The 144,179-nt window shown below is 41.3% G+C and overlaps 5 protein-coding genes and 1 long non-coding RNA gene across 19 annotated transcripts in view; 3 read left to right on the top strand and 3 right to left on the bottom strand.

Moving 5' to 3' along the window:
* Positions 1–5,167: 5,167 nt before the first annotated feature.
* On the top strand, positions 5,168–24,062 carry lcorl (ligand dependent nuclear receptor corepressor-like). 4 transcript variants are annotated; one of them, XM_071503259.1, is made up of 8 exons: positions 5,181–5,346; positions 6,424–6,489; positions 8,369–8,457; positions 8,616–8,742; positions 10,043–10,255; positions 10,410–10,494; positions 16,819–22,250; positions 22,355–24,062. In XM_071503259.1, exons 1-8 carry the CDS (start codon positions 5,196–5,198, stop codon positions 22,360–22,362), a joined length of 6,171 nt encoding a protein of 2,056 aa, XP_071359360.1. In that variant the 5' UTR covers positions 5,181–5,195; the 3' UTR covers positions 22,363–24,062. The 4 variants fall into 4 exon arrangements, with proteins under 4 accessions (XP_071359362.1, XP_071359360.1, XP_071359363.1 ...); XM_071503260.1 differs by having other exon boundaries at positions 5,255–5,417; XM_071503261.1 differs by lacking the exons at positions 16,819–22,250; positions 22,355–24,062 and adding an exon at positions 11,411–16,163 and having other exon boundaries at positions 5,168–5,346.
* Positions 24,063–24,344: 282 nt separating this feature from the next.
* ncapg (non-SMC condensin I complex, subunit G) lies at positions 24,345–36,412 on the bottom strand. Its single transcript, XM_071503263.1, has 22 exons — positions 36,327–36,412; positions 35,923–36,037; positions 34,741–34,980; positions 33,829–34,057; positions 33,341–33,486; positions 33,087–33,171; positions 32,749–32,941; positions 32,508–32,657; positions 30,734–30,874; positions 30,014–30,137; positions 29,594–29,683; positions 28,468–28,656; positions 28,270–28,380; positions 27,687–27,806; positions 27,001–27,240; positions 26,734–26,915; positions 26,391–26,556; positions 25,945–26,112; positions 25,410–25,533; positions 25,053–25,100; positions 24,848–24,917; positions 24,345–24,744 (listed from the first exon to the last, which is right to left on the bottom strand). Exons 2-22 carry the CDS (start codon positions 36,028–36,030, stop codon positions 24,618–24,620), a joined length of 3,051 nt encoding a protein of 1,016 aa, XP_071359364.1. The 5' UTR covers positions 36,031–36,037; positions 36,327–36,412; the 3' UTR covers positions 24,345–24,617.
* Positions 36,413–36,559: 147 nt separating this feature from the next.
* On the bottom strand, positions 36,560–41,077 carry LOC139636542 (uncharacterized). 2 transcript variants are annotated; one of them, XR_011694420.1, is made up of 5 exons: positions 39,181–40,202; positions 38,521–38,631; positions 37,918–37,986; positions 37,151–37,316; positions 36,560–36,990 (listed from the first exon to the last, which is right to left on the bottom strand). It is a non-coding gene; the product is annotated as an uncharacterized lncRNA (long non-coding RNA). The 2 variants fall into 2 exon arrangements; XR_011694419.1 differs by having other exon boundaries at positions 37,151–37,986; positions 39,181–41,077.
* A 20,793-nt stretch (positions 41,078–61,870) lies between these two features.
* Positions 61,871–83,385, top strand: fam184b (family with sequence similarity 184 member B). 2 transcript variants are annotated; one of them, XM_071505021.1, is made up of 18 exons: positions 61,871–62,043; positions 66,984–67,172; positions 68,918–69,592; positions 70,262–70,397; positions 70,858–71,009; positions 71,242–71,787; positions 73,042–73,149; positions 73,268–73,566; positions 74,483–74,621; positions 75,939–76,058; positions 76,348–76,480; positions 76,800–76,930; positions 77,279–77,394; positions 78,344–78,700; positions 78,834–78,960; positions 79,964–80,071; positions 81,088–81,485; positions 82,707–83,385. In XM_071505021.1, exons 1-18 carry the CDS (start codon positions 61,894–61,896, stop codon positions 82,777–82,779), a joined length of 3,957 nt encoding a protein of 1,318 aa, XP_071361122.1. In that variant the 5' UTR covers positions 61,871–61,893; the 3' UTR covers positions 82,780–83,385. The 2 variants fall into 2 exon arrangements, with proteins under 2 accessions (XP_071361122.1, XP_071361123.1); XM_071505022.1 differs by having other exon boundaries at positions 78,846–78,960.
* A 2,186-nt stretch (positions 83,386–85,571) lies between these two features.
* On the bottom strand, positions 85,572–98,236 carry haspin (histone H3 associated protein kinase). Of its 2 annotated transcripts, none has more exons than XM_071505042.1 (16): positions 97,764–98,236; positions 96,624–96,791; positions 96,269–96,421; positions 95,020–95,163; positions 92,370–94,356; positions 91,769–91,904; positions 91,449–91,603; positions 90,771–90,959; positions 90,201–90,286; positions 89,954–90,016; positions 89,770–89,861; positions 89,461–89,540; positions 88,887–88,975; positions 86,896–87,038; positions 86,670–86,772; positions 85,572–86,032 (listed from the first exon to the last, which is right to left on the bottom strand). In XM_071505042.1, exons 1-16 carry the CDS (start codon positions 97,922–97,924, stop codon positions 85,831–85,833), a joined length of 3,951 nt encoding a protein of 1,316 aa, XP_071361143.1. In that variant the 5' UTR covers positions 97,925–98,236; the 3' UTR covers positions 85,572–85,830. The 2 variants fall into 2 exon arrangements, with proteins under 2 accessions (XP_071361143.1, XP_071361144.1); XM_071505043.1 differs by having other exon boundaries at positions 85,692–86,032; positions 95,020–95,160; positions 97,764–98,060.
* Positions 98,237–101,558: 3,322 nt separating this feature from the next.
* Positions 101,559–144,179, top strand: part of apbb2b (amyloid beta (A4) precursor protein-binding, family B, member 2b) — a 50,375-nt gene continuing 7,754 nt past the window's right edge. For 4 of the 8 annotated variants that reach the window (XM_071503671.1, XM_071503676.1, XM_071503674.1 and 1 more), the window contains exons 1-14: positions 101,559–101,658; positions 120,070–120,157; positions 121,110–121,176; positions 122,481–123,554; positions 130,136–130,380; positions 131,363–131,494; positions 132,129–132,200; positions 133,167–133,217; positions 134,520–134,605; positions 134,949–135,009; positions 137,348–137,494; positions 138,094–138,221; positions 141,677–141,791; positions 143,099–143,186. In XM_071503671.1, the coding sequence (XP_071359772.1) occupies positions 122,501–123,554; positions 130,136–130,380; positions 131,363–131,494; positions 132,129–132,200; positions 133,167–133,217; positions 134,520–134,605; positions 134,949–135,009; positions 137,348–137,494; positions 138,094–138,221; positions 141,677–141,791; positions 143,099–143,186 (2,179 nt within the window). In that variant the 5' untranslated portion in view covers positions 101,559–101,658; positions 120,070–120,157; positions 121,110–121,176; positions 122,481–122,500. Of the gene's footprint in view, positions 101,762–101,878; positions 102,060–120,069; positions 120,158–121,109; positions 121,177–122,480; positions 123,555–130,135; positions 130,381–131,362; positions 131,495–132,128; positions 132,201–133,166; positions 133,218–134,519; positions 134,606–134,948; positions 135,010–137,347; positions 137,495–138,093; positions 138,222–141,676; positions 141,792–143,098; positions 143,187–144,179 lie in introns of those variants that run through there. The other 4 variants (XM_071503675.1, XM_071503672.1, XM_071503673.1 and 1 more) reach the window with 4 other exon arrangements.

Here is a 144,179-nt window from a genome sequence, read left to right on the forward strand (position 1 = left end):
GAGAAAGGCCCTATGACAAATAAACACTACTCTTTCATACAGCAACTGCCATCTCTCATTTAAAGCCAGGAATTCTAAACAGATGTCTTAATACATTTGCTTGCACAACAGTGAGTATAGCCGTGTGTTTGGACATGGGAAGCTGAAGTGAGCGTTCACACTCGATTCTGTTGGGACGAGAATACTGCACCTCTGTAGTAATCATAATGGCCATGCTCCAACCACAACACTGATCCCCAAGACTCCACATCACACACACATGCATATATTTCTGTACATACACAGACACTCAGGCACACACGCTCAAAAAAACACTCAGGTAATCATTTCCATATTTACTTTCTTTGCATTCAAATTCCTCTCCACACTCTATGTTTTCATAAAAACAATGTCAAGGCTCCCAAAGGGGGTTAAATAAGTGATTTTTGGAAATCCCATTTGGAGGGCCTCGCACAAAGTGCGGTGGGCGTCTGTACCGTGTCACAGATTATACGAGAGGTTGCTGCCAAAAACACAATGAGACCCTGGACTCTACCAATCTGCAGTCACTGTGGTTTCACCTCAGTAAAAGGCTCATTTTGATTCATTCAATGTCCAAATAATTAAACATATTGGATCCAAGTATTAGCACAAATAGCATACTCAATCCATCAACTGTCACAAATCACCACCTTAAAATCAGCCAGGCCCTGGCTCTGAGCCTGAGCTTTTAAACATAAAGCCTTTTTGGAGTATTTTTCTAATTTGTCTACCCCCATCTAATTAAACATGAGCCCCTCTGGTTTGTGCACACCACAAGGCCGTAAAATAAAATGTATCTGAACCTTTGAGAGGGGAAAATTCAATGCCATATACATAAGTGTGCACAAGACTGAGGTTTCTATCCCTTCACTTAAAATGTAGTAAACTCAGCAAGATGCCTTGAATTTTAGACGAGATGAAACAACAAGAAACATGCGTCACAGTCAGTTCTAGGGCACACAGGGCTAGGAGAGTGAGTACATACTGAGCCGTCACGCTGAGCCACTTTAATTGTTGGTGTGAACAATGAAACTCTACTAATACCAGGTAAATCCTGTTTATATTAAATATGCGAGGTGTTTCTTTTAAGGCATATGGAGAACTGGTTCTAATCATCTTTAAAAAAAATCTGTTGGCTCATGGAATGCACCTGTAAATTTAATTGACTTGAAAACCCCTTAACAAGCATCGTCCACACTGCCCTCTACAGGGAACAGAGATGAGAAGTGATGGAGTAGAGGTGAAAAAATGTGGAAAGGAGGAATTGGTTAGATTAATTAAGATGGATGATTTGGTCCTCATTTTGCCCTGGTTATTTTGAGGACTAACTTTATTCTTGGGTGTAATGAGTTCTCTTGATTTTCTTCATTCTGTGGCTATATTTATAACCTGGTAGTTTGTTGATGCGGTCTATTCCTGGCTGTTGTGTTTGGACTTGTTGAGGCAGTGAAACTGAGGGAAATTAAAACGTGTAGCTACTGTGCCCCTCTTCTGAACTACATAACAAGATCCAGGTGTGCTCTTACACAGTCATGCTCACACACATGCAAGCTCTGTATTACGCACAGACACACACACCTCTGAGTGGCCCTTGCTGTAGTTAGGACTGTGTGGTGTTGCAGTAATGAGATATGCTGGTGACTGAGGTGTTAAAAGTTCCTTTGGGCGGCTGCACAGGCAGCAGAGGGACCACCACCTCTGTGCTAAGCTGCCGTTCATTTCCTGATCACTCAATACATATGCCATCACACTGAAGGGTAGACTGCATTGTTGCACTAAATGCATGGACATCCAAACACATACTCATGTGCCCAAACCGTGCACGTAAACACACAGCATTGTGGTGACCCTGCACGTAATCATCTCTGTCCCCGGGGCACGCAAGGCTGTATGCTGTTGGTCACGCTCCGGCCCTGAAATGCCATTCACAAGACTGCCATCTTTCATCACCATCTCCACGGCAACTACGCTCTAAGTCACCGTGACAACGAATTCCACCTGGGCCTGTGACACTTGCTGCCTCCTCTGAGCTCAACATTCAATCACATCTCCCTATCTACTCTACAACCCTCCATAGCTCTTTATAACTTTATTACATATGTTCCCTAATCGGCCTCTCTGCCTCTGTCCCCGACTCAATCACTGACACGCTCTCCATGAACCCTTTTCTGTGGGTTATTCTCATACCTTTCTGATGTTCTGCATTACTGAATGCATAGTCTGATTTACCTGCCAGAGGGGCCTGTGCCAAAAATGAGCTGGGGCCCCTATTAAAACCCCATTCTTCCCATGCAAATGCTTATCAGGTGGAGTGCACACAAAGGAGTACACATGGCATCCTAATTATATTTTGGCTAGAGCCCCAGAAACCAACTGTGGTGGATTACCTGACCTCAGGTTTGCTGTGTCACAGTTTGTGTAATTTAACTAAGTCTCCAACTCTGCACTATTTAAAAACAGTGAACACAGAATTAGTCTTTGACAGAAAGAGCGACAAGTTTCAAAACACATTTTTTATACAAAGTTATATTTGGCCCCCTTTCAAGAAAGGGGCCCCAGATTATGTAAAATCCACCTTTAAATCCATTATATAATTGTATAACATGTTTTGGTGGTGCTTAATCCTAGCAAGTTTGCCATTAATTACAATTTTTCAGACAAATGGATGCACAGTGAAACTATAGAATATTGAGAGCCCATGAGGATCTGGGGCTTGGCTTCCCTGTTGACAGAGCAGCCTTGAGTAAACTAAACAAAAAAACTATAATCATAAAGTATTGGAATGCAGGAGGAATAACACTTTAGACTGTCTCATCAGTTAAATTCAGTCGACCCTGGGTTCATTGTAACACCTCGATGCACACAGAACCTAATTGATCTATTCTGACAATGCTAAAGTGCTCTGCTGCCCCCATGTGGTCACACTGATGAGAAGCTGGCAGAACGTTCAGACACTGTCAGTATCTGCTGAGAAAGCACATATGGGGTCTGGTAAACCTGATGGTTTATTATAGTCCAAACCCATTAAAAAAGGCATTTTTTTCGTGGGTATGCGCTAAACAAGGTATGCACCAAGCTGTTTTTTTAAACCACCAAGACTTTGGGTTTTGGTTTTGGGTTTATATAAAACAAAACAGACATGTGGATGTAGTTCAGTCAGCTATGATTCTGTTTAGGGTGTCATGAACAGGCTCAACAATTCACGACAAAACAAGGGAGACCACACAAATACATAAGGTTTAAAGCAAAATGTAATTTATTATAACTAAGAATAAGCAAACTAAAGCTTAAGGTAACACATGTAAGTCAGTAGGATCAGTGGTGTGGTGATTGCATGAATGCATGGCAGTGTGAAATATATGTATTCAAAGGAACCAACTAAGGTTGAAACCAACATTATCATTACAAGCTCATTGACATTAAGGTACAGGGGCTTTGTAATGCTCTTCAGTCTTCATCTATTTATAGTTTACATCTAACAAAAATAACTTTTGTAGGCTTTTAAGAGAGCAGCAGAGAACCTGTGGTGGAATGCCACTAAGTAAATACATAACAATGTTGTGGTATGTGTACTTGACTGAAGTATTTACTTCAGAGGAAAATATTGTACTTTTTACTGCACTAGATTTATCAGTGCACAATTCATTATTTTTTGCACACAAGATTAAAAAAGAAATCTTCCATCCTTGGATGCTCCATGATTAAACACTTATGCAGTAGTATACTTCTACTTTTGATACTTTAAGTATATTGTTGCTTATACCTCTGTATTTTTACACAAGTAGAATTTGGAATGCAGGACTTGTAACATATCGTTTTAACGTTGTGGTATTGTTACATTTACTTGTAAAGGTAAGGGATCTAAGTACTTCCTCAACTGCTACTGCGGCGCACTACATTCACACATGAAAAAAAATTGTTGTCCCAATGTTATCTCAAAATTACGAGAAAAGATTTTGCCCCTTAGAATCTCTTGATTATTACTATCTCATAAGTATGAGGGGGAAAAAAGTCCAGGGTCAAGGGTGAGCTGCACTGCAGGTTGGTTGCTTCCGCAATCCATGATAATTGTACCGTGGTCAAGGCTTGTCACACACACTTCAGCCTTAGAGGTAGGAAGCCCAACCCCGCCTTCAGACAGAAGCACATGAAGTGGACCCTGGGCCTGCACACAGAGGAGACAGACAGGGAATGAGAATCCCTATTCACTTAAATACAAACAGCCACACAAACACCAGAACTTACAGCTCTTTAAGTAGATAAGAAGAGATGTTCATTCACCCATTCATTTTGCATTCAAACGACCCCACAGAGAACACCAAGAATAAACTGTCCAAGAATATATTCTATATATTCTATATATCTCATAATTATGAGACTAGGAATTGGAACACTTCAGAACATGCCTGTTAATTATCAGGTTTTTACGTTTTCTTCAGTATCAAAGTTACTCACTGACATTTGTCAGTACATACAATGGTACACAGCAAAAGGGAACAGCTAATAGCTAATTCGGCATCTTTCAATTTCCAAAATGCAAACAAATAGGTTCATCTTAATCACCTATTCCAGGGCAACACTGTGTCATACCAAGGAGAAAATAAAAGGAAGGTAACGTCAGGTAACGCCACAATGCAATGTAAAGAAGTGAGTCATATTTATGAAAAACAGGTGAAAAAAATGTTTTTCTTTTGTGATTGCTACGTGCTGTCTTCCACCGGCTGATAGACGTCGCCGTCATGCTGTGTTCACGGACGCCGGTAAACTCGGGAACTTCTGAGTGGGATTCATCCGAGTTCCGATAAACGTGCCTTCACATGATCATGGATGCCAACAGAAACATGATCACATCAATAGCCGCTCATGATAATATGAAAGAAGCTCGGGTAGGCTAGTGGGTTAATATTAATTATTACAAATGTCTTTGCAAAAACTTCATTCATGTATTAAGAACGTAAATATATCACAAAAGTGTAAACAGCGTTTGTATTATTAGCCCTAATAGTCACGACGGAGGACGCAATGAATGTAGTTGTTATGATATCAAGTTTGGTTAATTTCCGCAGGGGTGTCCGCGCAAACACCCAACCTGTTCATGCGGTGAAACAATTTTTCGAGCTGGGAGGTGTAATTTCTTACTTTCCGATGTGTCGTGAGTGCAGCATCAGTATGATATGTTCTGCGGGGCCTGCCGTACCCCTAGCGGCCGGCTGAGGTGCGACTGCTGCGCTGCCGCGGCAAACCGTCCAAGCAGCTTCCTGTCGTGTTTAGACAGAGGGAGAGAGAGGGGGAAGGACGGAGAATGGCGACTGTGCAGTGCCCAAGGTGCATGGTAGAAAGGAAAGGTTTTCGGCGGGAACTCGATTCTTGGCGACACAAACTGATACACTGCGTTGGTATGATCTATGTGCAGCTTCATATTTTGTAAAAGATCAACGGGGTTCAAAGTGATTTCTCCCGGCATCGGAGCGATCGCTAACACGAGCTATGTTGGATTGCTAGCTAATGCTAGCTAACTGTTAGCTACCTAATAGCTTGGCACCGTAGGTGGCCAGCATCAGCGGTTAAGTTAAGCTGGCAGGCTAATATTTACCAGCTGGCTAGCTGTACGAGTTGGCTCCTTTTCTTTGTCCCCCTGAGCTAGCTAGCTGCTCGCCGGTCCTAGCTCTGTCAGATCATGTTATATGACTGAGAGGATACATGCAGGATTAAGGCGTATCGTATAATTTGTAGCTAACTGATGGTTAACGTCGTCAGCTAGATTTGTTTGTTGACAGATAAGGTTGCTATGCTAATGCCTTGCTAAATTGCTATGCTAACATGATAGCTGTCGGTGTTACTTGGGGGAGGGGATTGGGATTGTTGCTACGATAGGGAAGCTAATGTCAGTGCAATATGAGAAAAGCAAACACCTCAGCGGTCTCGGGTAACGGATTTCCACGTATCGTTTGCTATTTTGAACACTGTTTTACGCTGCATGAGCCGGTTACGTTAGGCTAGCTCATCCGAAGTCAACTGGATTTCTTCTTGTTTATAAGGTTTAGTCACAGTGACAACAAAATCGGAATATACGCAAACAGAAAGAGCGTTAATGTCGACTTACCTGCTTTTCACGAGCGATATTTATTGTTTGTGTTGTTCGCTTTGTGATTCTCGGTATTTAGCATTGCAGGTGTTAAGTGTCTACAGGAGTTGACCGCTCGCTGTAACAGTGCACTTGTGTGTCAAAATATGTTGTTGCTTTTGAACTGGTTGAGTTTGGCTCCATTAAAAAAAAAAAAAAAAAAAAAAAAAAAAAAAAAAAATGGTGGAACATACTGAACCCAAATGTCCAGCACTGGAAGCATGCATATCGTGTTAATATCATTATCATAAGGATTGTCTCTCTTTTTTGTCTTGCAGGGTTTGAAAGCATCCTGGAGGGAATCTATGGCCCGATGCTGATGAGAGACCTCAATGTATTTGATGGTGGGTTTTTTTTTTGTGTGTACATTAAAACAGTCTCGAGTACTTTGTGTAATCATAGATGTATTGTTTATTTATTTATTTACTTTATCTATTACCCAAAAACTATGAAACGAACAAAACCAACCATTCATTAGTGGCTTCTCAAGACCTTCTGACATGTCCACCCTGTCTGTAGCACTCGGACCCGAGCACATTTGTTGTTATGGTGTGACTCTTAAAAATATATATATATATATATAAATTCAACGCCTTATTTTCCAAATAGAGCACTGAAGTGCCGCTGCTGCTTCAGAATCTCATGAAATGTCCTAATGCCGGATGTAGAAAACATTCATTTGCAGCTGCTCATCTTAGCTGATGCTTAGCGTCGCCTTCGGGCGTTAAAATGATAATCGTCGCCAGTGGTGCCTCATATCGGCTGTCACTAATTAATGTTAATTCTGTCAGCAACTTGATGTCAGGCCTAAATTAGTCAGTTTGTTGGCTCACTACACGCCGCTGTTAGCGCTTGTCAGTGATAGTTTGTAAGTGAGGTAGGTCCACTCTGTGACATCACTGTACAACTGAACTGAGTGTTTCTTCAATTTATACAAACAGAGTGGGACGTCTTCTTACCCGTCCTATCACTGTCAGATGGGAGGAGCTTTCTCCCAACTGAACTTTCTTTCACATCATATAGGTAATTGAAGCTTATAGACTATATTTTTGAACCATGACCTTGAGTATTTGTTCAGTGTCAATATCATGATGACTGTCATAATTGAAATATTCATATTAATGATGTCATGCTAAATTAAATATTAAATGAATACACAAAGAAATTATTAAAAACCTAGTTTGTACTGAATACGTAATACATCAGTATTCAGTATTGTGCTTCAATCTGGGTTTCCTGACAGGGATCTAATGATACCCATGTACAGTTTTGAATTTGGACTCATAACTAAAAACATGTTAAAATATTCATATATGCCGCTACTCATTTGAAAAGTGTTGCATTTAATCTTTTTATATTTATCTTTATAATTGTAGGTAGATGATAATAAATGATAAAACTCTTTCCTGGAATGAAAACAAGGCAACTCGGGCTATTAGATAATATGATTGTAAAGATAGATAGTATATCTGACTCTACAGCAGTAACACCGACACAAGGGTTAAAAAGATTATCTGGTATGTATGCAACTAGAAATCTTCTTTAGATCTCAAGACACGCAACACCTCAAAGTCTCCTGTACCTCTACTATGTGCCTTGTATTTGTGGCTCTGTGACCCATTCCTGTCTTGCTAAGTCCTATAATCACATAACTTCATGTCACCCACCTCCTGAAAAATGCCCCCCATGGTAATGAAACTCAGACTCTACTCTGTACAGTGTGCTGACAGGCTCAAGATTAGTATTTCAGACTCAGAAGAATATCAACAATAAAGGAAATCTTCATAAAACATCTGCATTATATAAAACATGCAGCTATATATTGAAATATACAATTGAAATAAACAATCTTGCAGTCATTTAAGAAGGTAGCATAGTATCAAACTTACAAACACAGCCGATCAGAAGCAAGTAAAAACAGCACTAGTGCAAGGAAATAAATCAGTGGCACATTGGCTTCTAACTTCTCCTGATTACAGACAATGCATGAAACAAAAAGTAGTTTATTTGCAGATGCATATGCTTTATAGCATTGATGAAAATGCTGAACTTAAATGGATGCAACTGACTGATGCAAGAAGCATAAGATTAGTGTGATGATACAATTTAGAAACCACTACCACCTCTTGTCAAATTATGTATAGTGATCACAAAAGTAGGAAACTTGATCTTTGATGTACCCTAATTTATTAATACCTGGTTATGCGTTATTGTGTCCTTTAGACTGTGAACCCGAAGAGATCGATGACTGGTCACCAGAAGCAAGCTGCTCTCAGTGTTCATTCTGCAACCTTCCCCTCGACAAACTCAGTGTAAGACTTTGTCAAGATAATCCAGTCATAAAGTTTATTGTTGTTCTTGATGGTTGTAATAATTTTATTGTTTGATATAAGATATAGAATATTACACAATATACTATATTCATACTAGTAAAAACAGGAGAGTAACTTTTCTCATTTTATCCTTGTAGGATCAAGTACCTGCGGCCACGTCGCCCCTCTCCTCCCCCTCTGATTACTCTCCCTGTCAGGCTCCTAGCATCTCTGAGAGCAGCCAGTCAGCTCACAGGTTTCTCCAAGCTGTGTTTCACAAGAAAGGTGAGTCAGGCACAAACATGTCAACTTAAGACACACAAGACCTCGGGTCGTTATTGCAGAACTGTCAGCTTTCTCCTTGTGTTTATTCTATCTAAACAGAAAAATTTGCCCTAATATTAACAATAATCTAAATCAGTGTGTTTGAGAAACAGGAGAGGTCTGCTTTGATTTGCTTACCACTAGCACTTAGCACTAACTGTTTGCAGAGTTTCATGAGTGTATCCATAGATACATTTTCAAATACCATTGTCTGACATCGAGACTTTTTTGGCGGTTTCGGTTTAATGTGCTGAGGTTGTGTTAGATATCCCTCTGTGATGTTGCTACTCCCATACCACTGCAATCAAAGTGAAGTGAGTTACATTTGTGTTCATTTGTTCAGTCTTTTCACAAGCTATGCCCTGGTTAGGTGGGCTGGCAGTTTATCAAAGGACAATTTCTTCCAAGTAACTGATTGAATGAGTTCCTAAAGCGTAGTTGGGAGTCCTCAAGGGGTCTTTAAAATCATCCCAAAGTCTCCCCTGTAAAGTGATTTACTGTCAAACCGCTTCTGTGGTTGAATTATGAAAGTCAAAGTAAATAACTCAGGGACTCATCTTAGACCAGGTCAGTGCTAACTTCCAACCTTGCAACTCAACCATGTAGTTTACAAAGTTGGAGTGAACAACATAGATGAAATCCTGTATCACTGTACAACTGATTTGCAGTATTGACAGATAGTGTGATTTGATAAGAACAATCACATTTCTGGAAAACCAGTTGAGAAATGTATAAGGTGTGAAATAACCAAACAGGTATGTACAGTGTTTTTTGTTTGTCCAACAAAGTGCCAACCTAACAAATAAATGTATACCATCATATTTATGCAAGTGTTATGGAGAAAAATTATATGGTTTGTTCTCATCAGTCAGTTACATAATTTCCCACAGTGATCTAATACAAGGTGCGGTTACCATTACATATGCAATATTCAATTGTGTACTCTGTCAGAATGTGATGGTATAAATTGTCAAATTGCCCACTCCTATGTGGAATTAAGAAAATAAGATTTTAAAGAGGACTTTCTTACCGCCTAATATGTTGCCCAATAAGAGTTTCCTGTAATAAGGACATTTTGGAGACACGTCACTTTAGCTGCCAATGTGTTGAGACAATGGAGTTATTGCAAGATGACAAAAATCCTGTCTGTGATGACTCAAAATTTCTTAATACTGTAAGAATTGCAGAAATCGTGCTTGTTATGTTGTAAGTCAAATCCTCTCATTTAAGCTTCTCTCTGTATCTGTGCCTTCTTTGTTAGACGTGCCCCTGGGCTGTGATTCGAATATCCCTCTGATTGCCCAGGAGCTGATGAAAAAGATGATACATCAGTTTGCCATGGATTATGCATCTAAGTGTCAACTCCACACCAGTACACATGGTGTTACAACAAGGACCTCATCACCTTTGTCAGAAACAACAGACACCCCTCTGGACCTCACAGTGAGCCGAACCCAGGAGGAGAAAAAACCAGGTAGGGAAAGCATTGAAAACATTGTCAATTCAAAGCTGATAAATATTTCCAGCTTCTAGAGTTTCAAGACTATAACATTGACATTGCCCTGAATGTACCAGAGCAATGTGATTTAATTCCTTAACAAAGTTAAAATAAATATTTTCTGTGACAGATGGGGTGCTTGACCTCTCAAACAGGAACTCTGCCTGCTCAGCAACTTCATCATCATCATCATCATCATCTAATCAAGCCTCCGGGTAAGTGTTTTGTTATTCTTGAATTGCTTCTGTCAATAACATTCAGTGGCCTTTGTCCTTGTGGTATAATGCACAAGGAAGCCCTATCATTACAATTAGTTAAAACTGGGGGTTATTAATAAATTCAGTTGTAAATTAACATAATGTAGGCATTTTTGTTCAAACCAACTATGACTAAAATGTTATTTTGCATTAGTTAAATAACATGGCAAGGTTTGATGGTTAGCATCAATATAATGCAGTGTTATTGTCATTTTTACCCGTGCACACCTCTGGCCTGAATCATGTGCATACTCCTTTGTTTGAAAGTGCTTTGGGTCAGTTCATTGTTAGTCATTGTAAAGAGTTAGCTTGTGTGTGGTTTTTGGTTCTATGGGGTTGACTCTTTTATCTCTTGAGCGGTAACGTCACAGCAATGGCACCGTATTATAACATTTGCCAACAGCTCAGGATTGTACAATGAGGAGAACATTGCATTACCTCACAACGATTTTACCTCCTTTTTTTTTTTTTTTTTTTTTTTTTTTTTTATAACTGATCCAGTTATGATGAGTTTGATTATTCAACCTTCGAGCATGTAGGACTCTCACTGAAGGATATCACAAAACTACAGGGGTTGTATGTGAGCGCCAAAGTAACCCCAGCCATTCACAGACTGTCCCACCTGGACGTGAAGAGGCTTTGCCACGCACAAAGAATGTGTGTGCGTGACAGACACGCAGCAGCAGTGTGTGTGAGGGCCCAGAAACAGACTGAAAACAGACAGACATGAAACTTAAGAGTCGCAGTGATGTTACCAACACAAGGCATAAAGGAGTGGACCCCTCGCTCTGCACCCCCCCTGTCCCCTATGCCAAAATCAAACCCCCTCCATCACCTCCATCCTGACCCTGCTGTTTGGTCCTCCCATTCCTAGGAGGCAGCGCAGGCAGAGGGAGGAGTACATTGAAAGGAGCTGGGAGCTGTCTGAGGGGTTGCTGTCCAAGGCCTTGAAGGATATACGTTCAGGAAGGTTGCAGGAGCAGCGGGCCGCATTGCTTTATGGAATACCTCTTCACACCCTGAGGCAAGGCCTGGAGGGCTGTGCTGAGGGAAGGCTTGGGATGCTGCCCCAGCTTGCATCAGGAAGCAGGGATTTCAGGGATGAAGTGACATCACACAGTGTGATGTCATCGATGCTGGGTGGTGAAGCCCGTCTTGTTCTGCAGAAGGTAGCGGCGTGGGCAGAGCGGGCAGAAATCGGAGGAGCTGCAGAGGAGAATGGAGACTTAAATTTCCCTTCATCCTCTCTTACATTTTATCAGCCACGTAGTCTACAGAAATCCCTCCCCCACTCATTTCCCCAACTCAGGGATGCTCTCCAGCCCCCACCAAGCCCCACTCCCAGCCTGGACCCACCCACACCCCTGCGTATTCCTCAGGTCCGTTCCGTGTCTGACCATAACAGGTCAATCCCAGCTGAGAATTGCAGTGTGGCTGAAAATCTACACCAACGTACCTCATCAACAGAGGGTATTGCCTGTTCATCGACAGCTGCTGCCAGACCTTCATCTGTTTTCAAGCTCAGAACTCCTTTCTTAGCTCACGGCTGTCCAGGCAGTGCTAACGAGTCACCTCATCACCTGGGACCACGCGGGTCCTCGCTGGATGATTCAGAAGAGGTGGCAGGCAGCCGGGATAAAGACAAACAACCGAGAAAGAAACGTGGGAGATACCGCCAGTACGACCACGTACTGATGGAGGAGGCCATCACTATGGTGATGGCAGGTCGCATGAGCGTTTCCAAGGCCCAGGGAGTTTATGGCGTGCCCCATAGCACACTGGAATATAAAGTCAAGGAGCGTACTGGAACACTGAAGAACCCACCCAAGAAGAAATCTGCCAACCATAGTTCATCCAATTCCAACTCGTCTGGTTCTGGTACCATGACTGGTTCAACAAACTCAGGGACTCTTGCCTCAGCTGCTGACACAAAGAGGTTCTAGACCATGAAACGCCTCTGGAACTCCTCAACACTTGAACTCAACACCTCTCACAAAACACACGTTTTCTGAAGACACTTGTTAAAACACAACACATGCCTTTACAAGATATACGGATATTTATATTCAGGTCTTTTGACAATGTGTCTGTAATGTGATAGTCATACTTTTAGCTGTATTTCTCCAGCTTCGTCCTGGGCTTTAATTAAAGCAGCTATGAGGTGCGGCATTTTTCAAGCAGCAGTGGTGCTCATTGCAGCGTTTGTTCACATGAGCTGCTAAACTCAACAAACTCCTTCAGCAGCTGTAGCTTCAGTTTTTTTTCACAAAGGCTAAAAGATCTTAAAAGGAAATGGCTTGGATTATATTATCTGTTTACTGTTATCAACTAATGCCATAAAAAGTCAAAAACTAAAAATGAATTTTGTCCTACAACAGGTATTATTTGTGAGGCCAAAGCCTGATATATTGAAATTCTCAGCAGCCCTGTGTGGCAAGTGTGCACACTGTATTAAAGAAGTGTCATTTTGACTTTCATCAGGCACAACTGAAACTAGATTTTGTGTTTTTCAGTTTCAACTCAATTCAATTTCAATTGATCTCATTCTTGAAATGCAAATCTTATGGGTGAGAGAATTTTTATATATAGCAGTTTTTGGATGATAGTGGACTTGTATGGGACGGAGGTGTAAACTGAATCATTATGGCTAAAAAGACCATACTTGAAAAGTCAACTGACAAAAAATAATCAGCCACAATTAATCATTCATGTTATTTATATATATATATATATATATATATATATATATATATATATATATATATGAACAGGCACATGTTTGACTTATGTGATGATGAACTGAATATCTTTAGATTTTTTTTTTTTGTTATTCTGAAAACACTAGCACTTTGAAGCCATAATTTTTAATTTCCAGGATAGTACACAGGGCATTTTTTAAAAAACATTTTTAGATGTTTTATAGACCAAACGATTAATCAAGTGAGTACCTAATTATGAATATAATAGTTGCAGCCCTACGTGTAAGGATAAATAATTTGTTGGCGTTGGTCTCATCAGGGGATTTGTTGGTAATAACAGGATAAAATGACACCAACATTATTCTTTAAAGATCTCCAGGAAGTCCTTTACTTTGCTTCTATGTTTATATGATTTTTTTTCTTCAAGGAGAAAAACTGATAATGATTGTTGTACACCAGATTGCCCAGGACCAAGTACGAGAAACACAGTTGTGGACCTCTTAAAGCTCAGAAATAAAGTGTGACTCTCATATTTGCTATCTGTTAGGTTATTAGGTTATTCAGGTTTGATTCAATTCTTAAAGCTCCTTGTTAATGGAGCGATGATGATTGTGATTTGCAACTTTCTATCTCTCCCTGGGTATCTTACCTGGGCTATGGAAGTGACTTAGAGCCATTGTAACAGATTAAAAACTCATTACAGTTGTTAGAGACCTCTACAAACAGGGAGATTGTACAGTATACACTGCTGTGGTGGCTACATCTTCATTATGAGTTTCTGTTGAAGAGATTAGCTTATGAAAGCCATTTTCTGTCCACAGTTTTCTGCTCTATTTGTGCAAGCTAGTCTGGACATTGTATTGAGTGTAGTTGGAATGCAAATGTGCAGCATGTTTTTAAATGTGCACTGATAAGCTTGGGAAATGTATGTTACTGTGTATGTGTACTGTTTGTGAAAGATATTGTTTTATTATGACAGATATTTACTAATTCTGCTGTAGCTGTATTACTGTAAACCTCATACATGACTGCTGCTTGAAACTTAACTTTACGGGGCCGTTTCCCTGGCACAAAGAAGTGTAGCTACAACGAAAGACCTAATTTCAACAAATGCAATTCCAAGGTGACATGCATTGTAATGTGTGAAGCCTAAATGAAAGATTTAGTTTAGTGGATCGATAGGGTTAATTGTTATTGATGGTGGATTGTGTAGACTCCTGGAGGTTGGTGAAAAGCTGGCAGTGTATCAATGAGTTGATTCAGAGCATGGCTCGCAGGCTTCTTTGTCTTTGTTTAGGGAAATGCTAAATATTGCGCCTACACTCATGCCTGCCTCTGAGATGGTCCTGTATCCATTAACAGTGCTACTACCAAAGCAGCAGTTCAGGGTTACCCACACAAAGCTGCTTCAATTTGTTTTGCTGTGATGTCAGCCTGCCTCTGTCTCTCTCTTTCTCTAACCTCGTTGCCACATATACCTCTGAACTTTATCTGCCTATGGCCCAGTGTCAGGTTTCACATCAAAGCCTCTGTGTTATGATACTGAATATGCTGGGGTATGAGCTCTTATTAGCTTAGGGAGGCTTATGAGCTCTTTATCTCTCAAGGAAAAACACCCAAGTGTAAATTTATTGCCATCAACAACACCTAAACTTAAAATTATTATATAGTCGGTCAGCCATTTGGTGGTGTATGAAATGATTTTTAAAAAAAATTGTCTTAAAAATGGTTTAAATTCTGCCCTGTGGCATTTACAGGTGATCTACCATGTTCTTAGCCAAGTATTTATCCTGTTGTTTTGTATGTGTTATTTGTAATTGTAAAGCTAATTGTAATGCAGTTTTATTTTTAAAGCTTTTTTTGGTCAGAGTGCTTGGCATTTCAACCTTTCAAACTCTGGCAATTATACAAATACTGATGTCTCCGCTCCTGAATGTCTCTGCTTGTGACAGTACACAGTGCCTGTGTCTGGGGCACCAGCATAGTGCAGCATGATGTCTACTCTGGGAATTATCTCCTATTTATCTCCAAGGGCCAGTTTGTAAACAAGCCTAAACCTCTTGAAAAATAGAAAACATAATTATTTCATTGCGTAAGTTAAATGGTTGTATATTCTGGGAACACACCTGGGCTTGTCTTCAAATTGAACTCGAGGCTTTTTTTTTTTTTTTTTTTTGGACTGAGCTGCTGGCAAATCTTTCAAATGACAAACATAAATCTGCTATTTATGCATCAATCAATTGCACTATGATTTATAAGAAGCATTTTTATTGTAGAAATCTGTTTTGTGTTGTTGCTGCATACTTATTTATTGATTGTGCTTCAGAACTGTAATTTTACTAGTTTGATTGTTGTAGTTCCTGATTTGTAATGAGGCACTTTGATGCAATGTGAAATGTGTATTGCTACAACTGCATGAACGCTTTTAAATGTTAGTTGATATAATTTATTTTGTCCTAAAATAACACCCCTGCGTATTGTGGTTGTTTGGTGCTTACGTTAAGACTTATTTAAGTGATTAAAAAAATTTATTGTGGTTATCATACAAAATTCAACAGTAACACTACAAAATATAACACTTTTTACTGCATCTGGCCATGTAGAACCTTGACAAGGTTTGGACACATACATTACTTAAATAGTTGAAAATACTATCCAATATGAATTACTTCCAAAATTTGAATGTTATTTGTTATTTAAGGTTACTAAAATCAGTGACTCACTTTTACAGAGAAATGTATCACTCACAAGACCTGATATAACTGTTGATTTGAGCATTAGACGGGTTTTTGAGCTGTCAATTTGTTGGTGAAAGTGCTGTTGAAAAGAACATTTTGGTTTGAGCGTTTCTACAATCATTCCTTCTGCTTTTAGCAGAATGTTATCATTTGCCTTCAGCAACTCATCAATAAAACAGTTCTCTAATCAGTTACCTGTCATCTTTGTACTGATATAATGGTTTGTTTCAGGGTCTTGCAGATTAACAGTTTACTAGAACAGTTGTTCCTTCTTGATGACTTGACAAAACCTGACAATGACAATCCTGGCTAGAAAATGACCAATAACTCTTATTTGGCCATCCCAAAACTTTCTCATCTTGTTCAGAGCACACTTGCACAAAGGTTTCTGATTTTTTTTTTTTTCTTTTTTCTTTTTCTAAATCAGTTGTCGGATGGATTTCATTAACAGTTAGTGTCATTTTTTTTTTAGCAGATGACAACTATCTTGTCTGAATCCTCTTTTGTGGTTAGCTTATATCTTACTACATAGTATTGATATTCTGATTAGGCGAGTAAATATAGACAATGCAGTCACCTGCAGTTGGCATATGCTGCAGGTGACTGCAGATCAGATGAGGCAGGTTTTGTTGTTTGCCTCATTAAACAGACCCCAGTGTTACAAAATATTCACATATGGATGAAGTGGAACTCAAACACCAGTATGAAAGGATTAACACAATTTAATGTTTTTTGTAGTTATGATTAAAACATGCTCAGATTTGGTTGTTACTGTGTCAGTACTTGACACTGACTCAGCTATGAATAAAACCTCCTAACTCTAATCTTTGCATTTTTGCCTCTAGCTCCCTACTGCCATCATTTACACATGAACTGGGAGACCTGGGACAGCGAGGGAATAAATGTCATCAGAGCTCTGTGTTGGATACTATTCTCAGCTCACTCTGCCCAGCACACCGTTCTTTACTCTACCAGGTCCTGAAGCTGGCACACCAAGAAAAATTGCTGTCTTTGCTTAACCATAAACCTGCAGGTCAAACTCAATCTTACTGCTGTCACTGTGGTGTAAACCCACAGGATAATGCTAACCTTCATGCAGTCGAACTTAGTGAATGTAAAGCCCATAACAGCAACTCATACTACCCTTTAATGGATTGTGATCATCAAGGTCATGGCAGCACAATGTACCATCCACGAGACTCCAAGTCCAATTGTACCATCCATCTCTGCCCTTTAAAAGACTGTAAAAGTGAAGGTTCTCTGGGTTCAAGCTACTGCTGTGTGCAGAGGTTCAGGATGGAAACCTACACTGTCCTGTGCCCCAAGAGGCTGCACTGCGCTTCCTGCCAAAGCCTGACTTTAGGTCGTATCAACAACACGGTGTGTTCATTTGCATCCTCTCCTCCATTATCCAAATCCCCTTCACTGTGCACTCCCCCCTCTAGTTTATGCCCTTCCTCATTGATCTGCTGTAATCAACACACTCCCCACTCTTGTCCCTGTTATTCAAACCATGCCTGTCTGATTCAGGTCAAGAACACAATAGACAGAGGGGTTGTAGAAGGGGATCCTCCTTGTCCTGTCCTGAAGAGAGAGCAGAGCCCCTCTCCTCCCCCCCTTTCTCCTATCCCTTCAGACATCAGTAAGAAAACTGATGAAAAGCCACCCTCTCTCCTTCACCATAGACAAGATGAGGAAACTGACCTAATTGTTAAAAATGGTTTTGTGAATGCAAGCCACCATAAAGAAGACATGGGTACAACTACAGAAGAGGAGCTACATTGCAGGACCCCAAGAAGTAGTCAGGCTGAGCAGAACCCAAGTGGGACTTTGCTGCAGGATGTTGTGAATCGCTTCAGTGAGAAACTGGAAACAATCAAACCTCTAGAGAAGGACCCACCTCCAGTTTCCACAGCCCTTAATGTTTCTGAAAAGGAGCATCTGCTGTCTCCCTCAACCAGTCAGAACCTGCAGTGTAATGCTGATGCCCACCTGACCGAAATCATCACCAAAGTGCTTCACAAAGACAATGGTAGTGACTACAATCTGAGTGAGCTGTTCAATCGCCATGATAGCAAAGAGCCCAAGTCACCTAATACCCGTGCCCGACGTCGCCAGGAAGTCCTTGCTGCTATAGCAACATCTGCTGATGACTCCTCAACTAGAAGGCATACCTTACAAATCAAACGGGAGTTTGCCATGCTTGACCAGTCCTGCAGTAGGAGGAAGGTGTCACCAGCAAAGAGGGCAAGATTGGTAGATGGAAATGTTACTGTAACTACATCATGCACTTCATCAGACTCAAACCTAGTCAAAGAAGAGTCTAAAAGAGAAATGGAGGTAGGTGTAAAACCTGTAGTTGGGCAGGGACCACTGAACATGCTGTCTGCAGAAAGTGACAGAGATAAAGTAAAAGATGAGATACAGACAGTTATAGTAACAGGGGATATTCAGATCCTTAAAACAGAGGAGAAAGAGAGGGAAATATCCTGTGAAGGAAAAGATCTTAGTCTCTCAAGCACTGAAATGCCCACCCCCGAGCTGCAGAGCAACTACGGCAAACACGGCTCAAAAGGTCACAGTTCACAAACACAGGTAATGACAGTGACTGCAACCTCAGCAAAACAGCGTGGCAGGCCCTGTAAAGAAGATAAGGTAACCAATACTGGAAGTGAAATGAATCATGAGGAAGCCCAATCAGGTCAAAGCTCTGACAGTGACAATAGACCAGGTAAAGGTAAAGACTCCAACAGACCTTTTAGAGATGGGCAGAAATATCTATCAAACCACTCCAAGGAGGCAAGGAAATCCAGGAGAAACATAGTCCCTCCACAGCGGTTCTCTTCCTATGTAACAGAGCCCAGGAAGATGTTCTTTGTTGCATGTTTCTCTGATAGCATCTTTAACCAGAAAGCACGAAAGGACAAGGATTCAACATCTAGCTCATTGGATGCCTTATCGAGAGATCCAGATGCTAAGGACACCCAGCTTGAATCAAGAAATGAAGCCCCTCTGTCCTCACCTGAGGACACAGGGAAGCTTGCCTTTGAACATCCACACATAGAACAATTTAGACCATCTTACACAGAGTCAAAAACCGTGGCTGCCAAAGAGCAGACTCCTGCAAAATACAGCTCAGACATTAGGACAGATTATAGTGACTGTGCTGCCAAGCCTTTTGGAAGGCTACGATCATCTCCAAAAAGACTTCAGGTCTCAAAGGCAGCTTCAAAAATGCCCAAAAACTCATCAAATAGGGATGTCACCATTAAGCCTGCTCCCTGTGTTGAGAAACCTCCCAACTCCCATGTCCAGTACACTAGTCCAATTAAGCTCATGTTTGTATCACCAGTAAAGGATAAGGAAGGAGTCAGATACAGTCTCAAGTCAGCAGGCTCTGGTTCTAGCACACAGGCAGACGAATCTTTTGACCCATGTGAAGTGTCTTCATGGTCAGGGACATCTGAGAAACACAAAAGCCCGAGCACCCAGTCTCCTACTTCAAAAGTAAAATCTCTTTCTTCACTGAAGGCTGCTACCTCACCTGAAAGTTCTGCTTGTTCACCAACCAAGTCAGCCTCTTCACCAGCCAAGTCACTCTCTTCACCAGCCAAGTCTGCCTCCTCAACACCCAAGTCAGCTTCCTCTCCAAGCAAGTCATCTTCTTCACCAGCCAAGTCTGCCTCCTCAACACATAAGTCAGCTTCTTCGCCAAGCAAGTCACCTTCTTCGCCAGCCAAGTCTGCCTCCTCAACACATAAGTCAGCTTCTTCACCAGGCAAGTCAGCTTCTTCACCAGGCAAGTCAGCTTCCTCGCCAGGCAAGTCTGCTTCTCCATTTTCCAAGTCTGCCTCCTCACCCAAGTCAGTTTCCTCATCACCTAAAATAGGTTCCAGAAGATCAGGTGAAGGTAGTCCAACTAAGCGTGTAGCTGGAACTGAGAGCCAGAGGTCACCATGTGACTTATCTTTTCATGAATCCACTCCTCCAAAAAGGCGTCCGGGCCGGCCAAAAAAGATGGGACCACAGCTGGAGCAAAAAGAGAAGAGGCCAATTGGTCGACCACGGAAGCAGAAAGCTGTAGATTCAGTAATTGGGGCAAAAACAGCAAGTGGAAAAGGTGATTTAGCATCTGACACTGAGGAGAATGTAAACAAGAACCTCAAAATAACAGTTGTGTATGGCCGTTCTAGGAGAAACAAACGAATGGTGTCTGAGGGCTTTGACCAGCTACAAACAGAATTCCATGATGCTTGGCAAGCAGTGGGCCTTAAAAGTGATTTGGGCATTTTAATGCACAACTCTAAGACCAGCTCAGGTAATATCGAAACTGCCACAACAGAATTGTCAGAGGAGTTCAGTTTTGTCAGCCCCGTGAAAGAGTCTGCCCCTCAATCTAGCAGTAACATCAAATGTCTGAAGCGGGAGGATTTTGTACCCTCAAGGAAACCAGGTAGACCTGCAAAAGTTAAAATCTCTGGAATCTCAGTCACAGTAACCACAGTGTCTCCTCGGCAACGCAAAATTCAGATTAACAAAGATACTCGGCAGTCTCCTGAAACACTAATTCATAAGCAAGTACTGCCAGAATTCAAATCTGCCAAAGAGCCCTGGACAATCAGTCATCTGTCAACAAACAAAAGCAGTCAAATTGAGAAAGGGATAGAAACTAAGGCTGAAGGTAAAGACAAACTCCCCAATCAGGCTTTAGCAGTGCGTCACTCAATGAGAGTGAGAAAGCCCTCAATCCACTTTCTGCATGCCGTTGCTACCTCCACCTCTAGATCATACAGCCACAGTAATGCTCTGCTACGGCGCTCTAAACAACTTCTGCTAAATAAGGCCAATAATGAAAGGAAAAAGGAGGAGCAACAAAGTAGTGTAGAATCTTCTGGGGGGAAAAGACAGCTATTTGGACAAGACAAGAGGAAGAACACCTCTCAGGACCTCAGCAGAGTGGCAGGGGTATCTGTAGACTCCATCTTTACCCCAAAAGAGACACTAAGATGGTGGGCAGCATCAGCTGAGGAAAAAACAATGAATCAGGAGCTTGCCAGGCGAATACGACTGATCTCTGACACCTGGGTTTCAGACACTGTGGAGACCCATGAAAAAGAAATGACCTTTAACTCTAAATTAAGCACTAAAGGAAACTATTCATTTACCAGAAAGCCAAAACATTCCTCTGTGGTTCGAACACTGTTTGATTGTTCTCCTAACAAACCAAGGTCCTGTAGCATGCAGCAGCTCTGTTCCTGGTTTATGCAGACCACAGAGACACAGTCTCTGGCTATTGTCAAGAAGGCAAGCTCCCGTAATCCTTATGAACTTAGGCACTTCCCTCGTTCTGTCAATAAAAAAAGTGTTTGCCACAGTCCTCAGGCAGAGCGACTTCGCAAACATATTAAGAAGTTTGCCAAAACTGTGCCAAAAAGTCCTTTACAGCATCAACAGGCTCAAAGAAGATTGAGCAAGAGGAATAAGGCACCTCTACCAACACACAATATCAGGCGACAACTTTTCACTCCCAGGTTTACAACAAGCAGGCGCAACCAAGGAGTCCAATGGAAGAGAAGCAGAGCATTTAGAAAATACCAGGCTACTCTTTTTAGAGCAAGGACAAGGTTCCTAACCCAGAAAGAAAGGGAGAGGTGGCACAAGAGACAGAGGAATAAGAAAAACATAAAAGTAGCTACAAGTTCTTCAAATGGACATGCAACTGGACTACAACCAAAACGTAAAGCATTACACAGATCAGAAAAAGATCAATTATCTGACTGTTTGGAGAACAGTTCTGCTACCAGTTCTGTTGACCAAACTCAGGAGCCTGTGGATTTACCCAAAGAGCAGAACCTCTGCTCAAAAGCCTGGAGCCCTGAGACACTGAAGGAGTGCCGGGTGTTTCTGAGGAAGATCAACTCTCCAGACAATGAATCAACTGAGGAAGAGTGGGACTCCTGTACTGTGACACTGGATGATGGGTCACCCTCTGCATACCTATTTGCAGGAAGGGAGAGAGAAGTGGTAGGAGTTGTTAAAGCTGTGAAAACTGAAAGAAAGAGGAGCATGAATAGGAGGACTACCTCCAGAGAGCTGGCAGGTTCTGCACCTAAATCAGTCCAGGAGCAGAATGAGATGCCGGTGGGGAGGCAGAAAGGCAAATACAAAAGTCCGGGGGTTGTGTCTACTGAACCACCACAACCACCACCAGCGAAAATGTTGAGACAATCGCGAATGAGGGGTCTGACCGGGCCAAGATGGTGTGACTTTGTTCTTGGTAACTATCTTGCTTTTTTATTGAAAATCATTAAAGACATTGACATTTATCAAGCTTCAGTTTCAAATCACCATAAAGTCAACTTATGCTTTCTTTTCTGACAGAGAATTAAATGAAGCATGAAGCCTCCTCCTTCCTGGGAAAGGGACTGTGGTTTAACGTGGTGCCTTTGGACATTGAGCTGACCACGTGGACTGACCATCCCACTATGGTTCAGTCTTACACTCAGCAATTATGTAGCAGTCTAACTTAACAAAAGCTTGATGTTGCACTATTTTTATCCATGAATATGTATGTACAGAATGTTTTTTTTTTTCCCATTGTCAACTTGCCTTTGTCTTTCCTAGTGTGTTTAGTACATCCATCATTACCGAGTTTTTATGGGATAAGTGCTTATACAGTGAGCCTTGTCAGATTGGCTGTATTGGAAGGAAAGACTTGACTGCATAAAGACAGTGCCGCCACCCCCCTAATTTAATAATTTGTTTTGTGTTTTAGGATTGAAAAACTTGTATTTAAATTTAATGACATTCTCCAAGCCGAGCCTTGTTTGCTGCATCACTGTCGTTGTATTGCAAGCCAGTAGCCAAAAACATGCTTTGAATGAAGGAATCTTTTTACCTTTTCCATGATATGTGTATGGGTCCTCTCAGATCCTGTCCTGAACTAATTGGCCATCAATATGTACTAAAACCAAATATTTTATGCATTACTTCTTTTAAGATATTTGCAATTCTCAGCACCAAACCACAATTAGCACAATCGTATATGTTCTAAATGACCACATATTCAGTCCCAACAAGTCAGAAAATCCAGAGGTGTATGTGAAGTGGCATTATGCAGTTGTGGACTATTCAGATTCATTGTTTGGTTTGTGGAATCTGACTTGTTTTAACTCATCTATCTTTATGTGATCGTCTTGTTTTCACCCAAAGCATATACTGTATGTCATCAGTGTCAGATCTACTTGCACTATTCCATCTGAGATTATTAATCCCACTACACAGATTCCTCCCCCATATTTTGCACATCCCATGTCCCACTACCATCCCCTACTGTAAAACTAGAGAATTTATTTGGTGCAATACAAACCCAGAGGATTTATCAGTATGTAGTAATTATTTTATTGCTGACAGACGAATGGATGTACACAAGTACCAATGGCCTGGGATGTTACTTCAGTTGTTTCCATAGCCATGTAATGTGAGCTTAAAAGATATTGCTATAACAACTTTTTTTCCCACCTGCTTTACGCTCCTCAATGAAGCAGAAAATAACAGTTTTTTAAATGTTATAATAGCATTAATTTTTTTTTTTTTTTTTCATAAACATACTAGCGTTAATTACTGTTCAAATGCAGGTGGGAGATGTTTAGTTGTTAAGGTTTCCCTAGAGTTCCTTTTGTGTTTCTCAAGTTGCAGCAAGAGACGCCTACCTCCACTGGGGCTCAGCTAGGCCTACTGCTCTTTTGCTTATCGTGTGATAGACGAGGTCGGAGAGTTGATTGGTAAACACTAATCTTGGATCAATATCATGTTAGATTCAAGATGTCTGGCTGTAGGTCAAAACTTAAACCTGTAGTGTGTATTGTGTGCCTGACTACCCTTGTATGTATGTCACTATGGTTGCCATTTCAACAGGAGGGAGGTGGGGTGGCCCAGTATTGTGACAAATAACCCTCAGCCCTCTGTTGAAGAACCTGGTGCTAAACATCTGTTGTATATTTTCTTTATGATGTGTTTTTATACTGTCCATTACAGATGAAACAAACAGGTGTCTGTAATTGGAACAATAAAGAGTCTTTTGAAATTACTAGTGAGCAGTATGATTTATAGTAGACTATGAAATGAAAAAGCCACAATCCATAGTTTCCACTGGGGAGTATAGCATGCTCAGCGCTTTGATCTACAGGCCACTGTCTGTTTACCTTCAGCAGTGTAGTGCGTTCTTTTTTCCCCCCTAACTTAATGTTGGCGGTCATATTGATCATCCCTCAATGCATCAATTTTACATTGGCAAATGAGTAGTGTCCATACTAACCCAAAAGATTGGGGGGGGCACTGATCTGGTTTTGTGATAATGAAGAGGACACGCTTTACTGACATACATCTCACTTTAATGATTAAAATGACTACTTTAAGCTTGGAGACACATGCATAAAACTTAAGAGGAAACACAACCACATATAAAAAGGTGACCCCATTATGGGGGGTCTAGGTCAGGTTCAGTTACATTTACTGACATCACTTTTACTAGACGTTGACATTAGAAAAGTATTGAATTATATTAAACTGGAGGCCTTGAATCCTGCTTTAAAGTAACTAATTAAAATTTTCATTTTAGCATTGACGGTTCATAACCTGACTTCTATGACACATTAGCCTCCTGGTTGATGAGGGTGTTGAGGTCCAGCTTTGTTTTCTCTAGAGCTGTAGTTTTGGCCCTCCGCGATGGACGAACCACAGGAACTGAGTCGGGAACATTTTCTCCATCACTGTAGCCAAAACAAAAATATGAGTAGTGGTATCAAATCATGTATGATGGCTTCAGCCATCACATTTCCTTATGCATAGATGAGAATAACAGAGAAGACTCACCTCTCCTCAGATGACTCTGCCCTCCTGCTTGGCTTTCTGCCTCCTTTAGCTGTACAGACTTTCCTCTGACCTGTGTACACAAACACTCAGGTTACCTCACAGCGCTGAGTCAAGTCCTCCTCTCAGGTAGACAAGAAAAGCTCTAAAAATACACAGGCACTATCAACAACTGCCGATTTGGATGAGTATACAGAACCCACATTACCTCTTCTACCTCTCTTGGCAGATTTAGATGGATCTTCTGTTGCAGCCTCTGTGAAAACACGGTAGACAGAAAATTCATATTTTTGCCATTCCTCTCTCTGCCTTTTGTATTCATATAACTAGGCTTGCTAATGTCTCTTCATATCCCTTTATTGATATGAACAAAGTTCTTTATGTGCTCCTTAATTTTTCAAGTTAGGAGCAAGGGGGGGGGGTAATAAGACATGAGTAAGACATAATCCTTTTACAGGAGGAACTGTTGTGAATAAATGTAGAGTAGATTTAGTTAGACACAGGAGTAGGAATGCTCAGCGGAATGTGAGGTGGACTTTTATACAGATTGTCACTATGTATGTACCATCTGCATTAACATCCAGTGGTTGTAGTGCACTGGCGCTCAGGAGCTCGGCTTGTTCTTTTGAGTCCACCAGTTGATAAACCATCTTCTCCAGAGCACGGAGACAAACGCGATCCCTCACCACCTAAAGAAAAGGAAGTCAGAAAGTGGAGAAATTAAACATTTCAGATTATAGATATGCACATAAAGGTGCAATAATTAGTCAATTAATCAAGTAGTCTATTGACAGAAAAGTAACTGGCATCTATTTTGACAATCGATTAACATTCTCTGGTTCCAACTTCTTCTTCTTCTTATATGATAGTATTTTTGGGTTTCAGACTTGGTTGAAGACAACAAGACATCTGAAGACCTCACCTAGAACTTTCAGAAACTGAAGGGCATTTTTCACTATTAGACATTTTATTAAAAACCATTAATTCAGAAAATTTGCAGATTAATCGCTATTAGAAACAATTGTCAGCTGCAGCCCTAGGTATATAGGTATACGTAACCGTGGGAATGACTATGTTTTTAACTGTATGTCTGTATATACCTGTACAAGCTGCTGCAGCAGCGTCTGCAGGTCTTTCCTGACAGTCCCATCTCTGCTGAGCTCCAGGTTGCTTAGAGTCTTGGCATAGAGACGAACCTCAGGGGCTGTAGGGTCCTTCAGCATCTCCCCACACATACGAACCGCCAAATAGTCATGGACACACACCTCCTAAAGACATGCATCCAATACATTCGATTAGTTTTTGCCTTGTTGAGCTACTGTTGTAATTGTAAACAGCTTACTCAAACAATTGTGAATTAAAGCTCAGCCTGCTTTAATGTGAACTGAAGCATTCAAGAGAACAATTTGCAGACTTAATCTGTGTTGAAGAAATGAATATGCATTCGAGGGAATAAAGCAATATGATGAAAAGTTTCAGTGAGCCAATAAAAAACATGACTACTAATAAAAAATAAACAACACTAGTCTCAGTGGATGTTTCTTACCTCTGTGTTGGTTGAGGGTTTAATAAGCGCACTGGGGCGGGTCAGCTCCACAAGCAGCTCGACTACATTGTTAATATCCACCTCTGCTAGAGGAGAGGTGGCTGGGGCATTCATCAGAGTCCGAACAGTCGGAAGGAAACTCTCCTCCACAACCTCCTGGTGGACCCTTATACACCACAAAGACCAACTCTGTGTTAGTTTGTATTGCATAACTAATAACTTTACCTGGGCAAGTCCTGATACTAATAACAGGAGGATGGGTAATCATGTACACATAATAAATACCACACAATAAATGAACCACATTGCTCATTGTTTGCCTGTGTATGAGAACATGTGAGACCTGCTCTCGCGGGCATAGAGTTGGAAGAAGACGCCAAGGCAGTGTCGAAGGCGGGTGTCGTCCTCAGTGAGAGGGTTGTACCAGAGCAACACCAGACGGGACAACATCTTGGCACTGGAGATGCGGCCGATGTACATAAGTTTGGCCAGGCCCTCTGCTGTTTCTGTGCGCAGGTCAGACACCTGAAAACGTATACCTTTATAAGACTTTCTCCATTTTACTCCCCGAAAAAACTAAACACATAGGTTTGGTCATGGAATAGCTCACCTCACTGTCCAGGAACTCTGAAAGCATCACAAGGATGCTCTGTGCAGTGTCCTCCGATACCTCTTCCTTCTCCTCGGCCACTGGTGGTGCGTCTTCCTCCTGTCTGTCTGGTGACTGGGAGGGTGGGGCTGTCTGAGTGGGAGCTGTTTCAGACAGCAGCTGGAAGCTGAACAGCAGCAGAAGGTCAATGATGGCGCGCAGAGCACTGATACGGATCTTTACCTCATCCAGTTGGGCAATCTGAAAACACACACACAGCAATTTTAGAACTGGCAGTAGAAAATTAATGTCTGAGTTTATGGGTCAGCGAACCAAAATTACACAAAGATATTTTACCACTTAGCTCTCGTTGTACCTGGTTATGCAAGTTTGATTTATATTAGCTACAGTTAAACAGAGTAATCAAAAGGACCTCAGATCTGTGGGTTACTGGATTATCTCGAGGATGCTGTTTCTAGAAAGACATGTTTCTGTTGTGTTTATTAAGCACAAGTTTCATATAATTTTTAAGTACTAGTCTCTGTAGCAGATATATCAAAACCTCAAACTAAAATGAAAACTACCTGCACAGGAGAATACAACTGGTGGTTTCAATATGAAACATTGGGCTAACTGACTGTCATGTTGCCTGTTTGTAAAAGTATGCAAAATAATTTTAGGCAGATAAATCATTTATATAACATTACCTGTAGCAGCAAGACCATGTGAGTTTTGGCCAGCTCCTTGCTGTGCAGAGTGCATGTTCCCAGACACACCACAGCCATGTTACGGACAGCAGGGTGAGCATTTGCAATACTGGGCAGGACCTGACAGACAGAGAAATACTGACTTCAACCAACTTCTGACTGTCTTGATTTCACCAACATGGCATGACTTAAACAATAAGCAAGTCATCACAGATGAATCCAAGGTTTCAACTGGTTGGCATCCTCAAAAGCAAGTACAACGTTAGAAATGCAGGTGAAACAACATTGTAAAAAAGGACCATTTTATACAAGCACACAGTGGAGAAAAAGCATATCACTACATTTTGTCGTAACTTGAATCCCTTCCATGTCTTCTATATAATTATTGCAACAGACAGACAGACACTGTGTTCATTGGCACTGTGGGAACTACTGACATAAGTCCTTGGCAGACCATACAGTATAGGTAGCTAGGTTCTAATATTATTGATTTCTAGAAGAACCAGTTTGAGCTTGTGATCTATAAATCTATTACATACAGCAAGTGTAACAAAAGGATGAGGTGTGTGGTGTGGATATATACCAGTGAGGACATTAAGGCACTTATGGTTGGACCAATTCGAGTCTTGATGTTCATCTGCTTCAGCAGTTCAGCACACATTGTTAAACACCTGAGAAGAGTCTCTGGGTCATTCTGAAACACAGAAAACAAAAACAAACAATTAAGAAACAAACAAATACGTCAGGACACAGAGGCAGTGCTTCCTATTTGGTTATGTACCTTCTCAGTGCGGGTCTCCTTGTCAGCTGGCTGGCTGCTCTCTGTGATTTCCTGGACGATCTGGTTCCTGCGGTTCTCAAGCTCTGTGATGGAGTCCTTTAGCTCTGCTGCACGGCTGAACTCCTGGGCAGTGATACAGTCCTCCAGGGTTTGTTTAGCCTCCAAGAGACGCACTTTCACCTCTGCTAGCTGGATGGGAGGAGGGGAAGAAAAGAGTGGTAGTAACGTAAACGGAAAACAAGAGTCATTCCTTAGCTGAAATATACTCCAGAGGGTTCTTGACTGTTCAGATAGGTGACTACACCTCCTCCAACAGGGAAAAACAACAACAGCTGAGGCTCTGGGCCAGGTTACAATCCCTGAGAGGATACTTTGCTTTTACTCACTGAAAAAAGGAGAGAGAGCAGGTGCACTGACAGGATGGAAGCTAATCACCTGGGCTAGGATTCACTTCATCTGCAGCAGATGAAGTTTGGCCTCCGAGATATTACAGTTTGGAAGCTAGTTGTAGAGTAGATGGATTGACAATCATGACTGAAACTCAAGACTCTTAGATAATCCCTCAGTGCCTTTTTCTTCCTAGGTCACTTCCAAAAATAGGCTGGTAAGGACCTGACTGTCACTAAGGTCAAGTAGGGAAAAATGTGGTGAAGAAAACTCATAAAAGGGAAAACTAATCAACCTGGATACACCAGGGAAAGACCAGATTAGCGTAAATGATGTGCACCTTCCACCCCACTTGTTAACACATGCTATGCCTCCAAATACAAACCAGATGGAGGTACAACAGGATGAACAAATAGAAACCGACAAAGAAGGAATATAAATAGAGCACAGAAGAATGTAGATAAGTGCAAATCAGAGGAGAGTTAGAAATCAAAAGGATTAGTAAATTATGAGTTAGTGATCTCGATTTAAGGTATCTGAACATCAATACTTAAGTGCTCTATTATATATCCTGTATGTATACAAATACAGTTACGTCAGATAGCCAGGAACAAGACTTTGGAAGATTTAATTATCAGTTAACATGTTCATGTATAAGAAACCTGAATATCCTTTTGTAGCAACTGATCTTTGAAAGTAATTGCCTCTGGGTGCTTTCAGTTAGCAGAGGGTTGCCCACCTGGACCTGCTGCCGGCGGCTCTCGTTCTCATTCACTGGCTGACTGGCCTCTGTGATGGGCTCCCTCACATCTGAGATGATTTCTGCCACCTGTGCAACACAGAGCCTACTCATTTAGACATCATTCTCTGTGGTAATGACACCACCAATTAATAGAAAATCTTGTTTAACTTTGTCACATTTCAAACTAAAAACCTGTTGTAGCAAAGGACAATTTCATTCACGCATCCATCAACAGGATCAAGTGTCTCCATTTGGAAACACTGACAAATAATTTCATCTTTTATATTTTAATTTCTCTCTAATTGGTCTGGCAGGTGAATTCATGAAGAGCGTCATTGTATGCATTTTCCTTTCTGTGTGGAAAAGAATGAACACAGATTTTAGTCAGTTCAAATTTAAGTGTAAACCATAATTTACAATCTGAATGCGTCGTTGGTCATCAGGGATGAGAGCGAGGAGTTTCTCAGTGAGCAGGGAGACCAGGGAGGAGGGGGTCTGTGGAAGAGCCAACATCTCCTGCAGAACAGCCAACACACGCTTCCTACAAAGACAAATAAAATAATGAGTCAGATTAAAGACAACTGAAGGCTCATATTAGGTTAAAATAAACCAATGTTTCACAAAGCAAGGCCTGTGGATTTTGTCCCCCATTACTTACACTGACAGTGCATTCAGCAGAAATCTTTAATAAACTGGAGCAATGATTACAGCAAGCAAAACCCTTTTCTAGGTTCATATGGACATATGACAATTGTTTTAAGACAGACTTGAAAAATTGTGCACCTATGCTTGAACCAGGATTTATACGACTTCCAAAGTGCACGTCGAATGCTGGGATAGCAGGAAACCCACACCCCACACCCTTCCAACATCTGATTAGGAGGTCTGTGTCTAACCAGTTATGTAACTTTGTTAAACTGACAATCTGATATTCATACTCACTTCACACTGTGTTTGGCCAGCGTGCAGTGGTGCAAAGGTAAGTAAGTACACTATAACTTTCTTCCTCCATCATACTCATATTTAAATGATACCGCATCCCTCTCCCCACTGTGACAGCTGGCTTTTTCCCCTCCCACTTCATTTTTTCCACCATCTGTTTATCATTGTACCAACATAACCATGACCTCATCTTACCTGCCTCCCTCCTCGTTTGTGTCCAAACATCCAATGAGATAGATGAGCTGTTGAGAGATGAACTCTTTGGTCATGACCAGCTCCAGCTGGTTGAAGTCGGCCCTCTGCTCCTCCGACAGCACAGGCACTGCCCTCAGATATCTGCAACAGTCAGAGTCGAACATCAAACATCTGAGAGGTAACAACAGCTCTCAGAGCACAGGTAGATTAGATATTATTCAGCTACACACTCAGTCACAAGAAAAAAAAAACAAAATTTAGACCGCTCTCAGTTGCCCAAGTCACAGTGGTACAAAACAGAATATTACAATCATATAAAATGCAATACTGTAGCTGAACACTGCAGCTGCACCACAAACAAGCAACCGCTACACTCAGCCAGCCACTCAATTATTCATACAAACCTTTTTTTAAAGAAAATATTAAATGTATTTAATGAGCAGATAAATGTTAAGCATGCCTCCCAAATACAGCTAATTTATTTACATTACAGCATCACACACATTACAGGTGTTAAAGCAACAGACCACTCCAAAAGCGATTCACGGGAAGGATGATGATTGAGTCCTGGGACTTCAAAATAGGAATGAGTGTGGTCATTATAAGATTATATCCAGTATATAGTATGTTGACTTGAAAATCAAAGTCAATGTTGTAAAATCTCTTTTAGTCTCAAGCACAATGATCAGTCTTCCAGATAAATACTGTGCTTTCCACAGCAAAAGCAAAACTAGATCTATAAGGATAAAACATTACAAGAAATTCAAAGATGCTGCTGTATAATAAAAGCAGTCTAATATTGAGTGTGAGGGTTAACAGCTAAATCTTAAAGTAGTTACAGTACACAGTCTGTTGGGGCCCTGAGGCGGGGTTAACTTGATCACAGCTGTTTTTGAAGTATCTGGCTTTGATCTTGTAAATAAAAAACATACTGACTTACAAGAGCACTGAATATCACCGTACGTTGTTCTACTTTTTGGCAGGGATGAGGTCTTTTTTTAATATAAATGTCACACTTCACACTGGTCATACTTACAAATGGCATTATTTCATGATTAGGTTCAAATTTTAGCCATTGGTTAGCCACACTGTCAAAGCAGTTATATTAGTCTTGAGTTAGCCACACAGTTACATACAGAAAGAGCTCCTCTGAGAACATGGGGCATGCCTTTAGATACCTGGAGTTACAACATGGTTATGGCAAGTGAATTTGCTACTCTGAGCATCACATAATTACTTGAACTTTATTGAAACCTGCAATGACTGAATTTTTGGCCACTTAAGGCCAGAAGACACAAGTTGGGAACATAACATCATTACCATTTCAGTTATGGTGGCAAACTTGTTGTTGTTGTTGCTTATTTACACACATGGCCACCTAGCAAATGCAAGTGCAATATTCACTATTTTAGCTCTGGAAGAGGAAGATATTTGGATCTTTAGCTGCTAAATGCACTGCACAGGTAAACGATGAGCTGAAACTCAGCCCTTAAAAGAACCTCCATAAAGCAGAGGGGAGCTGCAGAGTCGGGGGATAATTCTCTGCCAGTTTCACATTATCATGTTGTTTTCTGGCTCATATTTAGATTATTATATTTAAAAATATTAATTATAGCTACTTAATACTATATTGACTACAAGAATAAATCATTCTTTATAGCCTGTTGTCACTGATGATTTTTTTGCTCCACAAGTTACTCTGCAGGAGGGGTAAAACACACTGCTGACAGCAAGAAAACTGTGAATATAATTCAGTGAATCTGTTTCTTCTCACCCATAGAGGTAGTCAGCATAAGTGGCAGCGTCTGGCAACACTTGGTCCAGCATTTCATCACCTTCATCTCCTTGAGCCTTGAAAAACTCACACAGGGCTCTCCAGTAAAGCACATTCTCACAGGTCAGAGAGTCCCATGGGATCAGCTTCCTATTAAAAAATAAACATAATGAATCTCTAGCCTCAGATATTTTCTCAGCAATGTCAAGAGAGAGCCAGAGTTTGAAGTACGTGAGTGTACCTGTTGTCGAGCTGTACTCTATCCTGCAGCAGCTCCTCAGTAGGTTTGTTTTTGAAGATGGCTTTCAGTGTGTCCAGAGCTGTTTGGGCGCAGTTCTCTACATCCAGCCTGTGGAGCAGCTCTATGACGTTACCATCCAACCGAACTAGCCAGGCTGGCAGTAGACGACATCCAACCACCTCCCTCACCGCTTCTGCAACACACACATCCAATCGGGTTGAACAGAATTTACAGCTGATCAGCAAAAGATTAATTGGCAACTGTTATAATTGCAAAATGCAAAAATCAATCATGGTTTGAGCATATCACACACACAGAGGCACAGTAATTGTTAGAACCTGAGGTGTCGTGGAGACCCTGCTGCAGTAGACTAACCCTCTGTGCAATGGTCAAAGCTTTAATGTGAACCTTGTCAGCCAGAACCTTAAAACAGGAAACAAAGACAGAAATGTTAGAGCAAACCTCAATTCACAGCATTTAAAAAGAATGAGTATTCAGTCAATCAAAACAATTTTATTATGTTATCTATTGATATACTTGCCATGTGTCTGCATATATTTATACAGAATAATTTGACAGCATGTGTGGCTACCTGGTAGGCTAGCTTGCGGACGTTCTCTTTGATGTCCCGGGTACGTTTCAGTACTTTGGGGAGGGTCCGTGGGGACATTGCAATGCAGGAGAGCACAGCACGTCGCACCTCAGCATTACTATCATTGTCCAGAATCAACATATATGCTGAAAAAAGGAAAGAAACAGAGCATTTGTTTATAAATAGAACATACCTATAAAACCAAACAAAACGAAAGCTCCTTCAAAGACTAGGAATTAAAGACATGATCAAAAATACAAGGTCATGAAGTGAGCAGCAACACTCAAGAAGTCCCACTCACAGGCTATAACACAACAGATGGTGGATATATGGGTTCAAACACACAATTTTAAACAATGTTCTCCCAGATTTGGTTGTTGACAACAAATTTTATATATTACAAATTTGTAATATTTTCTGCATTTGCTTGACTGTGTTCTATAAAAATCAAAAAGAAAGGAAAGTAAAGGAAGGGAAAAAAAACAAACCGCTGATGGTTGGACAGTCAGAATCTTTTGGCTGCTGCAGACGGGTCATGGCCAAAGCAGCCTGAATCCTCACATTGGGGAACTTGTCAGTGACACGAACCAGCATGGCTTGGTGGATCCGATCAAAGAGGTCATCATCAATCTGGGCATTCTCTGCCATACTGCCCAGCAACTTGTTGATCAGCTGGCACACACGGAAACGCACCGCATGGCTACTGGCTTTATGAGACTAAAAAGACAGAAAAGTAGAAATTGCAAGGGTCCAAACAGTTTGGGAGAAGAAGTGGAAAAAGGAGAGCAAGGAATGGGGAGACAGCGGTAGACAATACAGAAAGTTTACAGGAGTGGACATGGATCGAAGGAAAGAGGGTGATCAGAAAAGGGGTTGAATATCACAGGAAAGTGTAGGAGTGAGAAAAGGATGGAGTTCAACAGGCAGAGACAGGAGACAGATAATAAGGATAAAATCTGATTAGGAAGCAGCAGAGACATCAATCACAACAGGGCTTCTGTGTACACGTAAAGGACCAGTATGTAGGATTTAGGGTGATCTATTGGCAGAAATGGAATATAACATTCATAAGTATGTTTTCATTAAGGCAATATCACCACAGCTAAGAATAGTTCTGTTTTCATTGGCTTGGAAGGAGCCCTATTGCACTACCATTTTTCTACAATCTGTAACCTCAATGCTGAATGCCACGAAATCATACTCACTGCTCTTTTAAAACTTAGAAGAACATTTTACAACAAATTACCGGCTTTAAGATTTCTTTTAAAAAAAAGTTTGCAACAAATGATGAACAGTTCCTACAAAAAGGTGACCCCTTATACTTATTTAGCACACATAAAACAAACAGTGCCTTAAGAATTTAACTTTGAATGCACACACTTGTGTAAAATTGTTTATACCTCCAATAGGAAGTTGAAGATGAAACTCAGAAAGGGATGATCATCCTCAGCTTCTTCCTCTTCCTCTTCATCCTCCTCCTCCTGTTCCCCCTCCTCTGTTTTAGGTGGAGATTGGAAACTTGTTGCGAACCTCGCAACAAACTCGATGACATTTTCAACTGTAGGTTCACGCTTGTAGACAATCATGGCGTACTTCAAGTAGTGGACAAACTCTTCATGGAACAGTGTCTTATCCTGAAGCTGAAGTAGGAGATAGGGGTTGAGACAACAAGGGATGAAAACCAAGAGAAGTCATATAAACTTAAGTTTAAAATAAAACAGTGGAAATGGGCAATATGTGAAACCAAATAAACAGTTTCTGCAGTATTTATTCACAGCAGAATAATTACCCAACCAGACCTCACAGGTTGAGTGGGATTGTTTTACTTGCTTTCCGGAGCAAGTAAAACAATACATGGAGAAGCAGTGATTAGTTTCTATGCACCACATATTTGTGTAGTTAGCAAAGCACTTTGAATTGCCCTGTTCTGCTCTAATACACTTAAATTCACTTTTTTCTATTTGTTGCAATAATTTTATCTGATTTGATTCTGCATCCTTTATGAAAACCTTATTGGAAGAATGTGAAGCCAAAAAGAACAAATAACTAGCCTACAAGAAGGCTAAATTAGGATTATTTTCATTATTTAGTAGTTTACAGATTATTTCCTTGCTTAATCAATTAATTGTTTTGTCTATAAAACATCAGAAAATAGTGAAAAAATCTCTCTCTATATTATTTCCTACAGGCCAAGATAATGTCTTCAAATTTTTATTTTCTTTTTTTTGGCCTGATAAGCAATATGAAACCCAAAACTATTCAGTTTACTGTGTATGTGTGTATGTATGACAGTGAAAACAAGATGTGAAAGGATGCAACCATATATTCTTTGGGCATTTTTGCATAACAATTAGGAAAAAGTTGCAATGAATTTTCTGTCAATGGAACAAATTGTTGGAACTCTATGACGGATAATGAACGACAAGATTGCAAAACACAGTTGTAAATAATATATATAAATAATATATCTTCATAGAAGTTGTATTTATACTGTGAGTGAAGTGTGGTAATATGTCTAATGGTAATTAATAAATGCAGGTGAGCGCACATAAGAGCGCCGCATATTAACACAGAGGACTCACCTTGTTATAACGGCTCTTCAGGCTTGCTACCAACTTTGCCTTGTTATTGTGGCCCTTCTGAGCGCGCTGAAACGCCTCTTTAATGTCTATTTCATTGTCTGCGGTCATCTTTGCTCTGCAGAAAACAAAAATCAAAACACAAAGTCACTCAAACAGCCGCAGAAGCTCTTTAACAACTGAAATAATACTAACGGCAACTTGTTTGTCTCTAGTGCCTCATTAGCGAAAACCGAAGCCCCACCTCGATCGAGCTCCCACTGAGAAAGCAACGGGAAAACAACGTCAACAAGTCGTATGGGAGGAGGTTCCCCAGAGACACCTTACATCACCGTTTATCTGAATGTTTAAAACAGACGTCGTATTATACAGAATAATAACACGAAGTGTGAGTTTTAAAAATGTACCTTCTCTGCGGTTTTCTTCTCCCACACCACACTGCCGCTCGTTTTCAAATTCAACTATCGTGTATCCTCGCGATAACTGAGACGCGTAATCTACGTAGTGACGTACAATGGTGTGTGCCCTGGGTTTAGCCTGGCAGGCGGCTAAATAATACAATACACAAAAGCAGCTGCTCAAAGGATAAAATAGTTTATCAATTAATCTATCGACAGAAAATAAATCGGCAACTGTGTATTTTGATGATTTATTACTCTTTTACTATATTCTGAGATTTTACATTAGATTTTACATTCACATCAGCACTCAAACAACAGACTCCAGACAATAGAAACTATCAATTGTAATAATCAACATTTTAGACTGTTACAGCCCGGCTCTTAGACTGCAACAAAACAATGGGAGACACACAGGTATATCAAATAAAAACGAATTTATTTACAACAAAATTATATTCAAAACACAAAAAGTAGATGGGAGAAATATGTAAGGTCAGTTGTGTAGGGAGTGGGTGAGTGAAAATGTACTGTATTGGTGTTGTGCAGAGCTATGTGTATGGTGACCAGGCCTGCCCACGCCCTGACTGCTGCTGCTCTGGCTATATGCATGGGGCACACAAGGCCCAGGTGTATCCCATACTGCTGACTGGACTCCTCATTGTCTGCATCCCTAGAAAGAAAGCACAACAGAGCCAAGCAGGAACCAAGCAGAGGGGCCAAATTTAGATGCACAGTAAATTACACAGAAAAAAAGAACTACAAACAATAACAGGACATTCTTCACATAGTCTGTGCACTCAGTGTTTGCTCAAGGTATTCCCCCTACTCACCTCCCATGTCGAAGCCAATCACAGCTTTCTTCTCCATCTGGCTGTGAGAGGGGATGGTGTATCCCCCCACACCCTCCACTGGGCCAGACAAAATCTCCTGAGAGGCACAGAACTGTTCCATGGAAGTCAGGCTTCCATCTGACTGCATCAACAACATGTCTACATCCTGAGGTTGGAGGGGAACAAGAGATAGAAGAGCACTTCAATGTTCAGATGAAACAGCGTCTGAAACTGACACTAGCTAGAACACCTGGAAAATCCTGCCTCTGTTCTGCAGTGATGTGATTTTTGCCCCCATGCTTGACCTCGAGGCAAGGCCTGCACCACCTCTTTGATTGAGGTAAGACTGTGTCTTTAAATGTAAATGGATTTCAAGGAACAAATGGGAGTAGACTTGTAAAGGGAAGAACCAAAGGTAGAAAAACATGAACGTCCACCTAGTAAACCACGTGGGTTACATGTACAACAAAAACAGGCTATTGGACATCAGTCCCCATTAACATGTGTCTCTGTGGACTCCCCTACTCCCACAGAGACAAACAGAGACTGAGAAGGTGAACTGTATAATTGAGTAAACGTTGACATAAAGATAAACAAAAGTAGTATAAGTGAGTTTTAACTTAAAATATTTCAAATATAAATAATAAATAAATATAGCTTGAATATATATATGCCTCTGTGCCTGAAAGGACAGAAAGGAGCTGAACTACTGATGTGTGAATGCAGCAGAGGGACAGCCAGACTGGTGATGCTGTAAGACAGAAAACCTCTCAGGTCTTTTTCTACACGTTCAAGATCCAGCTCCCTCTACACCTCCAGAGAATCCCCAGCACTGCCTGAGAAGCACCAGCACACAACACCACACACACACACACACAAACACACACGGACACACACACACAAATTATTCATACATATCATACACAGCACTGGACTGAACACAAAGCCCTACTTTATTAACCAAAAAATACAGCCTGCTGATGAATTATGTGAAAATATTAAGAACAGAAAGAGAAAGAAACTCGAAGACATTTGGAAGTAGAGGTGGGTGCACAAACGAAACAGATTTTTTTGACTTGATTAAAAAATGTATATGCATGTGTCTTGTACTTTAACTTTAACATGCTGATGTTCAGCAGATGTAATGTCTAGCATCACCATTTTAGTTTAGCGTGTCAACATATGACCATTAAGTAATTAGCACTCAACACAAGGTAGAACTGACACAGATGGAAGTGCAATTAGCTTGGCAAGTGTTATGTCAGGAAAGTGATGGACCCCCGCTTATAATAAACTCAAAGTTTATGTTTTGAAAAAATATTGAGGCACCGCCACACCTATAAAAGAGAACACATAGCTGTGTTTCACACCTGTGACAGTACGTTTGGGATCTTTCCTGGGCAGCTGGCAGCCAGTCTGCCAAAGGACGACTCGCTCACGTCTATCACCTCCTCATACAGCACTTCAGGCGCTGAAACCTCCTGTTAATATATATACACACACGTTATGTGAATTCAAAACAGGAAAGCAACATATTGCAACATGCCTATAGGAGGTTGGGTCAGCATGAGTGTGACTGAGCCAGTGATAAGGTAAATCTCCATGTGTTTGTCCTGTGCTCTTCTGTTTGTAAATGCCACTTTAAATGAGAAAAATATTTTAAAATGTCATTATGTTTAGCCTTCTTAACTGCTGTATTTCTGTAACAGAACAAACTGTCCAAGGTCACTATTGTGATGTGATATATAGACGTGCCGCTGTCACCACCTTTAAGCCCTTAGATGCTGTATATCACTCTGCTATTAGATTTATCACTGGGGATGCCTACAGTACCCATAATTACAGTCTCCTTACTTACTCTTACTCAATCAACTACCCCTGTGTTTGTTAACCTCCACCTGACCTCTAATCTCACAAAACTCTTTGTAAAAAGGAAATATAACTATAAAGTGCTGTCTAATATTTCAGAGTATGTGAGTATGTAAGTAAGTATGTATGTATTAATGCACCCATCCATCTTGTCATGTTACCTCCTCCAGGACCCTGCAAATCCCCTCAGTAGGACCGTCTTTGTAGCTCTGGAGGTCTTGCAAGAGCAGTTTCAGGACTCTCTCACACCATCAGGCAGCTGGGCAATCACATCTTTTCACAAAACACGTCACAACTGGCTGATTAAACATTTTACTTAACTCTAAATATTGTATGTTTTTACAAATGTAGAAGCTATTGTGTCCGCTGCTGTGACTTTAAAACAGGGTGACAGGACAGTGCAGTTTAAAAGGAACACTGAACATGCTAACCCCTGAGAAACCCGACTGCCACCATCAAGATAAATGCATCTTCATCTTGCTGGTGATTGTTTGGGTTATCCCAGAGATAAACGAGTACTCTGCACCGCCACAATGCAATGGAGATGATCTCTACACTGAACACTTCAAGGCTCCTACACGGCTCAGCTACTGTGAGTGTGCTGTGGCTACGAACCCTTCATTAATTCTAAGCAAAGAAGCCCTACCGACATGTTACCAACACCTTAGTAGCCCTGGCAGGCTGTTAATTTTTGATTATCCAGTAACTGTCAGGTCGACCTCCCCTAACATCTCTGCTTAGTCTCGTAATTCACTCTTGAAGAAGCCCGTCTCTCTATGTGCAGCTGCCTGAGGCTTAAACTCCACCCCACTGTGAGAAGCAGGGCTCTGAAATTTGAGCAGCTCTGGATCATACACTCTGTGCCTGGCAAATATACACATGGATGTATCCATGGATGTCCACCATGATAACCCAGAGAGAGGTCACAGCTGATTCCCCGCCAACAATCTCCTCCTGTCTGCTGTTGTCAAAATAAACAAATCTGATTAACCTTCCACATGGCACTATGTGGAGAGCAGTGGTGAATTTATATATAGTATTTTTTACAACTTTTTTTTACTACTACTACTACTATAGGTTCTAGGTATTGAAAAAATCTTATAAAACGAAAAGTAAAAATAAATAAAACATAAAATAAGATTATGTGCATAGAAACCACCTGCTGCTCACCCATAGCAACAGCATTCCAGAATGCTGTTGGAATATAAATACAGGCACAGTGCTTACGCCCTTCACTTTCACCGAGACCTTCGGAGAGGTAAGTCAACTTTGGTTCTAAGCAGGTTCTAAGGTTAGCAACCACGCTCAGCTAATAAGCTAGCATTAGCATTAGCATCTAAGCTAATTTTTTCGTTGAACATTAATCATCTTATTTTTTTCAGTAATGCTAATGAGTAAGGTATAACCCTAACCCTAACCTGGTATTAACATGCGTCCTGAGAGACCCGATCACAAGTGGTCAAGTTCATCTGTTCACACCTGGCTTTAAAATGCATCTCCACATGCGTCTAAGGAAATAAGGTTTTACCCATTAGAAATAGTAAAATATTGTATTATTTTATTATAAAACTGTGACTGGACTCATTAGACTGTGGCAGAGGACATCACTAGAGTTGGCGGTCCTTCACTGTGGCCAGGACGCATTTGCGCTCACACTAGGAAAACAATGTGGACACATGTGGCCCAGACCACCTCCGAATGTAGTCTGAGAGACGGGATCTCGAATGCTTCCTGAATGCATCCTGGGTGCATTCACACCTGTACTTAGAGCTGTCCACTTGAGATCGGATCACTCAGGACAGATGTTAGTACCAGGTCTGAACGGGGCCCAAGACTTCAGCTGCTGGTGCTCAGAAGACGTCTACTGTTGGCTAGCTGCTCGGTTTTCAGTGTCTTATTACTTCCACATGTTTTTAATACAGAAAATGCAACTTTCAGATGTGGCCTTAACTTTTTCTTTTCATGAAGTACATTAACATGATTACTGTTTTTTGGCAGTTGATTACATTTTTTTTAGTAAGGTGCATCAATCCAGGCTGACTAATAAGTAGTGAGAATCCAGAGAGAGAGGACAGCCAGAGCTTTAAGCCGGTTAATTGAAGCTCCTGTTGCTGTTGTGCATCTCTAAAGGGAGCAGTCAGTGCAATGATCACAGAGTATAAAAATGTAGTCAAAGTAAATTTTGAAAGTGTTCTTAAAATTTATTTTACAATTACACTAAACCAATATTATTAATTCATCTTTCAGAATACTGGAGAGTGAAAACAACACAAGCAAACAGAGTGAGAAGAACACAAGTGGAAAGGGAGAGAAAAACAGAAGAAGGAGAAGAGAGACAGACTGAAGAGGACTGAAAAAGGAAGATTGGAAAGAGGGAGAAAGACAGGAGTAGGGAGAGAATGAAAGACGGTAGGATAGAGAGTAGGAGGAGGAGGGAGGGAGACAAGAGCAGGAAAGGGAGGAGAAAAAAAAGAGAGACAGGTGAGGATGGAGAAAAGGAAGAGGAGAAGGGAAGAAAGAGAGAGACAGGAGAAGGAGAAAAGAGAGAGACAGGAGGAGAAAGAGAGACAGGAGAGGGAGAAAGGAGAGAGTCAGAGGAGAAAGAGAGACAGGAGAGGGAGGAAAAAGAAAGACAGGTGAGGATGAAGAAAAGGAGGAAGAGGAGGGAGGAGAGAGAGAGACAGGCCAAAGAGGAGAGAGAGAGACAGGAGCAGGAGGAGAGAGAGAGAGAGGAAAGGGAGGAGAAAGAGAGACAGGAGAGAGAGGGAAAAGAGAGACAGGTGAGGATGGAGAAAAGCAGGAAGAGGAGGGAGGAGAGAGAGAGACAGGCACAAGAGGAGAAAGAGAGACAGGAGGAGAAAGAGAGACAGGAAAGACGGGAAAAAGTGAGACAGGTGAGGATGGAGAAAAGGAGGAAGAGGAGGGAGGAAAGAGAGAGACAGGAAAGGGAGGAGAAAGAGAGACAGGAGAGAGGGAAAAGAGAGACAGGAGACAAAAAGACATGCATGGTTGGAGGAAGACAGACAGGAGAGCGAGGAGGAAGATGAGGATGATGGAGAGAAACAGCAGGAGAAGACAGAAAGAAATGAATCGTTTCAAAAAAGGGGGCTAATTTCAAGCCTGAAAATACGGTACCATGAACACCAGAAGGACCAAATCATCAAGGCCATTTCAAAGACCTACCAGAAGGAGGAGGCCATTGACGCTGGTGGTAAGAAAGTCAGCTTCCATGCTGTGTTGCTTCCTCCAGATAAACAGTCACTTTCAATGTTTTTATAAGATGAATTATAAATGATTGGAAGGTTGAAGGAGTTAAGCTGTGCTCCATGCTTATCTTTGATTTTCTGTTTCTTTCAGATGATACTCCTGAAATGAAGGAGATAAGAACGTGGAGGCAACAAGGTAAGAGGAAGAGGTTGCTAAAGGAACAACAAAAAATGGAGGAAAAGATAAAACACAAGAAGGAGAAGGGGAGAAAGGAGAAAAATCAAGAGGAGGAAGGTGAAGGTGATGAAGAGAAAGTGGGTATATTTTCAAAAATAGTGACTGTGCTCTTTTCAGGATATGGTGACTTGAACATGGCTGTTCTTTAACGGGTGGATCATACTTTCTGAACCCAACAGGCTGACAGGCACCGCAGCTGGTATGATCCCACTGCAAGATGGTCTCTTGTTAATATTACCTTAATATTTAAATTTAAAAAATAGTGTCCAGATATCAAAGGATAAGAACTTTGCATGACAACAATCTATTGCAATCTGAAACAAGAGACCATCTTGCAATGGGATCACACCAGCTGCTCTGCCTGTCAGCGTGACGTTCCGGCCCGCAAGTACTCAGTAGTCATTATTACATGAGGACTCAGTACTCATGGGTTGGACTGCACCCATCTTCAGACTCAGTTTTCATTTTGATCTCAACTGCACACCTGTCAAGTGTCATGAGTGCATCTCCAACGGTAGTGAAGCTGCAAAAAGCTACAAAAGCACCTGCCAAGGTGCTCAAAACTCCCTCTGTGGCAGCTGTGGTTTTTCCACTACAGCAGGCATCTCCTGGTCCACAATTTGCCCCGATGACACACACACACACACCTTTAGACCCACAAAGTTAAAATAATACCAGTCACACTGTCGCAGCAGGTAATAATGTAATATAATCTTACTAAACAAAATCAATTTAAGTTTAATAAGCAGATAAATAATTTAAAAGTAAGATTAAAGTAGTTAGAGAAGGAAAAGGTAATTTCTAAAACAGTAGTTTTAATACATAATAAAATTATTTGCCCTCCGATATGGGGGGGGGGGGGGGGGGGGGGGGGGGGGTGATTTGATCAAATCTAATAAAATTTAATTTAACACATTATCATTAATATTTATCATTGGTAACCAGCCAATAGCAATATAGCAACTATTGTCCTTATCACTTATCACCAGCCATGACAGTGTGTGGCTGGTATTGTGTTCTCCTTGTGTGTGTGTCATCATGGTAAAATGGTCCTGGAGACATCTACTGCAGTGGGAACTACCACAGAGGCAGTGTTGAGTACAAGTGTTTACATGTCTGTCTGTCTGTGGACTGAACACGATAGCTTCACAACCGTGCAAAATTCAGTCTTGAAACTTTACAGGTGTGCAGCTGAGATCAAATTGCAGGCTGAGTTCAAACATGGGCATTGTCCGATCCATAAGCACTGAATACTCAAGTAGTAATGAAGTAATAATGTAGTAATGACCTTCTAGTACTCATGGGTTGGAACATCAACATGTAGCTGGTGCAATCCCATTGCAAGATGGTCTATAGTTAATATTAACTTAATATTAAGATTTTAAAAAAAAGGAAGGATCATCCATAAATCAAAGGATAAGAAGCTTGCGTGATTGCAGTCTATTGCAGTCTGACAGAAAAATGTAATTTAATCTACCTGAACAACACCAAAACATTTAATGTATTTTGGTAGGCTTAACAAGCTTAGAAAGAAAAAAAAAATTTCTTAAACAGTAGTTGTAATACAGAATAAAGTTATTTGACCTCCGATGAGGGGGGGTGGAGGCGGGTTCAAATTAAAGTTAAAAAGAGCACAAGTATATATGTCAAAGACACGCGTGCACACACACACACACACACACCCTTAGACCCACAAAGTAAAAATAATACCAGCAACACTGTCGCAGCAGGTAATAATGTAATATAATCTAACTGAAGAACATCAAAACACTTAGTGTAATTCTTTAGGTTTAACAAGCTAAAATGATAAACAATTTCAAAGTAAGATTAAAGTACTTAGAGAAGGAAAAGGTCATTTCAAAAACAGTAGTTGTAATACGTAATAAAGTTATTTGTCCTCCGATGAAGGGGGGTTGGAGGCGGGTTCAAATTCAAGTTAAAAAAGAGAGAACGAACATCAACATGTTGATGGGCGTCGCAGCTGGTGTAATCCCATTGCAAGATGGTCTCTAGTTAATGTTAACTTAATATTTAGATTATAAAAAATGGAAGCATCATCCATAAATCAAAGGATAAGAAGCTTGCATGATGGCGATCTATTGCAGTCTGAAAAAAATATAATTTAATCTAACTGAACAAAACCAAAACACTTAATTTAATTCTGTAGGTTTAACAAGTTTAGAGAGAAAAAAAAAAATTCTAAAGCATTAGTTGTAATACAGAATAAAGTTAGTGTACTTACTTACTGTAGTGAGGGGGGTGGAGGCGGTTCAAATTAAAGTTATATAAAAATAGTAATATGTTTTCCTACACACTTATACATATGGAGGACCAGGGATTTCACAGGAAGAAATGAAGCATATTTATTTGTTTAAAAGGGAAATTCAGTTATTTATTCCTATTTTTAAACTATCTTTTCAAAAAAATGTTGGAAAATTCTGTTATTTATTTAACTGAGTCACATGCACATACCTCAAGGAGTGAAATAAGGTTTTAATGTCAAACTGAAACAATGATCACTAAACAGAGGAGGTAGTCTGTTATGCCACTTATATGCAGTCAATCCCTCCACAGGCATCTTAACACCCAAAAACTCAAAATAATCACTGAAAAAAAATGTGCAATGAACACTTGTTTTTTTATTCTCACAACTGGTTTTCACACTGTGCTCTCTGCTGCTGTGAATATGCAAAAATCTATGGCCTCATCAATTTTGCTGAAATCCCTTTGATGCTGGTCCACATGTTTGGTACATGGTGGCTTTCCATCTATGACTGCTATATGCACCAAAGACCGCCAAAGCTGTTACGACGCTGAAATCCTGCAGCAGATGAACAGTGATGATCATTAACAATTTGAGCCTGCTGTTTGCAATGGCGTTTCCACAGGAATTCAACAAGATGAACAAGGACAGGGGCTCTCCATTCAAACTCCAATGGCCCTGTTCAGAACTGATATTAGCATGCGTCCTGAGAGATCTGATCACAAGTGGTCAGCTCTAGGTTCATCTGTTCACACCTGGGATTAAAATGCGTCTCCAGCAGTAATGAAAGGCTGAGCACAGCTGTATAGTGAAATAAGGTTTTATCCATTAGAAATAGTAAAATATTTTCTGTTTATTGTGAAACTGTGGCAGGACTCATTAGACTGTGGCAGAGGACTTCAGTAGTCCTTCAATGTGGCCAAGACGCATTTGCGTTCACACTGATTCTGAGTGATCAGATCTCAGATGCATTCTAAATGCGTCCTGGGTGCATTCACACCTGTATTTAGAGCTGTACACTTGTGATCGGATCACTCAGGACGGATGTGAATACCAGGTGTGAACAGGGCCAATCAATTTAACGGATCACTGTGTTTTGTTACCTGTGGGCACCTGTGGAGAGCGTGGCAGAAAGAAATGAGGAACAGGTGCCGTGACTTCTTGGTGGAAATGTTCAATCTGACCATCATTCTGTCACAAGCAAAATCATTGGTCAGATCAGTCTCAGTGGTGACACTCTACTCTGAAGATCTCGCAGCCCTTGAAACACAGTATCAAGCTGGTACATACCACCAATGGAATAAAAAGGCAGGCAGAGTCAGTCAGGCAGATGCGTTTTAGGTTGACGTACTCAATTACAAAGAAAGCAGTGGAGACCAGCCCTGAAGAGAAGTCACCCTGTTTGCTCTGTTGTTGCTTGCAACGCCTTCGAGCAATGCTGACGTAGAAGGACCACGCTCACAGATCATCTGGTCTACTCCAAACTGAGGAATAGACTGGGATGAGATACTCTCAACAGCATACTCCATATGAAATGTGGACTGAGAAGACAAGATATATATACACTGCATGAACTTTGTCCCAAGCCAGGAGATGATGCAGCATTTTAACAGCTGCATGTACTTCGTAAGCGGTGCATTAGAGAGCAGAGACACATAGTCAGATGAAGATAATTTAGGTAAGTGTTCTTTGTTAGTGCCAGGATGATTTTCAAATAACAAACAAACAGAACTAGGCTAAAAGTTGTTAATGAGATGTGTAGTGTGTGTGTGTGTGTGTGTGTGTGTGTGTGTGTGTGTGTCTGAGCGTGAGTGTCTCAGCAAGTGTGTTACAAGGGAAGAGAGCTGATAACAAGACAAGGGGGAGGACAGGATCAAGCCGGGGGGATGCTTCAGTGTGTCACCAGCTGCATGAGAGATGAAGACAGTAAAGATGGAATTGAATTAACGTACTGCACGTGCTGTTTCTGTAGCCTTTTCATTAGTGCCAGACTAGGATCCTAAGAATTGAACTTGAAATGTTGGATTAAACAGACAGGAACAGAACTAGGCTGAAAGTCATCAAGGTGCATGTTGGACCTGTGTGTTACAGATGAACAGAGCTGATGGCCAAGACGAAGAAAATGGGAACATTCTTTTCATACATTAACTGAGATTGCCAGTCCATGGCCAATTCTGTGTAATTTTTTTTAATGATTGTTTAAAAGGCCAACAAACAACTTTGTTTTGCCTTCACTCATACAACTACTCGATCAGTTTGTTGTAGCAACTTCTTTACTTTTAGTTTTCATTCTTTTTTTTTCTTTTTTTTTGGCCTGTTGGTTTTGTTTAACTTCTTCGCAGTTGACTAAAATGTAAAATTACAAGTTACAGTATTTTTGAAATGTTTTTTTATGAAATGCAAAAATAAATCCATACCTATATATAAATTGATGAACTGGTCTCTCTCTCACATTGTGGTAAAGTCACCTGTTTATCTAACATTAATATCTAAATTATGAACTATTGACCACTCCACAACACCTTGGTGTTATTGTATGATGTGATCCTCCTAGGCAAAGGAGACAGAACACATCCTGCTGCCACGTACAAATCACCATGCAACAACCTGAGGGACAGTGAATGACGTAGATACACATGCACACACACAAACAAGCACATAACATACTGTAAATAGATATATGTATATTGATTTTTCTGGGATTGTCATCCACTCAGCTGAATTATAGTTTAATACTTTTGCAACATTGTTCTTGAAACATTCATGCCAATAAGGCACATTTGAATTTGAAGGTAAAGATTGGACATGGTTGGGCAGGTTTCCTGAATGTGGCACTTTAAGATACTGTCCCTTTTATTTAAAGAAATACATTTTTGGTTGACAAGCAAAACATCTCAGTCACAGTACAGGATAGTTTTAGGGCCATAGCCAGGATTGTAAGAATTTGAGAACTTAAGTGAGATAATGTTCTCTTTGTTTTGTCTCAGAAAGAATCAGAATCAGAATCAGAATCAGAATCAGAATCAGTTTTATTGCCAAGTATGCTTTCACATACAAGGAATTTTTTCTGGTGATTGGTGCAATTGATCAGCAACAGTGGGGCTCTCTAGCCTTGTTGATGAGGCTAATAGCAGATGGGAAGAAGCTATTTTTGTGGCGAGAGGTTTTGGTCCTGAAGGACCGCAGCCTCCTGCCAGAGGGGAGTGTCTCAAAGAGTTTGTGTCCAGGGTGGGAGGAGTCAGCTACAATCTTCCCTGCACGCCTCAGAGTCCTTGAGGCGTACAGGTCCTGGAGGGACGGAAGATTGCAGCCAATCACCTTCTCAGCAGAGTGGATGATACGCTGCAGTCTGTTATTGTCCCTCTCCGTGGCAGCAGCGTACCAGATGGTGATGGAGGAGGTGAGGATGGACTCAATGATGGAGGTGTAGAAGTTCACCATCATAGTCCTTGGCAGGTTGAACTTCTTCAATTGCCTCAGGAAATACATCCTCTGCTGAGCTTTTTTGATGAGGGAGCTGATGTTTAGCTCCCATTTGAGATCCTGTGTGATGGTGGTTCCCAAGAATCGAAAATGCTCCACGGTAGCCACGGGGGAGTCACACAGGGAGATGGGGGTGGGTGGGGCTGGGCTCTTCCTGAAGTCCACTATCATTTCCACTGTCTTCAGAGCGTTTAGCTCTAGGTTGTTCTGCCTGCACCAGGTCACCAGACGCTCAGTCTCCCACCTGTAGGCAGACTCATCGCCATCAGAGATGAGTCCAATGAGAGTGGTGTCGTCTGCAAACTTCAGGAGCTTGACAGACTGATGGCTGGAGGTGCAGGTGTTGGTGTACAGGGAGAAGAGCAGAGGAGAAAGAACGCAGCCTTGCGGGGATCCAGTGCTGATGGTCTGGGAGTCAGACACGTGCTTTCCTAGCTTCACGTGCTGCCTCCTGTCAGACAGGAAGTCGGTGATCCACCTGCAGGTGGAGTCAGGCACGCTCAGCTGGGAGAGCTTGTCCTGCAGCAGAGCCGGGATGATGGTGTTGAAGGCAGAGCTAAAGTCCACAAACAGGATCCTGGCATAGGTCCCTGAGGAGTCCAGGTGCTGGAGGATGAAGTGGAGAGCCATGTTGACGGCGTCGTCTACAGACCTGTTGGCTCTGTAGGCGAACTGCAGGGGGTCCAGGAGTGGGTCAGTGATGGATTTGAGATGGGACAGGACAAGACGCTCAAATGATTTCATGACCACAGAGGTCAGGGCAATGGGTCTATAGTCATTTAGTCCTGTGGGCCTTGGTTTTTTGGGGACAGGGATGATGGTGGAGGATTTGAAGCAGGCTGGCACGTGGCAGATCTCCAGTGAGGTGTTGAAGATGTCTGTGAACACTGGAGACAGCTGATCAGCACAGTGCTTCAGGGATGATGGAGAGACAGAGTCAGGACCGGCTGCTTTGCGGGGGTTCTGCTTCTTAAAAAGCCTGTTGACATCTCTCTCCAGGATAGAGAGAGACGTTCCTTTGGTAGGGGAGGAGGGGGGTTCTGATGTGGCTCTGATGTGGAGGTTAGTGTCAGGCTTGTCCCACTGTCTTTCAAAGCGGCAGTAGAACTCATTCAGATCGTTGGCCAGACGGAAGTCATTAATGGAGTGGGGGGGTTTAGGTTTGTAGTTAGTGATCTGTCTGAGCCCTTTCCAGACAGAAGCAGAGTCATTGGCTGAGAACTGGAGCTGAAGTTTCTCAGAGTACAGTCGTTTAGCTTCTCTCACCGCTTTGCTAAACCTGTACTTGGACTCTTTAAACTTGTCCCTGTCCCCACTCCTGAAAGCTTCCTCCTTTTGCCTCCTGAGCTGACTGAGCTTAGCTGTGAACCAGGGTTTGTCATTGTTATAACTCACCCTGGTGCGTGATGGGATACAGCAGTCCTCACAGAAGCTGATGTATGACGTCACAGCCTCTGTGAACTCATCCAGACTGTTGGAAGCAGTCCTGAACACCTCCCAGTCAGTGCAGTCCAAACATGCCCGCAGATCCTCTATGGCTTCACTGCTCCACTGCTTTGATGTCCTCGCAACAGGTTTACACAGTTTTAGTTTCTGCCTGTATGTGGGAATCAGGTGGACCATGACATGGTCAGAGTGGCCCAGTGCAGCCCGGGGGACGGCGTGATAAGCACCACTGATTGTGGTGTAACAGTGGTCCAGAGTGTTCCCCTCTCTGGTCGGGCAATTAACAAACTGTCTGTATTTGGGCAGTTCATGACTGAGGTCACCTTTGTTAAAGTCACCAAGGACAATAACTACGGAGTCCGGGTTGGTCCGCTCCACACACAGTATCTGGTCTGCGAGCGCCCGCTGTGCCTCCTGCACGTTGGCCTGTGGTGGGATGTAAACACCGACCAGGATGATTGAGGTGAACTCACGGGGGGAGTAGAAGGGCCTGCAGTTTATGATGAAAGTCTCCAGGTCAGGAGAACAGTGCTGCAGGATCACTGTCACGTCTCTGCACCAGCCACTGTTAGCATAAAAGCAGATTCCTCCACCTTTGGTTTTGCCGGACAGCTCTGTGTCGCGATCCGCTCTGAAGAGCTGGAAGCCGGCCAGCTCCAGCGCAGAGTTCGGAATCGATCCACACAGCCACGTCTCCGTGAAGCACAGGACGGCAGATGAGGAAAAGTCTCTGTTCTTCTGCACCAGTAGCTGAAGTTCATCCAGTTTGTTGGGCAGTGAACGCACGTTGGAGAGAAAGATACCTGGGAGAGGTGTGCGGAGTGCGCGCCGGCGGAGACGCGCAAGCGCACCAGCACGTTTTCCTCTCCTCCGGCGTTTCACTGCGAGAGCAACGGTCAGTGCACCTCTGACCAAAATGTCCAATAATCCCACAGATGAGTCGAGAAAAGTAGGAAAAAAATCCACTGGAGTTGTTTCTCTGATATTAATGAGCTCTTCTCTGGTGAAAGAGCTCCGGAAACCAAAGCAGAAAACTGGATTTATAAAGAAAATAAGGCAAAAAAATGCGCACCAAAACACCGAGGCAGCCATCCGCGGCGCCATGGCAACAGAATATAAAAAAATAGAAAGGACTCACATTCACTAACCTGATACTGCTGAAAAATCCACCCATAGCAGGTATGCTCTCTTAAGTTTGGCTCTCCTCTGTGTGGTCATTCCAGCAATAGGAAGACATGATGACTGAGTTTGGAACTTTTCAGATTCATCGAACTAGACATTGAAACATGCGCAAAGGATCTGTGAGTTTAAAGGTTATTTATTGATCATTAAGGCACAGCAGAACATCAACAACGCTGCTGTCATTTGAACTAAAGTCACAGTGATGAATTATTCATGATGTCTAGTGCAGGGCAGTAGCCTAGCTGAGGGTGTACTGTCGTATTTGGAATTTATCTTATTTTTTTCTTGGTGAACACTGCAGCTGGTGAGGACACTTACTTATCCTAGATAAGATGATGTTGTGAAAATCTCTCTGTCATCTTTGAATAACAGATTCATGCACACATGAATCCCTGCACTTCTTGTCAAATACAAAAGCTTGTGAGTGCTAAACAGAACATAATCCTGTTCCATTTTGAGTCAAGTATTCAGATAATAAACATACTCATTTCACACCTCTGTGGTGACAAAGCATTTTCACACAGACAAAAAAACAACAAAAAAAAAGGTTTAATCTATCTCAGTGCAGAAAATTGCATATCAAGGACACAATAAGAATTTCATGGCTTTTCCCAGAAAGTGTTATCATAAACTCCCTGCTACAGTTTTTTTGCACAAGAATAAGGTCAGCAGTTTATACATCCTGGTATGTAACTATCAAAACAGAAAACACCCCTGAATTGCTAAATCTGCAGTGCAATCATTTTAAAAAGGCACCACACACAAAAAATAAATACTCTTTTCCTGCATACTTCTAACCATACTTCATTACATCATCATTACAGTAAGATGTCATCAATGAATTTATGCTCAAGACTGTATCGTTAAACTTGCACAGCTTGCATTTCCTTGTTGAGCTCAACATATGTCAACATATTATTATCATTATCATTTTGGTTGCACTGAAAAGCTAAGGGCACAGATTAGCAACCACAGCAGAGAGTTAGCTTGTTAGCTGTGAACATGGCAGAGTAATGTATGTGCACTTTAGGCATTTTGACAGTAAATAAATGTTACGACTCCTCTAGATCGAAGTTCCTGCATCTCTGCGCTTCAACTACAGTCCAGATGATGAGCCTGGAAGATTAACAACACTGAGGCTGTGAAATACAGGATTCTGGACCATCATTGGGATGTGTCATTGTGAGTTAATGGTAAATATGTTGAAGATTACTAGAGAAGTGATTTTTAGACCTTTTTCTATACTGCACATTTCATGTCTGTAAAACATTTTAGATTGCACAACTGTCATCTAAAGTCTGACCTTTTCTTGCTTTCCTTGATGCAAAGTCATCAAGGTCAAACTACCTCGGACCCCCTCCCCATCTTCCACCACCACCACCACCACCACCACTGAGAGTGAGAGGGAGCACCTTCTCAGCAGTGGAAGCCTGCACAAACTAGAAAAAGCGCCTGTTCCGACACATACAGTGACATATAATTGATGTGATAAGCAAAAGAAAACTGATCACAAAAATGTAACTTTTTGGGTAGTTTTTTTTTTTTTTGTCAGCGCCCATGCCAGCCACTGACAAGATGCTGCCCTGGGCTGGTGCCTGTGTCGCCCATATCTAAATCTTATTTATACTTGTGTGCTAGACATGACTCCTTGCTGGATGGCAAAAACTACAGCCATCTCTCTGTGGAAATCAATTTAATAAGGAGTGCACTCCGTCAGGCTGTTTGCTTTTGACCTGCGTGCATGTGGGTGAGGGATTATCTGCAAGGTGTATTATCACATCAAATATTCATGCTGGTAGACGTAGAGGGGCTAAAAGTCTCTCCATTAGTCCATACACCTACTATGTCATAAGCCAAAGCTTCTGCACATGTGAAGTGTGTGTGAAGACATTCAAATGCTTTCTGGGAGAGATAAACTGCTGACACCTTCCATGCCATAGGCACCATCAAACTGTTGAAAGTATCATTTCTCATTAACTAGCACTTGCACTGCATGGTGTAATAAAATGCATGGTCCATTAAACACACATATAACATAACCACCATCCCATACTGTATGAGTGACCACATGCACCCTAAGACCTCCATAGCTCCCTGAGGCCCCAGGTTTCCTATGTCAACTGGCTTGTGATAATTTGATTGAATGCGACTTTATTTGTGCATTTGCACCACAAAATTACCATGTGCACTGTTATCTAAGGAAGTATTAAGGCATCAGTGTGTCTCAAACAGACTGGACCATACTTGTTTGTAAACCATATCTAAAGACAAAACTTTTCATAGTTGTTCCAAATTGCGTCTTTGTTGTCTCAAACAAAATGAATCCTAAAAGTGGGAATAATAACACACACTTTTGACAGCTATTATGATGTTGCAGTGCACTCAGCTGGATGTATTATAACTGATAGAAGTGAAAAATGAAAGGAGAGAGATCAAGAGAATTTTAAATCTTATTATGTTCATACTGTGAAACACTTGGCCATTTGAAAAGGGTTCAGAAATTGTCGGACAACCAGCATAATCCGAAATAAATATAATAAATAATATATTTGTGTTTAATCAAATGACAGATGAACTGACACTGAGAATGTGTGGCCAGATATTACTGTAGCACAGAAGTGTTGTTTAGTTTCTGTTTTTCAAGGCTTACAATAACTGTCATGCATAGTCTGTTGTGTGCACTGCACTTGATGGGAACCTGGAGGAAATACAAAGCTGGTGGGAGCTTGATTTCAGTGGAGACTAAGGAAGACATAGGCGTTTAGCAGGTACGGAGGCACTAATGAAATGGTACTGCTGAGTTGGATTATGAAAAATGTAGCAGCTTTACCCTTACTAAAGGCTTCTGCTGCTTTGATGCTGCTTTTAACCTTAAAAAAATCTGTCTCTTGTAAGTCCTCTAACTCTGTGGGACTGCAGGACCAAATTACTGGAGTACTCCTTTAAGGTTAGGAAATTAATTTCAGTCATTAATACTTGTGTATGAATTCACTGTGTTCTTATGGCTTCCACATTAAATTTTACAGTATGTGTAGGTCTGGATCCTGGATACATTACCTGCAACCGTTATCCTTTTGTGGGAGGGACTGAAACACAAGGACATGATGCAAGTAAAGGAGACGGTGAGAAATTTTAAGGATGAGAAACACAGAAGAACCATTGTGATTACTTCATAGATAAAATTGTGTATTCAAATGTAAAATGTGATTATATTTCATTCAGTTAAAAGCTGGAACACTGTTTGATTAAAAACAAATGAAGAAAAAAAACATATTTAAAGAGGTCTTGTCTTAATAGTAATCCTGTTGTTTTATTTCATCCGGATATATTATGTTTCCCTTTTAGCTTTATGCTGATTTCCTCAATATTTTATTCTTACACTGACCTGCTCCGGTGTTTGGGCGTACACTTTCAGGGATATTGCCTTATAATGTTGAGAAACATATATCATTTGTGATATATGTTCAAAAGCCTACTCATTTGCCCATTGTTCCACTATCACAATTGCACACTGAATTCTATTCCCCTTATTATGAGGCCCCAGACCTTTCTCAACTTGCACAAAAATATAATTATCCCTGTTGTTAAACAGCTCTGGGCTGCAAATCCTACCCTGCAGGGGTCTGTGCTCTATATGGTTTACTCTTGAGTATTCTGTACCTACCCTTGCCTCTTGTGTCCTACCAAAAAGGAAGTCCAGCAGTCAGTTATATAATCTGCCTTCAACATATAATTTACCTAATTCAATAAGCAGTACTTCTTTCCACAACATGTCATATGCTTTTTCTAGTCAAGTCTAGTCCATTGCATTTCTCCCCTTGTGAAACCAGCTTTGTGAAGGAAAAAGAAGGTCTTTACTCTTAAGAAAATGACCATCTCAGTCACCATTAACTCCGTAGATTTCCCTTAATGTGATGTATGTGCTATTGCTCTGTAGTTTGAGGGGGTTTGAGGAGTCTTTGCCTGGTGATGACAGATTGGATTAATGGATCAATGACTGATCAATGACTGATCCATGTTATTGGAATTTTTCCTGTATCTCAAACTAGATTTAACAACCTTAATCCTGCAGGACAGCAGTATTATAATCGTTTGTATTGTTTTGTTTCTCCTGGTCCCACTCATTCTTCTAATCATTCCCCATACATCAGACAGCTGTGTCTCAATCCCTAGTTCAAGATTGCCTCCAATATGCATGTTTAGTTCTTATAGTCTTTAGAACTACTGCCCATGACCTTTTAAACTAAGTTAATATTTCTGTTGAATTATGTTTTTTAACCTTCTAAATGCCCTATTTCTTCTTCTTCTTTTTTTTTTTTTACAGCTTTCCCACAATTTTCATCCGAACATGGTAGACTCTTTTTACCTCTGCTCCCTGCACCCTCTGCTGAATCTATAATGACTCACATCACATGATGTTCACATCTGCCCCTGCTTGTTGCCTGAAAAGTGTCCCAATTGGCTTTCTCTAATTTCTCAGTCTCATCAGTTCTTCTTGCTGTATTTCTACTCCATCTTAATTCTTATAGGATAATGATAACTGCCCCTTGGTGACTTCGTAAACACCTCCACAGTTGTGATACCTGCAATTCTATTTAATACCAGTGTCAGATGAAGCGCACTTTCTGGATTTTGAGCACTGTTAGTACCTCTCCCATCATTCACATATACTATCCCCTTATCCTCTATGACTAAACCATCTGCATCTGTTTTCTCACTCCCCCACAGTGCGCTATGTGCATCAATGTCTCCACACCATATCACTTTACTGTGTATTTGTCCACCTGCACTAATCATTGTGTCGAAGAAACAATCCATTACATGGATTATGATAATGGATCGCTACTTCATCTTTCCATCCAGATCTTAAACACTATTGATTTGGGTTTTTTTCTCAACATTGATAAGATTAAATCTTGTTGCATCCCATGTAAATACAACATGACCACCTTTCCCAATCTTTCTATTATTCTTAATAGCTATATAATCCTGAATTACAAAATCCCACTGCTGTTTCAGCCACGTTTCTTCTACATATATTAGGTTTATTTTTCTATTTTTGTATGAATTTTTTTTTTAAATTCCCGACCATTGGTGACAAGGCTTTTTGCATTGCACTGTAGAATTATTAGAACACACCACCCCATGATTGTGACTGTGAGCTAGTTTTCCCTCCTGTTTATTTCCATTTAAATATTATTTTTGCATATTTTCTATCTATTCCTGTCTGTTTGTGCAGGACAGTTAGTTACCATGAACAGTACAAACTTGTTTCTCCCCACAGTCAGTGTGTCTTCCTTTACTTTGCTACATTCCTCAAACGGTTGCAATTTGTTGCTCTCTACACTCATTAGCTGAGTGTTATATTTGCCTGGCTTCCAAAACACATTCTTAGCTGCTTCGGCTTATGTAATCCCATGGGAAACTTATAGTCACTGTACTGCTGCTCTCTTAATGGCCTCACACCCCTGGTAAGATAAGATATGTTCCCCTCCACAGTAACACATTAGCTTCACACTTTCTGTATTCATGTTCACTGGCACATCTTCAACACATGCTTATACATTTGGCATTTAAAGCACCCAATACATACTTTGGATGGAAGTCTTTCCTTGAAAGTAAAAAGCACAAAACCTGCTGGGACCTGTGCATCACCCAGAAGACTGAGCCCCCCCCCAACATCTTTTCAGCGTTTGGCTAAGGAGGAGAACAAAATGGTCATTGAATTCAACATCGCCTACAACATCTTATGTCCTACCAAATTGGAAGTCCAGCAGCCAGTTATATAACCTGCCTTCCATTAACTCCATAGTTTTCCCTGATTGTGATGTGATTTGCTATTGCTCTGTAGTTTGAGGGGGTTTGAGGAGTCTTTACCTGGGTTCAAAATTGGCACAATGACTGATTGGATCAATGGATCAATGACTGATAAATGACTGATCCATGTTATTTTTCCTGTGTCATTTCCAATGACATGCCCTGTGCCCAGTTTTATAGAAGTGATAACAGACAACCTCTGACAAAACTAGGTTATGCAAATCAAGGCAACTATTCAGCATGCAAGGTCATTAATTAATACCATGCTGTTGCAGAAAAAAGGCTGCGAGCAAATCATCTGCTGGTGCAACCAACTGAGAAAGTTAGTCGCACCATTGCAATCAGTGAAAAGGTTGGTCTTCAGCTCCTGATTAACACACTACATTTAACTTATGAGCGCCCTCACAGTCGTGGTATAAACTGTGACATAATTGATGACATCAGCAAGAGCATAAACGAGGGAGGTGTTTGCCACTCCCTTTGTTGACTCCTTGAGTCCTTGCTGAGTAGTAGACGGTCATGATGCTCAGATTAAACCAATAAAGAATAGTACAACTATTTCTATTTAACCAAGAAATTGTATGGAGACCGTAACAAAACACAAAATTCTGTAGGTATTTCTGAAGGTCCAGTCCCTGTCTGTACCCAGTTTACATTGACAGTAAAGTTAGCTGCTTGGTCTTCATAAATTTAAGATAAAATGAACAAAATGTAAGTAACATTACTTATGGATTACAAGGTTTGCATGAAGCTAAATAACACAATGCCACTAACATTAATCAGTCATTATAAGGCCAGCATTAGCTGATTAAGTTCTAAATTTTGGACATTATATGGCTAGCATTAGTTGCTACCTTACAAAGTGCGGACATCATAAGGCAGGTATTAGCTGCTTAAGGTGGGTTTCCCACATAAAAAGCGAAAATAAAGGAAAAACTGGGGCTGTAAGCACATATATGCTCACATCCTCTGGATCAGGCCTTGTGCCCTGCCTACCACTACTGCTTGCATTAGGTTTAAAGGTGAAAAAGCAGTGTGTTAGTGGTGAAAACATCTGAGACTCAGACACATGTTTGAGCCTCAGTTAGACCCAGACTCAGGAGTTTTTGAGGAGTTTATTGTGCACCAAACTTGGCAACTAGAATCGTATCAGAACGGTAAGTGTAGGTTAATTGGTTGTTGTTGTTGCTTGTTTGCAATCCTCCGAATTAAACTGCTTTCCACTCCGCTTGACAAGCCCCAGCCTTTGTCAACAACATGGTCACGTCCACGAAAATGACAGAAATTACAGGAACATGCTGGTAGTCAAGCTAGCATGCTGGGACATTACTCTGCTGCCACCACCAGTGGAGAGTAAATTACATGATGAATGCAAACAGGCAAGAGATACTTTGTGGGTAAGCAAGCTGTTCTGGGATCAGATGTAAGGAGAGATGTCACTTCCATTTCAGTATTGTTCTAACTGATGTCTATTTTTAGCTTTACCTGGGCAAGCATTGCTTGCCTTGCTTGCCCTGACAGCTTGCCACTGATGAAAACCAGAGTTAAGAAAGAGACTGGGTTATTTGGTAGTCATGATATTTTCTTTTCATATTCAAACAGAATAACAAACAGAAACCCATGTATTGTAAGCACACCGTTGTCACAGTTGTAAGAACTACAACACCCAGCAGCCTCTGGCTCGGCACAGACTCGATTGCAGCCCGAAGATGGTGTCTGCCGGGATGCAGCAGTGTGTGTTGGCAGTTTTGCTTCTTATTTCTGACTGAACCACAAATGTGGGGTCAGCTCTGCGATGGTGAATGACCCTGTCACTGAGTGATCATATTTCAACCATTGGCCAGCCAAATGCCACATGACTGGACAGTATATGGGCACCAAGCTGCTCTGGTTTCCCGGCTGCTCTGAAGCTGCGGAGTGCCGCTCAACATAACCACAACCTCAGCTAAATTTAACTTTATGACTTTCTCATTATTTGGATCAGATTTATGCCCAAATGAAAATGATCTTCTTTTGAAATGTGCAAAATCATGCACTAATATTTTACTGTGTAAGTGCTGATAGCAGTCACATAAGCTACTGTATACGGAATGTCAGCTGATCAGTAATCAGATATAGGCTATTGATTAGCATAACCTCATGGTGAACGTGCAGACAGATTGATTGCTTTTTTTGGACTGAGACAACTGGTGTTAAAACGGTTATTAAACAATAATTTTAATTCTATTTTTAAACAACCCTCTTATTTTTAATGCACACACGAAATATTGTACATAGTCTCATGATGTGGGACAGTTAAACTTTCAAGCCCTCATAGCCAGTGAATTAAAATTCTATAAAAATATTGATTTAACAGATATAAATATATAATTATTCATTTACAAATATAAAAAAAATTGTTGGTAATATTGGTAATATATTATATTATTGAGCAGACAGAAAATGACAAGCACAAGAGAGAGAAGTGAAAAAAATAAAATAAAATATTAGGGAAAGCAGAGTGACGTCAATAGGCAAAAAAACAAACAAACAAAAAAAAACAATAGATAAGAAAGAGTAGATTCTGTGGAACTCTGTTGAGCCCTGACTTGAACCCAATCAAACATCACTGAAGAGACCTAAAAATGGCAGCCTACCGACGCTCCCCACCATTCATTGTCAATAATTTTACAATGATGAAATGAAAAAAAAAAAGATTAAAATGAATCCTTCCTGTCCTTTTGAAAGCAAGCCCTCCATTGAACAGCAGTCATCCATCCATCGAACCATCCATTATCTATAGGGTCTCGAGGGGGCTGGAGCAAATATATTACTTCTTGAATTTTTTTTCTGTGAACACAATTTAGTCCATTGTAAGATGTTACAACACTTCCTGTGATTATAATAGGCTACACAATCAAAACACTTATAGGTACCAATTAGCACCAGGGCAGAAAAGTCAGAAATACTCCAGAAGTGTTAATGCAACACCATGTATTATGTTCATATTGTTAAGTTGCTAAAGGTGAGAAAGCTCTAAAGGTCCTGCTGACTCTGTTTACCACATCCATGTTGGGGAGAGGAGGAACAGTCTTCAGACCCACCACTGAGGAGTCCCACAGGTCATTTTTTGACATGCAGCCTGTAAGTTTACCTTTAGTTTTTTCAAGGATGGACATTTGTACTGCTTGATATGCATGATGACTACGAAGGTAATTTAGGGCCAGAATGTTTGAAAGCATGCAGTTAACTCTGGGCACTAAAATCAATATCAAAAACTTGAACTGACTTTGAGCTAGAATCAATATTTAATAGCAATGATGTAAAACTGACTTTGCAGCGAAATAACTAGTGCAGAGTAAAAAACTGTTAAAATAAATCAGAGACTAAATGGAAAAGCTTTAATCCAATATTAATGATGGGTGAAAACTATCATAGAGTCACTGCTGCCCCACAGGTTTCAAACAGGGGCTTTATTAAACAGGTGTTTTATTTAGACACCCCACCGTATCTGGGACAAATGCCAGTTTACACCATAGAAAAAGCTTTGCACAAGATTGGGAGCCATGCTTTTGAGTAGATTTTACAAGCCAAGGTCAGTGTGTTCTGTACTCTGATTTATAGCTGTATGGTTGTTGTAAGTTATTATCATGAGTAGAAATTTAAAAAGCAGAAAATAATTTGCTCTTGTTTTCTTTATATTGAAAACCTATATCAACCAACCTCAGATGTTAATGTTGCAACTAAATGGGGAATTCATCTTGTTTAACTCCTGCTTTAGGTCTTGCACTGCTTGAGTGACATTATACAATAATATAACATGAATATGAGGGTTTTTATATAGAAGTAAATATAGACTGTTTATAACATTCCTCTTGTGCTTGGTTGTGCTTTTTATGTCTCTTGTAGGGAGTTGTTTCGAACCCTTTTTAAAGTCATAATATGGGTAACAGGACAGACAGAAGAAAAAACATAGGTCTGCAACATATAACAATATATATCTGGCTCTGTCCTCTCTGCCTCTCTGACATCCGTTAACATGCTGTACTGTCTTTTTGTGACTGTTAAAGAGAGTTTTTCCTTGCAGCTGTTGCCCAGTGCTTGCTCATGGTGGGAACTGTTGGATAACTTATAATTTGGCCCTGTATAAATTAAATTTAACTGGACAAAAAAACAAAACTCCTATAGTAGCCTAGCTGATGTGTTGTTTTATCTCTCTCTCTCTCTCTCTGTGTGTGGAACAACTGAACAGCTGCAGTGAGATAATGGTTGAGAATGACTATAGAGAATAAAGGAATGTGTGATAATGCAAAAAAAAAAAAAAAAAAAGCGAAATGTCAATGCACATTTACAATGGCCTCGTTTGTTTTGTGTATTATTATAAAGTATGAAATAATAATCTTCTTCTTATAATAATAATAATAATAATAATAATAATGATAATAGCCTATTACCTATGCGTAATATGTAACCCAGCAGTGGTTCATTTCATCCAATAGGTTGGCTCACATTAATCAGCAACCTGGGTTACATGGTATGGTAAACGTATTCTGGCCCATAGTAAACCCAGCAGTCTTAGAGTGTGTACTTCTCCATCGCTTTAATAAGACAAATAAATAATAGGCTATGACTTTTTGCCTGCAGGACCCACAATTACCGAAACTTCTCTGCGTACATCGTGTTTACGGTGTCTGACTGATGGAGTAAAATCACACGACTAGACCCCAGAGGACCCCCCCCCCCCCCCTCCACATAGTGATCGGCATTGATACAGCAGCGCCGGTAGGGGCGGGGCAGCACTGCAGCAGTGCGCCTCTCTAGCTGTCTCCGGTAATGTTCCACAGGATACACACGCCCCTCTCCGCCCCTGCCGAGAGACAGGTGGCTGGACTGTATGCCTTCATCGCCGAGCGCCTGGAGTAAGAAAAAATATCTACTGGCAGCGGGGAAGGGTCGGTCCCCGATGGACTTCCAGTGTGTGACCTCCGCGATCACCGGGCGGACAGCGGGGGAGAGGGGCAACAACCGGAACGCAAGAGGAGAGCCCCGCCGATCTACTACCAAATGTTTTCCAGCGAATCGCTCCAGCTGCTGTTCACGGGAGAGGGTCTAACGACGGAGGAATGAGATGCACTAGTAAAAAGTTGACACGATTTTGGTGGGAATTTTCATCCGAGAGGCGGCAGGATCATTTCTGACTATCCTCCGGTTCGGGAAGTTCCCCTTGGGGTGGGGGGGTGGTGGTGGTGGTGGTTTCATTATGGCTTCAGGCGCCGGTAAGGCTGCACAGCCCCCCGGGCCGGGCTCCGCCGTTAACGGGACTGCGGCAGAGTTCCCGAACATCGAGCAGGAGCTGTACGACTACCAGATGCACAGCAAGATGTGCAAGAAGATCGCTCAGCTCACGAAGGTAGGACCTGCCGGCGACACCGAGAGAGGCGCGCCGCCGGACGCGCTGTCGCTGAATCTGTCAGGCTGATTGGATGATCTGATGGCTGCCTCACTATCTGCTATATCGCACTCAAACATAATTACACACTGTAAAAGCCGACCTGTAATTATCCTGTGATAGCCTGTATTTTTTATTTTTTTTTTTACAGGTAGTATACCAGCAGATGTCACAGCAAAAATGTTATTGCTCATAGAAGGCTATATAATGGATCTATAGGAGATTAAAAAAAACAAAACAAAACAAAAAAAAAGAAATAACCTAAGAGAAATATAGAGTATAGATAAAATATTACGGTAATAAACAGCTCATGCGGGGTTAAACCACATTAGAGATGGGCACCGTGTTACAAATCATCATTATCTCTTGGGATAACGATTGATAAACTTGGAGCAGGGCTTATTCGCCTTCGTGACTGACACAGTAATCGGACATGACAGATCACTACGTGCTTTAGGTGTAGACCGCAGATATTCAGCAATTTGACAGCCAAACCTATTGGGGTAGCAATTAACAACGATGTAATAATCAGTGGGTTTGTGCATCATCTTAGCCATGCATCGATTTACAGTCAAAAATCAAGCACATTTCATAACAAAGACTGCAGAAGTGCCAAAGCCCCAAATTCTTTTTCTTTGTTTGACCAACAGAAAAAAAAAAAAAATTGCATCCAAAGGTATCAATTAACAGTGATATGAAAAAGATAAAAAAATCAGCAAAACCCAAGATGAAGAAGCTGTATCCAGCAAATGGTTGATATTTGTAATTTTAATGGATGCGTTGATTGAGTGATCAATGAGATGCTGGTCATGATTCTTATTATTTCTTTATTAGTGCCAACATATCCTGCTGTGCGTCCTCCTCCATGTGCATGCACAGTTACCAGTGTGCAGGCAGCGATGCTCGGCAGCTGCAGCAGCAGTAGCTGTGTCTGCTCTGCTTTTACATACAGTAAGCACTGCTATATGGGGACTCTCCCCCTCTGTGCTTCACAGTAATGCTTACAGAGGCAGGGCATGACCCTTCGCTTGTTGAGCTATGACAATTACTGATGACTGTGCACTTCCTATCTTTCCTCATGACTTCACCTCTGTGTAGCCCATAGGTGTGTGTGTGTCTGTGTGTGTTCAGGAACACGTGTGCAACGCAATACAGGCTGCAGTATTATTTGCGTGTGTTGTTCAGCTGGTGTCCTCTCATGCATAGACACACAGACAAACAAAGATGACACAGATGAGGGGGTCAGCACTTGTGTCTGTGCTTGTTAGGGAAATTTGCCAGCATAGTCCTTCTACCTCTCACGCTCCCTCGGCTCCCTCGCTAATATTCCTCCTCAGAAGCCTGGACTTGTTTCTTTCTCTTGAAACTTTATGCAAGCCCTGCCAACCCGCTTTAGCTATTTGATGATCACAGAAAATAAACCTGAAACCGGTAGCTCTGATGAGGTATGAGAATCACCACGTCCGAGAGTCGGTGTAAGTGTTTTCGCTGGGCTTTGGGACGCTGGGCATGTGACACACAGTTTATTTGAGTGTTTTGGGACGGGGTGTGGGGTGGAGAGGAAGCGGGAAATGGGTCAGCTGTGGTAACTTTATATATTTAATAACCCCTACCGTCTCTGTGTGCATGAGCATGGAGGGGTGCACACACACACACACACACTTACACACACACATGCACACACACACGCACAGTATTGCACTTGTGCTTAACACACATCCTCACGTCTGTCCGCCCTGCACTCCTCTACTCACCCATCCACACTTATGCTTGGCTTACATAGCTCCTTCCCCCCTCCCTCTTCATCCACCTCCCTCCCTCTCCCCCTCTCTCTCTCTCTGCCAGTGAGAGTGGTCTGCCCTGGTTGAATGGGTGCTGCTAAAGATAAACCAGTAGCACATCGGAGCGCGTTTACATGGCGGAACAAGCCAATGGGAAGAAAGCGAGAGCTGACCATGTCAGGCCAGCTGTTGTAAATGTTCACATAAGCTTGTGCGCGAACAGACACAAACACCCCCACAAGAATGCAGAAGAGTAGTCTTTTTACATCACTCGCAGAGATCAACAGCAGCATGTTAGCGTGTGTTTTTGTGTATATACACACACCCACTCTTCTGATTGGCAGCTCTAATTCTGTCTATGTGATTTCCTGTACTTATCTAGCTTACACTGTCACAGTGTTCCCTGCTTTGTAATCCACCACACCCGGTACCCTCTTTGATATGTGTGGTGGTGTCTGTGTGTGTGTGTGTGTGTGTGTGTGTGTGTGTGGGGGAGGAAGGGTTGATGTAAGAGAAAGTGTGTGTAAATGCTTGCTTGTCTCTTTGCCTAACCTCTTCTCTGTGCACCAACCATTCACTCTACATCTCACTCCTGTTTCAACAGCGTCATCTCAGCTCTCCTTTACACTGTAGACAGAATATTAATTTCATGCTTTGCTGACTATGAAGTTGTTGTCAATAAGCACGGGCACTGGCTTGTGAGGATACATGAATAACATTATTGACTGGTAGGATCAATATGGGGATCTTGAGGCAGGATTTACAGTAGCAAGAGGCTCTCGCCACTCCCTGACCAAGCTGCCATGCCAAGCGTCTTAAGAATTTACACCCACAAAGCTGAATCAAAGTGAGACACTACATTTAATCCGAACCGTTATCACACTGAAATCTGGAATCACACTAAAATTTCACAAATCTCAACATGGGTTTTAAACAGTCTGCAGGCTGTAGGCTGTTTAATGTCCAGCACTTATTCTTTCTTTGTTTCTTATTCTATGGCAACCGTCTGGTAAGGACTCATCTTTAATTTTCCAATGCTGAAAACCAGATTAATTGAAAATGGTGTCCAATCCCATCTATCACCTTTGGGATGAATTGGACCATCAATGAAGCCAGGCCTTATCACCCAACATTAGTGCCTTACATAGCTAATGCTCTGAATTGGAGCTTGTGGAAAACAGTCCCAGAGGAGGGGAGGCTGTTACAGCAGCAATATTAATGCCCATGGTTTTGGAATAAGATGTTCGAGCAATCATTTAAGTGTGCATATAATTTTGGCCATGTAGTGTATCTTGCAAGCCCTTAGGGGGTCCCGACCTCCAGGTTTGGAGACCATTGGTGTAGATCTAAACGAGTTTTAGTTCCTGCTATATTTCCCTTCGTCCCTCCCTGCTCTCACTTTTAAACTCACCAAAGAGGACAGCCAAGAACAGCACACATGAGCACACACACACACACACACACACACACACACACACACACACAGCCTGCCCTCAGAGCCTGCCCTCGATTCAGAGTCACCTTCAGTCCTCTGAATCACGAGTCATAGTTCGGGAGCCAAAGTTCATGCACTGTGATGTGATTGAATGGTCAGCATGACATACGGTGCAAGTGTTTGACTGACAGGAAAGAGAGAGGTGGGTTGTGATCAGGATTTCGGGAAGATGCCATATCCATCATTGATAGTAGGAGTTGGATTATAGGAAATGCATCGTAGATTGATGGAGACTGATAATATTTAGGCCATTTAAGTGTGTGTGTGTGTGTGTGTGTGTGTGTGTGTGTGGGTGTGCAAGAGAGAGGTTATGACATACACACGCACACAACACTCTCTGAGGGAATGTCCGGCAGTGCTGTGCCAGCTGTGTGCTGCAGACAGAGAGGCGTCTGGGTAAAATATGAGCCCATGTGTCCCATGCTTACACCCATGCTCGTGCACACACACAAACACACACACCTCTGCCAGTGGGTAAGTGAGACGTCAGGGTCAGTAGGAGTGGATGATGACACTGTAGACATGGCGTAGAGGGTAAAGTGAATAGTGGGGTGAAACAGACCATATTTCACATGTTCGTCACAGTCTAAATGGGGAAGAGGGACAGAGACTCCACACATGTTGGCAGGCAGAAGAAAGACTGCATGAAGTCAGGCTATATATTAGCTGTCAGGGCTTTTGTTACCCTAGATACACACTTTGTTTAGTTTAGTTATTTAACCTCTATTGTTGTATTTGGAGGTGATTGTGTTTCCACATCAGTCAGTTTCAGTTTAACATTTGTTATCACAAAGCTGCCAGCTGAAAATATTGGCTCCATAATGTCTGTGTTTGTGGACTGGTGTCGGTGTTGGTTTTCGTACTGTTTGTGATATATCTCAGACGCATCAGGAAACAACTGTGTGGAGCCAGTCATCTGAATCTGAGATCTGACCTGTTAACTGTAACCAGGTCAGCTCTAATGAAACAGATTTTTTTTTTTTTTAAAGAAGAAGCTGAAATCAACTCTGAGATAAACTGTCCACCACACAATAATATACTCATTTCAATCCTGTCAGTCACAAGAATAAGAAAAGTGATGAAACAGTGAATAATATCCAAACACAGTCCATAAGAAATAACAGTTTCATACTGAATATGTGTTTACAAATCAAATAAGGAGGTTAATAGGCCAATTTTAATCTTTTCTTGTGAAATGGAAAACAATCCGTTAGTCTATTAGTCCGCTTAAACTCTAGAAAAATGAGCTGTATTGGCTTAAATTTTTATCTGCATTTAGTTCCAAAAAGGAAGCAGAATGGCTTTAAAAAAAACACACCAGTTATGCCCAACTAAGACACAGCAGGCAAGAACACAACGTACAAAGATGAACAAGAGCAATTAATGAACATCAGAACACCATGATGCACAGTTTCTGGGTCATATAGAGGGAGGGACATCAGTGAGATATTGCTGTAATCCAGTGTCAGTCAAGGGCAGTGATGGTGATCATGTCCTGTTTAGCTGCCAAAGAAAAGCATCTAATAATGAAAAACGAATAATGTTTTCTACAAAATTCACATCATTAGAGCAAAAATGTGAACACATTGTTAAGTCTTTCTGTGTCTGTTGTTGATGCTCTTCAGGTGATTTACTCTCTGAACATGAAAAATGAGGAGCAGGAGGCGGCCCTGCAGGCCTTGAGCCAAGCTCATCACGAGGAGCTGCACCGCATCCTGATGGACACCTGTCATGAAGGGGAGGGGTCAGTGTTGAGGACACGCCTCCTTGAACTGCAGGAGTCTCTGGATGAGCAGCAGAGAGTTGGAGCCCAGGTGAGTGCATGTGTGAGTCCTTGTGTGTGTGTGTGTGTGTGTGTGTGTGTGTGTGTGTGTGTGTGTGTGTGTGTGTGTGTGCGCATGTGTGTGTGTGGGTGTGTGTGGGGGTGAGTGCATTCTTACCCTCATGATCATGAGATGAACCGACCTCATCCAAGGACGTGTTGTATTGCTGTAATTTAATGTGTAAACTCCCAGCGGGAGCAGCAAATCAAACCCGGCCCTAATGTGACCTACAACAGTCAACCTAGTTTAGACTTTACCCAGTCCTCGTGCACTTCATGCCTAATTTACATGCTGTGCAACATAATAAAACATCAACATGAATCATAAAAACCCACATGACTTTCTTATGAGCTCTTTGGGAAAAAAAGATGCGTCTTAAACACTAAAGAGATAAAAAAAAATGTTCACAGACCTTAAGCTTTTATTTTGAAATGTTTGGCTTTGCTAATTTGTCTGGTTTATTTGTCATCACAGGTATGTTTTCCTCTTTGGGTTGTCATTTCTTTTTGCTGCTGATTCAGAGCAGGTAGATAAGTGCGAAAAGAGTTTATTGGAAGAAAAAAAACTGTATATACCTACTAGCAAGTAGATGAATAACTGTTTGACCACTGCAGCCCATGGGCTCTGTTTTTGTGAAACAGTGCAGACAAGTATGAGCAAATTGCCTTTGTATTTTTGGCGAATTAACACAGTGGAAAATGGGCCAGACAAGATGAATACATTAACAGTAGGAGGAATACATTATTGAACTTAGAGTGGACTAGTGTCACTGATGCAGTTCCAGTCAACAGTTTGAAGCATATAAGCACTGCAATGCCCTCAGAACTGTCCAGATATAAAAAGTCAGTTTAGTCATAATTATACTCATAGTCATAATTTTCTAATAGTTTCCAATAGATTTCCTTTATTGTAACCTGATACTGATTGTTGGTTAATTTAGAGATGAACGTTGACTTGATACACTTACAATTAATAAATAAATCCATTACAGATCATTGCTGATTAAACTTTGAGAGTAGTCACTGTTGAGCAAGTCAGAAAAAAAGAATATGAACTTTGTCAACGGCAAGCATACACTTCATCATACATGAATGAAGCTGACAATAACGACTGAATAATGGAAGAATACCTGATTGGGTTTAATATAGCTTCTCTTGCAAGGAAATTCCTATTTTCCTTACATTTAATTATAGTTAATATTTGAATTTACTCTTGAATCCTTTTAAATTTTTTGCGAGAAGCTGAATAAAGGTTTAGCATTTTTAGAAATGAAATTTGTGACTCCAGCAGTGCAGGCTGGTAATGATGTTTTTCTTCATACTGAGTATTGTTTGAATGTCACACCATTGTAGCTAATTGGTCTTTATGTTCACTGTTTGGCCTTTTTCAAATATTTTCTATACAAACTGTCCACACTGTCCACTCCGGTGGTCTGTGCAGCTGCTAAACCTGAGCACAACATTTTTAAGTTGCAATGGCACATGATAATTGTAGCATGAATGTCCCCCCCATAAAATATCCATGAACTGTGGGATTATCATGCCAGTGTAGACCAAAGTCTCTTGAAAGATTGATTTTGGGAGAAATAACATAATTTATTTGAATCAAAGCCCTGAGTAATTTAGGCAGTTCTAAAGGAAAATGGTGTCTTACCCAGTAACAGAAATGTATACTCATTGACCATTCAGTTTTTATGTAAGTGCAAATGTGGAACGTGTCTTTCTCTGTGGCCTCAGGTGCAGGCAGACTTTGAGTGCTTCCGCATCCAGGCAGAGGAGAGGGAGCGTGAAACTGAGGTGGAGCTGAGAAAAAGGTTTGAGGAGAGGCTCCAGGCAGCAGAGGAAGAGCTCCGGGAGGCCAGGGCCCAGATCAGTGCAACCCAGGAGGAGAGCCTGATGTTGGGCAAAGAACTGGAAAAGGCCGGGGAGAAGATCCAGGAGCTCGATGCCAAATGTGAGGAGCTGCAGAGAGAGGTTGATGAGGGTAAGAAAAGGAAAGAGGAGGAGAGAGAAAGAGAAAATGAGGAGAAAAAGAGAGAGGAGCAGGAGAAACAAGCAGAAGAGCGTGAGGACTTGGAAAGAGTAAAAGCACTCTTAGAGGAGGTAAAGGCACTGAAGGAGGAGAGGGATCGAGCGGAGGAGGAGAACAGGCAAGCGGTGAAAGAGGAACGAGAGCAATGGGAGCAAAAGATGAATGATCTAAACGAGGAGAAGGAGGACATGAGGAAGAAGATGGAGGCAGAATGGAGGGAGGAGCGGCAGAGGTGGGAGGAGAGGGAAGAGGAGGAGAAGAAAGGAATGCACAGCGCTCTGAGAGAAAGAGTGAAGAGGGCTGAGGCAGAGGTGGAAAGCCACCTGGAGAGGCTGGCTGAGAGCAAGAGAAACACGGTGAAACTGCAAGAGCGGATACAGGTACGAACACACTCGTCATGCTTTCACTCATACTGGGATCCAGTGCTGTGAAAAGGGGATGTGGAAGGAAATTGAAATGTTGCAGCTTTCTGTCTCTGGTGCACCCAGCTACAGATTGTGTTGATGGGAAAAGAGGGAATGAGGTGGAAGCAGAGAAAGAGAGGAGAGAGGAGAGAGAGAGAGAGAGAGGGGAGCGGGGGATCTTGCTTGTCTAACCACAGGCTGACCCTCTCTGAGTGCTATTCCCACTGCCAACTATCTGCTAATGAGTAGTTTGAGCAGGATAGATTCACTGCACCACCACCATTACCACCTCACGCATGAGTATTAAGAAGCCCTACGAGAGCTGGCACAGAGCTGACATAAGCCCTCACAGCAGACCATTAAAGGCTCACAGCTGGGTGAGATAGCTTCCTGACTCACCACATTTCATCCCCCATTTTTTCTGTTCTATTGCGCTCCCTGTCCCTGACTTGTGTTCTTTCTCTCCTTTCCTCCTTATCTGTGTCAAATTTGCTGTCGGCTTCTCTCTCTCCCTCATCTGTCTTTTTCTTTTTTTCTTTCCTATTCCCTTGTGGTTCTTTTGCGAACTCACAATGCTTCCTCTGCATCGCCCTCCTTACCTGCCCTCGCACCACACTCCCTCCCGGCCCTCGTGCCTCCCTCCAGGACCTGGAGGAGGAGCTGGAGCTGGATCGGAGGCGTGTGTCTGAGGCCGAGGGCATGGCTAAACGGGCGGAGGAGGAGCTGGCGGTCGCCAAGGAGAGGCTGCTGCTGCAGGAAGACGAGCTGCAGAGCAGAGCAGGTAGCCGTCTAATCTGCCTCTCACGGTCTGTGTCTGCCTGTCCACCTGTCGTCTCACCTGCTGGAGAAAGCTCACGTTGTTGAGATTTTGCTGAGCTCAGCGCATTTCCATTATTCATTCTGACTCAGCGTTAATCAAGTTTTTCGCCTCACGCCAATATAATATATACAGAATATGCAACAAAAACACATCATTCATCCTCCACAAAGGCAAACAGTTTCATCAAAGTGTCATCATACCCAGTCAGCAAAAACACCCTGAATTTTATTTATTGCATGAGAATGATTTTTGGTTTTTTTTCCCCTTTCTCAGTCAGTATTGGTCTGCTGTATTTCCATTCTGCCTCTCTTCTGTTATGCATAATCAATCAATACATCCCTGTGCATGTTCGTGTGCGTGCTCGCTTGGGCGTTTGCTGGTGTTTATTTGGTGTGTGCTCCGTGTGCTCTGTGTGTTTTAGAGGAGCTGCTGAACCGCGGAGGCTGTGAGGTGTGTGTGTGCATTGAGGTGGAGGAACTGAGGAGCCAGGTGAGCCGTCTGCAGAGCAGGAACAGAGAGCTGGAGCTGCAGAGCAGCGGCAGAAATAGCGACCACGCCCGGCAGATACGCCAGGTAACACACACGCAGACACACAAAATGAATAAGGTGCAGTTACGTGTGCATACATCTTAAATATTACACTCAGAGGCCGCTCTGTTAGGTACACCTGTACAGTCAAATGCAATCCGACTGACTCTTATTTTCCAACACTGTCACTAAAAACTGAACAGTATAAACTTACTGCTATATTGAACAGTTGTACCTAATAAAGTGGCTACTGAGTGTGTGTTGTGTGTGTTTATAGCACGCTGAGGCCCTGTCCAGTTTGCGTTCAGAGATGGTGAGAGCCCAGACAGAGGAGCTGCGTCGCATCCAGAAGCATGCAGACGATGAGAGGGACAAACTGCAGAAGGAGGTAGACAAAGAACGCGAAAACCTACAGAGAGAGCGGGAGCAAGAAAAGGGTCAGTTGGAGAAGGATAGAGACAGACTGCGCAGGGAGAGAGAGGGGGAGAAGGAAAGGCTGCACAAAGAAGTGGAAGAGGTGAAGGAGCGTCTGCGAAGAGAAAAGGAGGAAGAGGTGGACCGGCTGCGCAAAGAACTGGAGGTCGAGAGGGTTCGCGTTCGGTCCCAGCTGGACAAGAACATTGAGCAGGTTGAGGCAGAGAGAGTCAATGTTCAGCAGAGGCTTGAAGAGGAGAAGAAGAGGCTGGTGGAGAAGGCAGAGGAGGACAGGAAGCGGTTGAAGGAGCAGGTGCGGAAGGCGATAGAGGAGGTGATGAGGAGACACGCAGCCGAACTACACGCTGTCCAAGAAGCTCTGAGCTCAGAGAAGAAGACCAACCAAGAGGTCAGCATCTGTCCACATGCCATGGGGGTGGGGGGCAATTGCTATTTAATTCGAAACCATTACTACAAATAGTAACTTTGAGGCACAGATCAAACATCTACATCTATAGCATTTATTATGTTCATATGCACATAAGAATCCAGAGATCAGGCCATGTACAGCAATTGTTTATCGATCCCGTATTTTCAACAACTATGTTCCCAAACCAAGGCTGTATTATATTATGTGAAAAATTAGTATTAGTGATTTGACACCTCAACCTGAAGAGACTTCTTTCCTTGGACTCTTTTTGGACTGACAGTGCAGTGAGAGCACAGGCTTGGTAGCAAAAGAGGACAATTTTGCCGTAGTGTGCACTTGTATCAGAATTTTAAAAATAGCCTGCTGTTCAGCTGTGGCAGCCAGCTCATACAGGCTTAATTATTTCAGTTTCACTTTCAGTGAGAATTTGGATGTAATTATTTTGGATACAGAGATGAACTGCTATGAGTCCTGTCACACAGCTGCAAAAGTAACTGCTCCGAATCTGCGTGGTGCACATATGATACGCTGATTTAAAAACCTTTAGTCGCCTGGTTAGGCATACACAAAAATCAGCTGAAATCTAGCTGTGTTAACCACATTTTTCCTAATTTATGAACCCCATAAAGATAAACTGTTATTCTTGAATTTTAAGAAATCGGGCTACGGCAGAACAGGAAGAGTAACCAGGTTACTGTGCCTCCTCTAAACATTTTGAGCTTGTGACCCCATAAAAAAAGTAATGTCTATTTGTGCCACTTGTCGGCAGCTGCATATTTTTAAGGGTAATGACCGTGTCAACCAAAGAGCGTTGAATGTTTTTGAAGCCGAAAGAGGTGACAATCGTGCAGTCGTTAGTGAGACAAAAAGCAAATATTTGACAAATGTATGCAAAAAAAATGAAGCGTAAATCTTTTTTGTCTGATCTACTGTCCTGTTAATCATCTTGTGACCTCTTGGGAGGGATTGCCTCACCCCCGGGCTGGGAACCACTGGTCTAAAAGAGCGAGATTAATGAAATTTTTTTTTCTCAGTATACATCTACAAATATAAAGAGATTTTATCACAGAATTGCCTGCCCTTTGAGCCCTCTTATAATGTGCACTTCATCATGACTAATTATTCATTAGGCTTAGTAATAAGGGAATGATAGTATGGTGGGGTTAAAGTGATAAAATGAAGCTAAATTGTTAATGTAAGAATGATTTTGATGAGGATGAATATTCTTGGAAGGTATGTGCACGTTTGGAAGAGGAGAGGAGGACTGGTGAGGAGCTACGCAGCGGGCTGGAGAAGGAAAGAGAGGAGCTGAGGACAAAACTGAAAGATGCTACCAGTGAGGTCAGAGGTCAAAAATGTGCCTTTATCAGCTCAAATAATATCAAATGTAGCTATCTGTAGCATCAGTTATAACACTTGTAATATGTGAAGTGAAAGAGAAGTGTTTCTGCGTTCTCAGATCTGTCGGCTGGAGTCAGCCATCCAGCAACAGGAAAAGAAAGACAAGGTGGCGCCCGAAGCTGCACCCTCATGTGGACCGCACTGCTCTCATCTGGAAGAAGAGCTTCATCAGACTCGGAGTCGACTGGCTCGGGTTCAGGAGGACGCAGAGAAGCAGTGGGACAGGCAGCAGAGAGAGATAATGTCCCTGAGAGCTGACAAACACCGGCTGGAGGAGAAGGTCCTGGAACAGAGCCGACTGAACACGGAGAGGAGCCTTCTAGAGCAGAGCCAGCGGCACACCGAGGACCGGATCAGGTAGCAGAATAAACACGGACCTGCCAGAACCGCTTAGGCTTATGCTACAAAGCCTTGATTCTGCTTGTGATCTCCCCATGCCCGCCTCTTAAATGATCACTAGAGAAGATCAAAGTTAAGAAGCGAATCATTCAAATCGCAGCTCTTTCCGTCAATTCGATTCAGTCTAATTTGAATGAGGTTTATTGTAATGTGTGGCGTGTTGTGTGGTGGCCAGAGCAAAACAGGAAATTAATTGCAGCAATAAGATGATATGTCAACTATTAATCCACATCAGTATACCAATTAAAATTAAATCCATATCACAAAACATTTGCCTGAATGGCAAAGAGCAATTAGTCTGTCCTACCTCATATAGTGATATACATATTCATACACATATCAAGCAGCTTCTTTTTTATTGTACAGTGACTATACACACACTGAAAACAAATAATTACTTTTATTTAAAGTATTATTATAATTAAGTTTTGAATGGACAACAATAATTAATTTTTCAAACAATACTTACTCTCCTGTTCTGGGGTGTTTTCCACACAAAGGTACATATTTATGAAAACTGTTGCTGAAATCCAGCTAAGGGTATACAGGTTTCTTCTCCAGAAATACAACCAGGCCTATTAATCCTTTAATACGACAAAGAAAACCAGGTTTTTCACTTAAGTGGAAATCAAGTTATTAAAAAAAAGAGAGAAATAATCAGGTTAGTACCCTGCACAGGCCGTCTACGAGACGTAAAACCTAATGAAAAATAATCCTCTTAAAATGAGGCAGTAGCAAAAGAAAACAAGACATTATAAAAATGACTACACCTCTCAAGCACAGTCAAACAGTACAGTGTGGCAGGAAGAAATAAATGGCAATTTTGCATGTAGGTTAACTCTGCCTCCTGTCTCGTTCTGATGCACGCCTTCAGGGCAGAGTGTGAGGATCGTCTCAGAGCAGAGTTCAGGATAGAGATGAATGCTGCTGTTGCAGAGAGCGAACAAAGATGGCAGAACCGAGAGCAGGAGCTGCAGACCCAGATATCTGAGCTGGAGAGTCAACTGGCCGAGGTGAGTCTTCTTTATAAACTAATTATAAAAAGTCATGTATTAGCCTCATCTCAGCACTTACAGCCATGCTGATCTTTTCTCTAGAAATGTAAATGTAGCTTGATTTCAGTTCAATTTCTTTTTTTTATTTGTATAGCGCCAAATCACAACGTACATTATCTCAACACACTTTACAGAATAAGGTCAAAAATCTCACAATATTATAGAGAGAAACCCAACAGTTCCCACAATGAGCAGCCACTCAGTGCAGAGGAAAAATGTCCTTTTAACAGGAAGAAACCTCCAACAGAACAGGACTCAGGATGGGCGCCCGTCTGCCATGACAGCTTGTGCCAGTTAGATCACAAGATGGTGCAGAAAACCAGCATGACTGTCATAATTAAAGACTGGCATTGAGAAGCACCCCAAATTATTCTGCTTAATGAGCTACCCATTAGATGAAGCTGCTTTCATTGGCTAATTCTAGGCTGCAGCTAATGGTTGTTTTAATCGTCATATGATCTGAAGGTTATTTTCTTGATTAATTATTTCATCAGAAAATAGTGAAATGATATCCATTAGATATACCCATTAGAGGCCAGGATGATATCTTCATAATGTTTGGTTTTGTCCAACCAACACTCCAGTACCCAAAAAAATTCAGTGTAGTATCAGATATGACAGAAAAAAGCTGCAAAACCTCACATTTAAGAAGCTTGAACAAACAGCTCTTTGGCATTTTTCCTTAAAGAAAATGACTAAAACATTTAACAGGACTATCAAAAAATTGCTGCCAAGTAGTTGTCAAAACAACACGCTGAGGATCAGATATAGTTCTCTACATTTGGCTGCCTTATAAATGACTGTGCCTCATTCATTTCGGTTATAAGGTTACGTCTGACTCGTCAAAACTGACGGTAAAACCGATTTTACACATCAGTATCAGTTTACCGCTACTATAATTACTTGTCATCGTGTGAAAACTGTTGTATGATGTCTCACAAAATAACCCTGGTGCTATGACCTGGATGGCTTGGAGACTTTACATTTTTAACACAAAGAAATCAGTCTCTTTTGTGTCCCCCAACGTTATCCGCGGTGCAATACTAAATTGCTGGAGTGCTCTTGTAATTAGTTCCATAAGCCTGTTTTGTGTCCACAAATAAAGTCTTTGTTTTATTTATTTATTTTAGGAAAGCTGTTGGAGTCAGCAAATTATAAAACAAAAGCGACATCTCACACTTAATTCGATGCCTGCAACAAATTCATCATCTTGGGATTACTCTGACGTCAGGCAGAGCCTTAAGATCCTAGGCTCACAATTTTTCGCTAATGCAGGTGGAGAAAAAGAAGGCGGGCCAGGGAGATGATTGCTATGGCAACCCTGAAATTGACAGGCTGAGGAAGGAGGTCCAAGACACCAAGGAGATAAACAAAAAGCTGAGGGAGCTGCTGCAGGTACATGAGACTGCACACATTTTTTCAAGAAATCATGTGTACTCTCCTTTACAGGTTTTTTTTTTCTGTGATGAATAATTTAGCAGCTTTGATGATAGTGTTAGAGAGCTCAGAGAGTAGAGGCAACATAATGTAATTCTATGAGTGTGTGCATTCATCAATGTAACATATACACAGTACTGTATATGTTATGGGTCTTGCAAAGAATCTTAGTGTAAAGACAGGCTTTTGTGTGCTTGAAGAATGCAGCTTTTGTAAAGAAAAAACAATGTGTGTTCATGTGTTGGAGGAGCCCCAAACCCAGTCTTTAGCTGAGGAGAGGCACAGTCACAGCATGGCTCTACAGACGTTAGAGAGACAGGCGAAAGAAGATCTGCTGTCTGAGAGGAACAGACTTCAGACAATGCACCACCTGGAGCTAGGTAACAAACACATGCACACGCACACACAAGCACACACGAGCAGAAGCATAAACACTTGAAGATAGTAACACACTCTGTACAACAGAGACACAGCTGCATGTACAAATGAGCAACTGCACACACACACGCAGTGATGTACACATGGAGATTTTAAATTCGACAGTGAACTTGCTATTGCCATGGATACACTTCACCATGGCAACTGCAGAAGGGTACCTGTAACAGTGGGCCAAATTGATTTTGTTTTCTGTATATGCTTTTGTGCGTGTGTGTGTGTGTGTGTGTGTGTGTGTGTGTGTGTGTGTGTGTGTGATATCAGATAAGCAGCGTGCAGAGTTGACCCAGCAGCACACAGAGTGGAGCAGACAGATGACCCAGAGACACATGCAGCAGATAGAAGACCTACAGGCCCAGCTACAAGCACACACACAGATGATGGCTCTGCAACAGGTGACACACACACACGCACACACACATATTGGTCCCACAGGGAGGAGAGTCCACACAGAAACACACGTGTTCATAAATAAGCACACTACTCATTCTCTTTGTCTTGTGAGTTACAGCCACTTGATAATGGATATCATTATCCACCACATTGATAAAATCCTCCACTGCTCTGGGATTAAGCCAACTCAGTATGTTTGCGCCTGCAGCAACATTAACCAGTATAAAAACTGATTTCTGAATCTTGGACTTAATGCAGATACTGACAATGGGTAGTCACTACATGCATGCTTGTGTTTGTGTGTGTGTGTGTGTGTGTTTGTGTGTGTGTGTGGATATGTGTGTGTGCAGGATTTGAAGCAGCAGAACCAGTACCAGGTGTTTGAGCGACAGCTTGATGAGAGTCGCTGTGCCGTGCTGGAGCTGCAGAGAGAGAATGCGGCTCTCAAGAAGCAATTAAAGGACAAGTAAGGAAAGAAGTACATGCATGTGAAAAACATTTTGATTTTAATGACATCCTTGAGGACTGCAACTAATGATTTCATTATCGATTACTCTGCTGATATTTTTTTCCCATTAAATGAAAGAAAAATTATGAAATACCAATCAGAGTTTGCTAGACCCTAAGGGAATGTATCTACATGGTTAACCCGATCAAAAGCCTGAAGTGTACCATTATGAAAGAGAAAGAAAAGCCTAAAATTCTCACATTTCATGCTGGAAATAGTGCATGTTTGGCATTTTTGTTTTGAAAATGGCTGAAATGATTGATTATAAAATAAATAGTTGTCCGTTGATTGACTTACTAATTAATTAGTTGAGGAAACAGTGGGGGAAGCAATAAAAAATAGATTGTAGTAATTTGTGGGCTTTAGAGGTGCTGGTATGCGCATTTTTTAACATCAAACAAAGCCGTAGCTTCATATTGAGCATCCAGATCCTCTCATCAACTGGGGAAAAGAAGACACACACTTTTAACTATTGTTATGGCTAGTTAGCTATATTTGATTTAATTTCAGCTTTTTTTTTTTAATCAATCCCCGCTTACTACATTAAGGACAGAGCAAACTGTTTGTTTTTATCTGTTAAAATATGTGTACAGATCTAGGTTGAAGAAAAAAATTGCACATGTGCACATTTTTTGTGTACAGTATAATTATACAGTATAATTTAAAGGTTTTAGCTTCATTATTTACTGGTATATATGAAAACTAGAGCCACTACAGTAGTCATGGAAATGATCGAGTAATAAGATGGATAAATTTGCAGAGGTACTTCTATAACACAGCCAATGCAAACAGCTCTCATTGTTTACTATTTATCATAATAGTTTTATTGTATTAAACAGGCCACTACCATTATTTCCATACTTCTCCTTAACATCCTTTTGTTACTCTATCTACTGTCTCCTCCCAGATCAATACAGAAGAATCCTGAAACTGAGGAGAAAGAAGAGGAAAGCGCAGAAATAAGAAAAAAGAGAGATGCCCAACTTGAAGAAGAAGCACAACGTCTGAAGGAGGAAGTGGAGAAACTGAGGGTGGAGATGGAGAAACTGGAGGAGTCACAGAAAAACTGGGAGGAGAGGAAAGAGGAGGATGTAAAAGAGGAGGAGGAGGACGAGGAGAAAAGGAAGGAGCGGGAGGAGGAGAAGAGGAGAGAGGAGGTGGAGGAGATCAGGAGGGAGCACAAGAAGGAGATGCAGAGTTTAGTGTCTGAATACAGCAGTGCCCAGACGCACCTGCAGGCGCGAATAGTGGCCTTGGAGAATGAGTGAGTTGAGAGCAGACACATCGAAAACACGGCGCACACAGAGTTTAAACTGAATTTACACAGGCGGAAATGTGTTACAACTGAGCAGCCACGAGTGCAGGTATGTGAGAAGGTGTGTGTGTTTGTGTATATGATTTAACTGCAGGCTGCGCGAGCGGGAGGAACGGTGCAGGAGGAGGGAGCCTCGATGCGATGACCTGCAGTTGGGGAGACTCCAGGAGAGACTGACTGAGAGAGACCAGCTCATTAAACGATTGGTGGTGAGAACACACCACGCACTCTGCAGATATTAGATATATGCAGATATATTAAATATTTCGTCCTGTGCCAAACAAGTCATGCTATCTGAGCTTGACAAAACACTCTCCACTCAAGGTCCACTTACTGGCTTGTTGTTGTGCAGCTTTTGACCATATCAAGAAGTCCTCATAATCAGATTTAATTTGCTCGGCTGTAGAACTGAAACTATTAGTAATCAGTTAGTCGACTGGCAGAAAAATAATCGATCTTTTCAGTCATTTTTCAAACAAGAATTGTAAAAAAAATAAATTGGCCCCAGCTTCTCACAGGACAAACTTTGCTGCTTCTCCTTGTTTTCTTTATTTGTGAAATGAATATCTTTGGGTTTTGGACTTGAACAAATCAGAACAATTGAAGATTTTAATTTGGACTCTGTAAACTGGGTTGCACTTATTTCTCTATTTTGCTCTATTTTACATGATTAATAGAATAAATGATGATAGCGGGTGTCCTGGTGACCTCAAGGTTAAGACGCATAACATATACCAGGGAACAGTTGCTATACAGTAATGGCAACATGAAAAAAATATCTTTCAAAGACAATTGCTGCTAGTTGAAAACTGTCATATGGTCAAAAGCTGCAAAAGTAGTGAGTGAGAAAACCTTAAATTGAGATTGTTAAGCTAACATGGTGCAAAGTTGTCAGAGGATCTTAGTAATTCTTGGTGTGTCCGTGTAAAACTGGCAGTGAGGGCAAATTTATAGAATGTCATTATTTTAATCACTCAAACTCAATCAAATTGAAACTGGGTCTTCACCAATCATCTGCAGTCATGTATGCCTAGGTGAAAATGACATTTTTTAAAGGGTCCTCTGCCAGAGTGCTGTGTCTACCATCTGTGTGGCATGAGGCAGCTTAACAAACTAGTGCACCCTCCAGATACAACTCTAATACAACAACAACAACAACACCAACTGTGAATAAGGCCAATGAAAGTCCTTCCTTGTCCTCCTTCCCTCTAGGAAGAGAGGCATCAGCTGCAGCTCCACCCTCCCGTTGCCGGGGACAGCAGCACCCTCAGGCTCCGTGACAGCAAGTCCCGCCCCGGGAGCGTCACGCCAACCATGAGGGTGAGTTTGTCTGTTCAGCTCATGCACATTATGTATTCATCAAAACGAGCCTCCTTCCAGCCAGAAGGGCTCACTGGGCTGAAGCCAACTTCTGTCTCTGTGGCACGTGGCAGTAAAATGTTCAAGTTCACTCACTGGACAGATCACCAGTGTGTCATAATGTTGCCTCCCCTCTGTGTCCATCACACTACATTTGACTATAAAAGATTAAGACTTGTGTGAAGTATTTTTTAAGAATATGGTGAGTAGCTAATGAACACTTGGAGGATCCTGCCACAAACGTACAAGTTCGGTGAAGCTGAGATGTTTTTATTCTTTCTTCTTAATCATTGATATCCGCATATGGTTTTCATTGAAACAAATGCGTTTCATGTTGCCTGAAGATTATTATACAAGTAAAATTATACTGTATGGTTGAAGATTAAACTCATCCCTATTTACAAAGTCAATATCTTTTTTAACTTTCAAAACAGAACCGAGCTTTCTATTTCATTCAGACAGAACACTGAATAAATCTGCTTTTCATATTACTTATTGTCATCCTTAATGTACATAGTTTGTGTACATTGTGATTTATGTCATTATTAAAAATAGAACTACTGCCTCACAGTTGTACGCCTCCACTAGTTTCAGATTACACCCCTGTTTATAAAATATTGACCTCTTGTGTGAGATTTTGTCATAATTGCTGTGTGAAGTCTTGAGTAATGGCTTAAAAGGGTTTTATGATAACACTGACCTTGACCTTTGACCTTTGACCACCAAAATCTACTCAGTTCGTCCTTGAGTCCAGGTGAATGTTGGTGCCAAATTTGAAGAAGTTCTACAAGGTGTTACTGAGACATCGTGTCCACGAGAATGGGACAGATGGACAAGCCTAAAAACATTCTGCCTCTGGCTCTCGCCGGCGGAGAGGCAGAATAAAACAGACCGAACTTAAAGAATGGACAAACTCCATTTTGAAAACTGTAATGCCAACTTAAAATCACCTGTATGTCACTGTGTTCTTCTGACAGAGGAAGCGTGTGGAGTCTCCTCCTCGCGTCACCAGCATCCCCAGCGCCGGTACTTATGACAGGAACATCTTCCTCCCCCACTCCTCCTCATCATCTTCCTCCTCCTCTTCTGTCCATCAGCACTCCTCTTCAACCCTCCCCCACCAGTCCACCTCCCACCCTCAGACCTCCACCCACTACTCCACCTCCTCTCTCCCGCATAAGCACACTTCCCTCTCCCTCAGCCAACATTCCTCCCCCTCCCTCTCTCGCTCCACCAGATCCCGGACATCCTGCATCCCTCCAACCCCAGCACCCACCGCCCCGCTCCCTGTCTGCCCATCACCGCAGACAGGTATCCGATATGTGTCCCCCTCCTGCCAGGAGCCCCATGCACACCTGCAGGCCCAATCAATCAGGTATGGATGTTATGTTATGTAATGTTACACATCTAAAAAGAAGGAAAAGCTACACACTCATAACTCTGATGCATTTATTTCAATTTATTAACACTGACATTACAGCATAGTGCCTTCTACAGAATAAGACACCACAGTCATGATTGTATTTCCTTGTAAACATTTTTCTGTTTTTATATGTTGATGTATATTTTGTATCAGTTTTGTGTAGTTTGTAGTATTAGAGTTTTTGCCTTGTCATTTTTGATATTGTAAGTGTATTTTCACATAGATGTTTAGATTTTAACTCTCTAGCTCTAGCTCTTTAAGACAATATTGCATGCAATTTAATATCCGTTTCACAGTCATGCAAGTGTGTAAGTATGATATGAAACCACTAGGAACAATATGGCAGATATTTTTTTTATTATTTTATCATATTTTTGTCAGTACTTCCCTGCAGTATATAACATTAATCCCTGATGATATAGTTAATTAAATTGATGTGACCCATCTCAGATAAGCTGCATAAAATGGACGGATGTATTAATCAATTAAAAATGATTAATCCATCTCATTTAAGTCATTTTCAGTTTTTGCTGCAATCAGCACAATGAGCCTCCTAGCTACTGTCGCAGCAGTAGTGACAGTATTTGCTGCAGGTCTGATGGCGCTGACTGAGACTTCACACAACATGATTTAACAGCCTCCTGCAGCACAATCCACTGTCACACCAATCTCACTTGTAGTTTATAGATGTAAAATTTCCCTGACATCGCCCAATCAGCTACAAAAAAAGTTATAACAAGTGGTTCCCTCCACAGCAGCAAAGAAAACACTTTCAAGACCTTTGGAAATTAAATTTGAGACTCAGTTTCCCATTCACTTCTAATGAAGCCCTTGTGACGGACAAACAAACTATAACTAGTTAGCTAACTATTATACTTGGAAGAAATATTTTATTAAGTATGATTAATGGATGTTATATTGTTACATACTCTTTGATATGTTTGTGCTGATTTCCCATTTTCGGGGTTTTGGCCCATTGCTGGTTAGTATTTGCTTAGATTAGAGCTATGAGTGTGCGTGTATGTTTTTGTTTTTTTTATGCCTGTTTTTAAGACAACACATCACTAGATTAGGTGTGTGTTTCTCCAAAAATGTTGAAACTAGTTTCAAAAGAATCAAAATGCTCTGATACGTAATATTCAAGTGTGTGTGTGTTTCTCTCGTGTTTTGTAGGGGCCCGTATCTGGAGCCGAGGGGGACAGAGGGGCTGAGGCAGGAGTGGTTCACCAAATACTTCTCCTTCTGAGCACAAACACACACATGAACACACACACACACAGCAGCTGCAAGTACATCTCTTCATATACAGTTCATTGCTTCTTATACACATCTGTTTGCTTCCACATACACACACACACACACACACACACACACACACTAAATCTTCAAAACACACAGACAGACACACACACACACACATGTACACAAGCAGACATAACAACATTAACAAACATATGGGCTCATCACCAGCAAGGCCATCTCAAATGTCACCTCAAAGCTCAACCAAAAAGTGCTTCTCAAACACATGCCTGACCTCTTCTCAGAACATAGGCCTGCCGGATCTTGTTTGTATAGTTGGGAATGTCTCCATATGGGTTTTTTTTAAAGCAGTCTTCCTTTTTTAATGCGACTTTTGCTCTAATCTCATCACATGGTTATTCAAGGCAAATGTACATTTCTTAAAATCTACAACCAAGTGTGTCTTTGAGTATGGAAGCATTCGACATATTCAATCAAGATCCTCGTCAAGACAGACACACACGACTCACCATACCAAAATGAAGCTTGTTCCAATGCAAAAATGTATAATAATCTTAATGAACAAATTGAATAAAATATTTTGTTTTTGTAAGCGCCTCTTCTTTGTATGCAGGTGTAACTAAGAGAAAAAAGAACCACGAGCCTAAAGAGCACATGCAAATTGTATCATAGAAATGAAATGGGTAAAAACTGTTCGTGGCACCTGAGACCTCAAGATGTTACCTACAGTATGTTAGAGGTTGGTGATTTGCATAAAACCCTCTACCAGTCTTTGAAAATGTATATTGTGTAGTAAAATCTTTTGAAAACTGATTGAGATATATGAGATATGTGGATAAAAAGGATTTGCGAGGTGTTTGACAAATCAGATTTTTTAAACTCTGCACAGAATGTAATTTAGTATGTTTTTTACAGGCATATCTTCCAAGAATGAGGGAAAACAAACAATAAGGCGAACAGTTATTTAACTACATGACATTTATATCACATTTTTGTCTGTACTTCCCAACTGTAAGTGGAAATATAAGTAATCCCACAACATAAGCTGGACCCATGTATGGATCACTGAACAGGCCTACAGGCCATGGGCCCAGGGAGTCAGAGAGCGAAAACTGGTGGTTGTTTTGTGTCTCTTTAAGCCGGGGGGGGGGGTCCTATATTGGAGGGGTGTTACTTTGTTAATATGCTCAGACCTTGTGTCATAATCTGTCCATGCCTGCGCCCAGATAAGCATCAGAAAATTCATGGATGGATTAAACACTTATATAAATAAATACATACATAAATAATTTCATGAATACAATTCTTTTAATTGTATATAATTAAATCGATGTGACCTATCCTGGATCAACTGCATAAATTGCATAATTGGCCTATTAAAAATTATTCATCTCATAAGTTATTTTAAGTTTTTGCTAAAATTGACACTTGTTCATTGTGAGTCAATGAGCTTACTATTAGCTGTCTCCTGACTGCCAAAGTTATAACTAATGCCACTGTCTACAGCAGGCAAGTGAAATACCCAATACCTAAATGTGAATTCATGTCTTCTAGACCTGCAGATACTGTAAAACATCCGTCTGGAAATGTCTGTTTTTGGCTGATTCATCAAATTAAATACCTGACATTGAACTTGTCTTCAGTGAAAAAGAATTATATAAACATCCCAGATTACAATTATATCCTGATTGATGCATATATAAATAGATATTAGATATTACAATAATTCCAATAATGATACATTGACCAATATCTTTCTAATCAGCCAAAATACAGTATACACCTATACCATAAGATAGTATCTGCTTATACATTTGCCATTATATTGCTTTATTTCATAAAGCAGTGATTTGCAGCATTGTCCTTTGGCCGAATGCACCACAGTGGAAACAGTACAGAACTTCAGAGTTGACAGATTTACATTGTATTGCTAATTTAAGGGAAGATTAATTGAGCTCAAGCAGGGGAAGTGGAAATGTTTCTTGTTTTAGGTTTTATTGCAAAATACCAGCACATTTAGAACCCTTATTTGGAGTAATTCATATTATTATTTTTGTAATTGTCCATATTTTGAAGAAAAAAAAACAAACCAAAGCAACCATACCGGGTTTGACTGGAAACTGTCAAGAAATGATTGCGATTGTATACTAGGCTACAGTTATGTGATATTTTAACACAATTTCTTAAAATGTCATTCTACAGATCTGAATTTCTTGAGTCCATACTTGGCCTTCCCCGTTTTCCCAATCAACCTCCCTTACATATTGTGTCTGTCATCTTGATTAGGGCTGCAACTGATGATTATTTTCATTAGTATGTAATCTGTCAGCTGTTTTATTTTTTAAATGGATCATTTTAGTCCATTACCAATTCACAGAGCCCAAGGTGACGACCACAAATACCTTGTTCAACCAACACTAGAGACCATAAAGAGCTCCAGTTTACAAGATTCAGTATAAAACAGAGCCAAACTGCAAATCCTGCCATCTGAGAAGCTAGAACCAGAGAATATTTGGCAAGTTTACTTAATAGATGAGGATGAGGCGGTGATTAATTTAAAATGGATTAGTCATTTTAAGCACTAATACAGATTGCAAAAATTGTGAGCACAATACCACTTTAAGATGGTGTTAAAAATCAGATAAAAATTTATTAAGAATAATTTTTTCTGCATTAATATTTAAGATGCATAAAAATTAATAGATGAGTTTAAAAAAAAATGCAGTCTATACAAGAACAGCTATAAATAAGCTCCATTAATAACACATGAATACATAATTTCCACATGGTCCTTTTAATAAACTTTGTCAAATGACAGTTCTGCACATACTGTACATTAGGTGACCTCCATCTCCGTCATTGTGTTACAAGGGAATCAATAACCGTCTTTACATATCAGAGGTCATGATGGGTGACCGACCAACTGCTGACTAAAGGAAGCCGACTTAAGATGACCTACGTATATTGTACCTCCTTCATACAAATAAACAGTCGGTAGTTAAGCTTCCTTACACTTCATATGTTTAATGTTCACATACTACTGAAACATGGGGCAGTTTTGTAGTGCCTCAGTGGCAGAGCTATACTGGAGGATGTTGTCATAGAAACGAGTGAGCTCCTCTCGTGTGTCCTTGGCACCCCTCCCTCCTGAGCCCCGGTACTTCATGGAAAGCAGCTTGGAGCACAGGTAGTGGAGCCACAGCACGTTGGTATGGGGGTGGAAGTCACTCCAGTTGTTTCTGACAGAAAAACAAAAGGATCGTGAATCTGAGATGTTAAATTAATGCTGTAAATAAAAACAGATAAATAAAAATAAATTGTAAATAAAAACAGATTAGCCACAAGAAGACGTGTGACAGCTTAGCTGAACATGAAGACTGGACAGAGGGATAAAAAAAAAAAAAGGCATAAATTCATCTACAAACATCTCTAAAGAATAGTTATTATTGACACAGAATATCAACTTATGTTTTTACACACTGGTTTAAACAGTGGCTAGCTGTTTCCTTGTTTCCAGTAACTTCATATTTAAACAGACAGATATGAAAATGGTGTTGTTCCTCTTCTCCGACTCTCACCAAGAAGTTGCATTTTCTGGATGAAAACACATTCCATCATACCAAACAAAAAAATCCATCCTATCAAAAGGTGTACTGTACTGTCGAGGCTTCATATTGATTTATCAAGCCAAAGTCAAATCAATAAGAAGTCTACTGGCCCTGTTATCCCTTTCGTTATGTGTTTAATAGGATAAAGTTCTTTTTATATGCGTATGATTAATCTGCTTAATGTGACACCTTTACAGTACAGAGATACTCCCGTTAAATGTCACAGTGAGTGTTTCTGAATTAGTCACTGGCACATAAATACACTGACCCATTCTCCTGTCTCATCAGTCTGTAGATATCAAACTGGTAATCTCCCTGGCCCATGAAAAGCTCCTCGTCCTTCGAGATGTCACAGGACACTGTCAGATCATCTGGAGGCAACAAAAAAAGTGTTGAGTATTCATTATTTTAACAGCGCCATATATTTTGTGCATTAAACAAGTTATTCAAAGTATGACAGTGAGTAGAAATGAGGGAGGGGGAAAACATCTGACCTATCTCTAGTCTGGAGAGAGAGTAGTCAATGATGCGGACCAGCACCCCTTTGGTTTCCAGAGAGTGGTCCGTTCCATTCAGGAGGAAGCTCCCTGTCTTCTGCTTGGTTGTTTTGACCAGCACATTGCCCCAGTGAAGGTCCCTGCAGTAAACAGCACAGGGGGATAAAGGTCCAGTTACAAGACACCATCAAATTATCCATTACACTGACACCACACACACTCACACAAACACACACTACATGCGTCACTGAGTTGGCTTAGATACTCAATGCCACATTTCACACATGCTGTGGCAGCTGGAGTTTAAGCTGATCAAATTTAAACAAAGTTGTGGTTATGCACTCATGCCATAGTTTATTCATCTATGCTTTGATCCAGATCAGCTGAAGGAATTCACACACATAAAAAAATAAAAACAAAAAAAAAACCCCAATGAATTCCTGACATGGTGGGTCTCTAGCAATCTCTAATCTGCAATAGTTTTGATGAATCATTCAAGTTATTCCTTTTAAGGAAAAATGCCGAAATTCACTGGCTCCAGCTTCTCTAAAGTGGATCTTATCTGATTCTAGGCCTAACACAATAATTACATATGGACTTATCGTAATATATGGAAATGACCTTGATATTGCCCATTATGTTCACGTGTGTTTGTTTAAGTAAGAATGTCACAAACACCATATCCAACATAATGCCAGAATAAACACCAGCGTTTCCACTGCCATTATAAGCCTTGGAGGCCAAACAGAAAGAAAAAGCATAAAAATGAAAGAGATATGCTGAGTTTCTCACACACGCACACAGAGCAACAGCCAAAGTGAGCCAGGTGAAGATAATGTGTTACTTGAGGTTAATAGGAGTTTTCCCCATTGACTGCATAATTCCAGCCAGAAAGTCCAAATTGACTTGGACCCGATTTCAAAGCCACACACCACAGCTCCGGTGTGGGAACACGTTGGGTTTAGAGAGTCATTGAGAGTCATTGTTTCCCACAGGTTGAGGAATTTACTAGTGGTGGTGGTTGGTGCAGCGTGTGACCAGTGTGCATGCAGACTCAAGCAGTTTGGAGAGGGAGAGTGAAACCCAGTGGTGGTGGTTGGTGCAGCGTGTGACCAGTGTGCATGCAGACTCAAGCAGTTTGGAGAGGGAGAGTGAAACCCAGTTAATTTTCTGTAATGACAATTAACAGATGTCCCCTAAACTCCTGCCATGAAGACGACCGCTAAAGGGTACAATGCACCGATGCTTCCTGAACACCTCACAGGTGGCTGTGCACAGAGAAGACTCTAGTCCCCACCCAGTTACTGCAGCGCAAGCAACTCAGACAGGTGTGTGGCCAAAATGGGTGCGTTTGACATGAGTGAAATAGGGTGTTAGATTGAAACTGAGCCATTTTATCTACCTGGGCGGGCCACCAAAGTAGAGCCTGTGCATGAGAAACGTTGGTAACGCAAAACAGGTGATTTGTCAAGTTTTTAAAAAAGATTATTGTAATTATTTTTTTTAGGATTTTTCAATTTATTTTTCACATTCCAATTCCACTATCTCAATATCCTTATTAAAAGTTCATTGCTCACTGAAAGCGTGTACTTGCACTATGGAGCTGGATTTTTAGTAATAGGTCAATTGAGATGACTGTTCAATTCAGATGACAATACACAGTCCTACCAACGATGTCGCACTATCCCACTGATCGACAGGTGGTGGTGAAACACCAAGATGTGCTGCAATGTTGCAGTAGAGGCAGGGAAGAAGATGGCAAGCTGCTAAGCATGGAAATGACACAGACACTTTCAAATTCAGTTCTTTTATGAGGAAGGAAATGCAGTGGACACATTAGGTAGAGCTCAGGGATTCACACAATGCATCCTGGTGAGTCACACTGAATGTAAATATAACTTTCGACTTTTTCTTGGTGTGTACAAGCCCTGATGCATGGATACTATCACAGTGGCTGGAGTTTTGGTGTGTGTGTGTGAGTACTCTACCTGTGTTCAAAGTGTAGTTCCTGCTCAGCAACAGCCAAGGCAGCAGTAACCTGATGAAGGATGCTCTTTGCCACCCCTAAAGATGCCAACTTGACGACACAAGAGAGACTTGAATTACAAACTGCATTTGTACTTCCATATGGCAATAAAACATTTCATAGGTTTAGAAAATACATGTGTCAGTGTTGTTTTCCAGTTAATACACAGCATTTGCAAAAGCTAAGCTTAGTGTGTATGCTAAAACATGTATGCTTCCTCCAGCATTCATGTTTAAGGTCTACCTGACATTAAGTTGTAATGAATCAGTTCAACACACTATGACTTTTATGCCTGCAGTCTCTTCATTAATGTTTGAGCACATCCTTACAGCTAGCGTGCAAGTGTTAGGAGATAAGGCTAGTGTAATGACAGTGAAGTTTAGAGTGTAATGCTTCTGTTTGAAGACAGCACTTGAAATTGTGGCTGTTTTGAGCAGTGACCGAAATGCCTAACGAAGGTTTAACAACCGAACAAAGCACTGTATAGCACACAGGGGAGGTATTAAGCAGCCGTCGTCGTGATGTGGTGTGCCTACTGTTCCGTTGCTGTTCTCTAGATCGATGCCTCCAAACTCAAACTCCAGGATTATGAATAACTGATCCTTTTCAAAGAAATCTGTGCAGAAGGATACAGAGAGATCCAGTATAGTAGATAAACAACCTCCTCCTTTGATCATGTTTGAAATTAAATTAAATTATATATTTATTAATAATCTCAAGCCATCTTGTAAAAGACAATCTTAAAAAAAGAAATGCCTCTTTGAGTTTCATGAGTCACTGCAACTTCAAAGACGTGTAAATGAATGAATGTGAATCAAATGTTAATATGGCTTTGTCTTACTGACCTGGTCTATCATTCTCAGAGCCTTTCTGTTGGTCAAACGTGTCCCAAGCATTCAGGAAATCTGGAGGGTAACAGCCTCGAACGCAGTGGAGACTGTGAGGGAACAACACATCAAGTCGCATTAACACTCAAAACTGCTGAGACGCTAACAGACAAAAAGACAGAGAACCAGAAGGAGTGCTTACTCATTGAGTCCAATAAAGCTGTAAGTCTGGTTTTGTTGCTTTTCTTTCAGGCTGCTCAGCTCCCTGGCAGAAAAAACACACACAGTGCTGTTTAGTTAGCAAATTCCAGGCATCACTAAATGAAAACATTAAGACCTTATGAATAGGATTACACCTCTGGTGTCACAACTTCCTTCATGCACATATACTTGTGGCTATCCTGGCAGGTGGAGCAGACTGACGTGCAGTGTTAGTTTGTACCACGTACTTTGAGATAATAATCTCATGGAGGATCTCTCCAAAGGTCTTCTGGTCCTCTCCGTTCACCTTCTCACTGCCCTCTACTGGAATTATCTGTCAAGACAAGAGCCACTGTTTCACTGCAGAATATCAGAATAAACACACATGCACACATATTTGCATTAAACATTTATGACTTTTTAAATTATAATTATTGAACAACTGCGTGGTTCTTGGCATTTAACAGGACTCAGCAACTCCATATAGGATTATTTTGCTATGGTACTATTATTAATTTATCGTAACATTGCTGAGTGTGGAGATTCGCTCTTGACGTAGGAGAACACAGTCAAACTCAAGGTACACCCACTAGTTTCCCCCACCCAGGGCTGTTGACTTTATCCCACAGCCATCTTCAGCAAATTAAGCTTGGTCAGGCATCATCACACGATGTTCATACTAAGGTCATGTGATGACATCTGAGCAAGTTTCATTCACTGCAGAAGGCCATAGAATATGATCAAAAAAGTATAACAACCATACACTTGTGATGCAATGTGGGTTATATCATGTACCATAAATACACAAACACACATACCTTGAGAGCAACAGTGTCTCCTGAGGCGTTGGTGGTGGAGAAGACCTCACCAAAGGTCCCCTCCCCAATCTTAACACACCGTTTCATACGGTGAGGGAGAATGCACTCCTCCCAGGGCAGAGGGCGCTGCTGGCCACACTCAGCATACACTTTCTCTGCGTCCGACAGATCTATATCCTCACTAACAACCTGTAACAAAAGACAGGAGGCAGGGGATATGTAATAACACATCCACAGTCAGGATGTGAAAGAAAGTGGTGGAAATCTAAATGATGTTGTCTGTGTTAAGCCTTTGTTAAATATTGGACATTTTTCAGCAGTCTGTGTAATGGGACAGAGGTGCTTCCATTTTAACCAGTGCAGCTGTCTAAAATGACTTGTTCTTCAGCTGGCGATTTACTGGTGTAACTGTTCTCTGTGCACAACCAGTTCACAGAAGGTGTTAGGCCAGATCATGACCGTCATCAGGTGTGATTAGGCAACAATGTGAGAGTAGCACCAGTGACTGAAAATTCCAGTAATTATAAATAAAATCATGTGGTTGCTTGACAATTTGTCACTAGTTGGTGTGTAATGCCTCGTGTTTGAATTATTTAGTTTCAGCTAAGTGTAGTTAATAAAGTGGCAACTGAGAGTACATGTATCTCTTATGATTCCTTAATAGCTACAGATGCGTACCGTGTGTTGTACCAGAGAATTATGGTACAGCTGTGACTGGAGGCGTTTCGAAAGCGGCGTTCGCAAGGGTGTGGCAAAGAGATCCTGGCTGATGTCTGCTAGAGCTGTCCTTCCAGGAGAGCCTGACAGATGTAAACCCCTCGGAGTGAGCAGCACTAATGAGAAGGAAGGACAGAAAACAATTAAACAATGAAAGGGAGGATGGAAGTCAAGAACACAGTTATTGAAGTAGCAGCTTTAAAATTAAATTACTAAATGTTAACAGTCGTGAACAACTGAGGGACAATTACAACTTAGTGGGGAGTGCGTGTATCACATGCCTTTGCGATGAACAGAGAGGGCGGCCTTCAGTCGACTCCAGGTGTGCGTGTTTGGTGTGAAGTCAGCCAACAGAGACGAGAGGTTGAGCGGACTCACTCTCACTGGGGTGGAGAAATTCATGGTTGTTCCGAGCTCCTACAAACAGGAGGATATAATAGATTGTCAGTGCTGCCACAGCTCCACCTTTGGCCATCTTAAATCCATCCTAATAATTAACCCTTAATTACAATTGGGTGGGATTATAGTGAGAGCAATGATAGACAGTGAGGATTATAATTGTAGACTTAATTGTAAGCAGTTTTCGGTCACAATATAATTATATACTTTTTTAAGGATAAAAAAAATAAATAAATAGCAAAGGTGAAGGGTAAAATTGCTTTAATTAACAAAATCTCTCTGTGGTTTGAGGAGTAACCAGGACACTGCATCAGGAAGAATGTGTTCCTTTTGAGTAGCTTTTGAGTACCATCCACACGGATGAATCTAAGGCGTGGATATCTCAAACAACTAACAAAACTGTCAATTAATTTACATGTTATTTCAATAGATGGTAAAAGTTCCTGCGGTATTGTGTTGTGTTTGTGTGCATGTTGCCCTCACCCTTGGCCGTTTGTGATGTGTGGAGATCAGCTCATTGATGCTGCAGTCCACAGCCTTGGCACCACCTGCACACACACGTGTGCTCGTGCTGCCTTTGTTTTTCCAGCGACTCACACTCAGACCGCTCACACATGCCTTCCTGGTCGTCCCAGGTCTGTCTGCAGATGTGCTCCTCCTCTTCTTTTCTTTAGGAGCCAGAGACATCTTTTTTCTTTTGGGCAGAATGTCACAAGAGCTCTTGACAACTTCTTCTTTGTCTGAGGCGGCCTTGTCTTCAGAACTAGAGCTCCTCTTTTTTATATTGACTTTCACAGGAATGTCTTCATCACACAGGTGGTCATTCTTTAACTGTTTATCACTGGCTGAGTCTGACACAACTGTAGAAGATTCAAGATTTTTGTCTTTGAGCTGCAGAATTTCTTTCAACTGTGATGAAGTTAGTCTCTTCATCTCAACAGTGAATTTGTTAGATAGACATTCCTCCTCCAGCATCATTGTGAGCACCGCTATCTTTTCTTCTGTTTCTGGATCACTGGACTGTGTCTGGGCTACTGGACTGCTGCTGTTTACTGACTGTCTAACAGACAGCACCATTCCCTCAGTGGTTTCTCCTGAACATGTGATCTCTTCTGGTTTGTTGATGTTACGTGTGTGGTCATTTTCAGACTTGTCTGAATCTGGATTTACAGACCTATCATTACAAGTCATACGTACAGTTTTCCTCTTTGTGAACCCTTTGTGCTGCTTAACAGTCGGTTGTGACACGGCCAGTTTTTTAAGCTGAATGGTGCATTTCTTAGCAAGACATTTGTCCTTTACTGCTACAGCCTCCTCTTTAGTAAACAGTGTTTGTACAGGGCTCTTGGCCGGTAATTGTGTGCCCATGATAAACTCAACACTGCTCTCTGTGTGGTGGGTAGATTCATCATAAAGTACTGATGCTGAAGAGTATTCAGCTGACTGCTTACTGTCAACTGATGGTGAACTGTCGGTCACTGAAGCTGCCTGTTTAGGGGACTCAAAACTATTTACTGATTGTAAATAATCTCCGATTGTGTTGTTTGTTACAGATAAGTGAAGATTAAATGATGCTTCTGGAGACTGCAAAAGGTCAGCAGTTTGACTGCTGTGCACCGACAGTGGATATTTATTCATTTGCTGGCTGTGAACTGAGCTTGACGGTCCCAAACAGGATGAGTAGGTTGTTTGACTGCAAAGCTGAGTCATAGTGAGGATGTCTAATCTCTCTAGCTGCACTGTGCAGAGCTCGGTCAAACATTTCTCCTTCAGAGCCTCTATCAGCCACTCTAACCCTCCTGCTGCTGACACAAAATCACTGCTGCTTTCACTGTCTGTGGAGAGCAGATTTAGACTTGGTAATTTCTCACTATTCTTTGTCCTTAAGTCCTGACTGTGGCTTTTTGCTTCCTCGCTGTAACGACTTCTCTTGTTAGTGCTTTCGGGCTTCTTAAATAAATCACCAGAGGGTTCTTCATGGTGATGCAGATCTGGTTCTTGTTCACCAAGGCTTGACTGCAGCTTCTCAACAGAGTGGCGCCCAGTGGGGCCTATACAGCTCACTGACATGGACGGAGATGTGGAGGACTTATCGTTGATGGGAAAGAGTTTAAGGTGTGGACGTCTGCTAAGGGAGCCCGCTGAGGGCGTAGAGCAAAAGATGGGTTTCCTGGGGAAGGGTCCGAGGCTGTGATCTGCCGACTCATTGAGGGATATCTCTCGAAGGGGGTTGGCTGCAAAGCTGGAAGTCCCTGGAGCATTCAATGAGTTCTCCACACTTGACATCAAAAACACTGGAGGGACCCTCCTCCTTGTGGAAGGCCGAAGAACACCACTGGAACACAAGCCTCCAGAAGTGAAGTCATCTGAAGAGTTGAGTATACTGGCTATTGCTTTAGGGAGTTTGGTTTTGGCGGCAGCCCCACGTCTGCGACGGGTTACAAATCGGCCCACAGAAGGAGGATGAACACTGATGGGAAAAAAAAGCAGATGAGGAAGAGAGCTTATGAGTACAGAAATGACCATTCTGGCTGAATCCAAATGTCCATCCTCTTGCAGACTTCACTTCTTCTAATTGAGTGGAGATAAACTGAAATTTCTTACTCTGTAACTCATTTCTAGGTATTTTTCTGACAATATTTGCAGGTCTGCTCCATTACACTGTCACCATAACAGAATGTCTAATAGACAGAGCTGCCAAACACAGGATCCTCACACAAATGAGGATCCTCACACCCTAGGTAGAAAAAAAAAAAAAATTCAACTTTGCATTTTCAAATTATTCAGCCCATTTATATTCTGTATGTTTATTATGAAGCCCTAAATCATCATCATCTTGTTGTTGTTGTTATTATTATAGTTTTGAACAACATCAAATCAATATTGCAGCGGAATGTGAGTACTTTCCCAAGTGAAGTCCGGTAAAGCCTGCAACCCAGACGGACTCTCTGGAAGTCAGCAGAAATTCAACTAGAGGGCCCTTGTGGACAAGCCTGAGCACTCATGGACTTCCTGGGAACTTGCCCTTTAAGTCTGTAAGTGCGGTGAGGTCCGGACATTTCGATTAAGCCTTAGCAGAGACTCTTCAGCTATTTAATAGGAGCACTGAGAGCTTGACAGAGTGAGTACTTACTTAGAGTCTCTCTTCATTTGAACTGAATTTTTGTGACATTTTGGAGCAGATGTAGAGTCTTCCTCGCTCTCGCTGGTCATTAGAACCCGCTGACCTTTCTGTCTCATCAAAGCTCCTGCGACAGACGTCAGGTGGCTTTTCCTGCTGGGATGCAGAGACAAAAAATATTTCAGAAACACATTAACAAACACTAAAATTACTCCCACAAGTGAATGATCCCACATAAGCACGTAGCTGTAAGTTCAAAAGCCAATCAGTCAATTTCTGAAAATCTGGCCACAGAAAGCACACAATCCACAACAACTGAAGATATATGTCTGAGGTCGGGGCAATAATTCAACATCATTATTCATCAGTTTTCAGTGGAATTTCATGATGATATAGTAGAAACACATTATATTGCTGTTTTGCTAAATTTGGTTGTCTAAATGAATAATAATCATATCATAAAGTTGTCTGGGTTTGAGAATTGCTGGTGAGACAAAATAAACTTGATTTGAAGACATGATTTTGGGCTCTGGGAAATGCTGATGGTATTTGTCATTATTTTCTACATCTGATATTAATTTAAAATAGCAACTGTTGAAGGAAACTGTGATGTTCATGCAATTAATGATGTTCATGCCTGATGTGTATTTAATAAAGCATATTACTTATGTTATTTAGAAAGAAATGGTACATCTACACATAAGTGTGCACACAGTGCTGGAAAAGAGTCCCGGCTACTGCTATAGTGGTGACTCAACAATATTTTGGAGTTAAGTCAGAGAATCCTGTGTAACTGTGACTCAGCAATATTTTACAATTAGACAAATCAGTCCTGTCTAATTTCCCTCCCCTACGAGGAGCATGGAGTGAGGGGGTTATAAGAACATGTCAGAGAAGAGATTTGGGATCCTGCAGATCCTTTGCAAGCCAGATTTGTACTCAATTATCTGAAGAATAAAACTTGTGTTAAGTTTCCTGTCCTCCTGTGTCTTTGATTTAATCCCTACAGTGGATGTTTGATAATATCTATTGAAGACTCAAAATCGACAACACAGGCCTCGATTTGAGATTTGAAATTGCAGCATTCACAATGAAAGGTGGGTATTGAAGGAGCCAGTGAAAAGATCTGCTCAAATGCATAAGTCAAATGCCAAATGACTGTTTACAGACACTGTTCTGATAACACAGAAAAGCAAAACAGAGTCACAAAACTCTTTGTGCTTGCATATTGCGTTCTGCTCATGCTTGGCTGTGCACAGACCTGGTCGTCTTGTTCTGCTGAGCAGGCTGAGGGCATGGAGGAGAGGGTCTGCTGATGTTCTCCTCATCACTGCTGTTCTCTGTCAGACATAACACAGCTTTTCTCTTGACAGGACGGACTGCTCTACCACTGATAACCCCAGTTTTCCTCCCTCTAATAATAAAGAAAAGATTAAAACCAACAGATGAGCAGGTTAAAATGCTGAGCATTGGCAAATTAGAGGTACTTCAACAATTGTCTGTTGTGTTTATGACCAATTAATTGGTTAATTATTAACAGTTTATTTATCACAAAATGCACATTAATGAGGTAATGTCAAAGTTCAAATTTGCCAGCTGTATGTTTGTTGACAGACCTTGTTGTCTTGCTCTGCTTAGCAGGTTGAGGACAGAGGTGAGAGGAGATGATGTTCTCTTCATTGCTGTTACTCTCCTCATCACAGCTCTTCTCTGTCAGACACAGCATGGCCTTTTTCTTGGCAGGACGTGCTGCTCTACGATTACCAACACTGGTTCTCCTCGCCCTATGGCAGGAAAAACGAATGAAGACAAGGAACAGTAAAGACATGCTACTGAACACGAGAGCAAGTGGGTCTTGGGTGTTTTAGTAGGCAAATGGTTTTGTTATGCAATATGAAATATACTACATACATAGGGTAGCATTGTTTTTGTGAGTACTTGAAGTGGAAGCCGTCCAATAGTGGATTTTCGAAACAGATATATTGGTTTTGACAGTAGGAAAAAAAATGATATCGTCACTTCTAAAAAGTGATATCTTCACTTCTAATATATGTGACTGTGACCAATATGTGGAGTGAGTGGGACATTTTACAGTGGAGAAACTTGTCAGCGCTCTGTGATGGGCAAGCTTTGCCATAGCTACAAAATTTCCCAAAATATATGGTTGGCATTTCCCTGTGGCTTAGTGACTGCCATAAGTGCTATGTTAGCCGATATACATTCAGTCGGCAAATTATAGGTTACACCTAGCTAGTGAATCTTTCCTTCCTTAAGGTTATAATGCTTAGTTGTTGCTGAAATCGTTTTAGTGTTGCCTCAACGTTATGAATAGGTTGGAGGCTGTGGCTTGTGGTGGTGATGCAAATGGTGTGGAACAAAAAAAAAAAAAAAAAATAGAAACATTGTAATGCGATAGTGTCATCTTTGATAAAAAACCTGACTAATGTGTTGTTGTAGACAGTTCAACATCCCTGTTTGGACGTGTTCTTTTTAATGCAATTGTCTGTTCCCTTTAATGTACTGGATGTAGTTCGGCTGGTAATCCCCCTACCTCTGTAAAAAGACACTCGATTGTAAATTTTATTCCAACTATATAATAACATTTGTCATAAATTACCCCGTAGTGTTCCCCTAAAACGTAACTGTAAAACCTTGTGACATATAAGATTAGGGACACTGATATCGAGACAACACATTAATAGGAAGAATGGCGGTCGGGGTGGGAGGACTCTCACTACCTGTCGACTTGAACATACCTTATCCTCGCAGGTTTTGCGGGTTCAAAGACGGAGACGTCACCGTCTGTTGAGAGGGTGCTGTCGAAGGCCCGCTTGCGGTCATCAGGTGAAATCCAGGTGGACAGCTGTCGCCTCCGCTTCCCGTATGTCTTCAAAATTAACGGCTTTGCTGGCTTCATGTTTGCAATAACAGCTACAACTGCGCTAAATGTGTCTTATTTATGTCCAACGTGTTCGAAAACATTTAGCGTCGCTAATACAGAGGAGACTATTTAGCTATGCTAACAACCGTTAACTGCGCTGGCAAAACTATATCAGCGCCTTTACAACTTATTAACAATGACCGACTAAGCTCATTCCAGCTCCATCTAAGTAAACAGCTATGTTATCCGTCTCCATTATTGATAGCGTTACATATTATCTTTCGAAACTCCTTCATGATTTTCCATTATGAATCCATCGGACCCGCTTCTTGTTCAAACTGCCGGACTCACTGATGATTGGTCAACACCCGGTGATCGTGACATCACAGCGCCACCTGGCGGATTGGAGTAATTACATCACGTACGTATTCTTGCATTTAAATTAAAACTTTGTGGGCCAAATGGCTGCAGAAATACTTGGAATCATGATAGAATTATGTAGCACACAATGTATTTATTATTATATATAAGATTTAGTGGCCTACGGTTTTTAATGGCACGTAACTACAGTATATCTAGATTGCCACCAGCAGGCTTTACAATCATGAAAATTGTGCTGTGTTCACAATTTGTAGCCACAATTTTATGTCCCCTGACCAATCTTGAGCTGTCTTTCCTGTTGTCTACATATTTATATGTTTTATGGAAAATTTGATTTCAGAATTTATCTGATGTTAGTAAGAGGCTTCATCAGCCTGAAATGGAAAAATAAAGTGGATTGCTCTAAGAGTTACAGCCTTTTGGTCCAAAATTCCCTGTTTCTGCTACCATCCCTCCAGAGCAGCTCAGCAAAAAAAACACTGCTGTCAAATGAAGTCTGGACTGGAAATACTTTAACGTTGGAAGATGCCCACCTGGTTTGATTAACTAAAACTGTTGAAGCCTTGTATCAGGTTAAGTAAACATCTGAACACGTTTCTTCACAAAACCAGGGCAATGGATTTTGTCCCCTGTCACTTCCATTGAAAGTGCATTAAGAAGTAACCTTTGAAAGGCTAATTTGAAACGACCCACAAGCAAAACCTGTTTCAGTGTTTATACAGACACTTAAGACACACCTGAAAGTAGCCTAAGAACATGTGGCCTACCAATTTTGACCTGGTTATTGCACGACAATAAGGACTAAAATAGATTCAAAGTGGGATCCATTCATGGGGCATATTAAGAATGCCATCCTCTCAACAGTTGAGAGACCAGATAACAAACAATGCAGTAAATCAGTGTAGCCACCAGGTGTCATTATTCCATTAGACTATACTCCCTTATACTGTAAGTGTACAAACATGCTGTACATCACACACACATATTTGTGATATTTACATCAGTATTGTGTAAGTTGAAAGTTATTGCCATATTTATTTTAGATTTTAAATAATATAGAAATATTGAAAAAATTCTCTCTCTCTCTCTCCCTCTCTCTCTCTCTCTCTCTATCTATCTATCTATCTATCTATCTATCTATCTATCTATATATATATATATAAACTGAGAGGTTGAAATTTTCACCTGCTGATGGCACAAGATTAAAAATCGAAGCCATAGTAATAAGGATTTTTCTCAAAGTTCAGGCAAAAAAGGCAATCTTGGATGTGTCTTTAAATCTCATGGTTACTGTTCAATGCATTGCCTTGTATAAACCCAGATGGCTCTCTTTGTCTCCAGTCCAAATGGAACAAATTTAAACAGTAACTACCTTGTGGTTTTGCACTTTTAGACCATTAACTACAAATCATGTATACAAAGATGCCAATTATTTTTCAAAGTAAAGGCTTGGCTTACAATTTGTTTAATCACTTTCCTACCTTCCAGGAACCAATTACTCCTCATTGATTTTTTTTTAATGCAATAAAAATCCTTTTGCACAGACTTGAAAGTTGCTTGAAGGTAACCCAGTCACCTATCTAATATGCAACCCCAGAAAGACCAATAACAAAATAGCCTACTATTCACTATAAATGTCTTCTGAGTCTGTATCCTGATCAGATTTGGTGCAGCTCTGTTTTCAGTTAGGACGGGGCGGGACAAATGCATAGTCAAGAGGAATATTTGCCATATTTGCATGACTTCCACACAATAACTCTAGCCTCACCTACTGATACTTAGCTTAGGTGAAAAGTATGATGTTTAGAAAGTTTAAGTTGGTTCCAGGTATTTCTTTATGCAAAGGAGATACTGATTCCTTTATGAGGATACATACAATGCATACAATGTTTTCTGCTTTTTATCGTGGCTGAGCTTTCATGGTGAATCCCACTGAACCAAACTTCACCAAACAATAGATGTGCTAATTTCAGACTACATGCTCTTTCAGTCGTTCCTTTCAGTAAATTAAAAAAGCTGCAATACTGAATACTGAATGCCAATTCCTGCCATGCGTGGTGGCTTTGTATTGTTCAGCTGCTGTTTGTAGTCGGGGACACTGGAGAAATCAAATATAAATGTTGCATTATTACCCATAAATGGATTACAACACAACAAGGCAGTAAGTCAGCTTGATCCTTACATTATTATTATTAGGTAGAAAAGTGGATCATAACAATTTCAAACTGACAACTGTATCTTTGAAACACTATTATTATTATTATTATTATTATTATAGTGATGATATTTAGATGATATTTTGTTATTTGATGCCAGCACTTTGAATTTGTAAATGGGTAGTACTTACCATATCATATTGATGGTGTGATGTTTTTAGGAACACCGAGTGTGAATGTTGTGATATTTTGAAAGAAATCTGCCCGCCATCTTATTAATTTCATTGTTACTGACATTTCATACAAGTTAGTTATGTTGAATCACATTTTGTTAAAAGTATTTACTGCCAAGTGCAGTAAATAAATACATAAGCTAATATTACACGACTGAATAGAGTATATCAATCAATCAAACTTTATTTGTAATGCACTTTCCATACAGGTTAGTCCAGTTCAAAGTGCAGTTCACAGTTGACCGACAAGCCAAAAGTTTGAGACAAATCACAAAAAGAAGGTTGACAATGAGATGCAAGAGACAAGTAGATTTTAAAAGCTATAACAACAACAATAATAATAGAGTTGAATAAAAGCTGGACTAGAAATTGATTAAGAATAAGAATGGATATGTAGCTATTATCAATAGTAGACCCTAGCTATTAGGCCTACTTTGTTGTATTCTGTTATTGTGTGTTAACCTACTACATTTCTAATATCCAACATCCCCAGTGGGTTAGGGTGCCCAAGCTTTGCACTATCCCTGTTTTTTCAGTTGTTTAAGTTCATGAAATACATCATTGTCGTCGTCGTTATCATCATGTATGTCATGCTTAAGAATAGTTGATTTCCTTGAAGGAAAAACATTAAAAGCATCACAAAGTATAGACAACTTCCAAGGTTGCAAATGTCCTGAAGAAAAATGACCTTTTCCTTGGTTTCCCTTTAAATTAAAGTCATTCGTAGCCCCACTATAGGACAAACTAATCACAATAGGTTAACATCTAAATATTATATAATAATAATAATAATAATAATAATAATAATAATAATAAAAGTTGGAAAAAAAAAAAAAAACAGAGGAGCGTTTGCTTCCGGAGCAGCGTCCCCCGGTTCCCCCTGTTGGAGAGCAGCGGCATCTGGGAGGGGAGGAGAGAAGAAACAAGCCGAGAGAAAACGGAGGGGAGGAGAAAAACGACAGGAGCGCAGCGAGGCGGACGTGAACACAGTGGAGAGGAGGTGAGTGATGTGATATGCCGAGAGATTTCGCTTGAATACGAGGAGTCACGGCCGCTATGGCGTCGTTGCAGTCTGTCCTCTCAGCCTTGAAATGACTGGAAACGTGAGTAACTTTCCATATTCTTCTGACGGGCGACGCGTCGCTTTGGCATCTGAGGGGCCCGTTGTGTTGCAAACAAGTCGGGAAGGTGGGGGAGAGGAGGCTGCGGCGGCAGACAGGAGAGGGGGGGGGGGTGCATTAACAGGACCCAGCGTGTGTCTCTTTGAGTTTATTGTCAGATTTTTGTTGTGTCTGCGACGGTCGTTGAATGAGCTTTCGCGCAGTGTCAGTGAATGCAGCGGTTGTTTTCGTGGGACTGTTGTCGCCAAACGCCAGCCGCTGACCAGCGCTTTGCTTTGAGGTGAGCTACTTTTAACCCGACTTGCTAATGTGACGGATTGAGCGGCGAAAACGTTTAAAAACAGACACAAACAACATTTCTGAATCCTCCCCGTTCTGCAACCTGAGCTGTCATCACGTAGAGAGGGACTGTCAGCAGGTAAGTGCACCTTAAACTGGCCATTCATCAAAAGTCAACCACCCACCAGGCAAAAAGAAAATCCCCCAAAAACCTTTATATACAATAGTTACTCAGTTTCACTCTTCTTATAATGGTTTAAGCTGTTAATTCATGACATAATATCTAAATTTCTAAAAGAAAAAAAAAAAAAAAAAGGTAAGCTGATGACCACCTACTCCATCTCCACCATTGAGCTGAACTGAAGTTGTGCTCTTCCTGACCAATACTGCATTAAGAGACCTACAAGACTGGACAGGTTGGTTACACCAGGACTTGTTACTAAGCAGGGTTATTAATTACTGTGCTGTAAATGTGCTTGGAAAGACTTATTATTTCCATGATACATTAATCTGTTTGTCTAATTAAATATTTAAAGTATGTGTCACAGATCACCAGAGCCCACGGAAGCATCCTTAAAGACATTCACTTTACAGGGATATAAAACAGAGAAAAGGAGCAAATCCTCAAATTTGTGAAACTGCAACAATCGAATGTTTGGCTTTTTCTGCTTGATATATGACTTAAATGGTTATTTGCTTATAAAATTAGCTGTTCAGTCATTTTCAGCTAATTAACTAATTGATAAATTGACAAAATGTTTCAGCACTCGAAGCCTGACAGGTCAGTTTAACATTTAACCTTTGGTCCCTATCCAGAGATGCTGTAGCTCCTGACTCATGGCTGTGTCCTCTGCCTTGTTCTATGTTGGTTTCTGTGTTGAGCTATAATTTAAGTAATAAAGAGGCTCATTGTGACAGGCATAAAGGATGGTATTCTCTTGACTTGTGCACATTATGTGGAATGGTCTGGGGGCAATAGTCCATGCAAGCCCCAAGGGGATGAGGTTGAGGCTTGTATTGGTGCATGGTGCTGGCTGGACAAGCTAGCTAATCGTTTCCAGTCTTCCTCTGGTAGTTTTTGCCAGGCCAGTGAGATAATACGCCTGCTTGTTTTATACAAACATGGAGCCACTTAATTGCTTGTTTACGTTTTCTAAGTTAACGAATCCTGAGAATGGTGTGAATAAATTTCCTGTTTAATCATCTTGGGGGTAGGGAGGGCAGAGACGGGGCTCAGATATTTTTTGTTTGTGCATAAAGATGTAGAAGGAGAGTTGTTATTGATTTTTCCTTTCAAAACCACAGACTTCAGGCGATTGCTGACTTTCACAAGGACTGGATTTGTTGTCGTGTTGTAACAATGTAAGAACTTGTGAAACAGTTCATGTAGTATACTGTATGTGTCTCTGTGGAGGCAGAATGGACACTGAAGTTGTTGACAACAACATGAATTACCAAAGGACCTGGCTTCTGTTTTTGGACTGCACCACTGAGGTTTCTCTCCCTCCCTGCCTCCCTGCCTTTCCCTCCTGGTGACACTGGCTCTCATGCATTTGTTTTGCGTCATATTTGCACCGATGCTTCCTTGTGTGTGCTTTTGGGAGGTGTATTACTAAAGCATACTTGTCATAAAGCATGCATAATGAATGAAGCTTGGGATAATGTCATGTTTTCAATGACATGTTTTCTGTTTTGCTATCTAGTGTGTATACTATGAACAGCCAGTGCTCACTATTTTAGGCAGTGGTTGTGGTGGTTTCATAAGGTTTGTGCTGTGGTGTTGGCTTTGTGAGTTAATTAGTGCAAGCTCCAAAAATGAATGTGTCACTGACTGTACCACCATAGTAGAAATGGTGCACCGTCATCCTCTCTCCCTCTCCGTCACTGCCTGCCTTTCAACCTCGCCTCCCTCCCTCTCTATCCTCCCAGCCTCCTTGCCCTGCTGGCTTGCTCCTCATCCAGACCTGTCCCTGGTCTGTAGCTTTGTGTGTGTGTGTGTGTGTGTGTGTGTGTGTGTGTGTGTGTGTGTGTGTGCAGAAACATGATGTCATTGCTAATTGCTTAGGGCTCTTGGGATGTTAAGTTGGTTTATATTTTTCCCCTCTCCCCCTGCTCTTTCCAGCTCCCTCTTTTCACTTCATACCTCCTCCCCTCTTCATTTACTCTCCCTTCTTTCCACTGAAACATTTCTATACAACATCAGGAGTTGCTAAGTATGGAAAAAATGACTTGGACATTTATGTGCTGAGTTTTTGGCCAAGCTCTACAGACAGTTCCTGCATGCTTGAGTATGTGTCTTCGTTCAGCTTCGGTATTTTTAAAGTGCCTCACTTTCAACATGGCCCCTTTTCTGCTTAGGTAACTTCTATCACCTCTATGAGAGGCAAAATAAAGGAGACACATGTGCATTTGCACATTCTGTACACATTGCACATGGGCATGGACAGAAATAGCAATTCAGTAATGTAAGCTGTCACCCTCTGAAGCTGTGAGCATGTCCCCAAAAATATGATATCTTAGCTAGCACTAAAGTGCTCTGCAGATTGGATGTAATTATGTTGTCTGTGTTTGTCTGTGTGGTGTTGGGACTTTCTTGCCTTGCAGCACCTGTTAGTCACAACCTGTTAGTCTGTGTGTGGTCGGGGTCACGCACAACAGCTGATGAGAAAGCATGGTGAAAGTGTGCATGTACATACATGCTTGTGGGACAGAGTGCATGTTTCTGTGAGTGTTGTATGTGAGCAATCAGATAAAGAGTATGGAGATCTGTTATCATTACCCTGCTTCCCCTGTGAAACAATACCACTGGTCCGCCCTTGACCAAACAAGTGTGTGTGTGCAGGCATGTGCATACTTGTGTGTGTGTGTGTGGAGTCTGACCAGATTGGACAGATGAATGATGAATTAAAGACAGCAGAGAGAAGATTCATCCCAGGCTGGCAAGTTGGCAAGATAAGCACACTGCAGTTTATTTGTGTGTATTTATGTGTAGGGCTGTATGTGTGTGTTGTCAGTCTTTTTCTCAATCTCATTCTCTTCACTTTCTCTTTCAGCCCCCTATCGATGCCTCTCAATAGGGTTATTGTGCCCACTGTCAGGCAGGCTGCAGTGTGTGTGTGTGTGTGTATCTGTACATTGTTGTTGCAGGGAGCAGACAGCCGTGAGGTGTGTTTGAACAGAGAAGGAGCACAGAGGCCCTGTTCATCCTGTAGGGTGTGAAACTGAATGATAGGGCCCCCTTTCTCTCTTTCCATCTGTCCCTCTGTCTATCTGCCTGTCTCGCTCTTTCTGACAGTTTTTCACCCACATGCTCGCTCCCCACTGTCTTTTTGCTTTGTTTTAGTTTGCGTCTTTGTTTTCTTTCTTTATGTGTGTGTGTGTGTGCGTGTGCGTGCTGCCGTGTAATGTGTCAGCTCCTGGCAGCCCTCACTGATCGGCTGTCTTCTTGCTGTCAAGTCTGCCTTGTGATTGGGTTGTCAGTATGCATGTTATTCTGCCTACAAATTACCTGTGGAAGCAGAGCAGGCGAAGGCGGACAAGTTTCCCACTTTTAAATGAAACCTCACACACAGACTGCGATTGACACTTGTGCTTGCACACTGGGTACACATGTACACATACTTTCCCACTCTTTTGTTTATATGTTTCTGTTTCTGATGTTGCCTTTTCCACACTGCTGCACTTTCACACGTATACCCCCATCACCCCCAGTTCCACGCCATAAGGGTTTTCTGCCTCTATCTCTCTCTCTAACACCTCTGACTTTCAAACACATACACATCGTCACACAACATGAAAGCCAGAATATGATAAAAGAGGCTGTAAAGGCCAGAGCCCCAGGTGCCTCTCTAAATTGGCCTACTGCAGTTCAAAACAAGGATTAATTCAGACTTGGTAGTCTGTACTTCACTTCTCTTATCCTCCATCCTTGCTGCAAGGAACACTTGATTAGATGGATGTTCATCTCTTAACAGGGAACTCTAAAGCACAAGGAATGCTTAGGACCAAGAACTCATGCCAAGTAAAATATTTACAGTCCACTGATAATTGGAAATAATTCAGTAGTGCTATTCAAAACATCTCAAACTCAATTAATGTAATGCTATCAGGGATTATGATGTAAAAGGTATAATGTATCTATTCCACTGTTACAGGACAATAATTAAAGCTAGAACATATTAGACTCTCAATGTGTTGTTCTTCAATTTACCATTACTCACAATTATCTTTGGGCTCACTTTTTACATTTGGGTGGTGTTACTTTTGTTGCCACCTTTAGTGTTTCTTTGTAGTCTAAAAAACATGATGCATTAAACGTTGCATTAGTTACAACTACTTTGATATGGTGAGATTTTGTGACAAGTGTGTGTTTGTAGTTCACTTTTCTCAAAGGTATCACAAGTTGTGTTTGACATCGATGCATTTAGCTGTTCATTGGTGATATTGATATCTAATATTGTAATAACCAGCAAATTGGACATAAAGTAATTAAGGCCTTCGATATGTGACTGAAATTAAAAGAGCCACTTAAGCCATTGCCATTTTTCCAACATTTCAGATATAAAAATCACTTTGATATAGAAATATTAGCGCTTGCTCTATAGTCTAGTTGAGGTGATAAAAATAATTGACACAATACATAGCACTATGGTCTACTATGGACTACACATTGTTGATACCCTGGCAGTAATGCAGATTGCGGCCTGCCTTGCTGCATACATTTTAACTGAGGAACTGTTGTGCTTTCTGCCAGGTCAGCTTTCTACCACTTTATGGCTTTTACATTTGAATGGCAGCACATCTATACATGTTGTTATGTGTGTGAGAAAGACTCAAATGCATTTTGAGATGTGTCTCAAAAGGAGCACATCTCCACTACCTACAACATCTACGGTACCTACAGTACTGTAGAAAAACAAGTACTGAAACAGAAAATTAATCTGCAACTATTTTGATAATCAGTTGTTGAATATTTCAAGTAAAAATGCTAAAGTTTCATTTTTTAAAAATGCTAAATTTTCTGAAAAACGATTTCTGAACTTGTGTATCGACTGATACTGAGTACTGATCTGATACCCATGTGATTTAAAAAAAAAAAAAAAAAAAAAATTTCAACACCTGTATCAGGTGTATACAAGGAGCCCTGTATGAATGTGACATCATTTCTGTCACTGTATGGCATGGCTCAGGTGAAACTCATTGGAAAACATGAACAAAAACATATGCCATAGAATCTCTACAGTGGCTAAAGTGATCAACTGCAATGTGGATCAAACTCGGGACGTAATCACTCTCATACAAACACTGTTGAAAATGTGTTAATGATGATTTGCTGTAATTGGGTTGTCTGCCTAGTGTTCATTTCTGGTCTTTTCATACATGAGATCATATGGAAGAATAATTTAAAACTGTTGCTTACTACCGTGAGCTGTCATATGCAGAGGCTCTCCAACTTATTTTTCCGACCGTCTCTTGTCTCACTGTGTGAATCTCACTCACTGACTTGAGTCGCAATGTAGCACGAGTAGCATCATGTGGCCAGTCCTGTGAAGGCTAGAAAAAACAGATGGTTTAAAAAGAAACACTCCTTCAACATGAAGGCCTAATAATTCTCAATATTTTATAGGTTGGGTCCGGACAAGACAGCATCTCAGTCAATTATTGCATATCACCTATTGGTGACCTTGGCCAACAGCTAAAGATACACTATTTATTCATTTCCGCTAAATAGTATTTAGCGGAAATGAATCCTTTGCCGCTCTATAACAGTATTTGCCAGAGGCTGCACAGTACAACTTCCCGTGCAGGCTACTGTTGAAAAGCGGTGAAGAAGAATTGATTTCCGGAAAAACTGCTGTTTTATCTGGGCGTTAAAGCACAAAGTTAACGTTTTCCTGCTATGGTAAAACTGACCAGGGTTTTCCCCCAGGAAATAGTTGGGCAGATGTGGAAGCAATTTCGAATTAGTAAGTGGATCACAGACTGAACAATAGACCCACTCATGACATATACAGTCCAACATTTTCTGTGTGAAATAGCATCACTGTTGCTTTTGCTGAAAGTTTATTGTTTTATTTTTTACAAAGTGTGTTAAGTTGTTTGTGTTAGCAGAGGTGGTCTTTCTGTCAGGAGAGGTGACCCACCTCCTCTATAAAACCCTGCCACAAGCCTTGCTAACTGTAGCTTTTGCAGGCCAACAATTTCCCCACTTTTCCTTCTGTTAAAACAATCAACCTTCACAGGCCCAGAATCTGTGAGCAGTATGAAACAGATTCCTGTGTGATGAATACACAGGATGACAGGTGATAGGAATGTTGAATCATGATCACAGTCATTGTGATGAATTAAGTTTCCTGACCAGATTAGTTTTTTGCATTTACATCACATCCTGTGGTGGGAGTAATAATAAGTAATAATAACCAGCAGCTGTGGTAAGCATGTGAAGCACTGCCAACCTTGTCTTAATATTTTTGACTGTGATTCCTAAAACCACAATAACATAAAGAGTTTTATTAGTGTTTTGTAGGCTAGAATTGAAATTAATTGAGCAGTGTGACTTTGATAAACCACACAGTGCTGGAATTTGCCTCTTGGCTTTGCACTGACTTGGCTAAACAAATGGAGAGGCGGTCTTGGTCCTGTGTGTGTGTGTTTGCTCCAAACAGTGGTGGTGCAGCGCTGGTCCACCAGACGTGGTCAGCTAGCTGTGTCATCCCTGTCTAAAACCAATGTCCTGTCAGAGAAGAATGCTCTGCTAATTTTTGGAAACAACAACGATAACTTCCATTGGTAGGAAGGGAGAGGGAAAGAGGCGGCCGTTGTGTAAGAGGAAGAGACGACAAGCGAGGGAGGGGATGATTTAAAGTGTTGGAGAGGGAGCGATCGCTGCAGTGGTGTCTGTGGTTTCTTTGGCAGAGATGGGACATTCCTTTTCTGATGAGTCACTCTCTCTCTCTCTCTCTGATCCGTTTTCTTTCCTGACATCTCTTGTTCTTGCGCTGGTACCTTTCCCCCTCCCTTCTCGTTCTCAGAGCGTCTCTTCTTACCTATATTTGACATGTTGTTTTTGGCTGATAAGCCTAAACTTTCAGGCAGTCAGATCAACCTAGGCTGTGATATCAATACAGTCTTGTGACATTATCATTAGGAACAGCTTGCCACAGGCTTTCTAATGAAATGTGAGAGAACAAGGCCATGTTGAGCTCAGACGCACACACGCACACTCATTCTGAGGAAGAGCTGTGTCGTTTGTGTCTAGACTTCCCTGTCCTCTCGGATGTCCTGTCACATCTCAGCTATATATAGGATACACTGCCTCTCCACTGCTTCTGCTCTCGCCTTAGATCTAACAAGCCTTTTGTGCATGTGCACGTCTGTCCACCTGTCTGTTTGTTTTCAATGAGAGAGGGAGAAGGCTTTTAATATACATGTCTCCATGTCTACTGAAAAAAAGAAAGACAAAAGAGCACTCTGATGCTTGCAGTCAAGCACAAGAGAAGCTCTAATAAAAATAACCAGGAGATAGTTAGGAAAACTCTTTTGCGATAAAAGAAACTATAGACTCTAAGCTATAAAAATATAACCATATCCAAAAGTATGGATTACAGGTTATTTATTTCCATATGAAGCATTTAAGATGTAGATCACATGCTTGAAACTGAGGAGATATTTGGGTATTGAGTGCATTAGGAGGATGAGAAGTATGTGTTAGTGTGAGGAATTTACGAATTGTTTTCAAATACATTATTAACAGTGACTCACTAAGCTGTAAGAAGTCAGAGTTTTGTTTGATAACCATTGATTTTTTTCTGGTTTAAATGACAACTCTTTCTGGAAGATTTACTCAGTTGTCACTTATTTGCCTTAATTCACTGAATAGGCCAAAGTACAAAATGAAACATTTGGTTAGTGTGCTCTTTGCACGGTAATGTCCAGGCTATTGACACTCCACCAAAGTGAGGAACATCACCACACTTGATTCTCAGTGGCAGCGACAGGGAGACTGGTCAGGGATGAGGGAAGTATGAGGTCCAGAGCCCTCAGGACCTCAGACTGGGCTCAAGGTTCACCTTCCAGGGCAGTGACCCGAAGCACACAGCCTGAACAACACAGGAGTAGCTTATGGACTCTGTGAATGTCCTTCAGTGGCCCAGCCAGAGCCCTGACTTGAACCCAGTGGAAAATCTCTGGAGAGACCTGTAACTGTCTGTCCACTGATGGTCCCCATCCACCATAACAGAACTTTAGAGGATCTGCAGAGAAGAATGTGCAAGATGTGCAAAGCTCGTTGTGTCATACACAAGAAGGCTGATGTTATCACTGCTAAAGGTGCTTCATCTAAATACTGAGTAAAGGGTCTAACTATATCAATAGATATCAATCAATATAAAATTCTGTTTTTCCTTTGACATCATAGGGTATAGAGTGTAGCTTTATGAAGGAAAATGAATTTCAACTATTTTAGCATAAACCTGCAACTTAAAGTGTGAAAAAGCACTGTAAGGTTAATAATGGTATCATGAGGTGGTGTCAGTCAGAACGTTGGCCAACATGACCTACTAGTAGTTTGTCATAAGTAGACAGCCATGGAGCAAAAAAAGAAGAAGAAGTAGTTAGGTCTGCCCCCTAAGGGTTCTGGCACACTGGATGTGTCCTGTGTGTGTGGCGGCTGTGGAAAGTCTTGTTTTCCACTTTGGGACCCATGTTAACGGATTAGAGCGAGCAACTGCGTGAGATGTGCGTCACACGGCTTGTGGCTGCGATGTGTTATCTAAAAGTTTGGCATCTCACCTATTTTGCCACAAAATTAGACAGAGAAGAGACCTGTTGATGTCGTATTGACATCATACCAGCAATATTACACCAAAATTGACACTGTAGTCTTCTATGTTTAGGCTGAATCTCAACATGTAATAAACAAGAAAACATATAAATGTATATATTTCTTACCATTTTAACAGCTTCATGCTGAGGCAGTGGCACTTTACTTACATTTTCTGTCAAAAAAGTCAGAAATTACTTTAAAATGAAGAGAAATCCAACATTCCAGTATCCTGCAAACTCTATGTAGACAGATAGATCTGGCAGTGGCAGCGATGCAGCACACATGCACGTGAACACACATGCATGTTTTTCCACAGCAGATCAGCAAAGGCAGCCGCGACAACATGCCATGCGTCCAGTGTGCTCCTGGCGTAAACACTGATGACTTGAGTCATCACTAAACACTATGAGTGACAGTGAGTAGATCCTGAGTCCACCTCCAGTCGGCTGTTTGCTCCTCTGATGCTCTCAGCTCCAGTGTTCAGTGTTAGCAACATTGGCCAAACTACATTTGACCTCGATGCTTGCACAACCTTATCTACTTTTGTTCAGTGTGATTGACTCTCTGGGAGGCAGTGCTGTCAGCAGCAGGAAAGATGGTAGGAAGTTATATAATAGAACTATGACCAGGATGCCATTTTTTATTTCTCTGACTGTGTGGAAATCTGATATTTTCACACCACAGATGAAGGCCAGATGCATGAAAAGGTGGGCCTTCTAGGGAAAAACACAAGACTCCTGTGGGCTGTTATAGGAGTTTAAAGTGGGATGGTTGCTCTGAAAGCTTCACTTAACTGTACTGTGTGATCGGGGGTTGCAAATAATATAATTCTCGTAATTGTAGGTGAGGTGAGTATTTATGAAAACAGAAAAAGTATTTATAGATAAGAAAAAGCAGGAATGACCAGCACATGACAAACTGAAATACAGATGTGGCTTAACTTGTTGTTCTCTAACTCCTGGCACGGCTTGTTGACTTCAATGTTGCGTCCAGGAAAGAGCTGTGGTTTCATTATGGCAAAGTGGTGAAGTCACGCTGGCTGCACGACTGGATCATGTGTGTTCCACAGAGGGAGCATGCTTTAAGGTCTGAAATGGGACTTACCTCCTCTCAGTGTGTTTTGCTTGGTGTCAGTGTGTTCGTGGTGTATTTTTTTTCTCCCCTCCCTCAACCTCCCCTCACCCACAGGAAAAAGAGGCTGGGTGAAGCAGGGAGGAAAAGAGAGGGGATATCTGGGATTGGGGGAGGGGTTCTAGCACACTCACTCCCAAGTTTCCCATATCCAGGAAATCATCTCATGGCTTCTGTTTCTGACATGTTTCTTTTCCACGTCACAGGATTTGTCTGTGAATGGGTGTGGGGTGAGATTTCTCCGTCTGTTACAAAGCCCTTTAACCCCTTTCACCTCTAGTAGTGTTTTGACGGTTAATTCGTTAGGAATAATCAGTGTGCCTCAGCTGCTCTGCCTCTTACTCTGTAACATCCTGTGTCAGTCAGGGGAATGTCGATTGTTGCAGGTAAATCAGAAACTTTATATATACTCTCTCTAATTGAAGGACCATTTTGGTTCAGATATAAATGCTCCCTTTGTTGCAGATCCGATTTATTTGCTCAGGGTCAGTGAATGGTACATGTAGACACATGCACTCACAAATGGTCATCACTTATCTGTATTTCCAAGGGGTGTGTGTGTGTGTGTGTGTGTGTGTGTGTGTGTGTGTGTGTGTGTGTGTGTTTTCGTCTCCTTTTGTTGACCAATTAGAGGAGTATTTTGCCCCCCAGTCGCCCCGACCCACCCACCCAAAAAAGAGACATGCCTGAGATTCTTTGGCACACCCTGAAAATTCCTCACAGCTATCCTTTCTTTTTCTTTTCTTCTAGTGGTTCCCTGCCCATGCCAGTGGAAAATGATACTTTAGCTGTATGTATACAGGACATTGAGACATTCATACATTCACACGCACAAACTGTGAGACTCAGTCTTGGACTGTACTTAAAATTCTGAAGGGAAATTATAGTGGAGCTATTTCTGTCTGTCCTTCACACTCACTACACACTGCTGCTGGAAGGACGATGTATGGCCATGGGAGCACGCTCAAACCAGAGAGACCTAGTGTGTATTTGTGTGTGTGTACATGTGTGTGTGTGTGTGACTGAGTGTGTTTGTTTGTCTGTACACAAGATTGTTTGTTTTGGCTGCAGTCTCAGTCAAAGTGTTACCTTGTCTCTGTTATTTCCCTTTTTTGACAATACAAGGATGCACACACACACACACACACACATACACACATACATCTCCTTGCTCTTCTACCCTTCCGCTGTTATTCTAGATGCAACCAGATTTTGTAGATGGCTATTGTTTTCTTCCCAGCTTGCTACTTCTTTCAGTGGACACACACACATATATATACACACACACACACACACACACACACACACTGAGCTTGGAGTCAGGAAAATATAGCACCAGACTGGTCCAGTCATCATCCGTCTGTTGGCTTTGTGTAGGGCTGATTGATGTCTTTTTTGGTGGTGTTATTCCACTGACTATAGCAGCTTTCATTCATCATGAATTTGCTTGTAGCTGCAAAATATTTAGCTTCGGCACACTCCTCATATTAGATTATTGAAAATAACCATAATAAACATACAGTGCATCCGGAAAGTATTCACAGCGCTTCACTTTCTCCACATTTTGTTATGTTACAGCCTTATTCCAAAACGGATTAAATTCATTTTTTACCTCAGAATTCTACACACAATACTCCATCATGACAAAGTGAAAAAAGTTTGCTTGAAATATTGCAAATATATTAAAAATAAAAAACAAAAAAAATCACATGTACATAAGTATTCACAGCCTTTGCCATGACACCCAAAATTGAGCTCAGGTACATCCTGTTTCCACTGATCATCTTTCAGATGTTTCTACAACTTGATTGGAGTCCACCTGTGGTAAAAACAGTTGATTGGACATGATTTGGAAAGGCACACACCTGTCTATATAAGGTCCCATAGTTGACAGTGCATGTCAGGGCACAAACCAAGCCACAAAGTCCAAGGAATTGTCTGTAGACCTCCGAGACAGGATTGTATCGAGGCACAGATCTGGGGAAGGGTACAGAAAAATTCCTGCAGCATTGAAGGTCCCAATGAGCATGGTGGCCTCCATCATCTGTAAATGGAAGAAGTTTGGAACCACCAGGACTCTTCCAAGAGCTGGCCGCCCGGCCAATCTGAGGGATCGGGGCAGAAAGGCCTTAGTCAGGGAGGTGACCAAGAACCCGATGGTCACTCTGACAGTGCTCCAGCGTTGCTCTGTGGAAAGACGAGAACCTTCCAGAAGGACAACCATTTCTGCAGCATTCCACCAATCAGGCCTGTATGGTAGAGTCGCCAGACGGAAGCCACTCCTCAGTAAAAGGCACAGGACAGCCCACCTGGAGTTTGCCAAAAAGCACCTGAAGGACTCTCGGACCATGAGAAATAAAATTCTGTGGTCTGATGAAACAAAGATTGAACTCTTTGGCCTGAATGCCAAGCGTCATGTCTGGAGGAAACCAGGCACCGCTCATCACCTGGACAATACCATCCCTACAGTGAAGCATGGTGGTGGCAGCATCATGCTGTGGGGATGCAGCAGGAACTGGGAGACTTGTCAGGGTTGAGGGAAAGATGAATGCAGCAATGTACAGAGACATCCTTGATGATAACCTGCTCCAGAGCGCTCTGGACCTCGGACTGGGGCGAAGGTTCATCTTCCAGGACAATGACCCTAAGCACACAGCCAAGATAACAAAGGAGTGGCTTCGGGACAACTGTGTGAATGTCCTTGAGTGGCCCAGCCAGAGCCCAGACTTGAACCTGATTGAACATCTCTGGAGAGATCTGAAAATGGCTGTGCACCGACGCTCCCCATCCAACCTGATGGAGCTTGAGAGGTTCTGCAAAGAAGAATGGGAGAAACTGCCCAAAAATAGGTGTGCCAAGCTTGTAACATCATACTCAAAAAGACTTGAGGCTGTAATTGCTGCCAAAGGTGCTTCAACAAAGTATTGAGCAAAGGCTGTGGATACTTATGTACGTGTGTTTTTTTGTTGTTTTTTATTTTTAATATATTTGCAAAAATTTTAAGCAAACTTTTTTCACTTTGTCATTATCGGGTATTGTGTGTAAAGTTTTGAGGTAAAAAAAATGTTTTATCTATATTGGAATAAGGCTGTAACATAACAAAATGTGGAAAAAGTGAAGCACTGGGAATACTTTCCGGATGCACTGTACACTATGTAAGAACCTCTGAATGAATGTAGCTCACAGTGCATTAATAAACAAGAAAAACAAAAACAGAAGCGGAAAAACAGAGGCAAGAAATTGGTTGAGCAAAGCTAGACACAAATGACATCAGTATTTTTTGTTAAATGATAAGATGATAGTAATAAAAAGAGGTACACAGAACCAGTTGAACAACTAACTGAAAGCTAAGTAAAATAGACTTGGTTGCTTTTAGAATTTTACTCCATAGTGTAGAAGCATAACTGAAATGCTCCATCACCACTTTTCTTATGATTGTGGTTCTGATTATCTAAAAACCAGTCCACAGTTGGGGATCAGAGTGAACATAAAGACACATAAAAGAACGGGGAGTCTGCAATGCAGGCTGGTTCTAAGCCAATCAAAATGGCCTGAACCTCAATTCTTATAAACACAGGGAATGAGCATAACTCAGATAAATATGCTCCATGTTTTTAGTTTTGGTCAGGACTCTAGCAGCTGAATTTTGAAAAAAAGTCCCAGCCTTTCAAAAGTGCATCACTGTATTTTATACAGTTGTCTATAGAGTAGAAAAGATTAAGTTTGACGTGGTGGTTGGAATGTGAAGAGCTTCCCAGCAATGGTAATATATGCTTTTGGTTAGCATTGGTGCTAACCTCCCTGCCGTGTAGTGGAAGAAGTTTGCAGCTAAATGTAGAGGGCCTGGCCCACTCTGCAGCCAATCAAAATAAAGCCAAGAAAGCCCTGGGAAGATTGCCTGGTATTGTGCAGCTGTCTTACAAGTTCATGTCCTAATCCTAAAGTTAGAAAAACACCCAGTTGCGTTTTCCATTCTGCATGCTTTTCTTTGTTGACATGAATCGTCCATTTTGTTTTCGATGACTAGGCCTCTAGCTGTGACAGTTTTGCTTTCTTGTCAAGTCTTTTTTGGTAACAGATGGGGTTTCTCACGAGCAGAGGGGGAGAAGAGAAGAGGAGGGGAAGAGTGGCTGTAAATCAGGGTTGTAGAGAGAAACGGGTGGTTTTATGAGAGTTTACAGACCTTCTTCACTTTTAATGAGAAAAGACAGCAATTCTCTTGTAGACAAAAGAAAAGAGGGGGAGGAAGGGGGTGAGCGCTAGAAGATGAATGTGGTGGAAGCCAGGAGAAGAAGAGGAGGCAAGGAGGGGAAATGGGCAGGAAAACGGGATAAAGGAAAGAGGTAAAAGTCAAGTGGGATTGGCAGAGGAACTGGAATGGTGAGAAACCTTGAGAGGGATGGGCAGGAAGGAGGGATGAGAGACCTATCAAACTGCTGGCAGGCATCCACTTGGCATATGAATTTAAAAGCAATCTGTCTCTGGCTCGCTCAGACCAGTGTCTGGTATACGGCAGTGGTTACACACAGCACACGTAAAAAGAAACAGAGAGAGAGGTTGACTGATTGCAGCTGCTTCCTTCATTCTTTCTGGAGCCAGACCCCCCAGACATACAGATGACGCTTGTGCACACACATTAACATCGCACACACATGCGGCGGCACAAACTCTGTGAGTTAGCCAGTGGGTCAGAAGTCAAAGGGCACTGTCATGCTGTGACACATCCTAGATCTTATTACTTACCCTCCCAATGTGTTTTTGTCTGCGTCTGTGTGTGTGTATTGCTATGAGTGTGTGTCTTAAACATTGTGGGTCTGCCTGTCTGTCTCTGTCTCAGTTTTTGCATGTCCGTTTAACTGTTTACAAGGGAGTCCATGTGGAAGGTTCACCCTCATATTTACTCTTCATGTGTGTGTTTGTGAACGAGTGTTTGTCTCTCTGTGTGTCAGTGCCATTGCTGCCCTGCCCACAGAGGGGCCCTGTAATTATGCGTAGACCCCCTCATCCGCAGCAGAAGACTGCAGGGAACCTTTCATAGGGGCTGAGGCCCGTCCCAGAACAGCCACTGCTATCACTATCATTGAAGCCATATCCAGATGTAGGTGGGATTGAAAGTTACAGTTTTAGCACATATTTGCTGTGCTGCTGCTGAGCTGTAGCTCCTCCCAAGTGTGGAAACTTTACATTTTGCACTTTTACATCTCTCCGTAGCCGAAAGAAATCATATGGCATCAAGTGCAGTCTGTAGTTAGTGTTTGGATGGTAACACTTTTTTGTTGTTTTGGCTCTACTCCAGCGTGCAATGAAACATACACTATGAGGTTAAAGTGGTAACTCTAGAGAGGAAAAACAATGATGACAAAATGTGTTTGCAGGTCCTAGGGAGGACTAGTGCATATGTTAACATACGTAAATAAATAAAATGTAGTTTTATTTAGCTATTTTAGTTTTGTGTGAGATTTGATAAACCAACAGGGCATCAGCTGGGGCTGAAGGCCACAAGTTCGAAAGTGAAAATAACTGGGTGGTGTGGAGTTTCAAAAAAAGTGATCTTAACAGACTTTTATAGCTCGCTCTTAATCTCTGACTTCAAGCTACATTAATTGCTTGTGATCAAATTGCATTGTGGGTGAAAAGGAAGAAGAATACATGGAATCAAAAGACAATACCTCTGGTTAAAAAAATTTCCATGCCTTCAGCTTGCTCTTTGTCAGCAAGTAAAACACATGCTCAGCTGGTGTGAGGTCAGCTGAGTGTTGCATCTAAACCTCATAGTTAGAGTTTGATGATACATCCAATGTGTTGGAGTATAGAGCAAAAACAAAAAATGGTACTGTCCCATTGTGGACATCACTGACAATATGTACTAAAATTATAATGACACTTGTAATGCTGAATAGGACCTCTGTTATACCAACCACATCCAACCTGTAAAACCAGGTTAGCAGTAATTTTTCATGGGAAATGAGTCATACATTTTTAGTGTAGACACCCCTTAATACAAATACTTTGTCACAAATACAAACACATGCACATACACATTCCCTGGTATGTAGACTTGTTGCGGCAGGATTCAAGGAACCAGGCATGCCGTATAATTTTAATCCCACAACGCAACAATTTTTATTGCTATTTTGTGATTTTTATCCAGAGCTACAGAGCTCAAGTTTTTATACTTGAGCCCTGTAGGGTTTTAATCCATTAGAGAATGACATTAGACATGACAGTATGTACAGCTGGTCTGAAGTTAAAATTATACAGCTGCACTTCAAATGGTTTACTTTTTTTTTTTTTTTTTTACCTCTGTGTAACACCTAGTGTTTCTAGACAAACCAGATGTTGTTGGTCTGCTGTAATGTCAGTAAGCACAATTGGCTCAGTACAGGACGGGTTTTTACCAGCTCGAGTCAAGTGATTCAGTATTTATAGAAGTAAGCGCTATTCATAACTGTGACTTACATAAACCTTTGCAAAAATGCGAAAGTTATGTAATCCCGGAGATTCATTGTTTATTTATATTTATTGTACCTTTGTACATTTTTGGAAGTTGGGAAGAAAAATATGCATTTTAGTTTTTTCTTTTGTTCCTTTTTTCTAAATGCCCATATCTTGACTGCAAGACACATGCCCTGATGTTTTTGCCCAGGAGCTTCAAAGAAAATGTTGTCTTTAAGTTCCTGGCTTAATAATATTGACTTTATGTGGCCTGCACTGCCATCGATCAAAAAGGACCACTGTAATTGCTCAATATAGTTATGAAATGATGTGACAGATTTAGTAGCTTGTTCAAAAGAGCATCCCATTTAGTGATTGAGCATACAAAATGCCACAAATATAGAGCTAGGCTAATTACATAGCAACAACAGTCTTATTTATTGAAGGTGACAAACTGCAAATCACTAACTGTCCTCCAGACAGTAAGGAAAACAACAACTCACACAAAGTACTACCAATAGATTAAATACTAAAATGGTTCACTCTGTGCAGAGGATACTGTTCACTGGCTAGAGGTCCTTTCTCAATCTATAGCTGTATTTACCTTCTCTTCCTTCCTTTGTCATACAGATCACAACACACAACAAAACTGCTGCAAGCTCTGTGGCCTCTATGTTTATTCAGAATAATGTGGACTTCAATCTGCAGTGGATTCTGTCATTATGCAGACAACTTAGAAGAATTAGTGCAGGGTTAAGGGGACTTTGAGAAAGAAAGATCTCCATTACTACCTTTTGGGGATTAGCCGGATTACCAAGCCTTGATGACAGTCTATTGCTGACCATGATGGATTCAAAAAAATGTCTAAATGTTATGGCAGCCATCAGCACACTTTTGACTTCATCCCTGCAGCTGATACTTGGTGCGGGACACTGTCTGATTTGAGATGATGAAAGAGGTTGGTAAATTATTACCAATAATTTGGAATTAGCTCTTTGCAGGGGCCATTGTCAGATGTTAGTTAAACTAAAAGGTCCATGTGAGGGATCTTTCTTTTCCTCCAATTTTATTCCCCAAAATCATTCCAGGTGTTTTTTCCAATCTCTCAGCCAGGGATAAGTGGGATTTTATAGTACAATCTAGTTTATTTTCTTTCTCTCCACTTCTCATAGGGGTTGGATGTTGAGAGAACTGTGCACAAATCTTGACTGCATTATGCAGTAATGTGTGTGTGTTTTGTGTGTGTGGTGGAAAGCAGAGTAGGGGGAGTTTACAAGTCTCCTGTGGCATTAAGTTTATGATGGTTCCAGTCAGTGAAGAGTTGGCAAGACTGCACCAAAGAAAGAAATACGAGCTCTATACAAAATGAGCCTTATGCTCTCTCTCTCTCTCTCTCTCTCTCTCTCACACACACACACACACACACACACACACACAAACACTAACACATACACATACAAACACGTGTAACTTGTGTATTAATGTTTGATCAAGGTTGTGAATAATTGATATGTCTTTATTATTTGTCCCTCTGGTGTCCTGCAGTCCTCTTTCTCTCTCCGATCACCCCTCCCTCTCTCTCCATCTCATTAATCCTACTTTATGTTTGTCTCTCCCTCAGGACGCTGCTGCTTCAGTAAAGCCCTCCTGATTGGATGAAGACAGAACCACTGTTTACCAGTATGGATGCACTCTTCTGTAGTTTCCTGGTAAGTTGCAACTGTAAAGTCGGTATGTTTTAACATAGAAATAGCAGCTTTTTTGTCTTTGAAAAGTGTCATCATTGAAAATATAGGCCTGATTCTGCTTTCACTATTTACAAGAATTGCTATTTTATTTTCCATAAATATAAGATGGTCTTGAGACATTGTAAGGGATGGTATTTAGATAAATTAAGAGCATCTTTTTACTTTGGCTGAAAGTCAGCTAAGCGAAGCTATGATAGGATTACCGCAGTTATTGTAACTCAATAACACTTGTATGTGTTTCACAGTAAAAGCCATTATAAATTCTCTTTTACTTTGAAGCAACTAAAGCAGGGTTCTCCTTGCAAATATGCTGTTTGGATGAACTTAAAACTTACAAAACACTTAATTTCATATGCAGGTAAGCAACACCTTTCTGTGTGCCATCGTCCCTCTGCCTGTTAGGTACCACCTGAGCTTCATTGTGAAACAGGGAAGACACTAATAATTGAGTGTTACATCTGTTACCATCAGTGTTTACATCTGTTTACATCTTGCTCTCCAGCAGCCTCCTAACATTGTGTATGATATTTCGGTGCCTGTACAAAATATGTTTGTTGGCAGGGGCTGATTACTCACATTCAGGCAACTTACAGTACAAAGGAATCCTATCTAGGCTGCAGTGTGTGTGGTCAGTTGCTCCCGTTTGTTCTGCCTGGAGTTGGTGGTTCTGCTCTGCTCTGATTATGTCTGGGTGAATCTTTTATTCTTCCTCCATGTTTGATTCACAGTGTACATTCTATAATTTTTATATCTATGGTATTTGGAGTCCCCTTGCTGCCTCACATTTTGTTGTCTCCATAGAAACCAGCTGTAGTTGGGTTCCACATGGTTGAATGTGGTCTCTGAGGGCAACCCAGGATTCTTTGCATTCTTCTTCTGATCATTTTACTTTTTTTTCCTTGATGGTGTTCAGGTCTGCAGCTGAGTCCACTGAACCCTGAACTGTGACCAGCGCCGTTCTATAACTGACCTCCTGTCAGGTACAAAACACGCACACACACACACACACACACACACAAACACACACACATGCTGTGCCTGTGCTCAAGGTTGAGTTGTAATGATGACCTCTATACTCACACCTCTCCATGCTCTTCATGCCCCATCCCCCCCAGCCAGTAGTTTTGAAAGTCTGCAATCCACAGTGATATCTCTCAAGAATTTAAAAGATAAGCCTGGCAATATTCTCTATTTTTGTTATCATCAACAAATAAAAATCACAAAGTTGAATGTTAAAGCCTCTCTTTAGTATGTTCTAGTTTACCTTCCATGTCTGTGGCACTGTAGTTCTGATCTGGTGCTCTAACGATTATTTACAGCACTGAAAAAAAAATATACAGAAATGTCCTCTGTGACCTCTGTCTGATTAAAGCTCTTAAATTTCTGTGATCAGGGCTTGAATTTCAGTGAGGGATTGCGGGTATTGCACATAATGTCATTGTTTCTTGCAAATGTAACATGTAACGCAATGTGTGAAATTCTCAGACACATTTACAGCTATGTTAAATAATGTTCAACCAATGTTTACACCGGTGATGAATGTGAGATGACTGGCCAGAAGCACTACATCAAACATGCCAACTTCCGTCCTGAACAACACACTTTACACACACTCTCCCTCTCTCTACAAGGCTTCAAGCCCCCTCTGCTGTTGCAGCATCTCTTTCTAGCATATACAGACAGATTTCAGTGTTATGAACTTGAAGGCCTGCAAACATGGACTGCTGGCTAAAGCTTAAATGTACATAATCTGAAGTTGAACCTGCTCAGAAAAAACACTGGAAACCAAAAGGATGTTGTTATTTAGTGGAGCGTGATGAAACAGAGGAGTACAGAAAAATAACAGAGTATGGAGACGAGAGAAAGTGGAGCCACCAAAAGAAAGACTAAGGACACTGATGCAGCTCAAAGAGATGATCACAATAAGAGGAGAAGGAGAAAGAGACCCCACCACCACACACACACACACACACACACACACACACACCCCACCTATTTTTCAGCCTCTAGTGGCAGTTTAAACCAAATCAAAAGAATAAAAGCCCCATGTTGCATATTAGCAGACCTTCAATATTTTGCATGCCTGGACATATTTGGCATTTCCCACCTACGTAGTACCTGTCTTTTACATGACAATCCAAGAATTATTGTTATAATACAAATGGAAGGTGTGTGTAAGCACCGGGACACGCTTTCTGAAAGTTAACTCCTGCAGTGTATTGTGTGCATGTTAATACATCGATTTAAATTCATTCAATCTGGTCCCCCTCTCTTCCCCTTTCAGGTGATCCGTCTTGTGCCACGATGATGTCAGTAGATGTGACCAATCGTAATGGCCCTGCTGCCACACCTCCCACCTCACTCAGCCTTCGCTCTTCACACAATCAGCTCCTCAGCAGTGATGTCATCAAACAGGGCTCTGCCACACCTCCAAAGTGTCGCAAAAAGTATGCACTTACCAGTATCCAGGCTGCCATGGGCCTTGGAGAAGCAGTGCCATCTTCACCATCACCATCATCATCCCCATCACAGTCTTCAACCCCCAACAATCCCAAACTAGCCAAGAACGGGGTCAACCAGCTTCGTAAAGCTGGTCAGGACCATAACAAAAACACCACCGGCCCTGACTCGATAGATTTGGAGTGTAATTCAGAGACTATAGCAGATGACCTCAATGTCAACACAGCAGAGGAGCACGACAGTCACACTCTCACCAATAATGACCGAGAGGATGATGTCAGTAAGTTAGATGTCGAACTGCACCCAGACGCCAACCCTGATGCAGAGCCCGAGCAGAAAACAGAATCTGAAGTGGACTGTAACGTTAACACTACTGTGGAGCTGAAACTGAACGGCAACACAACAGATTTGGGCTGTGACTTGAACATTGAGGCAGAGGAGAGTGATGACATCAGCATTCTGTCTGAAAAGGAAATAATGTCAAAGATGAAGACTGAGGAAGATGGAGATGAGGTGGTGGAGGGGGAACAGGAAGACGAGGAGAAGAAGCCTTTACTGATGATAAAAAGTGAGTCTCCCATAAAGAACCACAAAGTTGCTGCAGACCTGGAACTCATTTCTGACCTCCACTCTGGCATCAAGCTCCTCAAAACAGGCAAGGATTCTTCTGTGCCTCCTCCTCCCTCCCCACCACGGCAAGCCAGCCCAGAGGACACACCCCTGCTTTCTGTGGCCTCCTGCTCCTCCTCGTCCTCCTCCTCTCCAGAGACGAAGAAGGACAGAAGGACCGGTGCAAAGACAGACTGTGCTTTGAACCGCATCCAGAATCTGAACCCTAGTGACGAAGAGCTGAGTTGGACCACCCTGTCCCAGGAGAGCAACTCCCCAGAGGAGACAGGTACACAAATACACACACTGGACACGCTGCAAATAGTGTAATGTAAACTTTACAGCCATTGCCATTTATTGATATTTGCTATAGTTTTCATGTGTGTGTGTTTCAGCTACTCCAGTGTGTGTGTGTGTGTGTGTGTGTGTGTTTTTTAATTCTCCTGTGTGCTATGTAGTGGTTTTACTGTCCTCTCTGCTGATGACATGTTTCCATTTAGGGTGACCCAGTGTTCGTGCATGTGTGTGTGTGTACATAAGCTGGTTTCAGACCTTGCTGGAACAGAATAACAATCACTCCAGCCTCCAGTAAATCTCCCAGAGTCCCAGAGTCTGGGACAGGAAATGCCCTTGTAACCTCATGGGTGGTTAGCAAGCTAGATCAGCTGCATCCAGTTTCAAGCTGTGTCCTGTGTCCTGTGTCCTGTGTGTGTGTGTGTGTGTGTGTGTGTGTGTGTGTGGAGATAGGGCTTGCAGGCTATTGATGAGTTAATACAAAATCTGTAGCTGCCATTATCTCTCTCTTTCTCTGCATCTTCGATCTCTTTAACAGAGCTGATACTCGAGACAGGAGCCACTTTAGCTTCCTATAATCTTCTGTTCTGCCCGTTCCCACCCTTAATTTTCATCATTCTTTTTTTGAGAAAATGAATGAACATTTGTGCTCTGTGGATAGTTAAGATAGCAAGAGGGTTTGGTGGACCCCCAGTGTTACAGCATATTGTAGCTGTGGTTGCCATGAACAAAACTTTAGTTTTTAATCCCACTTCAATCCATAGGTCTGTTGGTGCAACAAGCAGAGTGACAGAGATTCTTCAGTTCAGTCATCATATGTTCAAAGTCTTATTTGTATGTTTTTCCCAGCGCATCTTAATGAACATGTGGTCTCTAACTGTCCGTATACCTGTATTTGCATAGATGTAAAATAGAGCTGTAACTTCTCTTTATCAAGTCATCTGCAGATTTGTTCTTTTAATTGATCAAATCAATCAATTGATTGATCTATAAAATGCCCATCACAATTTAATTAAGCCTAATGTGATATCTTCCTATAGTGTGTTTTGTCTGACAGAGCAAAACCTGAAGATATTCAGTTTACTGTCACATAAAACAGGGAATATTTGGCATTTTTGCTTGAAAAATTACAGAAACCATTAATTGATGATTAATTGATTGTTAAATTAATTGCTAATAATTCTTCTGTTGTCAACCAATCTTTTGGGCAACAAATCATTTCAGCTTTATTGTAAAATATAGTTGTTATATAGTAATTAATCTGTTGTTTTATCTTTTTTCAAGTTTAAATGTTTAAATAATTAAATATCTGGGTTTCCAGTTGTATATACATTATTTCTTATTAGCATACTAATTATTTATCTGTGTCAGTACATGACATTGAGGATAAAATAGCTGATTGTATTGTTTCTATTGTATATTAAGAGAGGCTTTATCACTTGGCTTTGTATATTTCTATTGTCTATTCACAATACCTACAGTAAGGCAGACCTTGAATTAGAGGTGAATTTTGTCCCCCTCCAATGAAAAACTCGTCTTTAACCTTGTTCACAAGTCCATATGATGTTTTTTATATAAGGCAAAATAAGCAGTCAACAGCGTGGTGGCACATTTCCACCTTGGAACTGCAGTGAAACAATGACAGTCTCATAAAAACAGATTCAGACAGCCAGGGTTTCATGCGTAACAAAACTAAGGAATCAATCCTGTCAACTATTGGGAACAAGGGGAAGGCAAAATAAGCCCGAAACCTCATCAATACAGCGAGCTAGTTTGAATTGGAACAACCACTAACACTGTGTCAGCCACTGCCTGGCTGGACTACATGCTACAAACAGCATAAACAAATAAAATATGCTAACTGTGCTAACCGTTCTGCCATGTCTGCTAGTCACCGATATTGGTGAACAACACATTCTTCATCTGAGTCTGGGTCTGACTGAGGCTCAGACATGTAGCTGAGTCTCTCCAGTGTTTCCTCTCACACTAATCATCAAGATGCATGCTGCCCCTTCACCAGAGAGTGAGAGTTTGCGTTAACGCAGTTACGGAGACTGTGTCAGCTACTACCAGTTACAAGCTAACAAAAAACATAGCTGATTAACTACGCTTACCATTCTGATACACTTCTTCTATACTTCTAGTCATGCATTTTGGCGCACAATAAAGTCCTGTAAAACTCCTGAGTCTGGGTCTGACTGAGTCTCAAAAATGTGGCTGAGTCCCTCCGACATTTCCACAGCTAATCTCGGTACACACTGCTGTCTCACCTTTCAACCTAGCAGAAGCAGCAGTGGTGGGCAGGCCATGATCCAGATTTTTCAATGAGGAAGTAAGCATTGATGTGCTTACAGCCCCAGTGTTTGATCGTCACTTTTTATGTGGGAAAACCATGTTAAACAAAATATTTATCATAGCAGACTATTTTTACATAGTTTTAAACACAAAGAAATTTCTATGAGTCATCACCTCTGTCAAAGGCCTTTACTTTCTTATACTCGCTCATTGCCTGCCTCTGCAGGTCTGTCCAAGTCATTGTATTTCTTCGTCAGCATTATATAAAAATCTGGCTGTTCATTTTAATTGGGGCCTTAAAACACCCTGCCGAGTGCATTTTTTTGGTAGCCCCAGTCTCTAACATGAGCTCAGCTGTAAACCATCCTCTGTCTCAGTTTGTGACAGTTGCACTGCTCTGAGCTGCTGAGCCTTTTTGCTGCTTTATTTCTCCCATAATGTCTCTCTCCCAGCTCTCTGATGACTCACTGTTGAGTTGAAGGCTCTGAGCATCTGTGTATTTCATTTCCCTACAAGTATTAGATGAGAATTTACTTTCCATGTGCTCTTTTGACCATGAATTCCTCTGGCTTGTCTTTGAAACTCATCTCGGCTTGTATGCAGTGTCATTTCGAAGGGATAATGCTCTCATGGGAGGGCCTTATGTTTTGCGTAGATCAGTTTCTATGTGTGTATTCTGTGAGCAGAAGAAGGGGGACAAAGTACTGACGTTCGTGGTACTGTAGTCTCTAGTTAAGACGTATTGTCCTTGGAGGGTTTGCTGAAGAGTCAATAATCATGGTACTGGCATTATTCATGTTGGATTTATGGAGAGTAAAGTCGAAGTCGTCCATACTGCTGTGTCCTGTCTGCCTCTCTCTCATATTGACAAAGCCATGTTGTTTTCCCAGGTGTCTGTCAGATTCCTCTGTGGATGTTGCGGGTTAGAGGGCCAGTACGACACTGCTTTCACACATAGGAGCCAAAACACACACACACAGTTGAGGAAGGTCATTTAAAAAGGTCCCTGACATTCTCACATAACAACAGGTATTGTAATACTTGCAAGGGAATGCGGAGGAATACAGAACATGTGACATATACTGTGTTTCTTGTCAGTCTGATATTGAACCACTTTTTCTGTCCATCTTCCTGTCACCCATTCATTCAAACATACTTCTACCCTCAGTATGTCAGCATTCTGCCTTTTTTTCTCCATTTATCAGTCCTACTGTATGTCTCCCTCTATCTCTACTCCTCCTGTTTGCACCTCCACTGGATATGATACTGAATGAAAGACGATCTGGGGGTTGCCAGGACAACCAAGAGAGGCAAAAGGAAAGGTGGAAAGGAGGGAGAAAATTATAAACATAGGCATTTGCTGAAGGATGAGTTTAACAAATTTTCATTTTTTTTTCCATGTGCCCATGTGAATGTTTGTTTTAGGACAGGAAAGGGAGGGCAGGCTTATTTGAGCTGTTGATGTTGTTGATGCTCCAGATTGAGGAAGGAGAAACAACAACAGCAAACATAGCTCAGCTGCAGGGAATACACAACCTTTCTCTCGCCCCTCTCTCTTTTTCTTTCTTTCTATTGGCTTCTGTCTTGTCTCTCCTTCAGTTTTTCATTTCATTCTCACTTGCACTCCATCTCTTATTCACTCTTTTCTCCCTCTCTTCTCTGCTTCTCTTTTCACGTCATGTTTTCCTTGCCTTTCTGCCTCGATGTGTCTCCATGTCCCTTTCTCACTCTCTCTCTCCTCTCTATTTCTCCTCACCCCGTCTCTTGCAGTGTCCCCCCCTCTCTCCTTTCTCCTCACTCTCTCGCTCTTTCTCTCTCTGTCTGGGGTTCTCTCTTTGGTTACAGTACTGGGTTTTGCTGTATGAGAGGCAGCTAGCTAACTATGATGCTGGGGAAAGACTACATGCTGGCCATAGTGATTGTCAATTACGAGGGTAGGTGCATCTGTCGGAGTCAGCTGGAAACTACACTGTGGGGTTAGAGTTTGAAATGTCGTCTCAGTGTGTGTGTGTGCGTGTGTGTGTGTGTGTGTTTGTGCGCACAAGCATGGGTTTATATGTGTGTCTCCTCCAAAACAGGGATGAAGTTTGTAATGGTATTGCTCTTTAAATATCTGCTATAGGAATCTGTTTTCTGTGCATGCTATACTGTGTGCATGTGAATGTTTATGTGTGCCAGTCTAGCCATGGTGGTGTGCATATGTGGTGTTGTTTGTCAGACATGTGTATGTGTGTGTGTTTTGCTCCAGAAGCTTACTGCTCTCCCCTCCCCCTCTGCTCAACTCTGCTCTGGCATGGAGCTGCATGCTAACAGAGGCTATGACAGGCAACTGCTACGTAGCTCGGCTATGGCACATTTCCATGAGCTGCAAAGGAGCATGCTAACTAATGGCGTCAGTGTCAGCATGCTAAGACTTCTCATTCTAGTTCCACAGCCGCCACAACGCTTGCAGTGGGTGACTCTGCTAACTTCAAGGCATGATATAGCCCTCAAACCAAACTAGCCAGAGCGATAAACAGACAGAGCTCTCTCTCTGTCAGTGTGCCTCTCTCTCTCTCTCTCTCTCTCTCTGTCTCTCTCCTATAATACATATATGCTTTAATCCATATCCAGTACTGTGCCAGTTCATCTCATGCTGGCACACATTCTGAGTCACCATCCTCCCTTTTGCTCATAGCAGAGACACTCAGGTTTTCTCAGTTGTAGTTTTAGTGGGTCTGACCTATTTTATTTTCTCATGAAAGACTGCAACTCCCAGAAGGCACTGCTTTTACAGCTTCTTGCTCTAAAGCAGAGTCTTAACCCCCAAGGGACATCTGCTTGTGCCAAGAACGTATATGCGTCTTTTGCTAAGCTTTCTGTAATTTCTGTTCCATTAAATAAACTGAAATCTTGATAACTTATCTGTGTGTGTGTGTGTGTGTGTGTGTGTGTGTGTGTGTGTGTGTGTGTGAGAGAGAGAGAGTGTGAGTGTGTGTGTGTCTAAATTCCATCTCAATCTGGACCGACCCAGTCGCCATTATGACATATGGCCTGCTGTCATGGCGACAGGCCCATGGGCCGTGTTTCATTAGCATGGTCAGCAGTTCAAGAACTCTTTGTGTAATCACACACACACATATATACGCAAACACTCACAAATGCACACAGCACCAGCCGACCGGTCCCTCGGAGCTTATATCAGCTTTGCTACACCACCTAATGCAGTTTCAGATCATCTTTACTACCTCTGCCACTATATCAACTTCAGACACAAAGATGCCATCAGTAGTTCAGTGTGTGTGTTTGTGTGTGTGTGTGTGTGTGTGTCTCTGTGTCAGGATGCTTGAGTGCCAGGATACTGCAGCCTTGAGATGACTTGACATTTAGTATAAGAGTGAGAGAAGAAACAGTGACATAAATACTCTGATTCCATCTCTGCACGGGGTCTATGAGTTTGTCACAGAGAGCATTTCATGTGCTTGTAGCAAGGGAAGCTGTTTTTCTTGATCATGTTAGGAAATGTACTCACATCAAATCACTATGAGTGTTTGAGACAATCTGTTTTATAACATCATTGTGGACAGCTGGAGATCCACCTGTTTCCAAGTGATAAATCTGTTATTTAGGACATACATTTTGCGTTTTGAGCTGATAAAAGAAAAAAAGAAAAAAAAAAACAGTAACCAAAAGAATTCACAATGGACCACACACCCAAGGAAATAAAAGAGCAGATTGGTATGACGCTGGATTCTGAGAGGAAGCTAATACAATTACTAGGGCCAGAGAATAATAATAAGTCCTTATTTGTGTCATGTTGAATATAGCCTAATTTATTTAAATTCTGCTTTCGGCTAGCTCATTAGGACTGCATCTGACATCTGTTTAAGTGTTGTAAAAGTGAGAGTAATGCTATGTCTGTTTTTTCTTTTTTGGTGTGTATTTCAGAGTTGTTTGTTGCCTCAGTGATATCTGTAATTTAAGAATGTTACAGCTATTTGCTTGGGTGTGCTACAAAAATGCAACAGTGTTTAACAAGTATTACTCAGTTGTAATCTGTGGAGGGTCACAGCTTGTTAACTGACAGCTGCAGCAGATGCTGATAATCCCTGTCAGCTGTTGATATTTCTCAGTGATATGAGCATGGGAGTATTAACTTCCATTTAACAGAGGCCAGTTTTATCATATAGAAAAAAAAATCAATATTCATTGTTTGTGTGCAGTCACAGAGGTGTGTTCATACATGCAGTTCTAAATAAAGTATATAAGAGGTTTCTCAGTTTTTGTTTGTGTTTTCCCCAGATATCTGGAGTGAGCAGTCATTCCAGACAGACCCTGACCTGCCTCCAGGATGGAAGAAGATCACAGACATGGCCGGTATCTACTACTGGCACATTCCTACAGGCACCACCCAGTGGGAGAGGCCTGCCACCCGCCAAGCACCCCCTAGACAGACCGAGTCCCCGGCCCTGGGCGACCACACAGTCTCGACACCACGTAAACACTCCCTGGGCTCACTCAGCCCGTCACCCACTCCTGACCATGAGGTGAGAGAAAGAAAAACCGACTGAAATCTTACCTTTTGTTTTTACTGTAACTGTCAGTTAACTTTGGTTACATCTTCAGTTGTTCTGTTTAAATATGATCACCCCAGGCTAAGTGGTGACAAGTTGTTAGCCCCTCTGGCAATGGTCAGGCTCAAACTGTGGTTGGAATATATACTAAAGACAATCCATCCACCATGTGAAGAGATGAGAAGCAACAATGGGAATAATAATAGAGTTACAGATTTAAATTAACCCAAAAATAATAGAGTCAAACCTTAGATTAAAATACAAACATATGCTATACAATAGGTAAATGTGAAATACTAAACTGTCTTATGACTGCAGCTCAGTTTACTTGAAAATCAAAGCCCTCATCATTAGTCTAGATTGTGTCATCATGACTGCTGAATATGAAAATGTTTATTTTAAGCCTCCAATGAGGATCAATCAACAAACTTGCACACAGCAGAGAAACAACATGAGGGTGGCTGTAATAACACAGATATTCATATATGTTGGAAATGCATAAGAGCTCAGTGCTCGTCTTCCAGCAGCATTATTTTCTGTATGATCTAAAAAGCTTCATGTTATTTTGGCAGTTTAAAACGACCTCTGAATTATTTTGAAAAAGATCTTCCATTATAAATATATTTCGTGATATAGAAATACACATAAAATCTGATTTTTATGCCCAGGCAAGTGGCCCATGTGTTACACCTGCAGAAGACATTTCTGACCTTGAGATTAAACCATGCAACTGATAACAATACTGTCAGATATGCAAGCTTAATGGTAGTCTGAACAAGGGAAATCTGTCATTTCCTTAAAACCTGAAGAGCTGCTGATGTCTGTGGATAGTCAGTCACAGTTTCTAATAACTGTGCTTTGGTGTGTGTGTGTGTGTGTGTGTGTGTGTGTGTGTGTGTGTGTGTGTGTGTGTGTGTGTGTGTGCGTGTGTGTGTGTGCGTGTGCGTGCATGTAGTCGTGCCAGGCAGAGGTCTTCTTCAGGGCGTCAACTCGTTCGGGCAGCACCACGTCTGACAGTTCAGTGGAGCCTCTCTCTACTCATGAGCCCATCCTCCCCACATGTGGATTTGTCAACAGCTGCTACTTTGTAAGTGACCAACAAACCCTGTTTTTCAGTGTAAATATCTCTGTTCCATACTGTATGTGTTTAATATGTACCTTTTGTAAAAGGCGGGTTGTGTAGCCTCCATGTGGAATTTAAGAGATTAGAATGTATTAGTCTGTTCTGTTGCCCTGGCTGAGATAAGTGGAAGCCTGGCAGAAATATCCAACAAGACAAGTTGACAAAGTGGGTGAGACAGAGCAAGGACCAATACTCCAGTCTGGCTTCGGAATACTGGAATGCAAGAAGACCGAGTCAATCAGTCAGTCAATCATGCAGAATGATGGAGGGAAATGGAGAGAGGAAGGGAGATTTATAGACAGGAGCGTGGTGTAGATAAAATATTGATCCAGTGAGAATGGACTGATGTTGACAGATAGATGTGCCACAATCTCATTCTGGCACATCTATCTGGAGCAGGCGACCTGCAGACAGCTTGAGTGTTAGCCAGTGTCACAACAGCAGGAATGCCTGACAGACAAACGTGATGGAATGATACTTCCTCTAAATCCTTATTATGCAGATTTTAGTCACTTTGTAATGCTTCATCTCTCTCTCTCTCTCTCTCTCTCTCTCTCTCTCTCTCTCTCTCTCTCTCTCTCTCCCCCCCTATGTTTAGCCTCGCTCCACATCTCTGCAGGGGGTGCCTGATCAAGAGTGTCGCTCTCAGCATCATGAAGATGAGGACAAGGTGGGGTACTTTAAAACTTTCCACATTGTGTTATTTTCCTCACCTGCCACTCAGTAGCCTTGAGTTGTGCTTAATATTGTGTGTGGGGCACAGAGATAAAAAAATGATATCTACAGCATCTGAATGTGTGTGTATATTATTGTACCTATGATGTATGTCTACTTGTATCACATACAGGGCAGTCAGTCAGTATTTGGACAGTGGCACTTTTTTTTTTTTTTTTTTTTTTTTGACACTATGCTTCAGCGCATTTTATTTGAAGTAAAAACAATGACTGAGGCTACAGTGGTTCCAAATGCACACAAGGAACAAGCACAGTAAAAAATTCACAACCTCACAACAGTTTGGGACCTTTCATAGACAAAGACAGTTTTTCATACAAAAACACAATGTAGAACATAACAAACACTGAGGCTAGGTGCAATACATTTATAACTCCCAGTAATCTGTTTATTTTTAATAATTAATATTTAATTTTTTTATATTTTGATTAATATTTTGTCTGCACTTTCTTTTTTAATGGTTTTCTATCTGGTTATATGGACATTGACATTTTGTTGTTAAGATTAAGCTGAAAGTCAGAGCCAGTTTCACATCCATTATGTGAAAACAACAAAAAAGTGTCACCGTTCGAATAAGCACTGTATGTCTGTTTTGTTCATATTATACTAATCAAGAATCAGTAGATTCTCAGTAGTGAGGTGAATGTTCAATAGGAGCGAGAAACATTTGAGAAAATATTTTAAGGTCTTGATTAACAGTGTCTCATTTAAGAAATGTTTTTGGTGGGTTGCTCCTTATTGCAACAGACGCTCAGTGTGGAGTGAGCTAGTTGGCTAAGAGCCTTGTTCTGTCTTTCTTCCCTCGTTCCCCTCCCACCTATGACCCTTCAATCCTCGGCCCACCACTATATGTGTGTGTGTGTGTGTGTGTGTGTGTGTGTGTGTGTTTTAACACTGTATGTAGAAACAGGTGTGGAGTGATTTTGGCGGAAAGATTGATAGTGAGGTGTGGAAGGCAAGTATAATGGACTCTGTGTCAATGAGTCTTGTTCTTGGTCTAACTTCACCCACTCTTTGACTGTGTGCATTTATGCATTATGCGCTAGAAATTCACTGCCTGGGCAAAAGCATGTGTGGCTGATGCTTCAACATAAATGTAATGGCAACAACCACAGCATTTTGTCACGCCTGATGTGTCCAAGCATCTCTGTCTTTTGGCTGCAGCAACATACTCAACAGTTTGTTTCTTTCTTTACTTATCTGGCTAAATATTTCCATCTTTCCTTCCTGCTGGCACAGATCTGAATATGCTTGCACACAGAAGTGTGTGTACATACTATGTGCAAACTTCTTTTCCTTGAAGTAGCATGCCCCATTACACATAACGCACCAGTGCCATTTCTCCATCCAGCAAGGGGATACTGCCCACACTTGGATGCATGCTAGCATATACTGTGTGGGGTCATAATATTTACATTTGGTTCCTGCCAGGCTTTTGATTTTTTTAACCCCTCTCCCACATGCCCTGTAACCCATGAATATTGTACATGGATGTTGTGTTGGAACTGAAGTGATTTTTGTTTAAGATGCAATGAGGTGGTTCATGGCCTGGTAAGATATCTGGACATCTACCACCGTTCTAGTTGGAATAAAAGCACCAACATTCTCTGGAAAACTATTCAGTGTTGTAGGAGGTCCAGATGTACTGTATGCTGGTTTATATACAAGTAAGAAGTTCCACATCTGAAAATGCCAAACAGATCTGCATTCACCAGCTATGTTGTCGGGAAATTAAACATTAAAGGCAAACAATTTTAAAGGGTAAATTAAATACATCTGGAACACTTTGAACTGGATTACCAAAACACTATAAAGGAGCTAAAAATAAAACCAAGTACTGAAGCCGACAGGGCTCTTATCTGTCTGGATTTGTGACATCCTGTGGGATCAGACCTGACAGAGTTTTTCTTCTTTAAAGACAGCTGTATGTGAATGATAATAATAATGATTATCATAATGATAATAATGATTCAGCTTAATTTGTGCAACACCTTTCATACAAAGTTGATACCCAAAGTGAATCACAGTCTAGAGTAAAAACAAAGGTCAAAACCTGAAATGAAAATAAACAATAATGACAAGTAAAAAAAAAAAAAAAAATACCCCAAATTAAAAGCCAAAATAACAAGGTAGTTAGGGCTATAAACACAAAAATCATTTCAGAATGACTGACAATGTTACAGGTTACATGTGTGAAAGAGGCTTGAAGGTGGAAGGTGGTATTTTGGTGTCTGATGATGTCACCTGTGTGCACCAGGACCTGCAGGCAGCCACGGTGAACCCTGACCCCAGTCTGAAGGAGTTTGAGGGTGCTACGCTCCGCTATGCGTCACTCAAGCTAAGGTAAAATACCTGTGCAGATACACATGAACAGACACACTACCTCCATGCTTTAATTTCGGTCTTGGTCTCTCTCCTAGTACTGTCTAGTTAGTTTCTCTAATCTTTTCTTAAATCAGTGTTAAGAGTGAAATAGACCGGACAAAGCAGGAAGTTAGTTCTTCCACTCAGGAAATGGCTCCATGTTCGCTATTAGTGTAATGACTGCCAGTAGCTTTGGTAGATTCAGGAACCTTGTTAACAAAGCCGTTAATGGTTGCAGTGGTAATACAGACACACTGCTAATCTTTTAACTGCATCCTGTATTCCACTTGTCTTAACCTTTTCTTTTTTTTTTTTTTTTCAGGAGCCGTCCAGCAGTGGAAGAAGAAGAGTCTAGCAGTGTCAACAGTGACCCAGAAGCAAAGGCAAGGCACTTCAATTGCCTTTATGTAAAGTGTAAAAAACGATATATATATGTTGCATGCGTGATTGACACAAAACCTCCAATTTTATAATATCTTTTGCAGAATCTAAAGTTTGTCACATCAGAGTTGTTTATACATGTTTTATGTCCCCTCATCCTGTTTGCTTGCTGATGGTGTTTATGTTGATCATGGTGGGCGTCTGTGCATCAGAGGGAAGAGAGAGCTAAACAAAACTGCCCCCCAGTGGTGAGACAGAGAAGTACAGTTCCATGCTGCACATTGGTGCATTAATTATTGAGGCATCCTTAAAATCCAAACCTAAGATTCAAATGAGACATTTAAGAGTTTAATCAAGGATCAGGCTCAGTATAACATATTACTCAGTTGAATGCCACGTCCATTTGGCTGATACGGTTGCCAGCAAATGTCAGCTCGAGGTATAAATTCAATTTAGAATCCAACTAATTAAACTGAAAAATAGATTATTTATCTGGCCTGATATAGAGTCATTTCGTTCTGTCACAAACCGCAGCAGATTGCAGGGAGGCTAAAATACATTCCAAGGTGTGTGTGTTGTTCCCACAGATGACTGAATAGATCTAAAGCGTTGCAGATTAGAGTTTAAAGCCAGCACTCAGCTTGGTGACGTGGTGCTGATTTGGCTGTCTAGTGTCTGTTTCCCTCTGTGTGTATGTCTGGCAGAAATTCACAATCCTTAGCAACAGTGACATTGTGATGAATACCAGACACAAACACAGACCTACAGTCAGGGCATCTGGTCTGGTAGCACACTCTGACACACAACAATGGCAGCAAACAGCCCACTGCAGTATCAAGATTGGAGCTGTGCCTTCCTACCTAATAAGGGAGTTAAATACAAACAAGACCTCGCTCAACAACAATTTATATCTATCAAAGGGTAGAAGACTGACCAGATAACTCCAGTACACACACCTGCCATTCAACTAAACAAACCTTGAATCATTAGGATAAAATCCTTGTACTAATAAGCTCCAGTAAAAAACCCATGTTTTTTTTTATAATTTCCTTAAGCTATAATAAAGGCTGCACAGTTTGTGTATCATGTAGCTGCTACCACCTGCTGGTGTGGATCAGTGACACAACTTTCACCACCAATTGTGGCAACATGTAGACAGGCACTGTGGGATCATTTGTGTGTGTTTGTGTGTGTTTGTGTGTGTTTGTGTGTGTGTGTGTGTGTGTGTGTGTGTGTGTGTGTGTGTGTGTGCAATGTTTCCTGTGGGTCAAGAGGTTTGTCATGGGGTCACTGTGACCAGGTCGGGGGCACAGGTCCCTTAGTTGGTACCGATGTTGAATGATTATCTGGTAATGCGAGGGGCTCACAGATCCAGTCTTAAACCTCTCAAACTGCTCGGACACTCATCGGGGCTGCGCTGATAATATTAAACATGTTTGATATTTAGGAGTTCAAATATAGATGATTATGTCAGTCCCACAGCAGCTGACTGTTCTGCCAAGCAGGCTAAGGTTAGCTAGCATACTACTGTTGACAGATATAAAAACTGACTCATGTAAAATCCAATCCTCCAGTTCTCACTGAAGAATAGACATCTTCCCCATGGAGTCATGTGAGATCATGTGAGATGGTACATTGCTCTCTGATTGCTCCTGCTGGCCTGATAATCTTAATAATATCCTGTGCTATATAATGCACTATTATTTTCAAATCTTATAGCGTGTGCACTTTTGAGATTGGAGAGAGGAACATCTATGACGTTTCTCTTTAAGTGCGTGGTGCAACCTGATCTTAACACTAATTTGGATTTTAAAACTCATTTAGTCTGTGCCCAGCTTTAGATGTTTGGATTAGTTTTTTTCTTTTTTGTGGCTAATATTTGTATATGACACCACTGGTCAGTGTGATAGTGACTGACTTTTTTGTCTGTCACCTCTGTCTTTATCTTTCCCTCTCTGACCTCTTTCATATTGGATCTCGGGTATTCAGAGTGCTGTCTGAATGGACTGCTGAAGTCAAATGAATACTTGATGAGGACAGATGGATGGGTCTCTCTTCTTTTTCTCTTCCTCTCTACCAACATGTTTTGTTGTCTTCATCTGTTTACCTATCTGTTAGTCTTTGTAGAGTTCAAACTGTTTGGCTTCATCCTCAAAATTTTTGCAAGTTCAAAACTGGAAGTGTATTTTAAACGCAATGGCACTGCTATTAAGGTCACACACAAAAAAGATATTTAAACCTTATTAGAGACAAATAGCAATGTATCAAAATGTGATATGTCTTTAAGTCATGTATTGTAAGTAGCAGTATCATCACTTGCTGCATCTGTGTTTCTTTCAGTGTTTTGCAGTGCGCTCTCTTGGATGGGTGGAGATGGCTGAGGAAGACTTGGCTCCTGGAAAGAGCAGTGTCGCTGTTAACAACTGCATCAGACAGCTGTCCTACTGCAAGAACGACATCCGAGACACTGTCGGCATCTGGGGAGAGGTGAGAGGGAGAGTGTATTCAAACAGTATGTGCGCATATGCATTTTGTGGGTGTAAATAAAGGGTGACAAGTTTGTAGTTATTGGAAGTTAAAGATCTGGAGAGGAAGAGTGCTTGTACAGATTTAGGAAGATGAATAAAGGGTGAAGGCGGAGCAAAGAAAAGAGCAACAGAAGTTAGCAGGGGGCGACAGTCTTCTGAAATGTATGTCAAGACATGGAGGAAGGAGGGAGGAATGTAAAGAGGAAAGTAGAGCAATGTTATGAAGTCTTTTCCTTCTTCCTGCAGTGGTTGTGTTTAATGTGAAGCGACAGAACAGAGAGAACATCCCTCTTTCAATAACCTTTTATCTCCCACCCCCTCTTTTTAGGGTTTGATAATTTATTTAGAGGCCTTCAAAACCAAATGACACACACAAACACACACATTTATGCACCCTTCATAAAACCACACAGGCATATATACTTTATAGGCAAGCAAAAGTAAGCACCTGACCTTTAAAGCACCAGTTTTTTTTAAATGTCCTAAGCTGCGTGAAATAAGGATTTTGTGATGAGATCTGAAGGATTTGTGTGTGTCTGTGCTTGTCTCTGTGTACAGGGGAAGGACATGTACCTGGTGCTGGAAAATAATATGTTGAACCTGGTAGACCCCATGGACCGCAGTGTGCTTCACTCTCAGCCAATCGCAAGTATCCGGGTCTGGGGCGTTGGCCGGGACAATGGCAGGTTAGTCATTGTGGCAACCACATTACCTTTTTTTTTTTTTTCACCTTTAATGATTCTGCAGTGTAAAGATTATTATTTCAGTGTTATTAACCCATCTTCTGGACATATTGTGATGTAATATCCTTTTGTTGTTTAGGTTTAAGTTTTGCATATTTAATGTGATAGATTAGTCACCAGTGTAAACGAAGTCAATGGTGCATCACACACACACTCAGTAAAAGGTCAGGGTAACAATGAAGGGCAGCAGACAGGTAGTGTGGTGACAGACAGACGAGAGGAGATAATGATTGATGATGAAGGGATGCTACTGAAAGATTAATTCATCAGTACAAAGGAGAGGATGAGAGGCAGAATGGCCTTTATTCTCTTTCTCCTCAAATCCCCACCAGACTGTCAGTCCCTCACTTTCACCTCAGCTTAGCTCAGGCTTAACTGTCGCTGTGCTGAGCTGCTTCTGTCTTTGATGTTCCCGAATGTAAATATGTGAAGGAAAAACTACGAGCAAATGAGCTTCACAGGCCTTTCCTTGACGTATGAAGGTTAAAATGAATTTCTAAATAAACATAGTGTGATTGTGCTGCTGGGCAGCCAGTGGAGGGCACTGTGCACTGCTGCTGCATGCACCAGCGGATACCGAATGTAGGTTATCAGGCACAGCCGGGTGATGTGGACTGGAGGGGTTGGTAACTGCGGTATAATTGGAGCTGGCATGTAGCTGCACATGTATGCACACACACACAGGCACGAGTGCACTCAGGAGAAGAGGCAACACTAAAACCTCTTGGCGTAAGCAGAACTGCAGAATTCTGTTGCCTGAGGGATCTTTCTCATCTCTCATTCACTCGCGCTCGTATATGCAGTGGTGTATATTGCAGTATATTTTTAACTTACGATCACACTGTCAGATAAAACGAACGTGGGTTTTCCAAGTGTTTACCCTTTTTTTTTCTGCATACATCTACATACAGCAGGAGAGTGAGAGCAGTGGGAATACCTCAGTTGCAGCAGAGGGAGGAGGAGAAGGAGGAGAGGAGATGGTTAGAGGGAGGCGAGGAGAGGAGAGGGGGGTTTTGGCAGTAGAGAGGGAGAGAGGGGTATGAAGCTGCCAGAGGGGGAGGTATGGTTAGTGCTCACTGGGTGTGGAGCAGACAGGTTGAGGAGTGTGTGCACATATGCCGTATTACCATGAGTAGATGGTGTGAGTGTGTGAAGACACAGGATTACCTGCCCAAATAGGAAAACAAACTACTGTGAGTATATTTATATACCTATGTCTTACTTCACTTTTGTTTTATTATAAAGTAGCAGGAAAAGAAAGAGATGAGTGTGATCAGGCCTCAGTCTGTAGGGGATGTTGCTGAGCAGGGGTGGCTTGATTTGTACAGCTGGTGTGAGGTGTGCATCTCAAAAAAATCACAGGAACTCAGGTGGAGTGTAAAGGTCGGATGTGGAAGCATGTGTGGTAGTGTGCTCATGGTTGGGTGCTTATCACAAATAGATGATGTAATAAAGGAGTTGTGCTAATCTGAATCTTTGATATTTGGAAAAAAGAAAAAGTGTTTGTAATGTAGAGAAGCTCTTAACAATGATATGATATGATATGATATAAGTGTAAAATATTTTTCATCAAACTAAATGTGCATCCAAAATTCACTTCACGGTTTAGATTTTAAATATTTAAAATGTTTGTGTAGCAATGCAGGGATACCAGTAGAATATTTGCTTTTGTTTTTATTCATTTATAGGTTGTTGGACTTTGAAGACGTTAGAGGGACGTAGTAGCAGCAACCGGGTTTTAATATTATGGAATTTGACACTCTCACACACTCTCAGGGATACACGCGTGCTAAAGATTGGAGTGGTCTCCCCATGTGCCACGAAACACATTATCGCCATGAGGATTACAGAGTGTCACAGCAAGCTTGACATTTCCAGGGGCATCTGCATAATGATAAGATTATATTCAAAATTAGATACCCGCCCCATCCTATCATCTGGGTGTTTTATTCTGTCCTCATCTTCACGCTTTTATCTTTATCATGTACATTTCTGCAGTTCACTTCCAATTTCCTCCCCCAGTGTTTCACATGTCTCTCATTATATTCCTTACTCTTCTCACTCCCCCTCTCAACATCCACCTTTTTATATGAGTTTTAGAAAAACTCCCAGCCTATTTCCTTCATTTCTTTCAGGAAACACAAACCATCAGCAGCCAATTAAAACTAATTGCGCCCAACTAGAACATCCCTCTGTTCTGGTTTTCCTCCCATCTCTCTCTCCTTCGCACCTCATTCAGTTTCTGTCGTTTCTTCACATTTCACCTCAAGGTTAAGTATGCATTAAAAATTACCCGCAGGGCTTCTTTGACCCCCTCAACCCACAAGCACACATACATATGGAGACTGTATAATAAATGAATACGTCACTCAAGGTTAATTCTCTATGTGTGTCAGTGGGTCTGTTTGTCACTTTTAGTAGGGGGAAAGTAAGATTTGATTTTTCTCTTTTCTTCTACTAACTGTCTGCCTTCCCTCCCTTGCTTCCTTGGACACAGAGAGAGGTAAACACATTCTTTTCTTTCATCCCTCGACCCTCCTCTAGTATCTCTCCATCATCTCTGTCATTCCTTAGTGCTTCATTTCCTCTGCGTCTCATTTTTTCTTGTCTTCAAAGTGGCTCTTGATGTATTGTAAGACTGTGCGCACACACTTGGAGATGTAGGAAATGAAGGTGACCTCCTCTGTCCGTCTCTGGCCACCAGCAAATTTTTTTAAGTATGCACTCATACATCTTTTGTGGAGAGTTTCCCCTCAGGGTCTGGGCTCAGAAATCTTGTTAACCCTCAGGCCCGTGTTTCCTATTGCGTGGCATATTGAAGCACACGCCTCGAAGAAAGTGATTTAGATTGTTTTTATGTGCATCCTTGAATGATGTAAATCATGTGTGTGTACATGAGGCTGTACTGGTTTAATTTTGTGCAGCTATATTTCTTCTTCACAGTATTCTACATCTTCATTCCTCTCTCCCTCCATCTACTTTTCTTCTTCTTTTCATTCCTTCTATTCAGTAGAGTTAAATTGTTTTCAGCTCCAGTGGGCCCAGGGGAAAGTTCTTCCCTGCTGTCACTCTGTTCTGCTTCTTCTTGCATCACACTGCTCTATTGATCTCTGGGGTCTATCAACCTGCTTGTGTGTGTGTGTATGTGTGTGTGTGTGTTCTGTATTCATCAGATTGATAAAGGTCAGTTCATCTCTCATGTTGTCTCCAAGAGCTGTCAGTCTCTCGGACACACACGCACACACATCAAAAGTACACACAACCGCCTCATCGTTTATCTTTCTTGTCTCCAAGTGGTACTGAAAATAGCCCAACAGACCCTTCTCTCATCTTCATCCCCCTGGTGTTTTTCTCCTTTCTGTGTGTCTTCACTAACCCTGTGTTTTCCTCTTTCCCAGGGACTTTGCGTATGTGGCGAGGGATAAAAACACCAGGATCCTGAAATGTCATGTGTTCCGCTGTGACACGCCAGCCAAAGCCATCGCCACCAGTCTGCATGAGATCTGCTCCCGGGTGAGTGATTCACGCTGGAGGAGGGTGTGGACATGAGGCCAAGTTTGGATTTGGCAAGTGGGCTCAGATGAAGTGTTGACCTGTTGGCAGAATGTTTCTCCTGCCACTAAAAAGGGAGACGAGAAAAATGTGCTTATGGTTATTATCACCGTTCATTTTACTAAAAAACTGAACTGAAACCTGTCAAAAGAAACAAAATGCTTGTATTGTTTTGTCATATTTATTATGACACCGTATAGGAACACATTTTAATCTTTGCACAGAGTACCTGCAGTCCTCAAAAGATCCAGAGACTAGATTAAACTCGTCTAAACTATCAGACAATACAAAGTATTTTTCTCCCAAAACAAAAAGTTATCAGAGCGTCCAGTCTCATGTTAATACAGATTAATGCAAACAGGGTAAGAAGAACAGCGTTCTGTCTGCTTTCTTCACTGAACTCACTTGGAATTAATGCGCTCTCATTTTGCTCAGCTTTAGAACTTAGATTCCATGTTGGAAAAAGGCTTTCTTTATTCATATTTATACAATTTGGTGTTGAATTCTTTTAATTCTGTACAGAATTAAAATAATTTTTAAGGGTTTAAGCCTTAATGACTTCCTTTGCGCTGCCTCCACATCCTGTTTGACCACCAACTTTAACAATATTTGTTCTTGAAATGTAATTTCTTAGAGAGAGGAGCCATCTGTCCTTCCTCACAGCCATCATACTCATACTAAGTGCCTGCATTCTACAGTCAGCCTATTTTATAGATCACCGCGTCTGTTTCATGCAGAGAAAGGCAAAGAATTTGTCACAACAGGGGTTGCTGAGATGCAGATTTGCTGTGTGTGGATGATTTTTCCTGTTTTCATCTGTCTGGTCCTGTGATTGCATGTGTTTCTCTTTGTGAGAAGTGCTGCAGGAAAAGCTTTTACCCTGCTTTAGAAAGAGGAGTGTGACCTGGTTAATGTGTGTGTGAGAATGTATTGTGTGTGTGTGTGTGTGTGTGTGTGTGTGTGTGTTTGTGTGTGTGTGTGTGCTCCCCAGGTGGAATGGGTAGACATTTTGACAGTATCAGGGGTAAAGCTGCTCTAGGTTTTCCTCAGCTCTTTTTTTTTTTTGTTGACTCTTTCATCTTTTTTTCCTCCCTCATCCTCTTGCACTTTCTCACACTTTGCCTCCTCACCCTCCTTCTCTTTGTCTCTGCCATGTTATACCAAAATTCTGCTCTGTTTTTACACGCTATTTCCTCATATTTCTGTATCTGCTTTTGCTCTACTCCCGCTCTCCCTCTCTCTCTCTCTCTCTCGCTCTCTCTCTCCAGATAATGACAGAGCGAAAGAATGCCAAAGCGATGGCAGGAGGCTCTCTCCAGGACAGGATGCAGGCAGGACTAGATCTCCCTTTACAAGGTAGGCTTCATACATACAGTACTCCTCTCCGTGTGTGAGTGTAAGAGTGAATGCGATAAGTGACACGCATCAGTAGATTCAAGGGGGTTATCACTTGCCTGGGACGCTTTGCAAGAGCAGAGAATCTAAAAAAATAGCTGTGTTTTCATCTCATTGTTCAAATCAACACAACTTAGAAACAGGAACATGAGGGCAGTTTGTTCAATACTGTATTTGCCTGAATGTAAGACAAGAATTTTTGACTAGGCCAGTGAGTGTTACAAGTATGTTCATAGTGAGTCAGTCAGCCCTAAAAGTGTTTTTTTTAATCCCAGTTTAACTTGCAGGAGTCTCTGAACATTCAAGTAACATGTTTTGCTGCCACAGAGGAAATAAAATCATGACAACTGAAAAGTTTCCAGCAACTCCCCGAGTCTGTACTGCAGAAGTAAACCAGGGAGAAAAGCTGTCTATCTGTCAGCCAAGAATTAGGGCTTTCACAGATGATGAGCTGAAAAAAGACTGACAGGAGAGAGTGCGAGTATGTGAGTGACATACAAATGTATGCAAATGTGGTTTTACATATTACCATATTCCATATTTTTCTTCCACGAGAGAAAGAGCTTCAGTCATGAGGACTCGGTTCTCTTTAAATTAATGGTATCTCAGGGATGAACGCAAAAGTGTTGCCTATCCCCAAAAAGAAATTTTCTCTAAAAACAGATGTTGTAAAGGGGGAGGGGGTCATCTCATAAGAAAGGTCATCCTATATTTGGGCTAATACAGTGAATTATTTTGGAACCATTGAAATCAATCTATGTATTTCAGAAGATTCACATCCATCACTTTGAGTAAGTGATGGATGGATGGTCTGTGTGGCCTTAAAGGTGCCCTACGAGCTTCTCTTGTAAACACAATCATTTTTGCAGTGTGTTACTCACCAAAATGTCTTGTGTGTGTTCTTGAAACCTGACCAAATGTGTCGAATGCGCGTCCTTCCTCATAAAAAAATTA

Source organism: Trachinotus anak, unplaced genomic scaffold, assembly GCF_046630095.1.
Source record: "Trachinotus anak isolate AG129_WGS33_773 ecotype Australia unplaced genomic scaffold, CSIRO_AGI_Tana_v1 ptg000019l, whole genome shotgun sequence".
In the NCBI taxonomy this organism is placed as follows: Eukaryota; Metazoa; Chordata; class Actinopteri; order Carangiformes; family Carangidae; genus Trachinotus; species Trachinotus anak.

Excerpts from the sequence above, each read along its gene's own strand:
- lcorl (XM_071503259.1), top strand. The coding sequence starts at position 5,196 with ATGTTCTGCGGGGCCTGCCGTACCCCTAGCGGCCGGCTGAGGTGCGAC. Across the intron at positions 8,458-8,615 it reads TTCCCCTCGACAAACTCAGT|GATCAAGTACCTGCGGCCAC; the intron begins GTAAGACTTTGT and ends TTATCCTTGTAG. Across the intron at positions 8,743-10,042 it reads AGCTGTGTTTCACAAGAAAG|ACGTGCCCCTGGGCTGTGAT; the intron begins GTGAGTCAGGCA and ends CTTCTTTGTTAG.
- ncapg (XM_071503263.1), bottom strand. The coding sequence starts at position 36,030 with ATGACCGCAGACAATGAAATAGACATTAAAGAGGCGTTTCAGCGCGCT. Across the intron at positions 28,657-29,593 it reads GCCGCCGGCAGCAGGTCCAG|CTAGCAGAGGTGAAAGTGCG; the intron begins GTGGGCAACCCT and ends CCTCCCATCCAG. Across the intron at positions 27,807-28,269 it reads GTGCCTTAATGTCCTCACTG|GTCCTGCCCAGTATTGCAAA; the intron begins GTATATATCCAC and ends TCTGTCTGTCAG.
- haspin (XM_071505042.1), bottom strand. The coding sequence starts at position 97,924 with ATGAAGCCAGCAAAGCCGTTAATTTTGAAGACATACGGGAAGCGGAGG. Across the intron at positions 90,960-91,448 it reads ATTCTCTGGTACAACACACG|GTTGTTAGTGAGGATATAGA; the intron begins GTACGCATCTGT and ends CTTTTGTTACAG. Across the intron at positions 86,773-86,895 it reads TCTCTCCAGACTAGAGATAG|ATGATCTGACAGTGTCCTGT; the intron begins GTCAGATGTTTT and ends TGTTGCCTCCAG.
- fam184b (XM_071505021.1), top strand. The coding sequence starts at position 61,894 with ATGGCTTCAGGCGCCGGTAAGGCTGCACAGCCCCCCGGGCCGGGCTCC. Across the intron at positions 70,398-70,857 it reads CGAGCTGCAGAGCAGAGCAG|AGGAGCTGCTGAACCGCGGA; the intron begins GTAGCCGTCTAA and ends TGTGTGTTTTAG. Across the intron at positions 76,481-76,799 it reads AATGCACCACCTGGAGCTAG|ATAAGCAGCGTGCAGAGTTG; the intron begins GTAACAAACACA and ends GTGTGATATCAG.